Genomic DNA, 144,179 nt, shown 5'->3' on the forward strand with positions numbered 1-144,179 from the left:
TTGAAGCACAATGTTTGATTGATTGTCATTGGATGTATGCTCAATGATCTGTCTATGCACAAAGGGGACCATTTATTGCAAAATGCTTGTTTTTGGATTTTAATGTTTTTGAAAAAAATTTCGTTCATTTTTTTCAGGACTTTATTTGACTTTTTAGGGATTTATTTCAGGACAGTTTTTGATTTTTAGGGATTATTTCAGGACATTTTTTGATTTTTTAAGATTTTTCCAGGACATTATTTGATTTTTAGGGATTATTTTAGGACATTTTTTGATTTTTTTGGATTATGTCAGGACATTATTTGATTTTTAGGGATTTTTTCAGGACATTATTTGATTTTTAGGGACTTTTTCAGGACATTATTTGATTTTTAGGGACTTTTTTAGGACATTATTTGATTTTTAAGGTTTTTATGATTTTGCCCCCAGTGTCTAGCAAGGCAAGGAATATGATAGGTGAATAAATAGGCTTTCTGAAATGTTGGTGGATAGAGGGAAGACAAAGGCCTTTTATCATGGAGACAATACAGATGCAATTTTCAAGGGCTATTGCGTGATGGGACAAGAGACTAGATATGACAATGTAAAGCAGTAAAATGGCATGAGGGACATGTCAAGAGGTTTTTGAAACTATGTTTAAATTTTGTGTCCTTATGTCAGATCAAGATCAAGGAATGAAAAAGAGTGTATGGATAGTGATAAGATATGGATAGGATAAGCAAGACTAAGAATGGATAAGGGACATGGACTCAAGGTCGGGATTGGCTAAGGGATAGTGGCAGAAAGTTGCAATAAGCTAGGGAATATGGATGAAAGGTTGTAATAAGTAAATGGATAAATGACCAAAAGCTATGATGGACTAAAAGCTGCAAACAAGATGCATGATGCTCATGAAGATCCTTAGCCTTGTCAAGATCAAAGGTGGAAAGAGGAAATGGACCTGAGGGACAATAGGATAATGGAGGAGTATGACATGGTATGATAGGATAATGAAGGGCAATAGGATATGAAGGAGGAAACCTACCCCCAAGTGTGATGTGCAAGAAGTTCATAGATTACACATGACGCTTGTTTGCCAAGTTTTCATCACGGTACTTGCCCAAGGCACCTGTTTGCCAGGTTTTCACTAGTGGATGAATTATTTTTTGCGTTACGTTTTTTTTTCTTTTTTTTTTTTGTCTTTTCTTTTCACTTTTTTTTTTGTATTTTGACTTTTTCAATAGAAGATGGACACATGATAGGGGATGGAAGAAGGACTCAAGCATCCTTTTTTTTTTTTGGATAGTAGCTCAAAGACGTTGGTAGGATAAGGACATGGAAAAAGAGATGAAACTAAGGTGAGGATTTATGCAAAGGATTGGACTAGAGGGATGGAAGGATGGAAAATATGCATTGGATAATGGATAGGGTATTGGAAGAATTGGGCTTCACTGGATGGAAATGAAGGCAAGATCAACATTGGCACACACCTTGAGGGGTGATGGACTGATGGAGGAAAGATGTATTTTGGATATTGAGATTTTGACGAAGGAAAGACTATGGATTTTGGGACATAAGGGCCAAAAATGGATGAAGAAGGTGGTGGAGAAATAGACTTGGAAGGTTTGGATGGAGGAATAGCAACTTTGGATGCCAAGTTGGATGTTTCTTTAGGCTTTGTGCTTCAAGGAATTGCTTAGGGATCCACATGGTTTTTGATTTTTCATGCTTTTGTGGTTCCTTGGAGTGCATTGCTTGCACAAGGGATTTAAGAACCCATATATATTTTGACTTTTCTTTATTTTGCTCAGTGGGCCTTTGTGGCCTTTTGGATATTTCGTTTTCTTTATAGATCATATTGTTCTTTGTTTTGACATGTCGATTATATTGGACATGTTGATCCTTGAATACATGTGGATTGCTAGACTTATGACATTTATACTTGGCATCCAAATTGCTTGGAGGGGGAAAGGAATGCATGGATGGATATGAATGAAATGGACTTCTTTTGGATTGATGAAATTTACTCAAGGATGTGTGCCTTTACTGACCTTGCATAGAGGACGAAGGGATATAAGGACCTAAGATGGATGGAAGGGATGATGGGGAAGGTGTATGTTTTGATTTTGATGGAGGGATACCAACGTCTTGAGAGTGATTTGTGTAGACATGACCCTTAAGATCTTCTTTGATATGAAGGGATTCTTGCATATGGAGATCTACTCCTTTGCCTTTATGAATATCTTGACTTGTAGGATACTCTTTTCTTTGGGAAGAAGACTCAAGTCCATTATGAGGTGGATATGATATGAGAGAAATAATGAGATCTTGAAGTGGATCGGATTGCACCAAAGTGGAAGAACCCATTATGCATGTCGAGGGTTCATGAACATCTTGCACTGACACGTTATAATCATGAGGGGGATTAGGATCATGAGGGGGACTAGGATTGTGTAGTGGACATGGTTCAATGATAGGCTCTCCAAGAGATGGAATGGGAGAAATAATGGGATCATCAAAAGAAATGCAATCTTGGAGTGTATATGGAGCATTAAGACAAGGAGATGGAGGAATAAAAGGATCTTGTGGAGGATTTAAAGGAATAATTTGATCTTGACAAGGAGGAAGATCATTGGAATCCTCTTTAAAGGTGCTTTGCTCTTGACTTTTAATGGGATCATTGGAAAGGATGGAAGGGATATCTTGATCTTTCTTAGGAAGTGGAATGTCAATGGGATTTGAAAGGACATTTTTTTCATGAAATGGAAGGGGATCATTTGGGATTGGATGGACTGGGATATCTTGATCTTGCTCGGGGAATGGAGTGTCAATAGGACTTTGGATAGGATGGATAAGAATAGGGGAATCATCGTGAGTGTCTGGGAACATGGAGTCCTGGTCAACAATTGGATGGGATGATAAGGTTTCAAGATCTTGATCTTGATTTTCTTTAGGACTCATTTCTTCATGCTCTAAATTATCCTCTTGACATGGGGTTGGACTTTGGATGCGCATGGAGGATTCTGAGAAGGAATCAATGATTTGGCATGAAGGAAATGCACTTTGAACATTTGCGATCGATTCTAGCAAGGAATCAATGCTTGAACATGAGGAAGAGGGACTTCGAATGGGGTCCTCTAAAATAGGTAATGGCAATAAAGTGCATGGTGGCATTGGGTCTTGTATTTCACAAAACATGACAAGGATGTGCATCATGAATTGGATTATCTTGGCAATCAATTATGGATAGCCCTTGGATAATTGCATCCTTGGGTGTATTATTTGATGAGGACAATATGGAAGGTTTTTGGGAAACTTCTAAAGGTGTAGGGATAGATGCCACTGGAGAGTCAATTTGTTTGCGGGGAGATGAGGCATTGCTAGACATAATTGTATTATCTTGATCTTCCTCAAAGAACTCACTTGGTAATTTCCTTAAGAGCATTGCAATAAAGCCACCTTTCTTTCAAGGTTTTGACATGGTTGTATCTGGAATTTGAACTTGTTTGGCAAGGAGTTGGTTTTGGTCTGATGTCATGTTTTGATATTGGACTTGGTTCAATTGTTCTGACATGTTTGAAACTTGGGTTGGTGTGTGCTGAAACCTTTGTTTTTGAATGTTTGGTTGTGGTCGTTGACATTGATATTCCACCATTGGTTGAACCATTTGTGGACATTGTATAGTTGGTTGGACATATTGTTGAAATTGGACCATTGGTTGTATATGTTGAACAATTGGTTGAACCATTGGTTTTATTGGTTGAAAATCTGATTGATAGTAAACACCTTCTTGTTCTTGTTGTGGAGGCACATAATGTTGAAATTGATGTTGTCTCTTTTCTTGAAATTGTTTCATCATCTCTATTTGGGAGAGGAGAGCTGGTATGTCTGATCGTTCAAGAAGAGATCTTACATCAATTGGCTCAATCTTTGGATTTCGACCTGGAAATTTTTGAAACATTTTGGACATTTGTGATCTATTCTTCTCAATGTTTTTCACTCTTTGTTCCAAAATCTCATTTTCTTGAGCTAGTTTCTCCTCTAGTTTTTGTATTTGGAGACTTGTTTCATCATAAAAAGTTTGATCCAAGTTCTGAGACATGTAGAGATTTGATTGAAATGATTGATTTCTCAATTGTGATGACATAGCTTTGTAAGAAGGTTGAGACCTCATTTCAACAAACATGTCACTATGCAATGCAACTAATGGGATTGACAAATGCAACCTAAAGGATGACAATGCAACTTAATGTTTTTGTTGTTTTTCAAGATTTTGACAAACTCATGAATGCAATTCTAAAAATGAGACCCTTAGGAAATTGAAATGATGTCTAGACCTCAAAAGACAAAAGGACCAAGTGACAAAAGGACAAAATGACAATGTCTCCCCTATATGCTTGGATACTAAGCTAGGTTTGACCAAATGACATGGATGACAAAAAGACAAAAGTTTGATAAGGTCTAGACTTCTTAACAATGACTTAGGGTTCATTCAAAGATTTAGATTACTCGAGTATGACAAAACCTAGTTTTGACACTATATGAAAAGGGACAATTACTATGCAAACGACCCTAATATGATATGATAATGACCTAAGCTTAATGAAGGGACCTAGGGTATGCATATGCAAATGTATGACAATGTCAACCTAAGGCAAAACCTAAGGTTGAATTATGAAATGGTATTACTCTAATGCAAGAGGACACATGCAAATGGATGACTTTTATTGATATGCAAAGGAGTATGACCTAAGTGAAAATTAACCTTGGTAATTGACAATGAATTTGCAAAATGCAAACCTAGGATGAGCCTAAATCTAAGTGACATGAATGTTGAGACAAGATTTTGAAAAATGTTTGACAACCATGTTTGAAGGTGTTTTGAACTTTGTTGAATGAAATACTCTTGTGTTTAACCTTGTTTTGAATCAATTTGTCTTGTTTTTGAAATGAGACACAACTCAACTTTTGACAAGCAAAGAAGACAAGATATTTTAACTTAGACTCAAGACAATCATGCTCATTCACACATTTCTTATGGTAGGTAAGGATAGTAGGTACTTGAGAGGTAGACTCGTTATGAGATTCAAGGAGAATACATAGATGCTTGACCCCATGGGCTCCCCTCCACGACACTCACTTCTCAAGGCAGCCAAGCATCAGTCCCCGTGGAAATCTCCCCATGGCAAACTTAGTCTCTCTTCCAAGTATCCAAACTCCTTCTCAAGTAACTAGAAGGATTTTTTGGCCTTTAAATACAAGGTGTTTAGTAAGGATTTCTGTTAAGCGTTACTCCTTGGCGTCACGCAAGCGCGATTGAGACATAAGTCCACCAAGATACCAAACAAATGTAGTCGCGCAAGCACGATTTAGACCGTGAGATCCTACTTAGATGCTGATATGAGAAAGAGTCCAAGGGTCATCACTTCCCAAGTAACTACAATTCCCACGTAACCATTCCTTCAAATCTTTTGCCCATTAGGTATTTATTTATAGTGAGTTAGAATGCCAAGGTACTCTAGCTATGCTCACTTTGGGTCATTCCCTTCTCACGATTGTCACTTGCTTGCAAAAGAAAGAAAATGGTCGGGAAGGTAGGCCCTCTAAAGGTAACAAACAATCCAAAACATGAGAATGGTATCAAAGATCTGGATTTCTGATCACCCTAAGAAGGATGAGAGCATACTCTCCTACTCCAATGTCAAACTTGACAAGCAAAGTGAACACATGTTCATTCCATCCTACTTAGCAAACATACTAGGTGCCTAATTAAAAATCATAAACACAAAGTTCGGTTGGAATACAAGGCAACTTGTAAAATCACTAAGTTAGAAGTTTGATTTGTTTGGTCTTTGACTAGCGAACCTACATAAGATTTGTTAGTAGTTTCATTTTTGTCTTCGCCATGCATAATACCAAGGTGCTACACAGAGAATCAGTACCAAAGAAAACCAGAATACCAGAACAAAATGCAAAACAAAGTAATTTGCAAGTAAAAACACTGATTTTCACCTCTGTTTCTGGCCTTACACAGGCGCAGAATGTCTTGACACAGGCGCATAATGCATTGAAATAGGCATAGAATGCATTGACACAGGCATAGATCCCTTTGACATAGGTGCATAATGCATTGACATAGGTACAAATCACTTGACACAGGCGCAGATCTCTCCTACATAGGCGCAGAAGTGCCCAGAAAGCCCTGAATTGCCCTGTTTCTTGAGTTTTCACCTGCAAATCAGCTCAAAAGGCACTCAAAACATGGTTAAATGATTAGTTTCACATCGGGTTCACCAATTAATGTAGATAGGAATTTGAAAATCATCAAAGCAAATAGATATTAAACTAGTTCAATCACAAAACCAGATTGCAATGATAACAAAACCTACAAACATTCAATAGAGATATGGAAATGAAACATTCAATTCAAACGCAAACCATCTAAAATGTGGATGTCTCCTCCATGATCCTCCATTGTCCTTCTTTCTCCTTCAAATAGCTTTGTTTATGTGGATCTCACCTACAAGTGCATAAGCATAATGTGAAAGCAAGATTGACAAGACGGTAGCGCAGGAGTACTAGAAGCGTGATTGATTCGGGGATTCGAAAATGTGATCAAATGAGGATCTTTGATTGAAGAAATTCATCCAATTTATAGACAAATTGGAGAGATGACAAGATTAGCATGAAGAGATTTGAAAGGAAATTTCAAATCAAGAATGACAAATATGACAAATTATGACAAATTGACACTTTCTATGCGAAATTGATTGATTGATAATTATGACAAATTATGACAAATTGCTATGTCAAAATTGATTGATTGACAATTATGACAAATTATGACAAATTTCTATGTCATTCCCATGAAATTAGGGGAAATATTAGAAAAATAGGAGAAAATAGAAAATTATATGAATTGGAAATTAGGAAATTAGAAATTGATGAAAATTAGAAAATTAGGAATTAGGAGAAATTAGTAAATTGGAAAATTAGGTAAATTAATTAATAATTTTTCATTCATTAATTAATTCACAAAGAGAGGAGGAATTAGTTAGCCAATTAAATAAATATTTAATTGTGACAAGAAGACTTAGGATAAATAAATAAATTATTTAACCTAGAGGGAAAATGACAAACAAGATTAAATGAATAAATCATAAAACCTTAGAAGATGAATTAGAAATGCAAGGATGACAATTAGGTCTTGACAAAAGATAATTGATGCTGATTCGATTATGATTCTGATTAACAAAGGACCAATGCTAACAAACGATTTGACTGATAAATGCGCCAATTGACGAGGAACAATGACTAATTGATCCAAATTGACATGATTGAGAAGGACGATGATCGATGTCAAATCGATCGCAAAATGACAACGATCGATGACAAATCGATCCCAAGATGACAAGATTGAAAAGGACAATGATTGACGACAAATCGATCACAAAATGATAAGATTGATAAGAGGACAAAACCCTAATTCCATCATCGATTAGGATTGACGATGTCCAAAATGAAATCAAATTGACAATGTGAAAATATGCCAAATGAGCACACACATTGATGTGACAGGATAAGATCGACCAAAATCATGACTGAAGATTGTTATCGACAAGACCAAATTCGAAAGCGAGACAAAAGAAGAATGCAAAAGAAGGACTGGATGCTCATAAATGATAAAGACCAAGTGCGCAACATAGGAGAAATGTTAATGCGATGCAAAAACCCTAAAATAAGGCAATGCGCCAATGTTAAAATATGACTCCGCAAGCGTTGACCATTTTTAGACATCTACATTTTGCCCCTCTTTGAGACAATGCAATTTTAAGTATTGTTTCAAAGAACAATAATGAAAATGCCCCAGACGCTGACAATGACATATGCATGCCCCCTCGAGGAATTGGCCAGAAACATCCAGAAAAGAGGCCAATTGATCTATAAGAATGATAGAAAATGATAGGAGCAAACAGATTGACAATCGGGGATCGGATACATAAAGGACAAGCAATTGAAGGTGCAAAAGACCGTGACCAGCATAAGATGGAGAGAGTGCACGTCCATCTATGCACTGACAAAGATCTATAAATGTGACAAAGAGAGTGAAAAGAGCTCATTTGCACTAGCCAAAGTGGAGGATTTGTTGCTCTGGAAAAGGACGCTTGCAGAGAAATGGCAAACATTCCAATGGCAAATCACCTAGGGGAACATGTATGCACCTACAGACGATCGAACGACGTGGGAGCAGCGGTATGTATCTCAAAAACCCATATTGTCAATTTCATGAATTTGACTTACGTGCAGGACATTGCGGGGCCCACAGGGAATGGGGAAAAGGACTTCTGCGCCTGTGTGGGCGCATCCTGCACTTGTGTAGGGTTTCTTGTGCTTGTGTAGGGTACATAGGTGCAATTTGATGCTACACAGGGGCAGGACATAGCACATAGGTGCAATTGTGCACTGGGAACCCCAATTTGATAAAAAATAGCATGCAAAAGATCCCGAAAAGGGGGATAAGGGTAGGATAGGTCAAAATAGATTAGAAACACCCTAATTTGTGGATGAAACAAGGAAATGCAACATGTAGGAACAAACCCTAAAACTGACAAAGTGTGCCCCAATTGTGATGCAGAGTCGACAGTATCCACTGATTACGTGAGAGAACTGACCTGACTGCTTCATGTTACGACATAGACTCAGGAGCACAGATAGAGATATATTAGCAGGACTTGGATTATACTATATCGCATTCATGCCCAAGATTAGGGAAAACACAAGACTACTGACTGCATTGGTAGAGTGATGGCATTCAAAGACTTCCTCATTCCATCTGGCGACTGGAGAGGCGACGGTGACACTAGAGGATGTATGGCGTATCCTCTGCATTCCGATTCATGGGGAGATGATAGAGTATGACCCGGTGATAGGGAGAGACGCTTTGTGCAGATTATTTGAGTGCAACGCAGATGATTTGGATATTGTAGAGAGGGAGATTGGCTGGGAGACCATGGCATCAGAGTACGATCGGCGATATGTGGTGATAGCCATGGTTATAGCATGCCTACTAGCAGGAGATAGACAAGGACATGGATTCCCTATTGGATGGGGAAGAGTGCTAGAGCAGATGGAAATAGAGGGGATAGTGTATGCATGGGGACCATGTGTGCTTGCTATGCTATATTTTCAGTTGCATCATATAGCATACCAGGGAGTGCAGACTTTGAGCTGTGGAGTCACACTGTTATAGGTATGGGCATTTGAGCACATAGCCATATGTCGACCAATTGCAGAGAGATAGGTATTACCACACCGACCATATGTGTACTGCTATGGGGGAGCATTGAGATAAGGTCCTTTTGGATACATATTGTATTGGTGATATGAGCTAGACAAATTGAGAGAGTTCACATGAAGGCCATATCTTGATTGCCCCGGATGGGTGGATGATAGTGATGAGCTACCGTATTGCAGAAAGGAGAGATACCTGATTGGGTGACCAGTGAACCACCAAAGAGTGATTGAGATGTACCTACCAGAGAGAGTCAGATGACAGTTTGGAGAGAGGCAGGATGTACCTAGAGGGACTGCACACTTTGCCTGATCGCACAAAGAGACGAGTCAGTGGGGAAGAATGATTTAGCCACACACAGCCTATTCCAACTTCACAGAGCTACAACAAAGATAGTGGGATTGGAGATTAGATGTGGTGGATGCCGGGATGATAGAGGAGTATGAACGATGGTTTGCATGACGATGGCCAGTGCCATTGACAGATCCTGATATTCTAGTACCTAGGAGACAGGAGGACTTCCCACTCACTGGAGAGGAGGAAGGAGATGATGAGGATAGGGATGAGGACGAGGATGGAGAGGATGAGGGGGATGATGAGGATGAAGATGATGAGGATGAAGATTATGAGCCAGATGTAGCCGATCAAGAATCATTGCAGGATATACACATAGAGCCAAAGACAACTAGGATAGAGGAGATGGAGATGTGCAGGGATACCATAGTGAGTTAGCATGATCACATTGTGACATTAGAGAGACATAATGCTATCTTAAGGACAGAGCATGATTAGTTTAGAGCAGAGATAGCCAGACTTACAGCGGCTTGAGATACATCAATAGCCCAGGCACAACAAGAAGGGCAGAGAGTCACTGAGTATATTGGGTCGATTAGGGATGCAAGTGCACGTGAGATGGCACAGATGTTGGTAGAGACCGAAGAGGAGATACACCATTGGAGGACACTATATGAGAGTGCAGTTCCACTAGAGCAGAGAGCAGCATCATATCAGGCACGATCGAGGACAGAGAGCAGGCCATGTTCTCGGAGGTCAGTGAGCAGCATGGGGGTGAGTGGACCTATGAGACCACCACAGCCAGGACCTGGGGTAGGAGGGACATCATCCTTGAGACATGGCAGGGATGAGGAGGACATAGGGAGCACCCAGTGATAGAGGCACATGCTCCTTATGATAGACTGTTGACATTATGTAGTCAGCCTGCGGGCCATACTTAGGATAGACAGTCCAATTTTGTACTCCGATATTATTTTGATATATGATATGATATGCATCGATATGATGGGATGCAATGTGTTATGACTTATAGTTATTTTCCATGTATGGATGGCTTATGCACTATTGATGTACCATTGTGGAACATGTATGGATATATTTTTTTATGTGTTTTTGATGCATTTATAATATGAAATGGATAAAATGCTTGATGTAATGCAAATGTACTAACCAATGAATGTAGGATGTAGCATATGTGTTTTTTTGTGGAGATCAGAGAACTAGACTGAACTGACTGCCCAAACTGATAGAAGAAATGTTAGTAAGAAGAAATGAGACAAATGACAGTTAGAGATGAAGAAAAACTTGCTTTCACCAATGCACTTTGTAGGTGAGAACCTTTATTTAATGTAGCAAAACAGATGCATAGCATCATGGCATTGAAGGCCAAAGCTGAAACACAACCCCTTTTGCAAAAATACAGACACATCACACACAAGGAATGAGTGAAGCATCCTAGGGTGCATACATAAAGGGTTGAGGTATGTGCGGCATTCACAAAGCGAATGTACTTATCATAGACACCCAATGCTATAGTTGCCCTAGTTTGTAACAAACATTCCACAAACAACAATCACAACAAAAAAGAAAGGGACCATGAACCATCCCGGTCACTCTAAATCACTTAGTGACATCATCGAGCAACATAGGAACATGATCGAAGCCAATGATAAATCAATAAAAAGATAAGACTTGCTAATTCCAACAAGTCAAACAAACATCTTGATCTTCATTGTCAAAAGTTGAAAGTGTTGATAGGATGATCATACTATCTGGTTTCAGGGAATGCGGTACCCCGTCAAAGATAGGACACAGTCTGGTTTCGAGTATACCACACCCTGTATAAGATCCATGATAGTAGTGACAAGGACAAATGACATAGGTGCAGATCTCTCCTACACAGGCGCAGAAGTGCCCAGAAAGCCCTGAATTGCCTTGTTTCTTGAGTTTTCACCTACAAATCAGCTCAAAAGGCACTCAAAACATGGTTAAATGGTTAGTTTCACGTCGGGTTCACCAATTAATGTAGATAGGAATTTGGAAATCATCAAAGCAAATAGATAAATTAGACTAGTTCAATCACAAAACCAGATTGCAATGATAACAAAACCTACGAATATTCAATAGAGATATGGAAATGAAACATTCAATTCAAACGCAAACCATCTCAAATGCAGATGTCTCCTCCATGATTCTCCATTGTCCTTCTTTCTCCTTCAAATAGCTTTGTTTTGTGGATCTCACCTTTAAGTGCATAAGCATAATGTGAAAGCAAGATTGACAAGACGGTAGCGCAAGAGTACTAGAAGCGTGATTGATTCGGGGATTCGAAAATGTGATCAATTGGGCTCTTTGATTGAAGAAATTCATCCAATTTATAGACAAATTGGAGCGATGAAAAGATTAGCATGAAGAGATTTGAAAGGAAATTTCAAATTAAGAATGACAAATAGGACAAATTATGACAAATTGACACTTTCTATGCGAGATTGATTGATTGACAAATTATGACAAATTGACAAGGTTGCTATGGAAAATTGATTGATTGACAAATTATGACAAATTATGACAAATTTTCTATGTCATTCCCATGAAATTAGGAGAAATATTAGAGAAAACAGAAAATTAGATGAATTAGAAATTAGGAAATTAGAAAATTGATGAAAATTAGAAAATTAGGAATTAGGAGAAATTAGTAAATTGGAAAATTAGGTAAATTAATTAATAATTTTTCATTCATTAATTAATTCACAAAGAGAGGGAGGAATTAATTAGCCAATTAAATAAATATTTAATTGTGACAAGAAAACTTAGGATAAATAAATAAATTATTTAACCTAGAGGGAAAATGACTAACAAGGTTAAATGAACAAATCATAAAAACCCTAGAAGATGAATTAGAAATGCAAGGACGACAATTAGGTCTTGATGTAGGATCGATTTGATCATGATTCTGACTTGATAAAAGACCAATGCTGATAAATGATTTGATTGATAAATGCGCCAATTGATGAGGAACAATGACTAATTGATCCAAATTGACATGATTGAGAAGGACAACGATCGATGAAAAATCGATCACAAAATGACAAGATTGACAAGGACAAGGATCGATGACGAATCGATTGCAAGATGACAAGATTGACAAGGACAATGATCGATGACGAATCAATCGCAAGATGACAAGATTGACAAGGACAATGATCGATGACAAATCGATCACAAAATTGACGAGATTGACAAGAGGACAAAACCCTAATTCTATCATCGATTAGGATTGACGATGTCCAAAATGAAATCGAATTGATGATGTCAAAATATGCCAAATGAGCATGCACATTAATGCGCCAGGATAAGATTGACCAAAATCATGACTGAAGATTGTTATCAACAAGACCAAATTTGAAAGCGAGACAGATGAAGAATGCAGAAGAGAGACTCGATGCTTGCAAATGATAAAGACCAAGTGCGCAACATAGAAGAAATGTTAATGCGATGCAAAAAACCCTAAAATAAGGCAATGCGCAAATGTTAAAGTATGACTCCGCAAGCATTGACCATTTTTAGATGTCTATAGTCTCCTTCCTCTTTATTGACTTTGGATTGATTATCTCCATTATTCTCATCATTAACTGAGTTTTTCTCAGTCTTATCCTCTTCTGTTTCCTCATTTCAGCTACTAACTCATGATTTTCTTTCTCCCTGATTTGAATCCTTGTTATTCTTCTCCTTCTCCTAATGATCTATTTTTTCGTTGCCTTCTTTCTTCGATTCATTTCCCAACTCTTTGATTATCTCTTCCTCTATCCTACCAACCTGAGACTGATTTTCCTGATCTTGGTTGTTAGCTTTCAAAGAGCTATCTACTTTTTTCCACACTTTAGATTGGCATTGATGTTTGACTCCATTACTATGACATTTTTTAGCCCAATGCCCAAATTTCTTACAATGAAAGCAAGCAAAAGGGATTGTTTCATAAACAATATTTTGCTTCCATTTCCCAAGTTTAGATTCTATCTCTATCTCCTCTGGCATGTCCATTTTGGGTCCAACTCCTACACATATCCTGGCATAAATAAGCCTTCTTCTGGATGGCGGGACTGGATCGATAGCAATAAGATCCCCAAAGGAATTGGCTATCCTTGCAAGCACATCTTCCTCCCAATATTCCATTGGGAACCCAGGTAGTTTAATCCAGACAAGAACTTGGACCAATTTTTTTTTTCTCTGCCTGCGTTAGGGTACCACTTTTGAGTGTACATGATATATTTTTCAATCGCCCATGAACCAAAGCTGAGAATGTTTCTGTGATCCTCCTCACAAGAGAAAGAGAAGGACAAGCATCCTTTGTTCATTGCAACCACGTTTACCTGACCTTTCAAGCTCTACTTCTTAACAAACCCACAAACTACCTCAATATTCGGTCTCGTTCCATAAAATTTACCAATTAGAGTATTTTCCATTCTAGCAATATTATGGTCTATGATTTGGTTTGGAACAAAAATGACAAACTTGCCCTGAGATGCATTCGAGGTGTTTTTGACTGGAGGCAAGGACGACTTACCTTTAGGTTTGACCCCAAACAGAGAGGACCACTTGCCAATGTGTCCATTCGATCTGGGTCCCCCCTTAATATCCTCTGATCTCAGCGGGTTCTCAAGATCCTTCCCAGAAGAGTCTTTTCCTTCCACTATTTCTTCTAAACCGCTTGCCATTTGCTGAACTAGAGCCACTTTCAGTATGCCACCTGTTGAATATGAAGTTTGAACCTGTCTGTTCCCGCTACCTCGTTCTAACTGCTCCTCATGTGGCCTTGGACCTCACCCTGGGTCCCTCGAATCCAAAGGAGCATCAAGATCTTTTCCACCTGAACTCCCCCCTTCCACCGGACTCTCTGAATCTCCTGCAGCATTTTATCCCAGCGCTGAACTAGAAATCCTGCCCAAAAAATTCAAATTTTGGGCTTGACCGCTCCCCTTCTCCTCCCCGCTCCCCATTGTTTCTAAAATTTTAGATATATCTCCTTCTTGTGTTAGGCAATGTGCTTGCAGATATGAATAAATTTATGTTATTCTGAGCATATAGAAGCATTTGAAATCTGGGTACACTCATCCAAGGGGGCCCACTTGGTAAGTAATCTTGTGTAACTGTTAAATTAAGTTTTCTTTTGCTATAGTAGTTATTCTGGCGATTGACTGTTCCTGCAACCACTGGAACTAGATCCTATTGAACAATATGTTTGAAAATCAAAAAATCTTCCCAAAGGCGTGAGGGCTAAAGGATCATCGGCCAAAATATCATGTCGAGCATCTCAGAAAGAGTTTCATCGAAAGGATAGTTTCATCGAAATAAAGCATAAAGGTAAAACAATAAATTAAAATGACTTCGGCAGAATATCTCTTTCGGTAAATGAAAGAAGCCGCTCATCGATATCCCAGTTTCATCGAAAAGTGAAAGGCTAACAAAAGGTGAAGTCGAGGAAATACAACTGTCGAAGAGACTTAAAAAACATTCATCGAAAAGAAAATCTCATCGATAACATTATATTGATAAAAATAGAAGAGTTTCATCGATAAAAGAAGGACATCGAAGAAAAAAGGTTTTTGGAGAGCTTGCATGAACACTCACCGAAGAACAGAATTCATCGAAATATGATTTCGATGAAACTCATGAATGACTCATCGAAAGAAAGTTCATCGAAGAAAAGATGATTTCGAGGAGACTAGAAAATGGTTTGTCGACATGGGCCATTCGCCGATAAGGTGATATCGAGGAAAGTGAACTTTTGATGAAAGATCAAAGTATTCAGCCGAAGACAAGGGTTTCATCGAAAACTCGATTTACGATCATTTCAGTTGAACAGTACTTCCTGCGAAGGAATTAAAAGCTCAAGTGGGGGATGTCACATCTGTATTTAATTTTAAACATTTGAATAACCGTTATAAACGTAGAGACATTAACTATTGCACAAGTTTCCCATACAATTACAGCTGAATTGATCGAATTTTCATAAGAACCAGATTGATGCCAAAAGACACAAAATTGCAAGGAGTTTGCTGAAGTTTGTAAATGATAGTCAGAAGAGCTCGACAATTCTCCAAGTAAGTGTGATTTCTCGTATTGATTGAAATTATGGAACCTTCTTCTTCTTCTAAAAAGAGTAGGAAAGGGAAGGAATTAAACCCTGAAGAGAAGCCCAAACGATAGAAAAAGGAGGGTAGAGCTTTAACTCAGGATTTACTAGACCAGTGCCCGACATCCAGTGTGAGGTCCAAAAAAATCAAGAGTGAAGAGGAAGGGTTGGAAGATAGATTTGAACATCTAGGAGACATATGGACTGAAATAAGAGGACATGAGTTGTTCTTATTTGGTTACAAGAGAAGGGATGCTCCTGAGCCCGTAAGTAACCTGTGGAGGAAGAATTTGGGGAAATTGGTAGTTCCGAATGTATTTGTGGATGTCGAATTAATGAAGGCTCTAGTAGATTGTTATGATCCAAAAACCAAAACCATATGTGACTACCGAGGGAATCCTATGGTGGTGATTAACAAACAGACTATTGATATGGTGTTTGATCTAGACTGGGAAGTAGAAGAGAAAATTGATATGCGGAAACTGTCACGAGAATTCTTTAACTTGGAGGACATTTATAGGACATGGAGACTACCCATTCACCAGCCAAAAGTAGGAAAGTCCTTTGTTCCATTCAGTAAAGATGACAAGGTGCCATTTGATGTCAACCAATTCCATCCGTATTTTAAGTATACATACTATGTTGCGGCCCAAGTATTAGGCTTAGAGGCTCATCCTCTCATGGACATTGGGGTTATGGTTCTATGTGCTGTTCTACAATCAAAAGACCCTAGATCATTTGACTATGCTACTTATGTTGCAGAAGCCTTGAATCATGGGTTGGAAAAGTTGAAAGGAGATCTTGTGAATGTTCATTTCTCGTATTCCTTATTAATGCATATCATTCTTTATTGTGGACAAGAAATCAATTTCTGGTCAGATGATTTTAGTATCAGAGCTTATGATAAAAATGGTTTGAAGAAACCAGTCCAGTTGTGGGTTTTTGCATGGGATCAAAGATTTATAAACAACCAATATTGGCACTTTTAGGAATATTTTGTGAAACCTCTTAGTGAAGCCTTTGGACAACATAGAAATTATACTTTGTCTGCTGAAATTAAAAGATTCCTCAGGCCAAAAGACTTCTCTCCAGAGTCTCAGATTGATCATAACTGGGGTGACTGGTATTGCCACCTTAATCATATAGAAATTAGGGTATTTGGGTATGAAGGAAAGCCATACATGCTTCCAATTACAGTGCCGAATAGGGTGGCTAGCCTAGAGATTGTAAGACAATTATCTGCTGTCAGTGCCAAACATCTTACAAATTTTGGTAAACAATCCATTGTGCCAGGGTTATTAGTGTTTTTTGATTTTATTGTTAAAAGTTCCAAAAGTTATCATTTACTTCAAAATAAATTAGATTATTATGGCATGACTCTGGGTGATCCTAGAGAGAACTTTGATCCTGAGGGATATATCAGAGCTGCAAAGGCATCACAGAAACTAAAAGTCAGAATACATGTGGCTCAAATGCCAGACGATCTAATCAAGAACCTTGAAAGGGAAGAGGCCAAGGTTTTGAGAGAAAGAAGCGAAATGACTTGGGAAGCCTTCAAGTGGAAAAGAACAAGGGGGATGGTGGATGGAGACCTACTTGGAAACCTCCAAGATCCTTTGGAGATAGCCAAAAAAATACTTCAACATGAGGTAGAGATTATGCATAGAGTACCTCCACAGTTCCTCCATTTTATCAACACTGAAAAGGATAGTCAGCCATTGGCTCACATGTTGCCGAAATCGGTTGCTAGTAGCATCCCTACTGACTCCCCTAGAGAAGATTATCCCCTGGGTTTTGAAGCAGAGGTAGATGTGGACACTGGCGAATTTAATATTAGAGATGTAGTTGATATAAGGATGACAGAACATGAAGACTTTGTTGCTAATGACAGATTCGCTTCTTCAAGAGAATTCCTTTCATTCTTGTACCAGTACAAAGGAGCTCATGTGAAATGAAGTATGGCTGGGAGACCAGAAGAAGAACAGATGAAAAGGCTACAAGATGAGATAGACACCCTCATGAAAGATATGACCCCTGAGAAAGGGAGGAAAATATTAAAGGAGGCTGGTGTTATCATCTTTTCTGGTTGGGATATAAATTCAGCACTTCTGTTTGATGGATTCTTGAAGAAGCAGGACCTAAATCAACAGGTATTGCCTCAAGAGATAGATAAATTGTTCCTAGGCTCAGGATATGATCCTGATCAAAAAGCTCTCCTACAATGGGCACTGTATCCGAAAGGAAAAAGACCAATTATTGTGGATATTGAAGAAACCTTTGGACACCTTATGATTCATCAGGTGGGAAAGACTGACCCTAGGGTCACTGCAAAATTGAACCTAGATGTAGCCAAATTAAATTTGGATCAGACAGAGTTTTTGGTTAGGGAAAATATTACCTATAAGGGCTTATATGAAAGATCTAAAGAGGAGAATCAAAAGCTACAAGAAAAGATATTACAACTTGAGATAGGAACTCCTTTAAGTGAATATGCTTCATATCCCATAGGACAGAGCTTGGATGACGTCTCTGATGTTCTATATTGGAAATATCAAGCAGAGAAGGCTGCCAAACAGGTGAGTAATATTCAACAGAAGATGGATAAAATGGTTAATGATATCATTGAACACAGGTTCAATACCATGCTCATCCATGTTGAACATTACTGGAGGGTGTACACCGGGACCATTAAGGCATTAAGAGAGCATGAAAGGTTAAAAGCACGATTGCATGAAGTGATAAACAGTGATGATGTGATGACGCTAGAGGAGAAAACAAAAGGGACTTCGTATATGGAAAATCATGTTAAATTTGAAGGCGTGCTAAAAGGAGATCTTAAAGAATTGGATGATGGGAGCCCTATTGGAATGCCCTCGATTTATAAAGAAGGAGAAGTGATATCTATGGAGGATTTGCGGAATGAACTTATAAACATCAAGGATCAAGCTCTGTCAAAATTGGATCGAAGCAAAGACATGGCCCCTACCGTCAACCAGATGATATTCGAATACCTTTCACAGGGAGAAGAATTAAAGAAACAGAGCATCAAGATCAAGACTTTTAAAGAGGATGATTATATTCATCATTTAGGGATTCTTAATCTCTTTTTACTTAAGTTTGTTAGAAATGTTCAAATTGACAATTAGTTTTTCGAAAAGACACGTCTTTTCATAAATAACTTTTGCTCTCATATATATATGACAGAGGTTTCTTGTAATATTTAAAAAAAAAAAAAGATATGGTGGGAACAAGACAGTAATGTATGACAGCCGGTAAGCTCTCTGTTATACAAATTTTTGACGGATATAGAATACAATCAGTCATATTTTCTTTGCATATGTGCTATGAATTATTTTATTTTGTTGCTCGCAATTGCTTGTGATATTATCTAAAGGAGATAAGGTTATTCATGTTCTTTGAGTGGAATTTATGTTGCATGTTATAAGGTTGAAATAAAAGTTCTGCTTGCGAATTGTAATTGTTCTTTGCAGTACTTACTTGAGTGGTCCCTTATAGATAGGGTTAAATTCATTCAAGCAACTTATGATATAGGCATTCAATTGATCTCATAAGAAATAGTAACTGACAGATCCATAAAGGGGTGGGTTTAAAAACTGTCTCACAAGTTCACACAGTAAGTCCTAAGAAAACATAAAGACTCTGTAGCCCAGACAGCAAAGAAGGCACTGGCCGTTTATAAATTATACTTATCACCATATTCATTGCATGTTGTTTTAAAGCAATAGGAGTAATTGAGTAGGAAACATAGAGTAAGTTGGCAGTAGTGTTTTCAAAGATTGAATAGCTTCTATAACAATAATCTTGAACTCATCTGCTATATCTCCATCCTAGGGATTCATGCCATTCTGAGATAGGAGGAAGCCAGATCAAGATACTAAATTTTCTATAAAAAGCATTGGTTGAAGGAACAACTAGTGAGTAGGTATACCCGCCTAGGTACTGCAGAGCCTAAAGTGAGAGAGTTAGTAACCAAATAGGTTCACTCTATAAGTTGGCCAAGTCAATTGGAGGGTTTGATCATAGGAGTTGGCATTTCCTTAGAACCTATCCAATCTGTTGATTTGAGACCCAACAGATCCTATGACTGTTCCTGCAACCAAGGCAGACAGTGTAGTTCCTGTTTGCTAGCTTTGAACGTAGATAACAATTATTCATTTTAAATCATCTTTTAGCATTAATATTTCCTATAGCCATTTAGTTGTTGCATCTTTGTATGTTTATTTCAGTAACTTCATTTGCTGTAGTAGGATAGAATGACTTTTATCAGAACTTAGTGCATAAACCATGCTGGCCCATTTCAAGTAATACGTCCCTAGGTTGACAAGCAAATAAACCTCACTCATAGGAATGATAGCCATTCAAAATGGATGTCCAATCCTTGAGTTGAGGCTTCAAGTCTAGTTATTATCCTAATTGGCTAGGCAGACAAATCCAAAGCAGGGAGATCGATTTACCGCTCCAACAGTCTTCCCAATACTAGATCCCAAAACACCTCCCTAGGCATCTAGATCCCAATACCGCCTCCCTGGGAATCATTGGGGCACAAAATCATAATCCTCAATTTCATTATCTAATAACAACATCATGAAGACTCATAAATGATATAAAGACAGTCATAACATACTGAGGACGATCTGACCATAATCGAGCACATAAAGCCATACACATGATAAGAGATTTCACCAAATAATCACAAATGAGGAGTCAATAATGAATATAGTACAAAAATTAAACCAAATCTATATCAAATCCTCTACACTGAGGCATAGAACGTCCCACTAGACTCATACAATCAATCCCTCAACAATGAGGAATTCTCCCTCTTGTCGGAGTAACTCATCACCCACGAAACACCTCAATGGTAAGGCATGAACCCTCTTATGGAAGCACAAGAAACATTATAAATAATCAAATTACATCAAATGAAAATCAAAGAAAGTCATCACAATCTGCACGTCTCTGGAGAAATAAAAAACCCCAAAAGACACTAAACATGGCTTAAAACTAACTTTTTAGGGCCTCTGGAGCAACTCAGTGCTCCTAAAATGATGCACAATGACCTTGGTATATAGGGTAGCATTTTTGGTATTCACTATAGCATTTTGGGATCATTCCACAGTGTTTTGGGTGCATCAGACAATGTTTTGGGTTTTTAGGTATGCATTCTGAGTTTTAGGACCTCAGCTCTTTGGGTGCACTTCACAGCACCCTAGGTACACTCCCCAAAGCTTGTGGGGTGAAGCCCAACATTTATGGTACATTCCCTAGTGCTTCTGGGTGTTCATGTAGCATTTTAGGGAAATATGCAGAAAACAAGCAAAATTGGCACATAAGGCATAGGTACTTGCTTAAGTCTACACAAGGGTCAAATCTGGCACACAAACTTGACTCAGAAGGACTGAAAGGTTTAAAATTCAAAGAGGAACATCTAAAACATAAGTATCAGACTCACTGAAATTTTTTTCTAGGAAAAACCTTCTCCCTTGTGCTCAGATTGACACTTAGAGAACATAATATCTTGGGAGACACACACAAACTCTGTAAACTTCTCAAGAGAACAATCACAAAGCTTCATAATGATCAAAAGCATCCTCAGACCTATTCAAATGTTCTATCCCATAAAATTTAAATTCACATTGACACAAAGAGCCTTCTATCAATCTACAAGAGGCTTGAAAACACACATTAACAATTGATTGTATGCTTCTGGATTCGCTTGTGATGCAAAAAATCTCACACAATCGAATCTAGAAGCATACACTCAATCAAATGGATTGTGGAAATTTACTGATTTTGATACATTAACATCTTGAACAAGTGAGACTCAAAGAATGCAATTTAAGGAGGTAAGTAACTCCCAAAAACTAATTCAAGATCCTTCAAATCACAGGGAAAGAAAACATAAACACTCATAAAGAATACAGAGAAAACACTTCCAACAATCTTTTCAAACTTCAAAATTAACATCTGAAAATTCCTTTTTAAAATCAAATCAATTCCTTCAATTCCCATATCCAAATTTTCCAAAACATAACCAATAACACACATTAAACAATCTTTGCACAGTCACAGGGTAAACATTTGCAATTTTTAGAAATTAAAATTCGCAGGAAAAGAAGAACCGACCTGCAAATGCAATCCAAACAAGGTTGAATTCTAAAGAAGGGAAATCCTCAAGCAATCCAAATCTTCAGTCCATTTCAAAAACCCAATTCTAGAAATCTACTTTATGATTAACCCGACAACATTTGCAGAATGCAATTTAAATAAAAATTAAACTCAAAACTATAGTTCAAAATTGACCAATCAGAAAATTCCAAAGAACAATATATTTTACCTATATTGTATAGTTTCAAGAAATGTATTATTTACCAATATTATTTACCTACCAATTTAAAATCAACCAATCACATGCAAAGGAAGGTAAACTTTATAATATATTCTGTATACACCTAAAAATGGTCTGAAGATAGTTAATTAAATACACAGTTATTTGATTAATTCCCCTTCCCAATTAATTGAATTCACAAGAAATTTAATTAATTTCTCTATTCATCTACTAGTAAATAAATCTAAATGATTTATTTATATAGTTCATCTCACATCCCCCTTTGATTAATTAATTCTAAATTAATTAATGTCTCCCCATATTAATCAATTCTTCTAATCCCTAATTATTATTAACAAACTCAAGTTTGTTGAGATTAATTACCATTTTCCAATTATTTGAATTTCTAAATTCAAATGAGCAAACGACTCCTAACTTTAACCACCCTGTTGAACACTATATTTGAAAATAAAAAATATAAAAAAAAATGTATATTCCCATAGGCGTGAAGACTAAAAGATGTTTCGGCCAGCAAACTGTATCGAGCACTTCAAAAGATATTTCATCGAAAGAATATTTTCATCGAAAAGAGGTACGTAAAGCGCCATACAAAAGTATTTCGACAAAAAGTTACCTTCGATGAATACAAAGAACCGCTCATCGATACCCCAAGTTTCATCGAAAAGGTAAAAGCAAAAAGCAAAAAAGGGTAAAAAGTGATTTCGAAGGAATATCATTACCGAAGAGACTCATAAAGCATTCATTGAAATGCAAGTTTTCATCGATGACATAACGTCGAACAAAAGCAAAGATGTTTCATCGACAAAGGAAGTGTGTCGATGAAAAAGGATATCGATGAACATACATAGGCCTTCACCGAAGAGAGAAACTCATCGAAAAAATGATTTCGATGGAAATTGCAAGTGACTTATCGAAAAAGGGGTCTATAGATGAAAGAATGATTTCGATGAGTCTTAATAGCGGCTTCTCGACATGAGCTATTCACCGAAACAATAGTATCAAAGAAAATGAGCTTTTGATGGAAGATTTAAACACTCGGCCGAAGACAAGGGTTTCATCGATAACTTGAAATATGAGCACTTTGAGCGAACTGTACTTCCCGCGAAAGAGTTAAAAGCCCAATTGAAGAGTGTCACATCTGCAATTAAGTTTAAACACTTGAGTAGCCGTTGTAGATGCAGAACATTAACTGTGCACAAGTTGCTCATACGATTACAGTTGAACTGAGTGAATTTTCGTAAGAACCAGATCGATGCTAAAAGACTGAGAATTGCGAAGAACTTGCGGAGACTTGCGAACGATAACCAGAAGAGCTGGGCATTCCTCCAAGTAAGTGTTGTCTCTCGTATTTGCTGTAATTATGGACCCTTCGTCTTCTTCTTCTAAAAAGAGTAGGAAAGGAAAAGAGCTGAACCCTGAAGAGAAGCCCAAGAGACAAAAGAAAGAAGGGAGAGCTCTGACTCAGGATTTGTTAGACCAGTGTCCCTCATCTAGTGTAAGGTCCAAAAAGATCAAAAGTGAGGAAGAAGGATTAGAGGATAGATTAAAAAATCTAGGAGACATTTGGACTGAAATCAGAGGACATGAGTTGTTTTTGTTTAGCTACAAAAGAAGGGATGCTCCTGAACCCATAAGTAATCTATGGAAGAAGAACTTAGGCAAATTGGTAGTCCCAAATGTGTTTGTAGATGTAGAATTGATGAAAGCTCTGGTAGATTGCTACAATCCAAGAACCAAAACCATATGTGATTACAGAGGGAATACATTAGTAGTAATTAACAAATAGACTATTGATATGGTGTTTGATTTGGACTGGGAGGTGGAGGAGAGTATCGATATGAAGAAACTTTCACAAGAATTCTTTAGTTTGGAAAATATCTACAGAACTTGGAGACTACCTATTCACAGGCCAAAAGTGGGTGGGTCATTTGTTCCGTTCAGCAAAGATGACAAGGTGCCGTTTGATGTCAACCATTTTCATCCTTATTTTAAATATACCTACTATGCTGCAGCTCAAGTATTAGGCCTAGAGGCTCATCCGCTCATGGATATTGGGGTTATGGTTCTGTGTGCTGATTTACAGTCAAAAGACCCTAGGTCATTTGATTTTGCCACTTATATTGCAGATGCTTTAAATCATGGATTGGAAAAGTTGAAAGGGGACCTTGTGAATGTTCATTTTTCATTGTATTCCTTGTTAATGCATATCATTCTTTATTGTGGACAAGAGATTAATTTCTGGTCAGATGATTTCTGCATTCGATCCTATGATAAAAATGGTTTGAAGAAGCCAGTTCAGTTATGGGTATCTGCATGGGACCAGAGGTTCATGAACAACCAGTACTGGCACTTTCAAGAATACTTTGTGAAACCTCTTAGTGCAGCTTTTGGGCAACACAGGGATTACACTTTGTCTCCTGAAATCAAAAGATTCCTCAGACCAAAGGACTTCTCTCCAGAATCATAGATCGATCATAATTGGGGTGATTGGTATTGCCATAACAACCACACAGAAATCAGGGTATTTGGATATGAAGGAAAACCCCACATGCTCCCAATTACGGTGCCAAACAGGGTGGCTAGCTTGGAGATTATAAGACAATTGTCTATTGCCAGTGCTAAACACTTAACTGATTTCGGTAAACAATCTATTGTTCCAGGTTTATTGGTTTTCTCTGATTTCATTGTCAAAAGTTCAAAAAGTTATCATTTACTTCAGAATAAGTTAGACTATTATGGTATGACTCTGGGTGAGCCTAGGGAAAACTTCGATCCTGAAGGATATATAAGAGCTGCCAGAGCATCACAAAAACTCAAAGCTGGAATACATGTGGCCAAAATGCCAGATGACCTGATTAAGAACCTTGAAAGAGAGGAGGCCAAAGCCTTGAGAGAAAAGAGTGAGTTAGTTTGGGAGGCCTACAAATGGAAAAGGGCAAGGGGAATGATAGATGGAGACCTAATTGGAAATCTCCAAGATCCTCTGGAAGTGGCTAAAAGGCTGCTTCAACATGAAGCAGAAATCATGCATAGGGTTCCTTCGCAATTCCTTCATTTCATTAATACTGAGAAGGATAGTCAGCCCCTAGCCCACATGTCACCAAAATCGACTGCAAGTAGTATCCCTGCTGATTCTCCTAGAGAAGATTATCCTCTTGGTTTCGAAGAAGAAATGAACATGGACACTGGTGAAATTAACATCAAGGATGTTGTGGATATAAGAATGACTGAGCATGAGGATTTCGTTGTTGATGATGGATTCGCCTCTTCCAGGGAATTCCTCTCATTTTTGTACCAATACAAAGGAGCTCATGTAAAACGAAGCATGGCTGGAAGACCAGAGGAGGAACAGATGAAGAGATTGCAAGATGAGATTGATGTCCTCATGAAAGACATGACTCCTGAGAAAGGGAGGAAATTATTAAAAGAGGCTGGTGTAATCATTTTCTCCGGTTGGGATATAAATTCAGCACTTTTATTTGATGGCTTCCTGAAGAAGCAAGATTTGAATCAACAGGTGATGCCTCAGGAGATAGACAAATTATTCTTAGGCTCTGGATATGATCCAGACAAGAAAGCTCTCCTACAATGGGCATTATATCCAAAGGGGAAGAGGCCTATCATTGTGGACATTGAAGAAACCTTTGGGCACCTCATGGTTCATCAGGTTGGAAAAACTGACCCTAGGGTCACTGCAAAACTCAACTTGGATGTTGCCAGATTGAACCTGGACCAGACAGAGTTTTTGGTCAGAGAGAACGTCACATATAAGGGGTTATATGAAAAATCTAAAGAGGAGAATCAAAAGTTGCAAGCAAAAGTATTGCAACTAGAGACAGGGACTCCTATCAGCGAATACACCTCATACCCCGCGGGACGTAGCTTGGACGATGTCTCTGATGCTCTGTACTGGAAGTATCAAGCAGAGAAAGCCAATAAATGCGTAGAAGGTATCCAACAAAGGATGGACAAACTGGTCAATGACATCATAGGACATTGGTTTAACACCATGCTCTTACAGGTTGAACCATATTGGAAAGTATACGATGGAACGATAAAAGCGTTAACAGAGCATGAGAGGTTAAAAGCACGACTACATGAAGTACTAAACAATGTCGATGCCATGACACCAGAGGAAAAGGCCGAGGGGACTGCGTATATGGAAAATCATGTCAAACTTGAAGATACGCTGAGAAGAGACCTAAAGGAATTGGATGATGAGAAACCCGTTGGAATGCCTTCCGTTTACAAAGAAGGAGAAGTGATATCCCTGGAGGATTTGCGAAAAGAGCTCGCCAGCGTCAAGGATTGGGCCTTGTCAGAGATAGATCGAAGTAAGGATATGGCCCCTACTGTCAACCAGATAATATTCAAGTATCTGTTGCTGGGAGATGAATTGAAGAAACAAACTCCTCGAATCAAAACCTTCAAAGATGATGATTACATCCATCATTTGGGGCTCCTGAATCTCTTTTTGCTTAAGTTTAGAAATATTCAAATTAACGATTAGCATTGTGAAAAGTCATGTCTCTTCGTGAAAAGCCTTCATCCTCATATATATATGAGAATGATTTTTGTAATGTAAGGGGATATTTTGATTAGATAAGATGAAGATAGCGATAGATGACAGCCTGTAAGTCTTCTGTATACAAACTATAATGGAATACAAATTTTGATCGACTATTTCTCTGCATATGTGTTGTGGATCATTTCATTTTCTTTTGGCAATCATCTGTGATATTGTCTGATAAGATAAGGTTATTCATGTTCTTAAGATCAGATCTATGCTATATATTATAATGTTGCAACAAAAGTTTTTCTTGCGGATTGTGATTGTTCCTTGCAAAGCTTAATTGACTGGTCCCTTAAGGGTAGGGTTAAATTCACTCAATCAGCATATGATATAAGCATTCATTTGGTTCCAAAAGAAATAATAACTGACAGGTTCATAAAGGGATGAATTAAAAAACTGTCTCACAGGTTCGCACCATAAGTCCTAAAGAAAAGTGTAATGACTCTGTAACCCAAACAGCGAAGAAGGTACTGGCTAAATTACAAGTTGCACCCATCATTTCATTCATAATTGATTATTTTAATAAGCAATAGGAGTAATTAAGAAACATAAAGCAAACAAACAACAATCTTGAACTCATCTGCTATATCTCCATTCAAGGAACTCATGCCATTTCAAGATCAGGATATATTAGATTAGGATGATAAATCTGCTATAAAAAGCACTGGTAATTGGAGACATTCAGTGAATAGGTATACCCGCCTAGGTCCTGCAGAGCCTAAAGTGAGAGAGTTAGCAACCAAACAGGTTCACTCTATATGTTGGCCAAGTCAATTGGAGGGTTTGATCATAGGAGTTGGCATTTGCTTAGAACCTATCCAATCTGTTGATTTGAGACCCAACACATCCAACCTAACCATCCCCTAACTTAACCCATTCAATCTAATCTTGGGTCTAACTAACCCTATCCAATCTTGCACATCCTAACCTCCTTATCCTAACCTCCCATGGTGTGGATATTCTCTTCTTGAGACAAATGGCACTTTTGCCACATGTCTCCTCCCTTGGACACTTGCCCTCTCATGAGCAAAGCTCCTTGACACTTGTCACCACAGAGATGACAAGTGTCTCTTCCTCCATCCTCTTCTCCAACTTCCTCAATCTTGGCCCTTGATATCTTCAGATCAAATCTGGACCATTGATTCCTGCCACCTCAGCTTTGGCCTTGGAATTCCTATAAATATCCCCCATTTTGGAGCAATATGGATCCCATCTCATATCAATTTAGGCATCATTACTATAGGCAATTTGCATTTCAATTATCTAGCATTTAGCTTTTAGATTTATCATAGCATGTTAATCTAGTTTTTTAAATCATGCATTTCATATCATCTCCATAGTCAATCATGATCAAATAGCTACTCAACTCTTGAGTTGTCACTTTGGAGGTCATTGCTCCGTTGAGAGCCCATCAATCCAACACCTTCAAGGTCCTCAAGAATAGAGGAAAATGGGACATTTCAAGGAAGGCTTATGGTTTGCATCTTTGATTTAGTTTTGAAATTAAGCTTTTCAATTATATTATATTGTCTCATTATATGTGTATGTCTCTTATATACCACATTTTTAGCATCACATATTCAATTACCGATAAAATAATACTTGTATAAACACATTAAATAATAAACCATCACCCAATAAAAATCAAATGAATAAAGCCATATAAATAGAGATTCTCAATAAAACATAAAATCAAATCAATAATAAACAATAAATAAATTAATAAAATCAATAAATCAACTCAACAATAAAGTAACAATTTAAATAAGACAAAGCAATAATAAATAAATAAATAAACCATTCAACAATAAATAGAGATAAATTAACAATAAATCAATAATAAATGAATCGTTAAATAATTAATAAATAAACCATTAAATAATATATCAAAATAAATCAATTAAATTAATCTCAATTGATTATATACAATTCTCACAATAAATAATCATCAATTAATAAAATAACCAAATAAATAACCAATAACCATACTATAGGATAAATTAATTCAACCTTAATAAATTACATTATCTCATAAGTTAAATTAATGGAATCATACACTCGCATACTCAAGCAACTCAACAAAGATAAACATCAACACAAGACTCTACCACCAACTTGCACTGTGGCACAAACTAACAAGGTGAACAAGTAAGCCTAGAGTGAGTGAAAGAAACCCATGCCATATCCGACAACTTGCCATTGGGATAGGACACACTCAGACTTGTAAGACCAGGTGGAGTCGATGTACAATACCTGCAATCCTACAATCACCACCAAACACATATACAAAATTTATATCCATGATAATAAATAGGCAAGTGAAAGGGGAATCGCAACACCATATCATGCTCCCAATGAGTGATAAGGCATCACCCCTTTCACAAAGACAATCAAACGATATAACATCAAAGCATCATATAAACCATAATCATGAAATAGGTTATTACCATTGTAACATTATAAATCATATATTCCACATATGAATAACGAACACATAAGAATCCATAAATCATATAAATCACCAAACATCATGAGTCATAACAAATAACATAAGTCCTCATAGAGTAAATAGAATCATTAGTACCATCTAACAAATAACATAAGTCCTCATAGAGTAACCATCTAAGCATCAATCTTATGTCTAAATAAGTCTGTCAATGCGTAAATCAAAATGCAAGTCTAGGAGGGGCACTACAACACACACACACACACACACATACATATATACATATATACGTATACATATACATGTGCATGTGTATGTATATATACATATACATATACACATATATACATATATACATATACACACACACACATATATATACATATATGTATATATACATATACATATATACATATACATATATATAAATACATATATACACATATGTATATATATATATACATATACATATATACATATACATATATATATACATATATACACATATGTATATACATACACATACACATACACATACACATATGTATGTATATGTATATACATATACATATACATATACATACACACACACACATGTGTGTGTGTGTATATATATATATATATGTATATGTGTGTGTGTGTGTATACATATGTACATATATACATATATACATAGATATACACATACACATATACATACATATATACATACATATACATATACATATATACATATACATATACATACATATACATATATATATACATACATATATATATATATATATATATATATATATATATATATATATGTATATATATATATATGTATTAATGCATGAGCAAGTATACTTGACATGTGAATGTTTCAGTGACTACAACTACAGGGCATCAAATCTACTTGTATCCACAAGTCTGAACATGCTTGCATCCCCAACAATGGTTAATAGGAGATAAAACACTGGCCAAATACATGAGCCTAAACCTATTGTCCCTTGATTAGGGTAATTCCCTTGATTTGATTATTCTATTATTTAATTGTTTCAGCCTCGACTATCATAATGGATTGCTTTTGGAATCCCAATTGCGATGTTGAATCAGCTCATGATGAATGTTTGTGTGTATTCAATTAGTTGGTCATTTATCGTGTGCATCTATGGTAAGTTTATATCATGGAGCTAAATGGATATCATAATGTGCATCATGTCAATTATGTATTTGAATATAAAGGTTATTTGAGTGATTCGGTATATTTGGGGCTTTCAGAAATTTAGTGGCTTAGGAGTTTAATTTGGTTTTCAAAATTGTTTTATTTTTCCCTTTTTCAAAAGGAACCATATATTTTGTAATGTAGTTCATATTTGGGATAGTCTATTTTTCACGCTCTTTTCTCTGAAACCCCTCCATGGCCATTCTTGGATTTTTGAGATCTTGAGTTTGTAGGGTTATAATTTGTGGGTGTGGACTTGTTGGAAGTGGTTTGCGGATGCTATGTTGTTGCTCGAATATTGTGACCATTGGAGGAGTGTGGAAAGAGCAGTTTAGATTTGAGTGATTTCCTCATTTGAGGTAGGACCTTCCTCTTTCCTCTTGTACTTCAATTTGAATCAACTCAAGATGTTTCAAATGATTTATTAATTGTGTTTTGTTCATGTTGGGATGGTAATTCGATCCCCTTAGCATTTAATTGATGCATTTTGAGTTGTGTGTTGTATCGGATAAAGAAATGGGATTTGAGTGATTTCCTCATTTGAGGTAGGACCTTCCTCTTTCCTCTTGTACTTCAATTTGAATCAACTCAAGATGTTTCAAATGATTTATTAATTGTGTTTTGTTCATGTTGGGATGGTAATTTGATCCCCTTAGCATTTAATTGATGTATTTTGAGTTGTGTGTTGTATTGGATAAAGAAATGGGATTTGAGTGATTTCCTCATTTGAGGTAGGACCTTCCTCTTTCCTCTTGTACTTCAATTTGAATCAACTCAAGATGTTTCAAATGATTTATTAATTGTGTTTTGTTCATGTTGGGATGGTAATTTGATCCCCTTAGCATTTAATTGATGTATTTTGAGTTGTGTGTTGTATTGGATAAAGAAATGGGTTGTATTGGGAATTTGATGCCCAAATCTCTTTAGGAACCTTCTTTAGATGATGCAATGGTGTCTTTGGGATGTCTTGAGGGTTTTTAAATTGTTTTGAATTTTTTTAGCCTCCCATGTCTTTTACTTATCCAATTTGATGCCATATTTAGCTTCTCAAAGTCAATTCATGCACATAATGCAAAATTTTGCAATTGAGGCCTAGATTTTTGCATTTGTAGTTTGAATTTTGTAATTGATAATTGAATTTTGCAAGCACTGGTATAAATTCACAATTTATGATTGAATTTTACATTTATAATTATAATTTCACATTTGCTTGAGGAATTTTGCATTTTCTTGTAAAATTTCTCAATTGCTCCTAGAATTCCACAATTGGTTGTTGTAAACTGAATTTGGGGTTTTTATTCATCCTCGAGGGTTTGATGAGTTGTCCAAACTAGTTGTATTGGTGTGTGGGCCCACACATTTGTCTTGTGATATGATGAGTTTTGATGTCTAGGCATGCTTCCATGAGATGCCAAAGATTATTTATACTTATACTTTTGTATTGAGTTCATTTTGGGATTGATATCTTGACTCAGAGACCTGGAGGTTGCTCCTAGAGTTGTGGATTGATATGCATTTTGTTTATGACCTATTGAGATGTCATTATGTTGATGGGTATGCGTATCTATTCTTGAGATGATGGATTTGATGTTGGCATGTTGAACTGCATTGAAGTTGATAGTATTGCCATGGTTGCTTGACATGTGCCTTCTCAGGTTGTATTGAATTGGTAGTTCTTGATATGAGCAAGTGCTATGAATGGTTGAGTACTTATGAGAAAATTATTATGGAATCAAGTGGATCCATTCTCTTGGGAGCAAGACCAATTGAGTATGCCTTACGTATGGTTGTTATGGCATTGTGAAAAAAGGTAATTGTTCTAATTGAGGATATGGAAAGATGAATCATTGCATTGTGTTTTTTTAATACCTCATTTAGTTAAATGGGATGAGCCGAGGTCTAGGTACTAAAGTGGGTTTAGGGAGTGGCTCCCAATCGTGTCCCCGACCCATAAGTGGTACACTTAGCAATATGATTGAGGAGGTTTTTAATCCAGTGGTAGCATAATAATAAACTTGGGATGAGATAAAACATTAATTTGGATAATCAGCTCCCCAAGAATGCCTTGAGCGTTAGTATGAGGCTAAGGATGACTTGGGAAGGCTTACCTGTGTTAGAAGCATGAGCTTGTATGGTTTTCATTGATGTCAAACTTGATTATCTAGATGGATATTGATCTGTATATGCTTTCTCAAACCTTGGTTATCTAAATAAAATTTGGTATAGATACTCTTTTGGTGTTGGTTGTGACATTGTTTAGTTAGGGTGGTCTAGAAAGCTTTTGGCACACTCTGAATATGATGATAATTGCATTGCGATTTAGTCAATCATGTTCTTTTGGTTCATATATGTGTTCAAAGATGTGTTGAGATGATTATTTGGGTCTCACTTTGGTTTGTGGAGATCCACATGGTGTATTTTGAATTGGAAGTGGTTATGTGGTTGACCGATTGATTATATCTACATGTTATGTTTTGTAATTTCCCTTTGGAATATGTGCTAGTGTGTGGATTGTTGGATTGTCCATGGGATGATGTATTATGATATGTTTTGGTTCCCTCTTTCCCCTGGAGTAGACTAATCTATGTATTTTTGGTCCGGGTGGTTTATTTCATGTAATATTATTTCATGTACCGTGTTTAGGATTTCAATATTGTATCTCATATATAAGATGTGCAAAAGGATGATTTAAGTATGGATGAGAAGTGTATGCAAATGATTTGCAAGAAGATTTGAGTTTGTGATGTTGCGAAAGATAGTTTGGAATGACCTTTGAAGATGATATAATCTACTAGATAAAGTGGTGTGACTGTAAAGATTGTCAAAGATGTTTTCCATGTTGTTGGTCACTTGATTACTGTTCAAGGACAATTTCATGATCAGGATAATCCTTCTCAATTTTAGTTTAGCTATTTCATTCATTGATGATTGATAGTGGGTCCTTCCACAACAGTTTTTATCTTGTCCTGAAGAAGTGTTCTTTAGTTGCACAAGTCATTTGTATCTTGCCTAAGGGAGTGCACCTTAGTTTTTCAAGTCATTCAAGTGTTGGTGCTTCTTGGCTATAAGACTAAAAATTTGTAAACATTGTTATTCATATTGTGAGTTATATTATCACCGTGGTTTTTCCCTATTTGGGTTTTCCATGTATATCTAGTGTTCACTTGTTTCTGTTTGATGTGTTGATATTGAATAAGTTTATTAATAACTATTTTTGAAGTTTCAGACTGATTCACACCTCCCTCTCAGTCCCACTGGGTGTTCAACAATTGGTATTAGAGAAAGGTTCCTCTATGGATATCTTAATTGCTTGAGGTAGATCTAAAATAGCTCAAGACCTTCATGTTAAAGCTTTGATGATTGATGAAACTAACTACAACTATTGGAAGGAAAGAGTGGAATCATAATTGAAGGCATTGTAGAATGGACTCTGGGAGATTATCCAAACCAACCTCCTAATGAACCATCAACTCTGGATTAGATTAAGGCTTAGGAAACAAATGTGAAGGGTAGAACAATTTTGATTAACCGTCTAAATGATGATTTTTTTGGCAAAGTAAGACTCTTGAACCTGAAGCAAAATTTTGAAGGTTTCAGAATGGTTGATGATGAAAGTGTTGAGAGTTACCTACATAGAGCAAATGATACAGTGGATGCTATACAAGTTATTCGTGGAATGCTTGAAGAGAGTGATGTTATCAAAAAGATCTTGTTTACTTTTGTCTACCCCAACATTAATAACAATAATATCTCTAATTGCTCAATCCGAAGTTTGGATATTCATATGGTAGAGTTTACTATTCTCATGGTTGGTGTTCATTTAGTTGTCAATCCAGGAACGTAAAACTTGAAATGGGTCTGCAAGATATATGTACTAAGCTCCTTGAATGATTATTCTCAATTACTAGAAGAAAAGTAGGAGTAAAAATAAGAAAGACTAAATGAAATCTTTTCAAAATTCTACTGAAATGAATTAATGGAAATAACAGGACTAATGTTGTTCTGCCTTGGCTGCAGGAACAGTCAAAGGATCTGTTTCTAGTGGCTGCAGGAACATCCCAGTCATGAACTTCTACTGCAACTAAGTAAAAACTAACTTCAATAATCATAAAAATAGAATCATTCACCAAATGGGCCCCCTTGGATGAGTGATATCAAATTCTCAGTAAAGAACTCTTAACAAATTAGAATAACATGTTTTCCTTCATTTCTTCCTGAAAGATGATTACATATCCAAAAGATGAAAATCTAGAATACGTGACAAAAACTGCTCAATCCTTTTCCATTCTGTCTAACACTTAGAAAGGAAGGGAGAGCTTATTAAATAGAAAAGACAAACTACAATTACGCCCAGAAGAAAAGGCAGATCACTGCCAGACAAAGGGGATAACAGAGAGCTTGGCTGCAGGAACTGTGGATCTGTAACCGAACCACAGTTCTTTGCACGCCAAAGAAATATTTTACAGATTAAACATGTACTGGAGTTAAACTCCCGTGCTAAAGTACAACTACTCCGATTATGCCTTAGATCGCGCTCACTTGAATCTCCTTCAATTTGACCTCCAGCTCTCTGGCGTGATTCTCTAGTCCTAAGGTGCGGAAGAGAATTCTTCACTGCAGCATCAATTATTACCTGCACTAAAACATAAATAGAATACAAGGACACGCATATGTATTTTACTTTAACTAATACATTCATTAACTCACATATGAAATCATCCTAAATAATCCGCATATCACAGAGACAAACCATTTGGCTACAGGAATAAATTGGCATGGCTGCAGGAAGAAATTGGCAAGGTTCAAACATGATTTCTTAAGTTCGGTTTTTAAAACATGGATTACATATAGTCAATGCACAATATTTTACTATCATAATGCAACCCAAAAGATACCAAAAACCTAAAAGTCCTGATAAAAACATGTCAATATACCGACTTATCATGCCCCCCAACTCTAAGGGTTTGCTGCTCCTGCAGCAAAAGGAAAATTTCTAACTTTTGCTAAGACTCTAAAATCACCCACAGTGCTCTGTCCGTTTCCCTTGGAAGGCAAACTCCAGTAAAATCCCTTCATTTTCTCCAACCTAGACCATCTAGCTATTTCTTCAACATTCACATCATAATTCTGTTCTGTTGGTTGGCATGCCAAAAGTGGCCACATTAGGATAGGAGGCTAAAAGATTAATGGTAACCAATTATTGGATTTTTCCCTTCCTAGCTGTATATATTTGGATGCTCTCTGTATAGCTGCATGAAAATTCTGCAATGAATAGGGTTCTCCCAGTTTTAGATGATTTGGTAGATGATTCCAGCGTTGAGTTAGTCCCTCTAGTGCTATTGTCCTGTGGGTTTGGACTAATTGCTCAAACGCTTGATATACTTCCTCTCTTATTTGAAGTACTATCTTTCTAACATCATCTCTTATTAATAATTTTTGCTAGTCATAATACAGAACTTTGGGTTCTTTTGCTTCCCTCCTCAATGGCAATGGACAATCATGTTCCAGTTTTTCAAACTCCCTAGCTTGTGGTCCTATAATCGTTTCATTTTGTATCCATGACATTAGAGCTCTGAGATGAATATCCCCAATGTATAACAAGGGATTCCATTCTCTGTCTTGGGGCACAGCATAATTATGTAAATATAATTCACATAACAGGTTCTTTACAGAATGTGGGAAAGTTTGAAAAGCATGACAGAATTCCTCAGGTGTTTCCAAGGATGGGCTAAGGTTCCTTACTATGCAGTTTAATCTGAAATTCAGATACCGTTCTTTCAAGTGCACTGCATAAATTCTTGGGGGAGCTCTACACTGCATTATCTCAGGAACCATACTATAGATTTCTTCTACCTTAGTCTCCAATTCTTTAATTCTATTTTCTTTCTTCTCAATCTCTTTTTGCTACTTATTAATTATTCCTTGCAACCTATCGTTCTCTATTTCCCATTGCCTAAAGAATGTTAAAGCAATTGACAAGCTAGTCAGGGATGAAGGAGTTTTTATGGGTCCTACCTTAGACCGTGGAATTTCTTCAATAACTTCCTCATTCTGGATTGGCATATTTCCCATGTTTTCTTTAGGTTGCTGTGCAACATCATCAAATGTATCCTCAGATTGCAATGCTACTGAAGCTAGATTTGCGAGCTTATCAATTACAATTTCTTCCTGAATTGCTTCTTGGGTTTCTTCTCCTACAGGGTTTTCTTGAATTTCATCTTCTGTAAGGTTTTCTTGCATTTCCCTATCTGTGGCATTCTCTTCTTCTGAAGTGTCTACTGCAATGAAATCTGCTGGCTTACTCACTGGTTGAATTTTCTGTGTCCTTCTTCTTGTTCTCCTAACATACACTTTTGAAACTGATGTAGGAGTTCTTATTTTTGCATGACGCCTCTTGGCTGCAGGAGGAATATGCACTTCCTACGGCTGAACAACAAATTCCTCCCCTAACTTCTCCTTTTCTAATTCTTTTCCTTCCCTCTGCAAAATAGGTGAACCTCCTTGAAGAAAGGTAGAGGGTTGTCCTTCAGTTAGCCCTTCTTCAATATTTTCTTCTAAAATTATTGCAGCTCCTTCAACAACTAACAAACCCTCTTCTTCACTGGAAAGATCTTCTACAGCTACCCCTTCTTGAACTGGAGGATTATCTTCAACAGGGGCTTCTTCTACCCTAAATTGCATAATATCTTCAAACACACCCCATTCCATCTGTGAAACATCTCTCAGGGACTGTTGTACTAGCAACTTTACCAGTCCATGATGGCTAACAGAGTGATTGCCATATTTTTTAGTCTCCTTAGCACTTATAGAAATGAGATGATACAAAAAATTTGGGACATTAACTCACCGGTTATGACGCAGATGACTGAGTAGCTTGAAGTGAGGCAAGTAGAGATTTGAATACCGTCCTTCATAGGTGATATACTTCATGATATATAGAGCTACCCGAGGCTAGTGTGCTGGCAAAGAAACCCTTCTAGTTCCTTGCCTATCTATCATTAAGGGTCCATCTGTAGCAATTGTGAACTCTGCCCTGGCACTCCTTGCATACTTCGATTCTGGAAAGAGTTATCCTTCCTACAGCAAACTTGTGACCTCTGCAATTCTCTACTCTGTAGCAATTACCCTCAACCCCTTAACTGTAGCTTCTCCTTCGTCAACAGAATGCATAAATTCCACAGCTATTTCGTCATTGAAATCCCTAATCTTCAAGAAATACTCCAGCCAGCCGTGGTTTTGGAAATAGTGCACATAGACAACATCTTGCAGCAACCCTTCATGCACAGTCGGTTCGTGGCGAATCAGATCACCTCCCATCTTTTACTCTGATACTTTCGCAGCTTCACCAAAATATTTGAAAGATTCCAAAAGGCTAAAATCTTCATATCTAAAATTAGGCGGCATAACTTATTATTCACTCGCATGAAATAATAATTATCATAAGTAATGTCAGTTAGGAAATCAGTTTAGGATAATAAATCTTACTGGGAAAAAGGACAATAAAGTATCCCCCCCCAACTTAACCTAGCACATGTCCACACAGGCCGATAAGATGTCGGGTTTGAAGCGGATTAAAACAGGATTAAAGTCAAAATGAACTAATAAATGCAAAATTAAAATAAAGTACAATATACACGTACCTGCAAATGGGCGAAAATGATTGCGAAATGAAATGAAGTGATAGATAAGAAAGTGGGATGGAATGTAGTGGATGGAACTTTATTGTACGGAGAACAATATTTCACATGAAAATATTTGATTATGATACGGTAAATAAGTTCACTGCAAAAGCTATAGGAACATCACCTTTATTAACATGCCCAAGTGCAACAGGAAGCTCATGAATTGTTACCGAATCATTATCAGTTACTACAGGACTATCACCAGTTGCTGCAGGAACATCACCAGTTGTTGCAGGAACTTGTGTTTCTTTTTGACAAGCAAACTGCTGCAGAAACTCTTCTCTAGTAGCCGGCTTGTGATAAAGGCGTAGTCGGTGTCCATTCACTAAAAGTTTGAATCTAATAGCATCTATGGTGGACAATCAAATTGCTCCATTATGAAAAACTTCTTCTATTTGATAAGGACCCAACCACTGTGTTTGGAGTTTTCCCTGAGCATCCTTATATCTGGAATCATACAAGAGTGCCCAATCACCAACTTTGAATCTCTTTTCTTTGATATACTTATCATGCCATCTGGCTCTTTGGTTTTGAATCAACGCTGTCTGCTGAACTGCTATTTTTCTCCATTCATCTAAAGCATTTAATTGTTGAATGCATTCCTTTTGTGCTTCAGATAATGTCATATTCAGTTGTAGGGCTGTTCTCAAGGTTTTATGCTCAAATTCAATAGGCATCATTGCTATTTTTCCATAGACCATCTCAAAAGGTGTGAATCCAATTGGTGTTTTCCAGGTTGTTCTATATGCCCAAATTGCCTCTGAAAGCCAATTAGACCAATCTTTCTTATGGATAGACACTATTTTTGTAAGAATACCCTCAAGTTCTCTGTTGGTAACCTCTACTTGACCATTAGACTGTGGATGGTATGGAGTAGATTTCCTGTGTCTTATATTATATTCATTGACCAAAGCTTTTATCAATGTTGATGTAAATTGAGGTCCCTGATCTAAGACAATTTCCCTAGGTACTCCATACCTTGTAAATATTTCCTCATATAGAAACTCAGCTACTTTATTATCTCTTGCATGTTGCATAGCTTTAGCTTCTACCCATTTTGTCACATAGTCTGTACATACCAAGATATAAGATTTGCCATTAGAAGGTGGATCAATGGGGCCAACAAAATCTAATCCCCATTTATCAAATGGTGTTACAGATATTTGAGGATATAGAGGCATTTCATCAGATTTTGTAGGTCTGCCCATTCAGTGACACCTATCACACTTCCTTGTGTACTGAGCTGCATCCTTGTGTAGTGTAGGCCAATAATAACCAGTATTGAGTATTTTCAATGTTGTCCTTTTGGCAGCAAAATGACCTCCACGTGGTTCATCATGACATGCATGCAAGATGTCATATGTTTCATCCTCTTTGACACATCTTCGCATAACTTGATCAGGTTCAGTATAGAATAGACAATCAGTAATCCATGAAAAATTAAAACTTTTTTCAACTAACAACCTTCTTTCCTTAGGAGAAAAAGAGATTGACATCTTAGCTGCAGCTAAATAGTTGGCAATATCAGCATACCAAGGTGTATGAGCCTGTATGAGAAACAAATGCTCATCTAGAAAAGTGTCATCTATCATTGTAGAGTCTTCCTGCAATTGAAGACGTGAAAGATAATCTGCAACAACATTAGACTTCCTTGGCCTATCAACAATTATGATATCAAATTCCTGCATCAACAATAACCAGCGAGCCAATCTACTGGTGATTGATGGCTTATTCATAAGATATCTAATTGTAGTATGATATGTATGCACAAATATTGGATACCCTGTAATATAGTGTCTAAACTTGTTAAGGGCATATATGACAGCTAGCATCTCTTTTTCAGTAACTGTATAATTCAATTCAGATCCTTGCAAATTCTTGCTGATATAATATATGGCATTTTCCAACTTGTCAACTTTCTGTCCTAACACTGCTCCTATAGCATAATCAGATGCATCAGTATGGATTTGAAATGGTAGAGACCAATTAGGTCCTTTAAGAACTGGTGCCTGAGTCAAAGCATGCTTAAGCTTTAAAAAAGCTTCATTGCATGCCGAGGTCCATTTAAATTCTACATCTTTAGTAAGCAGTGTATATAAGGGACTTGCAATTTTGCTAAAATCTTTAATGAACCTTTTGGTAGTATCCAGCATGGCCAAGAAAACTCCGCACATCTTTCTGCTTCACAGGGTCATTAATTTGCTGAATAATCTCAATTTTTGTTGGATCCACTTGTATACCTTGTACAGATATATGATGACCAAGGACTATTCCTTCTTCCATCATTATAAAACACTTTTCACTATTTAGAGACAAGTTGTAGTCTTCACACCGCTGCAAAACTTTCTTCAAATTATCCAATACCTGATCAAATTTAGAACCATAGGTTGTAAAGTCATCCATGTAAATCTCCATTATGTCTTGAGAAATATCAGAAAAAATACCGATGACCGCCCTTTGAAAAGTGGCTGGAGCAATACACAACCCAAAAGGAAGAACAGAATATGCATAAGTGCCCCATGGACAAGTAAATGTTGTTTTCTCCTGGTCCTCAAGGGCTATTTGTATTTGATTATAGCCACTGAATCCATCCAAAAATGAAAAATATTTCTTACCAGCAAGAGAACCTAATACCTGATCTACAAAGGGTAGTGGAAAATGATCCTTCCTTGTGGCCAAGTTCAAGGCTCTATAATCAACACATACTCTCCATTTGCCTCCTTTTTTAGGAACTATCACCAAAGGTGATACCCATTGACTGTCAGAAACAGGATAAATAAATCCATCTTTCAACAATTTCTGCAATTCTTCTTTAACTATCTCTTTCAAGGTAGGATTGAATCTTCTTTGAGGTTGTCTAAGGGGACAACACTCATCCTTTATATAAATGCGATGTGTATAAAATGCTGGATCAATTCCATTCATATCCTTGTAATCCCATGCAAAGGCATTTCTATGGAGTTTTAGCAAGTCTACCAAGCTATCCTTCTAAATATCTGCTATATTCTTGTTGATGTTCAAATATTTATTCAATGCAACCTCTATCTTGACAGTAAGATCAATCTGATTTATATCAAAAACATGAGAATATGACAACTCCTATGGCAACAAAGTATGCAAAATATCAGTGGTTGCAGGAAAGTCCAATCCTGCAATATTCGGAACCAGTTCCTGCAATTCTCTGTCTTCTATTAATTCATTTGTCAGAACCTTATAAAGGATTGATTCCTCATCATATAACTACATGGGTGGTACTCGATTAATCATCATAAGATGACTAATAGAGTCTATCTCTTCAGATTCCTCTCCCAAAATAGGCCAAACAGCCTGCTGTTGCTCAAGCTGAGGTTGTGCAGGGGAATACAAAGCTAATGTTTTTGTGGAACTACCATCTGAGATAGTCATGTCTCCTGATCTACACCCAATATATGCATCTATTGTGGCCAGCCATGGTCTTCCCAAAATGACTAGATATCCCCCCAATGTTGCTTTTGGGGATAAAATCATAAAGTCTGCAAGGTATTCCCAGGAATCTAGTATGACCACTATATCTTCTATTATACCATCAGGTCTTACTGTAGAGCCATCAGCAAGTTGAAAAACTGTAGGTGTAGCCCTTAAACTATCTATCTCAAGATGTTTCATTACTTCCCTTGTCATTACATTAATGGCTACTCCTAGATCAATTAAAACATTCTTTATTTAACTGCCATTAATGACTATAGTCACAACAGGACTGCCTAGATCAGAATATTTTGGAATAGCAACTTTTCCCAACATAATATCAGCTAATTGACCCATAACATGAACTGTTTGTGGATCCTTTTTCTTTCTACCAGGTTTCTTTAGGCATGCCTCTCTCAATGCCTTACCATATATTGGAACATCCTTTATTGCTTGCAACAATGGAATTTTAACACAAATGTGCTTCAGTTGGTCAAGAATATCAAAGCATTGTTGTTGTTCAGTTGAAACTTCTTTGTCAGACAATCTTTGAGGAAATGGTGGTAATATTTGATTCTAAGGTATTACAGCATTAGGATCAGAGGTTGGCTGCTCCTCTGGTACTTTAGTAATAACTGGATGAGAGGGACTAGGCAAGGTTGTTCCAGATCGGAGGTGAATATCTTCTAGTGACAAAGAATAGGCTGGATATTGGTTAGCATCAGCTGAATAAGCTTGTTGTTGTTGCTGAGATTTAATATTTGGATTAGGCAACTGTTGAGTAGGTAGCTGTGTTGGCTTTGGAGGTGGTGATGTGGCTATAGGAGGTGGCATTAAAGCAAGAGGTTGTGGCTGCTGATTAGGAGGCTGATATCCAGAGGATTGGGATGACCATGATGGGTTTCCCCTCCATTGAGAGTTAGGTTTCCAATTCCCTTGAAACTGGTTCCCTGCACCCTAAGGTGGATACCAGTTTCCTTGTGGCTGTTGCCACTGGGGCATTTGATTAGCAAATTGTTGTCCTTGGCCTTGTGATCCATACGAATTTGGATAATTACCAAAATTTTGAGAATACTGTGGTTGCCATTGGTTATTTGGTGCATAAGAACTACCACTATAACCAGAAAAGGAAAGTGGATTAGGTGGCATACCTTGTCTCAGAAAATTTGGTCTTCTCTGAGCAACACAGAAGTCTTGCTCATCGTCCCCTTGAATTGGTTTGAAATCAGGTACTTCAACATTTGCAACCATTTTACATCTACAATCTTTCTTCCGCTGCTTACAATGAGGATAGAATTCTGCAAGGAATGCATCAGCTTCCTCATGCTTCTTCTTAGCTGCCAATGTATCCAACTAAGTAGCCATATTATTTATAATGTCCTCTTTGAAATCTTTTAACAAATGACTAAGTTCCGACCTAGAAACTCCATTTCCAGATGATGATGATGGTGCCCCTGGCTTAAATGTCCTATTCTTCTTAGAAGTGGATCTGGAATATTTCTTGCAAATTTGTTCTATTTCAGCCCAAGTAGATTGTGTAATGTCACCCCCCCCCCATGAGATCTAAGGAATCAGTGCATTCATCACTGATACCCCTCAAGAATATCAATTTGAGGGAATCTTCATTCAAGGTACTATGCTTGGACTTCTTGACACTAAACAAAAACCTTTCCAGATAATCCTCAAGGCTCTCATCTGCAGTTTGTGTCATCCTAAAGATGTCATCCCCATTCCGATCAGTGCCTCTACAGTAATCTTTATATTTTGCAAGAAACAACCGTTTCATCTCATCCCGTGTATTGATTATGCTACTACCCAAACTCATAAACTATCTCAAGGATGACTCCTTCAAAGTGGCTGGAAAATTTTTGAGTCTATGGGCATCTGTAGTATGGTCAAAGCTCCTACAGAGAACATCAAACTCAAACAGAAATGTATCAGGGTCCTCTGTGACCAACCCATAGAACTTAGGTAGTGAAGATGCTGGAATGTTCTTGAGGTTAGTATTATCATGCTTGTCAGAGATGGGAAACTCAAATGTTGGACTAGGTGGTGGTGGTGGATTATTTCCACCAGGGGGTGGGTTCCCTTGCATTGGACTTGTGGGGGTTATTACAATAGGAAACTCTTCTTCTTGCGGACCAAAGAGGAGCTGAAGACTATCTCCTGTAAATTCAGACTCAGGGTGATTCAAATTTTGTGGGTCTTGATACAACTCAGAAAAAGGGTTTATATCTGAAGAACTATCTTCTGCTTGGGTAGTATGAGTGGGTAAAAATCTACCTCTCGCATCTCTTCTTCGATTATACATGCAAATTCATGAAATCCAAACAATTAACTAAAAACTAAAACAATCATAAAAGGCTCTTAGCTTGACACCATCCCCGGCAGCGGTGCCAAAAATGTCTACCCCAACATTAATAACAATAATATCTCTAATTTAAATCTCAATCTGAAGTTTGGATATTCATATGGTAGAGTTTACTATTCTCATGGTTGGTGTTCATTTAGTTGTCAATCTAGGAACATAAAACTTGAAATAGGTCTGCAAGATATATGCACTAAGCTCCATGAATGATTATTCTCAATTACTGGAAGAAAAGTAGGAATAAAAATCAGAAAGACTAAATGAAATATTTTTAAAATTCCTCTGAAATGAATTAATGGAAATAACAGGACTAACGTTGTTCTGCCTTGGCTGCAGGAATAGTCAAAGGATCTGTTTCCAGTGGCTGCAGGAACATCCTAGTCATGAACTTCTACTGCAACTAAGTAAAAACTAACTTCAATAATCATAAACATGGAATCACTCGCCAAGTGGGCCCCCTTGGATGAGTGATGTCAAACTCTCAGTAAAGAACTCTTAACAGATCAGAATAACATGTTTTCCTTCATTTCTTCCTGAAAGATGATTACATATCCAAAAGATGAAAATCTAGAATACGTGACAAAAACTGCTCAATCCTTTTCCATTCTATCTAACACTCAGAAAGGAAGGGAGAGCTTATTAAATAGAAAAGACAAACTACAATTACGCCCAGAAGAAAAGGTGGATCATTGCCAGACAAAGGGGATAACAAAGAGCTTGGCTGCAGGAACTGTGGATCTGTAACCAAACCACAGTTCTTTGCACGCCAAAGAAATATTTTACAGATTAAACATGTACTAGAGTTAAACTCCTGTGTTGAAGTACAACTACTCCTATTATGCCTTAGATCGCACTCGCTTGAATCTCCTTCAATTTGACCTCTAGCTCTCTGGCGTGATTCTCCAGTCCTTAGGTGCGGAAGAGAATTCTTCACTGCATCATCAATTATTACCTGCACTAAAACAGAAATAGAATACAAGGACATGCATATGTATTTTACTTTAACTAATACATTCATTAACTCACATATGAAATCATCCTAAATAATCCGCATATCACAGAGACAAACCATTTGGCTGCAGGAAGAAATTGGCATGGCTGCAGGAAGAAATTGGCAAGGTTCAAACATGATTTCTTAAGTTCGGTTTTTAAAACATGGATTACATATAGTCAATGCACAATATTTTACTATCATAATGCAACCCAAAAGATACCAAAAACCTAAAAGTCCTGATAAAAACATGTCAATATACCGACTTATCAACTTTGACAAAACCCTATAAATCAAAGAAGTGTGCAATTGAAGAATGCCATGATCTAAACAACTACATAATTGATCAACTTATTGGTACATTGTCTACCTATGAAATTAGTGAGATGGAAGATATAAATTCCTATCAAAGAGGAATTGCATTTAATGTTTCAAGGATATCATGAGATGAACCAAAATCCAGTGAGAACTTGGCTGAGATTGAAGCAAACTCTTTAAGAAGACTGAAGCGAGGAACTAGGAAATACAAAGGTAAGTTACCCTTGAAATTTTTTAATTATGGAGGATATGTTCATTATGCTTCAAAATATACATATGAAGAAGATTACAAAAATTCAGAGGGTGATGAAAAGAAAAGTAGGTATAGAATAAATGACTTTAAGAGAAGAATGGATGATAAAGATAAAGAGAAAAGGAGTTTGTATTCTATAGAAGCACACTCATCCGAAGAAGAAGATGTTGAATACTCGAATGAAGAATCCTTATTTCTGGCAATAGAAGAGAAGTATTAGGAATATATCAGAAGATTAGAGGAGAAGACTGCACTGCATGCTAAAGTTGAGCCTATATCACAGATCATTGATTCTGGATGCTCAAATCACATGACCGATACAAAGATAAGTTTATTATCCTAAAGAGTTATGATGGTGGATTTGTAAAATTTGTAGGAGAGGAAGTTGCACCAATTTGCAGGATAGGAAACATTTTTGTTGATGGTAAGCATTAAAATGATGGTGTTTATAGTCTATTGAGTGTTAGTTAGATGTGTAGTAGAGGTTATGAAGTTGTGTTCATAGAAATTGGATGTATGATTAAAAAAGGTAAAATTGAAAAGTTGGTAGCATAAGAAATTAGGACAAGTGTAAATGTTTACTACATAAAGGACAAAAGTGGAAACACATGTTATCTGAGTCAGAGTAATGAATGTTGGTTATGGCACAAGAGAATGGGACATGTTAAATTTGACAACATGATAAAGATCAATAACTATAAAGCAGTGAGAGACTTACCAAGGATTATCAGACCTGTTGATATTGCATATAGAGAATGCCACTTAGGAAAGAAAACAAGGAGAAGTTTCAAGATCAAGGAGTATTATATATCACACCCATTGGAGATAATTCACACAGACTTATGTGGACCTACAAAGACATGAAAACTCAATGGTGAAAGGAATTTTATGCTACTCATTGACGATTACTATAGAATGACATGGGTTATATTTTTTAGGGAAAAATATGAAGCTTTTGAAAGATTTAAACTTTTCAGGTCAATGGTAGATAATTAGGTTGATGCTAGAATCAAGTGTTTGAGATTTGGTAGAGGTGGAGAATTTAGTTCAAATGAGTTTGACACTTTATGTGAGATATGGGATTAGGATACATCTTTTTACTCCAAGAACCTCTTAGTAGAATGGTGTGGTAGAAAGGAAGAATAAAACTGTTATTGAAATGGCTAGAACTATGATGAAATATGCTAACTTGGCTAACGTTTATTAGAAATAAGTTGTGCATACTATTGTTTATTTTCTTAATAGAGTTCACATAAGGATAAATCATACAAAGACACTTTATGAATTGTGGCGTGGAAGACCACATGCTATGAAATACTTCAGAATCTTTGGAAACAAGTGCTATATCAAAAGAGATGAGAATGATCTTAGAAAGTTTGATACCTGAGCTGACAAAGAGATATTCTTGGGATATACAACAAACATCAAGGCTTACCAGTATTACAAGAAAATATTGAACAAGATAATGGAGAGCACAAATATGAAAATATGTGAAGCATGGGATCAAATTGCCCCAAAACCTGTTTAGAAAGCTAAATTTGAGATCATACCTATTGCTTTACAAGAAAAGACTCCTCTGGTAGGAAGCAATGAGGAGAAACCAGATGAAGTAGAAGAAGATAGAGAAGGAGTGGAACAAATGATCAAGACCCTGAAGTATGTGTAGAAGAATCATTTAGAAGATCAAATAATTAGAGACAAGAATAAAGGAGTTTAGACAAGAAGTGTTTCAAAGGTAAACAAGCAAAGTAATTTCTATTTTCTTTCACTTATTGAATCAAATTTATATGAAGAAGAAAGAAAAAAAGAAAGTTGGGTTAAAGCTATGTAAGAAGAATTGAATCAAATATAGAAGAGTCAAACTTGAGAACTAGTACCTAGACCAATGGACAAGGATGTGATAGGAATGAAGTGGGTGTTCTGGAACAAACTGTATGAATAAGGAAAATCACAAGGAACAAGGCTAGATTGTAATGTAAAGGCTATTCTCAGGTATTTATTTTGAAGAAACTTTTGGCCCTGTTGCTAGGATGGAAGTTATTAGAATGTTTCTTGCATTTTCTACCTATAGGAACTAAAGAGTATATCAAATGGATGTTACATCAATGTTTCTTAATGAAGAGTTGGAAGAAGTGTACATTGAAAAACCAAATGGATTCTGAATATTAGAAAATCCAAATATGGTTTGTAGATTAAAGAAGGCATTGTATGGACTTAAACAAGCACCCAGAGCATGGTATGTGAGACTGGACAAGTATTTGTTTCAACAAAATTTTAGGAAAGGTACTGTTGACATCAATCTTTACTTCAAGATTGAAGGCATTAAGTTATTGATTGTTGCTGTCTACGTTGATGATATTATCTTTGGAGGAAGTGATAGTTTGTGGAAAGAATTTGCAAAAGAAATGCAAAAAGAATTTGAGATGTCTTGGGCTTCAAGTTACTCAATTGGATGATGGAATTTTTATTTCTCAAGATAAGTATGTTAAAGAGATGTTGAACAAGTTTGATATGGAGAATTGTAAACTTGTTACTACCTCTTTAGCTGTAGGATGCATAGGGAAAGATGATGCATCTCCAGATATTGTTCAAAATATGTAAAAATCTATGCTTTGAGGAGTATTGTATCTTACTGCTTCTAGACCAGATATTATGCAGGCTATATATTTGGTTCCAATATTTCAAACTAATCCGAAGCAGACTCATGATCAAGCAATGAAAAAGATCTTTAGGTATTTGAAAGGAACTCAAGATTTTGGCCTATGGTATAAAAGAGATCAAGATTTCATGTTAAAGGAATATATAGATGCTGATTGGGCTAGAAATATTGATGATAAGAAGAGTACAAGTGGTGGAGCATTCTTTTTGGGAGACAAATTGGTTTCATGGATGAGTAAGAAACAAGAATCAATATCATTGTCTACTGTTGAAGTTGAATATATTGTTGCAACATCTTGTTGCACTCAAGTTTTATCGATGAAGTAGACTCTTAAGGATATTAGAGTTGTACTTGATGAAGTTATTCCTATCATGTATGATAATACCAATGCTATAAACATTTCAAAGAATATAGTTATGCATTCAAGGACTAAACACATTTCAATCCGTTATCATTTCTTGAGAGAGAAGGTTGTTGAAAAGGAAGTCTGACTATAATACATTTCTAAATTGGAGCATATATTGGATATTTTTACAATGGCTTTGGTGAAGGATACTTCTGACTATCTCAGACAAAAGTTAGGGGTCATTCCCCACCTTCTTCCAACTAGATATAGTTTTAGTGATCCATATTTATAGGAGGAGACTTAGTGCTTATCTTTGTTATTGGATTAATGTTGTTGTTGCTTTCTGGGGGAACAATGGTGTGATTGGTCAATATATTTCTTTTTATGTGCCCTTTGTAATTATTGTGAAAGGGGGAGAGAGTTGTTGTGAGATTATCAGTTGATGATTGTTAGTTATTTATTGGTGTTGCCATCAATGAAAAAGGGGGAGATTGTTAGAAGCATGAGATTGTATGGTTTTCATTGATGTCAAACCTGGTTATCCGGAAGGATATTGGTCCAGATATGCTTTGTTAAACCTTGTTTATTTCGATAGAATTTGGTGTGAGTACTCTTTTGGTGTTGGTTGTGACATCCTGTTGTAGACACCTAAAATTGATTAAATTAATATTTAATTAATTTAAGCCTGTCAAAATAATTAACCAGTTTAATTGTGTTAATTCCCTTCTTCTTAAGGTTAATTAAATCAAATTTAATCAATCTTCGCACTATAGTCCAATAATTAATTTATCAATAAATTAATTATTTCCCCTTTCTTCTAAAGTCACCTCAACCATTATTTCTTCTAAAACCCACTTAGTTAATTAATTTTAATTAATTAACCTAACTAAAGTGATTCCTAAAAATCACTTTCCCTAATCTTCACTTAGCCTAATTAATTCTTCCTTAATCATACTTATCATTATTCTTCAATTTCATATTCATCCACTCATTATCTCTCTTCATGTCACATCCTCCTAACTTTCCCACTTGATCTCTAATCACTCATTAAGCCACGTAATCAACCCCCTTAATCATTTGCACATCCCTAATCACCTTGATCCTTTCAAATAAATTTAAATTCTTTGAATATCCCCATGCATCCTCTTCCCAAGGAATTTTTAATTCCTTTATCCATTTAGTCTTTCCACACATCCTCTTATTTTGGAATTTTTAATTCCTCCTCCCTCCCCCGATGGAATTTTATATTCCTGTTTCTCTTTCCAATGTACTTGGGAGATCTTCCCCATGAACCTTGAGAGGTGTGGAGACAAGAAATGCCTTTATGACATATCTCTTGAATCCCACACCTTGTCCTTTCAATCCATGTGCTCCCTCTCAAATCAATCTCAACCTTTCATCCCAAAATCAATCTTGGCTCTTCATTTTGGTTTCCTCCAATCTATAAATTGGGGTCTCTTCCCCTCATCTATATATCTACTTTTCATACATTCTTATGTTGTCCATTTCATCCCTTGATCCACTTTCATCTAATCTTATGATGTCTATTTGGAAATAAAAATCATCTATCATCCCATCATAATGCCCAAATCATCCCACACTTAGTCATTATCATCCAATTCATCCATCTATCAAACATTATCCAATCTTATTGTGTGGTGGAGAGTAATCCACATCCCATCTTGGAGCCAATCCAATCAAGTGGAGCATTTGGGCGCATTCCACTTCATCAAAGACTCAATCGGAGGAAGAGTAGAAGCTAAGGTATAATGGTTTATTTTTGTATTTGAATGCATTATTTTGTGTTTTATTTGGTTTATACACTAACCATTTGGCTTTATATTTTCCACCTCTTCAGCTGTAATTAGGGTGGTCTGAAAAGCTTTTGGTTCCCTCCAAATATTAAGATAAATTGTGATTTTGTGGATCATGTTCTTTTAGTATGGATATGTGTTGGAAGATATGTTGAGGTGATTATTTGGGTCTCACTTTGGTTTGTGGAGATCCACATGGAGTATTTTGCATCATAAGTGGTTATGTGGCCAACTAGTTGATTATATCTACACATTATGTTTTGTAATGTCCTTTGGAATATGTGCTACTGTGTGCGGATTGTTAGATTGTTCATGGGATGATGTATTATGATATGTTCCGGTTCCCTCTTTCTCCTAGAGTGGACTGATATAAGTATTTTTGATCTGGGTGGCTTATTGCATGTAATATTATATTGGCTGACCCTTGTTTAGGATTGGAATGTTGTATCTCATATATAGGATGTGCAGAAGGATGAATTGAGTATGGATGAGAAGTGAATCGTGTGAGAAGTATATGCAAATGATTTGCAAGAAGATTTGAGTTTGTGATGTTGCGAAATATAGTTTGGAAATAACTTTGAAGCTGATTATGCTAGATAGAGTGTTGTGACTGTTGATATTGTCAAAGATATTTGCCATGTTATTGGTTGCTTGATTACTATTCAAGGACAATTTCATGATCAAGAGAATCCTTATCAATTTTAAATTTTATTCATTTCTGATTGACAGTGGGTTCTTCAACAATAGTTTGTATCTTGTTCTGAAGAAGTGTTCTTCAGTTGCACAAGTATTTATATCTTTCCTAAGGTAGTGCACCTTAGTTCTAAAAGTTCTTCAAGTGTTGGTGCTCCTTGTCTATAAGCCTAAATAGTTGTAAACATTGTTATTCATATTGTGAGTTAGATTCTCACCGCAATTTTTCCATGTTTAGGTTTTCGATGTATATTTGGTGCTCATGTGTTTATGTTTGATGTGTTTATGATTAAAGTGCTGATATTGAATAAGCTTATTAATAATTACTTTTGAATTTCTAGACTGATTCATCCCCCCTCTTAGTCCTACTGGGTGTTCAAAAAATTGCATATGGAAAGATTGGGACTTGTCCAGAGAGACATGCCCACATATGTAGCAATTTGACTTGCATGATCGTCATTCTCATATGTATGAGAGAATGCTCGGTTCTATGTGGTACATCCTCATGAGAACACATGATGATACTCCCTTCACTAGCACTTTAGTATCTAAGTCCCGATAGTTGAGTAGAACCCTATGGATTTATTGTTGCTTAATATTTTAGTTATATTGTTGTGATATATGTTAGATGGAAATTTTATGTTTCTCTTATGGGTGCCTCATTGTATTTATTATTTCCAATTGATGATGCTTCCTTGTTCTTTTGGTATTTTACTTGTTGATTACTCAATCACCTTCTCTTGATTGATTGTTTCTCTTTTATGTGAGTGATGCATTGGTGACATTATCATCTTAATGTGACTTTATGACTCTTGTTGGGTGATATGTCTATGCTGAGCATTTTCTCTATGTTGGCTCTTATGTAAGCCCATTTCTATTGGCATTTCTATTGTTTATGTTGTGATTGTCATTGATGGACACACACTTGTATTGAGATCCCCTTTATATGTATGAGCTTGTGCTCAACCCGTATTTGTTCCAACCGGTATGTTGTATACTAGTCTTTAGACTAGTGGTGATTTTGCAGAATGTGTTTCCCGATCTGAAGCGGCATGTCGACCCCAAGCGGTTCGTAGATTCCAAGCGGTACGAGGGAGCAAAGCGGCACAACACATTCTTACCAGTCTTCATTTTTGTCAAACCGGCAACCGGTATTTTGTATGAACTGGTAACACTTTGTGATGAGTTACCAACTAGCATTTTGTGATGAGTTACCAATCCACCGATTGTTTGACGGTGCCGACACATTGACAGTGCTTCTTGTGTCGTGTTACTGAGTATGTCTAGAGTCATTGAACCTAGGAAATTGTAATGTAATCCTATTGGACTGACATGAAATTAGATTCCTTTAAAAGGACATCATGTCTAGGGTTTTAAGTTGTTGCTGAAAGGGTTACTGTTGAGCTGGGGTTTAAGGTGGAAGTTGAGAACGATCTTATCTGAGAAGATCAAGTTGTAATTGTGTGAGAGAGAGAGAAGACTGAAGTAATGCTGGAATGCATTAATTGTGAGCAATACTAGATCTAACCAAGAAGTTTGTGCTATTAGATAGATCAAACACTTATTGATTGCTCACATCTTTGACAAGTCTGTAGCCCTTAACCGGGTAGGCCTCAAAGCCTTTATAAAATCCTCTAACAAGGTGGTTCACACATGTGAATCTAAAATCCTCTAACAAGGTAGTCTTTAATCAAACTTATCTCCTAACAGAGATTGAGATTCCTAACAGGATCTGTTCTGGTGAAGAACATTGTAAGACCTTAACCGGTCTAACCTTAACCGGTCTAGTTTCTATTCTGCAGATAGTGACTTGTGAGTTCCATCTCACCGTGGTTTTTCCCAATTGGCTTTCCACATCAAATATCTTGTGTTATGGTTGTATTGCTTTTGTGGGTGAATGCTTTATTTGATTTTTGGTTTGTATGTGTGGTAACCAGTTTGACTATTAGACTGCTTTATTGGTTTATCTTTAGACTATGTAAGTGTTTTAGTGCAGTGATTTTTGGCATACTAATTCACCCCCCCCCTCTTAGTATTCATCAATTGGTATCAGAGCCTACCTTTCTATAAGTTTAACTACCTGGAAAGAGATATGGGGAATACAGCATGAGGGAACTTACTCAATGGCTCACTAAGTCTGAGCAAGCCTATGATGATCTTATGGTCAAATACAAGGCATCTCAAGCAAAAAGGAGAGAACATGTAGAAAAGTTGATGGAACTATCTGAAAGTAGTTCTGAAGATGAAGCTAACATGGAAGCCATGATTGCTGAAGTAAATTAACTGAATGATTCAAACTCCAATCTAAGAAAGGAGTTGGAAGGACTGACTATTAGGTTTAGTCAAGAGCTTGAGAACCGGAGAAAAGCTAAAGATCAGATAAAGGATAGAGATCATGAGATCTCCAAGTTGAAACAAGAGATCAGTGCACTGACTGCTCGCCTTCATGAGAGCAGAATGGAAAAAGAAGACATGCAAGGAGAACTGAACATAGCCATCTAAGAAAATGCAAGTCTAATGGAGACAAACACTGCTATTTCCAAAGAACTCTTTGAGTCAAAGGAAATACTTGCTAAGTTTGGCAAAAGTACTATCAAGCTAGAGCAAAAGCTTGAGTCATCTAGACCGGCAAAGAATACCAATGGTCTTGGTTTTTCTAGACATGAGGAAGGAGAATCCTCAGGAACAAATGCTGAAGCATCAAAGAAGCAACCGACACTCAAAGGAAAAGGTAAGTAAAAATTCAAACCTGTTTGCTTTAACTGTCTTAAAGAAGGACACACTGCCAATGTATGTAGGAGCAAAGCCTACAATAATTTTTCTTATTTTATCAACAATGTACTGAGATCCAATAAGTTCAATGGTCATTGTTATGCATGCAACAAGTTTGGGCATAAAGCATTTGAATGTAGGTCTGTAATGGATAACACTGGAAGATATCCTCAGAGGACCCAAGGAACTGGTCCTGAATCTTTTATGAACCGGAACCACAACTGGTTTAATGTCTTAAATCATCAATCAAGAAGCGGTGGCCATCAAGCGGCAACTGGATGGAGAGAAAGTTGTATGATCTATCATAGTCATGGTCACACTGCTGCAACATGCAGAAGGAAGAATGGAAACATGTACAATGGACCTTGGAGAGCACCTGGACTTGTTTTCTATCATTGCAACAAACCGGGTCACATTGCAAGATTCTGCAGAAGTAGAAAAAGTATATCTGATGATATACCGGTCACTCAGGAAGGAGAAATCAATGTTGAAAAAGTTCAAGGGGACATGAAGAAAACATGGAGGAAGAAACCAATAATGTCAGAAGAGGAACCGGTTTCTGCACCTAGTGTGGACATATTGGAACCGGAAAACTAAGCCTTAAAGGCTTAGGGGGAGCAAACGGCGAAATGCTTTTGAACCCGCAGTTGACACCGGTAAAAGACCTTAACCGGTATGCGATACCTATCGCTTGGAAAAAGACCAAAAATGGTAAAAAGGCAAATTAGGGTTTACACCCTAATAGAGGAGCATTAATGACGGTAGGTGAGAGACATGTATAAATGTATTTTTCAAATCATTTCTCACTATCTGTTTTTGAGTGAAGAAAAGTTTTCAAATGCAGAGCGAAGATAAGGCGATTTGAGCTTAGATTTCAAGAAATTGAATAACCTTGAAAGAGATTCAAATCCAGTTTGCAAGCAGTAGTAGAGAACACAAAGCAGTGATTTGGCATCTGATGGAGAGTGAAGTGAAGTAGAATCAGGAAGCCCTAAATTTGCGTTTGAAAGGTATTTTTCGTGTTCTTGAAATACTCTTCAATGGCTTCCACATCTCATACCAGTTCGAGTACATCAATTGAGTCAGAAAGTTTTATTCAGAGGAAGTCTAAATATAATGCTTTGTCACAAGTTCTGGCTGGAGTCATAGTCAAAGAAGGAATTTCTGATTATATTGATTTCAAAATAGAAGACCTAGGGTCTTTAGCTATTCATACTTAGTTAGGTCTATTTTGTGGCAAGGACAAAAAGATCAAACCGAAGTTCAGTATCTTAGAGAAGAAGAAACTCCATAATGCAGTATATTTTCTGGAAGACTTCACAAAGGATCACATCAGGATCATCTTGAGCAGAGTCCATGGTGACAAGATGTACCTAGAGAGGATGCATGATATCACGCCTCAGACAATTCATGCAGTCACCAGTTTCTACAACACAGGGGAAGTGCCAGCCCTAAGAATGGTAAGCAAAACGGAAATGACCAAGCTCACCAGTTCAACTAGTGATTCATGAGGTATGATAGTTAATCCTATCAAGGATGATCTGGTGAAATACGCCTGCATGGTGATAGGCTACAGAACATTCTCAGCCAACAGGATTAATTCTGTATCTGCTGTAGTGGTAAATGCCGCTTATTGGATGATTAAAGAGGATAAATCATTTGACCTATGCACCAGTATGCAGAGGCAACTCCTATTAAATCTTAAGGCAATCAAAGAGGACAATTCATTGAGGTTTAAGTTTGGACAACTACTGGTAGGGTTGTTCTTTTATTTCCAAGGCTACTTTCCGGGTGTAGGAGATGTCCAGTGGTCCCCTGACCAACCAGTAACCAAGCAGATAAAGGAAAGTGTACAAGCCATTGGAACCGGCTACCCTGAGGTACTGAACAAATATTTTGATGAGTTCAGAAGAAAGATGAGTTAGAGGGTAAGAATCTTAGGTGACATAGTGAAGAAATACGAAGATGACATCTATTTCACTATTCAGGTGGACAAATGTTTAATGGAGGCCGTTGAGCCTAGAATGGAGGAGGTAGAGCCAATGGGCTATGAAGTTATGTTTGACATGCTGGAAGGGTATGCCTCAACCCTTATTACCTCACCTCTTGATCCAAAGGCTAAGAGGAGCAGATCCTACTTGGAGAGGATTGCACCAGTTGAAGAACCATCGGTGAAGAAGGGAAAAGAACCGATAGCTAAGAAAGCTAAGGCAATGCCTGCAACATCAGCACCGGCTACCACTGCAACTCCAAGAGTGACCAAGCGGTCATCGGCAAAGAAGAAACCAGAGGTAAAACTAGCAAAAGTCTTCGAAAGAAAGAGGAAGACTAAGGCAAATGAACTGGACTCTGAAGAAACTGAGTCTAATGTACAGCCAAAGAAGGCAAGACAGACAAAGAAGATGAAGAAGAATGAACCGGCAACATCCGCATCGGTAAATATAGACATCTCCTCATACAAACCTTTGACACATTGTCAAAGAACAGTAAAAAATATTAGGAGAAAGTTACTTCATGATTTAGTAGACTATTATGATGAATTTAATAGTGAGGAAAAAGATAAAGTACTACAAGAAATCATTCTTTATTTATGTAAAATTGACCGGTCACCATGAGAGATTAAATCTCAGACACCAAATTCATTATTTAAAGCATTAGATAATAAATGGCACATTGCCATTGAAAAGGAACATGAGACTAGGGAGAAAGTCTTTGCATAGTACTTCCCCGAACTCTCAAATTCAGAATTATTTGATGCCCTGGATCAAAATAAAGGTCCCTTCTTCACAAGGAGAAGAAGACTCTAGTTGTTGGAGGGGAGAGTTGATGATGTTGAAAAAGATACTCATCAGCATATGGCTCATGCTATCAGATCTCACAAAGCACGAATGGCCAACCTCCAAGCAGAAAAGGAACCGGTTATTTCCAAACCGAATGAGGTCTTTGATGAGGAAGGAAACCTGGTGGAAGAACCAATCGACACCATCGATGTCGATGCCTTGGATGTAGAAGATGTCACTCAGGACATACCTTCTGAGGGAACTGAACAGGGGAAACAAGCAGATTAGGCTGGTGAACAAGCTGAGGACACATAGCAAGCGACAAAGGAATATGAAGAGAAAAAGAAGAGGGATGAAGATGAGAAAAAGAAGAAAGAGGAAGAGAAGAGAAAAGAGGAAGAGGAGAAATGAAAAGATGAAGAAAAGAAGAAGCAAGAAGATGATAGGAAGAAGAAAGAAGAAGAGGATAAGGAAGAAAAGAGAAAGAAGGAAGATGAAGAGAAGAAGAAGAAGGAACAGGAAGAGAAGAAGAAGAAGGAAGAGAAAGAACAGAAGAAGAAGGAAAAGGAAGAACAAAAGAAGAAGGAAGAGGAAGCACAAAAGAGGAAGGAAGAGGAAGCAAAGAAGAAGGCAGAAGCAGAGAAGAAGCAGAAAGAAGAGGAAGACAAGAAGAGAAAGAGAAGAAAAAGAGAGAAGAGAAAGAGAAAGAAGAGAAGGAGAGGAAAAAGAAGGAAGAAGTAGACAAGACAATTGAAGCAATGAAGAGCACACAGATGGAGACTCCTAAGGCAATTGGGAGCCAAGCCAAACTGGCTGCTATCTCAAGTCCTATTGATCTCCAATCTGCAAGTGAGCCTGAGCTTATGCAGAGCATCAAGGTTGCCCAAGAGCGCCTTGAAGGCATTCGAAGGAAAAGGGAACAAGATATTATTCAGGCAGTTGTAGACACACTTATCGGTTTAATCCCCGGTACTAATCTTCCTGACACTGAATCATCACTAGCACAACTCAAACTTCTGTGTACTGTAGTGGATGATCAGGTGCAGAGTCTGGAAGAAGCAACAGAGGACAATGTAAAGAAAGAGCACCAAAAGGCTCTTAATGTTGCTCTAGTGAAGAAGTTGAATGAGCTTAGGACTGAACTACTGAAAGATCAAAAGGACATAAGGAATGCCTTGGATGAGGGGAACTTGCTACTCAGCAAAATCTGTCAACCTCATCTGTTCTGTGATGATGTGCTAGCCAAGAAGCAACAACTTCAAATGGACTTACAGTCCTACTTGGGCACATTCAAGACTCCTTATGATTCCTTTGCAGCATATGGGCAAACTGTTCACTGGTTCCAGATCCAGTCAGCCAAGATGGACCAAGAGATTAGCACACGGTCTAGGGATTTGCAGGAGCTTCAACTGGTATTACTTCCACGACTGCAAATTCTTCAGAAGTGTTATCTGAACCTGGATGCCTTGACAGTCACACAGGAACTGAGCATAGTAGATGCCATGGAGGAACAGGTATCCCAGATGTAGATAGAGAAGGAAGTGGCAACCTCCCTACTTGAGTCCTGGTCCCTATCCATGAAACAATTTTTGCAAGACTATAAATCAGTTTTTGGCAAGTATTATTCATTATTGTCATAAATTTTTTTATATATATATGGAAACAGGGTTTTTCAAGCGGTACTTTGTCATTGTTGGCAAAGGAGGAGAAGTATATTTGGTTTTTGGTTTTAAAATTTTGATCTTCTGACACAGGGGGAGAAGTATTTGTTTTGAAATTTTGATATATGCTATGATATATGCTATATGCTCTGATGATTATGCTCTGTATGCAAAATTGCTATACACTGTGTTGTTTAAGGGATAGTGTATATGCTTAGGGGGAGCAATTTTGTTAATGGCAAGTTTTTGTTGTAAAACACTTGGATGTCAAAATTTTATTTTCCTAAGTGTTGCCATCAATGCCAAAGGGGGAGATTGTTGGCATTTCTATTGTTTATGTTGTGATTGTCATTGATGGACACACACTTGTATTGAGATCCCCTTTATATGTATGAGCTTGTGCTCAACCGGTATTTGTTCCAACCGGTATGTTGTATACTAGTCTTTAGACTAGTGGTGATTTTGTAGAATGTGTTTCCCGGTCTGAAGCGGCATGTCGACCCCAAGTGGTTCGTAGATTCCAAGTGGTATGAGGGAGCAAAGCGGCACAACACATTCTTACCAGTCTTCATTTTTGTCAAATCGGCAACCGGTATTTTGTATGAACCAGTAACACTCTGTGATGAGTTACCAACCGACATTTTGTGATGAGTTACCAATCCACCGATTGTTTGACGGTGCCGACATGTTGACGGTGGTTCTTGTGTCATGTTACTGAGTATGTCTAGATTCATTGAACCTAGGAAATTGTAATGTAATCCTATTGGACCGACATGAAATCAAATTCCTTTAAAAGGACATCATGTCTAGGGTTTTAAGTTGTTGCTGAAAGGGTTAATGTCGAGCTGGGGTTTAAGGTGGAAGTTGAGAACGATCTTATCTAAGAAGATCAAGTTGTAACTATGAGAGAGAGAGAGAAGACTGAAGTAATGGTGGAATGCATTAACTGTGAGCAATACTGGATCTAACCAAGTAGTTTGTGCTAATAGATAGATCAAACACTTGTTGATTACTCACATCTTTGACAAGTCTATAGCCCTTAACTGGGTAAACCTCAAAGCCTTTGTAAAATCCTCTAACAAGGTGGTTCACACATGTGAATCTAAAATCCTCTAACAAGGTAGTCTTTAATCGGACTTATCTCCTAACAAAGATTGAGATTCCTAATAGGATCTGTTATGGTGAAGAACATTGTAAGACCTTAACCAGTCTGGTTTCTATTCTGCAGATAGTGACTTGTGAGTTCCATCTCACTGTGGTTTTTCCCAGTTGGGTTTCCACATCAAATCTCTTGTGTTATGGTTGTATTGCTTTTGTGGGTGAATGCTTTATTCACTTTTTGGTTTGCATGTGTGGTAACTGGTTTGACTGTTAGACTGCTTTACCAGTTTATCTTTAGACTGTGTAAGTGTTTTAGTGCAGTGATTTTTGGCATACTAATTCACCCCCCCCTCTTAGTATTCATCGATTTCTCTCTCTAGTATTCTTAGATGACTATTTGAACTATGTGACTATCTCCATGAGCACGGTGGGATGGACCTCAAGGTACCACATGGTTGGTTGGCATTGCCAACCACTGTTGGGGATTGGAGGACTTGGTAAGCGACTAGCTTAGTGGATATGACCTCTTCCTTAGCACTAGATTATTCTAATTCTCCTCTTCTTGTATAATATAATCATTTGTATATGGAGTTATGAATTGTATCATTGGTCATGTACGTATTGTAAAACTTCAATTGGAGATGGATGTAATAATTGATAGTGGATATGTATTGGTATTTCTTTATGTGCCCTGATGTTGGAATTAGGCACAAAGTATGTGTGAGGTAGGGGAAATTCGGGTTTCATCAATTAAGATAATAAAGAGACTAATCTCACCACATTAACTATTACATTAAAAAGATCGATAAATTCAATAGATCTAGCCATAATTCAATTAGGGAAAAGGGTTGAGAGATCAATTAAATTTACATCTAGGTTGTCTCCTCTTTCAAGTGGAAATTGGATTTGACTTGTAAATTTTATGGTAAAGTAATGGATAATTGAAGCAAATAAATCATAACAAAGTGTTTTATATATTAGATGGAAATCTGAGAAGAAGAATAGGATAAAAACTTGTTGCTAAAAGTTTGGGATGCATTATCAGGACTAGGGTAGTAGGTTTCCTTGGTCCTGTAACTTCCAAATAGGCAAGTGGGATCTTTTTTGAGTAAGGGAGATGCATAAGATCCACTCTCAAAAGAATGGGATGCATTATCAGGACCAAGGTAGTAGGTCGTCCTGGTCTTATAACTTCCAAATGAGCAAGTAGGATCTTTTTTGGATTAGGGTGATGCACAGGATCTATTGTCCAAAGATCAGGCAAATTTTTCAAGATTGTGGTGGTAGGTTATCTTGGTCCTCTGTTTTTTTCTCCTATAAAATTTGAACCTATTTGTCATCATATATTTTGTTGGAATCTTTGATAGCAACTCCCAAATAAATTTATTGCACACAAAGAGAGATAAAAAGGGTTGTGGGTAGGGGTTTTCCTTATGTCAAACTATGATTTAGGAACTAAACTTAAGATTGAAATGATAATTGTAAAGGAAATAGAATTGAATTGCAACAAGATGCTTTCCTTTTGAGGGAAATGCTAGGTATGAATCAAATGCTTGTAATTGAAGCTGATACCTTGATGAATCTTTCTTGAATCCTCACACAAGAGTTTAGGATGTCATTTAGAATGTCTTAATGTAAATTTGATCATGGGTGCCATCTTGAATTCTTGGATTTGACTTAACCTCTCCTACAATGCTTGAGAAATGCTTGTTTTATTTCTCACTTGAATTGAATGTAATTGAGAGAGGTACAACTCAGGATTCATAAACATCATGGTTAGGTTTCAAATGAGAGGGGTAGGCCTCCTTTTATACTTAACCATTAGAGAATTATTTGATTTTTTGGAGTAGGCTGAAACGAGACCTAAATTACCATCCACTTGATGTGATTGTTGTTGGGATCAAATTTGGGTCTTGATTAGGAGGACCGGGGCAGTTTGGTACTCTAGTACTAAGCTAGGACCATGGTTCCCTAACACCCTAGTCCTATTAATCAAGACTTATATTTGGATAAGATAAAAAAGGGGTAGTGAAAATGCTAGTTTCCAGAAGGTGTGAGTAGAATCAAAGCAAACACTAGACAATAAAAGATAGGATGCCAAGGTGAGGTCTAGGTGAGGACATAAATTATATATAGATACAATTCACAACACTACATTTAGCCCCCACTTTAGCAGGTGTATGAGACTGCACCCATACTCATGGTAAAGTACAAAGTCACATTGAAAACTGTCATTGAGATACCAAAGAGACAAGACACACCAAGCCCCCAGGGACTTTAGGATCTTACTACTCTAATATCAACATAAAAGGGACAACACATGAAAGGGAAAGAGAGCAAAACTATATTGTCCTAGTAAGATTTTTCTTATTATGAGTCATGAAAAAGAAAGTTTTCAAATTACAAAGCAAAAGGCTCAGTTTGAAAAGTACTTGAATATTGAAAACACGTCATTGGTGTGTGCATAAAGTGTAATGTTGAGTAGAGTGTATGCCCCCACGGTAAAGTGATTGCTTATAACTTATCGAGAGAAATATCTTTAAGGTAGTATGCATCCAAAACACAATCATGCTACCATAATGAGATGTCCCCAAGAAAGGACAAATCAAAGGATAATGTTCACAAAACATATAAGAAAAAACAAATAAGGCATCCACTAACTATGGGGTCAGTAATGCATTTGTGATAAATAATGTATATCAAGAATAATTGTATTGAATTGACCTCTTTCCCTAAAGGTAGTGAAACTATGAACATAATGAAGGGAGAGCACAAGAGATAACAAAAAAATGTCATTTTGAGTCAACATGAAAGAGATAAAAAAGGAGATCTCAACACTTTGCATCATCCACAAGTAGATAAAACAAGAGCACATTTACGAATAATAGCACTTGTACGACATAGCATAGATATGACATATAAAAGAATTGAGATACAAATACAGGAATGCCACGATGGATTCAACCTCTTTATTACCTTGCACTAACAGAGTAACAAGGGTATTCCAAAGAGAACCTAACATAACACAAAAAAATATCAAGCAACACATCACGAGGGAAGCACATTATGAACAAGCAAACACACAAAAGAGAATCCACGACACAAATGAAGCTATTCAAGCAAATCATCTGCCTCCCAATCTTTCTTAACATTGTTTAGCAATGGTGGACAAGATGCAAGAGGAGCCACAACGAGCATGGTAGATTGATCTATTGCAAGTTCTAAACAAGGACCATGCTCTAATGATGAATCGATTTGTTTGTCACTAGGAGCTAGGGTTAATGCTTTTAAAAACTGTGAAGATAACTTATGATTAATATCAACAAGCTAATACACATGATCGAAATCATTAGGATCATCAACACAAGCAAAAACAACATTCATCATCCATATCATCATCTAAATTAATAAAAATATGATCTTTAACATGAAAAGAAGTTGAACCATCATTTTTATTGAGCATTTTTTGTTAGACAGTTCAGATAACCGGAAGACAACTAAGAGGTGGGGGGGGGGGTGAATCAGTTGTCACAGATTACCGAAAGTATCAGCAATTTAAACTTTAATGCCGGAACCCAAAACAATAATACCAAAATAGAAGTTAATCCAATTAAGCATAAACAATAATCACAAAATAAAAGCCATACACACAACACCAATATTTGTACGTGGAAAACCCGGTAACGGGAAAAACCACGGTGGGAAGCCTACCCACAGTCAGATAATACTTTTTTAGTAAGTATGTGAATTACAATGAAGGGGCCTGCACTTGCAGGAAGGCCAATAGCCTAGAGCACACTGCTAATCACAAAAGGAGACTCACTGACTACATATAAATCCAGACTACAATCCAGAGAAGTATTGAACTGCAAAGATAACATCTCCTCCGATTAAGCTCAATAATGGAGGACTAAATCCTCTTACACAAATCCAATTCTATCTCCAATTATCGACCAACTCCTCTGCCTAAGTGATATTACATTATTCGCACATTACATTCCTTGACCATGACCTCTTACAATAACCATGGTGATCTACAATAAGATCTTACATCTTATTTATACAAACCCTTGACCATAAACAATCAGGTCGACTACTAGATGAAGAACCAATTACATAATTACAAACCATGTCGGCCTTAGACCAAAAAAAATAATATCCACACATAAGACATCTCAGAAATACAATAATAGGTCCTATCCACACGTTACATTGATGTCAGTCCATAACCTAGATCAACCGGGACCAAGTATAGGTCCGCACGCTTCATCAATGATCTCCAAACACCAAGTCTCAAACATGATCACTAACAACATCCTCAAACTCCATCAGAATCTGTACCAACACCAATTATGCAATGCATCAAAGATGTCCACCAAAAGCTCTGCTGGTGAAACCCTCGACAAAACCATAAACCAATTAGCAGAATAGCATCCAATCACCAAACCAAAACCAACTGACCAAATATGAGTATGAGTATCATGAACAAGCCAATTCCATCACCAGATTATACCAGAGTCAACTGGATCATGCCGGATCCAAGTTAACCAAAAACTACTCAACCTACCAGGACCAGAAGGGTGCCGGTAAAGCATCCAAACAACTAGTGTTGACATCAATGACAAAACATCAATGCAACATATAATCAATTCCACCAAATGGCCAACAATCTCCCCCTTTGGCATTGATGGCAACACTAGATGTGAAAAACATCTAAGTACCAAAAAAATGCCAAACAAGTCTCCCCCTATGGAAGACAACCAACAATCTACTGCATATAGCTCTGAATATCAATATCTCTCCCCCTGTGAATAATATTTCTCCCCCTTTGATATTTACTTTTTCACATCACTATCTCTTCCCCTTTGACATCAATGCTAGAAATCTAACAAAAATATCAAAGCAAAAGCATAAGCCTCTGAATCTCAAAGCTGACTGCTCCCCTTGAGCAGTAGCATCCCACATGAGTGCCAGAATGAATAGTATCTCTGATATTGCATGCCGAACTGATGCCAAACCGCATCAATCAAGTCTCTGCCGAAGGGCCAGAAACCCCCAATTTGTCTCTCAGGTACTCAAATGATTCCTTGGATAATGGTTTAGTGAAAATATCTACAATCATTTCTTTAGTGTTCACATAAACCAGTTTAACTTCATTTGCTTCCACCTTCTCCTTCAAAAAGTTATACTTGATAGATATGTGCTTTGTCTTAGAATGAAATACCAGATTCTTTGATATATCAATAGTAGCAGAGTTATCATAGTGAAAAAACTACTAGTGAATCACAATCCTTCAACATTTTCTTCATTCATAAAACTTGTGTACAATTAGTAGTAGCAAAAACATACTCAACTTCAACATTAGATAAAGAAGTACACGGATGTTTCTTGCTGATCCATGAAACCAACTTCTTTCCAAGAAAGAAAGCTCCACTAGAAGTACTTTTCCGGTCATCAACATATCCAACCCAATCAACATTTGTATATACACATAAAGTAAAGTTATCATTCTTAGGGTACCATAAGCCATATTCTGATGTACCTTGTAAGTATCTAAAAATCCTTTTCACTACCATCTCATGATTTTATCTAGGATCACTCTGAAATATTGAAATAATACAAACAACATTCATAATGTTAGGCCTAGACTGAGTCAAATAAAGTAGACCTCCAATCATAGATTTGTATCTTGTAGGATTTATTTGTACGGAAGCATCTTTCCTTGTCAATTTCTCACTTGTAACCATAGGTGTACTTACCGGTTTAGAATCTCCCATACCAAATTTCTTCAACAATTCCTTTGCATATTTAGTTTGACAGATAAAAATACCTTTGTCAATTTGAGTGATCTGCAAACCTAAAAAAAAATTCATCTCACCAATCATAGACATCTCAAATTCTTTCTCCATATTCTTAGAAAATTCTATGCATAATTTATCTTCACCTCTAAAAATAATGTCATCAACAAATACTTCAACAATCAGTATATAATCATTAGTGATTTTATAATGTTACTATCAACACTACCCTTAGTAAAACCAAGCTTCAAAAGATATTTATCCAACCTTGCATACCAAGCTGTAGGTGCTTATTTCAATCCATATAAAGCTTTCCTTAACCTACAAACCATATCAATATCATCTGATAGTGAAAAACCATCAGGTTGCTCAATATAAACTTCCTTATCAAGATTCCCATTCAAGAATGCACATTTAACATCCATTTGATAAACCTTGTAGTTTTTTATAAGAAGCATAGGCAAGAAATAATCTTATAGCTTCAATCCTAGCTACTGGTGCAAAAGTTTCTCCATAATCAATTCATTCCTTTTGAGAATATCCTTTACAAACCAATCTATCCTTATTCTTTATAACTTGACCATCCTCATTCAATTTATTCCTATAAACCCGTTTAGTTCCAATGACATTTTTATTTTTAGGCTGGGGAACCAAAGTCCATGTGTTATTCTTCTCAATATGATCTAATTCTTCTTCCATAGCTTTTAACCAAAATTCATCTTTACATGCCTCAATTAATGATACCGATTCAACTTGTGAAATTAAACATACCTCATTAGTTGCCAGTCTTCTTCTTGTCATCACTCCATTGTTTTTATCCCCAATGATTTGATCTTAAGAATGATTCAATCTCACATACCTAGGAGTCTTCTGACTCTCTGTTCCTCTTTCCTGTTCTTTAGTTACTGTAGAATTCTTTGATGTTTTTGGAGTAACTAGTTCAACTCTTTGTTCCGGTAAAGGTGCTACTGGTTCAGATATAATCATTTCCACTGCCGGTTCCTGCTCATAAACTCTGATTCTAATTTTACTCAGCTCATCTACTTTGACATTAGCACTCTCCACTATTCTCTGCAATCTCTTGTTATAACATCTATATGATTTTCTTTCATTAGAATACCCAATAAATATGCCTTCATCACTTCTAGCATCAAATTTACCAATAGTATTATCTCTCCTGATATAACATTTGCTACCAAAAATTCTGAAATACTTAACTATAGGTGTATTGCCAAACCATAATTCATAAAGTGTATTATCAGTTTCTCCTTTGATATGTACTTTGTTGAATGTGTAAACCGCTGTACTAACTACTTCTCTCTAGTAGATATGAGGTAGATTTGCTTCCATCATCATTGTTCTAGCAACATCCAAGATAGTTCTATTTTTCCTTTCCACAACTACATTCTTGGATGTGAATTCTCCACCATGATCTGATCTCAAACATTTAATCTTCAATCCTGTCTTAGTTTCCACTTTAGCTTTAAAGATTTTAAACTTTTCAAATGCTTCAGATTTTTCTCTCAAAAAAGTAACCCACATCATTCTAAAATAATCATCAATGATTAGCATGAAATATCTATCACCATAAAAACTTTTAATTCTAGTAGGGCCACACATATTAGTATGAATAAGATCAAGAACATCATTTGATTTATCTTGTATACTCCTGAAAGAGGTTCTGACCTGTTTACCCATTTGACATTCTTTACATACCAGATTATAGGGCTTGATAATATTAGGTATATCTCTAACAACCTTAGTTGAACTGATGTTCATAATGCAATCAAAATTCACATGACACATCCTTTTATGCCATAACCAACTCTCATTAATCTGTATAATCAAACATGTTTTCTCACTAGAGTTCAAATGAAATATGTTACCTTTTGTCTGTGTACCAGTTGCAATCTCCAAGCTAGATTTATTAATGATTTTGCATTTTCCATCCTTGAACTGTAATTGAAATCCCTTATCTACCAATTGCCCTACACTCAAAATATTATGCTTCAGACCTTCAACATAATAAACATTGTCAGTATTGTTCTTACCATCCAATGATATAGTTCCTTTTCCTTTAATCATACATGCATTGTGATCTCCAAATCTAACTAGTCCACCATCAAATTCTTGCAAAGACAGAAACTTCCCTTTATCCCCAGCCATATGATGTGAACCACTATCAATTACCTATTCATCCTTATCCTCAATTTTAGAAACAAGTGCCTTCTCCTCAGGTACATTCTCTTCCAATGCCGGATCATCTTCCTTGATAGCCAAGAATACACATTCTTTCCCATTGCCGGATCCACTAGTAGAGTCTTTTGCTTGTTCATCATCTGAATCAGTAATGCTTTCCTTATCTGCTATGTAGCATGATTTGTCTTTGTTTTTCTTGAATCTATACTTGTTGTGATATCCGGTGTTAGGATTAAATAATCTTTTAACTCTTTCTTCAAATCTTGAATTCCTTTCAGGACATCTAGATGCAAAATGACCAATCTTATTACATGCAAAACATTTAAAAGGTTCTTTTCCTTCATACTTACTTCCTATCAGTCCTTTCGGTACTCTTCTAGAAAATAGTGCTTCAAGTTGCTCAAACTCGTCATCTTCTCTCTTCATATCTTCTAGTTCTTTTGAATATAGAGCTTTCTAGTCTTGCTTACTGGTTGTAGATGTAGATGCATGAAAAGCAGGTTCATTCTTCATAGCTCCAAAAGGTCCAAATTCCTCAAGCTCAAAAGAAGATAGTTTCCCAATAAAAGTATCTCCGTTGATAGATATATTAGCCATTGTTCTCAACTCATTAATAGCAGTAGCCTTCATTTTGTAAGCTGATGGTACGACTCTCAGGACTTTAGAAATAGTTTCATCTTCACTCAGAATTCCACCACAACATTAAATTCCCATAACAATCTCATTTACCCTTTCCATGAATCCAATAATCCTTTCATCTTCAGGTTTTCATATCTCACCCGGTAACCTTCAAGTTTAGCGATCTTCACTATAGGGTCACCTTCGTTAAGAGTCTGCAACTTATCCCATATAGCCTTTCTAGATGATTTGTCTGTTAATCCCATTATTTGCTGATCAGAAAGTGCACACAAGAGGGCTTCTCTTTCTCTACAATCATTCTCAAGCTCCTTGTCCAGGTTTTCTAGAGGAGGATTGCTAGATCTTGGATTATAGGTTGTGACACCATTCTATGTGATCTCCCAAATCTCCTTGCCAAGACATATTAGATGAGCTTCCATCCAAATCTTCCATACTGTATAATTTGTTCCTTCAAGCCTCGGTATATCCCTTCGAAAGATAGCTCCAGAAGAATTGGATGAACCTGGACAGTTAGTCACCATAGGATCTTCCTCAAGTGGTTAATCTTTCTGCAGAGAGGACCAAAGCTCTGATACCAATTGTTAGACAGTTCAGATAACTAGAAAACAACTGAGAGGTGGGGGGGGGGGTGAATCAGTTGTCACATATTACTGTAAGCATTAGTGATTTAAAATTCAATATTGGAACCCAAAACAATAATACCAAAATAGCAACTAATCCTATTAAGCATAAAAAATAATCACAGAATAAAAGCCGTCCATACAACACCAATATTTCTACATAGAAAACCCAGTAAAGGGAAAAACCAAGGTGGGAAGCCTACCCACAGTCATATAATACTTTTGCAGTAAGTATGTGAATTACAATGAAGGGGCCTACACTTGCAGGAAAGCCAAAAACCTAGAGCACACTACTCATCACAAAAGGAGCCTCATTGACTACATATAAATCCAGACTACAATCTGGAGAAGTGTTGAACTGCAAAGATAGCATCTCCTATGCCTGAGTGTAGTTCTGGTTAGGCTAAATACCAGTGGACTAAATCCTCTTACACAAACCCAATTCGATCTCCAATGATCAACCAACTCCTCTTCGTGAGTGATACTACATTATTCACACATTACATTACTTGATCATGACCTCTTACAATAACCATGATGATCTACAATGAGATCTTGTATCTTATTTATACAAACCCTCGACCATAAATAATGAGGTCGGCTACCAGACAATAAACCAATTACATAATTACAAACCATGTCAGCCTTAGACCAAAACATATAATATCCATACATAAGACATCTCGAAAATACAACAATAGGTCCTCTCCACACATTACATTAATTCCGAGCCATAACCTAGATCAACTGGGACCAAGTATAGGTTCGAACACTTCAACAATGATCTCCAAATGACAAGTCTCGAACATGATCACCAATAGCATCCTGAAACTCCATCAGAAGCTACACCAACACCAATTATGCAATGCATCAAAGATCTCCACCAAAAGCTCTGTCGGTGAAACCCTCGTCGGAACCAGAAACCAATCTTCTAAGTAAGAAGGATAGCATACAATCACCAGACCAAAACCAACTGACCAAATATGAGTATGAGTATCATGTGTTGGATCTCAAATCGACAGATTGGATAGATTCTAAGGAAATGCCAACTCCTATGATCAAACCCTCCAATTGACTTGGCCAACTTATAGAGTGAACCTATTTGGTTACTAACTCCCTCACTTTAGGCTCTGCAAGACCTAGGCGGGTATACCTATTCACTAGTGGCTTTCGATGTCTAATGATTTTTGTAGAAGATTGAGTATCTTGGTCTAAATTCCTCCTTGCCTCAGAATGGAATAGTTTCTTGGGAGAGGTGATTTTAGATGAGTTCAAGATTGTTGTTGTGGAAGCTATTCAATCTTTGTACTTGAAATTTATATGTATGTATACTATTGCTAATTGGTTCTATGAATCCTACTCACTTATCTTGTAATTTTAATGCAAAGGTAATTAATATGGTACTGGTTGTGATTTGTGAATGACCAGTGTCTTTCCTGTTATTTGGGCTACAAAGTTTTATATTTCTTTAGGGATTAATGTATGATTTGTGAGATAGTTTTTAAACCTATCCCCTTTGGTAAATCCATCTATTACTGTTTCTCATTAGATCTGCTAAATGTTTATATCATAAACCGCCTGAATGAATTTAACCCTAACCTTAGGGGACCATTCAAGGAAGAACTACAAGGAACAATTACAATCCATGAGTAGATCTTTTTAATCCAAATTTATAACATAGGAACATAGACTCCACTGTAAGAATACGAATAACATTATCTCCTTTAGATAATATCACAAACAACTACCTACAGAAAATGAGATAATCCACAACACATATCCAGAAGAAAAATGACTGATTCTATTAAAAACTTCAAAATGGTACAATAGTATGCTAGAGGCTATAGTATCTGTCCAGTATCTGATATTCTAATAATGTCTTCATTTTACAAAATTTTCTCATATAAGTATGTGAGAAACACCTATTCTATGAGAAGTTATGTCCCTTTATCATTAACAATCTGATTACAATTGCTTAACAAAGTGAAAAATAAAAAGATTAAGCATGTCGAGATGATTGATATATCTGTCATTCTTATAGCATTTAGTGGCCACACTCTTTCTCTTCATATCCGTCTCCAATGAAAAGAGATCAAACACTGCCTGGTTGACATGTGCGGCTACATCTTCATCTTGGTTAAATCTAGCCATGACTTTCTCCTTAATTCATGCAAATTCTTTTTGCCATTTCTCTAATGGAGTTAGTTCACCTTCCCTGTAGACAACCGGTATTGTTACAACATAGTCCTCATCCAATATTTGGAGGTTTTTATTCAATGTGTCTATATATTTGTCATTCTCTACTAGGTATTGGTCCCCTTGAACTCTGTCTTCTGCAGTCATGGCCTGATTATCTTTCAATACATCTTGCAATATCACCCTCAATCTCTCATGCTCTTTTAGAGCTTTACGAGTCCATGTGTATACTTTCCAATATTGGTTAGCATGTGGCAACATATCTTTGAACCTGTGCTCAATGACATCATTTGCCAATTTGTTCATCTTCTGTTGGGCATTGGTCAATTGCTTTGCTAACTTTTCAGCCTTTATCCTCTAGTAGGCAGCATATGATATAGCATCTAAGACCCTTAGGTTGGGTTGAAAACCCATATCTGGTTCATATCCCCCCATAATAGGAGTCTTTTGTGACAACTATCCTTGTAGCCTTTGGATTTATTCAGTAGCCTTCTCATACAAGCCTTTGTAAGTGCTATTCTCCTTGACCAAAAACTATATTTGTTCCTGATTCAGTTTTGCTACATCCAAGTTCAACCTGGCTGCGATTCTGGGATTAGTTTTCCCAACTTGCTAGATCATCAGGTGGCCAAAAGCTTGATTTGTATTAACAAGTATGGGTATCTTCTCCTTCAAATACAAGACCCACATCATGAGAGCCTTTTGATATGGATCGTAGCCTGAGCCCATAAAGATCCCGTCTATCTCATCTGACATGATCTGCTTGTTCGAGTCTTTCTTCTTGAGGAAACTGTCAAACAATAATGCAAACCTCATGTCCCACCCTGAGTAGATTAGGGCACCAACATCCTTGAGTAGCTTCCTTCCTTTCTCAGGTGTCATTTTTTTCATAGCAAGGTCCACCTCTTCTTGTAACCTTTGGACTTGTTCTTCCTTTGTTTTCTCTATCATAACATTCCTAACCTGTATTCCTTTATGCTGGTACAAAAATGTATTGAACTCTCTAGAGGAAATGAAATCATTATCAGCAATAAAATCTTCATGTTCAAATATCCTTATATCTCCAACATCCTGGACATTGTACTGTCCTGTCATCAAATCCATCTGCAGACCACCCTCAAATCCAGGAGGATATTCTTCTCTAGGGGAATCAACTGGAATAACATTAGAGATGGATTGAGGAGACAATTGAGCTAAGGGCTCTATATCCCTGATAGTTTTGATGTGCTTCCCATAGACATAGGCAGACACTCCCTCAAGCAACTCTAGCTCATGCTCCATAAGTTTGTTTGATGTGCCTAAGGGATGTTTGATGTTTTGAAGAATGTCCTCGTTTATTCTCCCTCGGAAGAGTTTCCATTTTTAGGCTTGTAACACTCGCTCATACTTAGCCCTTTTTTCATTAGCTTCTTCCCTTCCCATGTTTTTGATGAAATCATTAGGTATGAGTGACACATGCTCTCTAGCCTTAAGTTTCTGGGATGACCTTGCTGCCCCTATGTATCCCTCGGGATCAAAGTTTGGCTGGGGGTCACTTTCCACCATCTTATAATAATTCAAGTTATTTTGCAGCAAACCATAAATCTTTGAACTTTTGACAATAAAATCTAAAAACACCAGTAATCCAGGCACAATGCATTGTTTTCCATGATCAGTTAAATGTTGGGCACTTACTATTGACAACTTCCAAACAATCTCTAGGCATGCCACTCTATTAGGTATGGTGATAGGCAATACATATGGTTTTCCCTCAAATCCATACACTCTTATTTGAGTGCAATCCGAAAAGCAGTAAAAATCTGCCTAGTTGTACTCAATTGCGGTGTCTTCACCATAATCCTTTGGCCTTAAGAATCTCTAAATTTCACGAGACAAGGCATGATCACACGGGTATCCCAGCAATCTATATATTATAAAAAAGTACTCCTCAAAATTCCAGTACTAGTTGTTGTTGTATTTTTGGTCTGATGAAAATATCCATAGTTGCACAAGCTTCCTTATCCCAGCCTTATCATACGCCCTAATGCATAACTCATCTGGCCATATCCCTTTGTCTTGTCCAACATACAACAACATGTGCATAAGAACATAATATTACTTGAAACACACATTAATCACATCTCCTTTCAGTTTTTCTAGTCCATGATTGATGTCATCAACAAGATAAGTAGAAAAATCAAATAACCGAGGATCTTTAGATTGTAAATCTGCACAGATGACCATAGCCGCTATATCCATCAAGGGATGAGCCTCTATTCCTAGAACGTGAGCAATGTAGTAGTATGTATAATTGAAGTAGGGATGGAACAAATTGACATCATAGAGAGCTTTGTCATATTTACCCAATGGTACTGGTTATCCTGGAACCCTGGGTCTATGGATGGGGAGTCTCCACCTCTTATAGATGTCCTCTAGGTTGAAGTACTCTTGTGCCAATTTCTTAGTATTAATTTTCTCTTTGAACCCCCAATCCAGATTAAACATAGTATCAACAATTTCCCTAGTAATCAATAGTATTGGTTCCCCCATGTAATCATATATAGTTTTGGTCTTGGGGTCATAATTGTTGGCTAGGGATTTCATAATTTCAACACTAAAAAAGAAATTAGCTATTGCTAGTTTTCCCAAATTAAGTCCTCATAAATTGCTCACTTGTTGAGGTGCGTTCCTTTTGATATACCCAAAAATAAACAACTCATGGCCTCTTATCTCCGTCCATATATCTCCAAGATGCTCAAGTCTATCCTCTAAACCCTTCTCATTAGTCTTAACCTTTTTAGACTTGAGGCTTGATGAGGGACACTGATCAATCAAATCTTGGGCCAATGAATGCCCTTCCCTCTTTTGTCTCTTAGGTTTATCATCTATAGATTGGGTTTCTTTTGCTTTCCTAACCTTACTAGCATTCGAAGATGACACCTTCATTTTAATTATAGGTTTCTGAGGGTGAAGAACTTACTTGAATTCCAAGGGGTTCTCTTGTGAATCCAATTCCGAATTGTCTGGCTCTGGATCGCTCTTTGTGAATTCTCTTAGGTACTGTCAGCAACGTCTCCTTCTTCATCAATTTATTGAGCACTTATGGTGAACTTACTAGTTAATAATTCCAATTAAGCAATGGTCACATAGGTAATCATTTTGAATTTATGGTCATGTGACTTTACTGAGATTTGTTTTGATCTTCACAACAATAGGTAATCATTTCTCTAGCACTGTTTTGAATTTTCCATTGACGCTTATTTAACATTACACCTTGTTAGGATTCCCATAGATACCGAGAGGGGGGGGGGGGGGGGTGAATCAGTATCTAACTAGTAATAAGATTTTCTTAACTTAAAACATGTAGAGCATATTAATACTGTGTACTGGTAAGCAGAGAGTAATGCAATAACCAGAGATAAAAACAACCACATGAAAAACACAGCATAACACAAGGATTTAATGAGGAAACCCAGTGTGGGAAAAACCTCGGTGGGATTTGTGACCCACAATATTCACTTATTGACCAATAAGAGAATATTACTACTACAAGAGGGGCCTGCACATGCAGGAAGGCCAACTACCTAGAGCTCATTGCTCAAATACAAAATAGGAAGTCTCACTGACTTACAAAAATGGATTATATAAATCCAGTGTCTTGTACTACTTCAAAATAGCATTTATAATATGCCAGATCTAGTACCGATTTTTTCTCTACTTCTTACATAAACCCTTAACCTATAATTCGCATAATAGGTCTGCCTTATTTTGCCTAATTACATTCCTCTTACTTCATTAAAAAATATTTTATAATGATCTCTCTTATATAAGAGTCATTTTACAGCTTGCCAAGTCGGCTTACAAAGATTTTACAAATAATAAACAAAATATATTACAACAAAAATCCTGTCAGCCTCTGTGCCGGTATGCTTCCTTTCACTGTTGGTGCCTGTGATCTGAGTGTCGGTGTAGAGTCTGATCTTGGGAGTGTCAGTGGAATGCCTTGCCAGTGTCATAGGATTGTAAGGTTGCCATCAATGACAAAACCTTCAATCGCCTATAATGTCTCATTGGAGTGTGCATATGCCAACAATCTCCCCCTTTGGCATTGATGGCAACACTCATGAGAAAATTTCAAAAGTGTATCCAAAACTTGTAATCCAAAAATGTGTACCAAAAATATATGAGCTCCCCCTGAGTAGATAAGTCTTCTGTAGATTATTTTCTCATACTACTACTCCCCCTTTGGCATCAATGACAAAGGTTGTCAAGGTGTCAATAGAGTTGTAGTTTTTCTATCTCAACCTTGTAACTGGGTGGTTACAATTTGAAAAAGATCTGCCAAAACCAAATTTATGCTATCCATAAACTTCTTACTATCTCTTATTTCTGCCTCTGTTCTTTGAACTGTACCGGTGAGGTGTTGCATATGCTCTGCCAGTGTTTTCTGTCCTTGTACTAATGCCTCAGATATTTCCTTCCTCAAGAATGCTAGATAGTCCAATCTGGGACTTAGTCTTAGTCTTAGATTCTTAGCCTTGTTTATTATTCTCTCTTTTTCTCTCTCTAGCTTTAGTAACTCTTCCTCAAAACTTGTTATCTTTTGCTCAAAAACTGATAATGTATCAGGTGAATTAACAAAATTGTCAGCAAGTTTATTAATTTCTTCTTGTACCTTGCTCATTTTCTTATCTATGTCAACTGTTAAAAAGTTTGTCTTGCAAGTATATTTGTACAGAGTTTTAAATTCCTTCAATGATTTGCATAGTTCTGGTAGAAGTGTGTCAAATTCCCTAGTACACTTCTTTATTTGATCCTCAAAGAATTTTTGTTTTTCAATTTCCAACCTATCTTTGAATGCCTGTTCCTTTAATTGTTCAACTGTCACTGTGCTGTCAGTAATATACTTTGACAAAGTGTCAAGTTGACTCAAAGAATCCTTATTATCTATGTTGCATTTTGGAGCTATCATTTTCAAAATTGGGATTGTCTCATCTATAGCTTTATAAGCTTGTGAACTACAATTAGTTATTTTCTTCAAAGAATCTAAAAGAACTTCAGTTACATTGGTTGATTGTAACCTGCAGAGGAGGAACCAATATTCTAGATTCCGCCAATGGAGGAAGTAACCATGCTTGTAGTGACCTCTGGTAGGTCAGCCTGTGTTTCCATTTCCTTAAGCAAGGGTTTTTGTTTCTCTGCTGTTGCTGGTGGCACTATTTCTACATGAACTTGTTCCTGTTCCGGAGCCTGTTGCTTTGCTTGTCTCTCTGTCTGTTGATCTATTTCAGTCTCTGTCGAAGTCTCTGTCTGTTTCCCTGTGCTATCAACTTCCACTTTTCCTTCAGTGTTATCAATGTTGTCAGTTGCCAATGACTCACTAGCCATGTCAGTCTTACCGGTTGTGTCTTTATCTACCACAATGTTGACCTTTTGAGTATCAACATCAATTATGTATAGTATCTCTGAATTAGGATTAGTATCCTCTTGTGATACATCCATACTGCCATCAGTCGGTTGGTCTTTTGTTGTTGTTACCGGTGGAATAATCAGAGGTGGGGATAAGTTATCTTTTATTTTGATACTAGGAGGTCCACCAACCTTTCCTTTACCTTTATCTTTGTCCTTTTGATAAACTTTGATAGGCTTGGGGTTCCTGTATTCTTCCTTCTTTTCCTTCTCCACAAGGAATATATCCCATCCATTTTCTATTTCTTTTGTTACCTCTTTTACTCTTCCTGCCATTAATGCAATATGCCGGTGTGTAGTAGAGAATACTAATCTGTTGGCCTTTTCAATTAGATCATCTATTTCTTTTGGAGAGTTGACTGGGTAGACAGTAAGTAATTTTTCAATTTTGATTTTCTTGTCAAGTTCTACAACAGATTATCTTCTTGCTTCCAGTCTTTTGAATAATTCTTTTGGTAGTTCATCTACAACTTGCATCAAAAACTTCTTATAGATATCCAGGTGTAAAATGACACTGATTTCAACTTGCTCTTTCTCATCTGCTGATAGTGTATCATATAATTTTTCTATGTTCTTGAGATTTCCTTCTTCTATGATTTCATCCAACAGTCTATCAATCAGAGAAATACTCTGTTGAGTCCTTTTCTTCTTAGGTGTTAGCTTTTTCTTTGGGGTGGTCTTCTTTACCAGAGACCTCACAGCCTGTTGTTTTTGTCTAGTTATTCTAAGTGAGGGTGTGGATACCGGTGAAGGTTGTCTTTTCCTTACAACTCTTTTAAATTCAGCTGGCTTGTCACTCTGTGAAGAGGTTGCTACCGGTGACAGGTGAGTTTCTGGTTGTTGTGCCTATAACTCATCTTCAGTGATATCGGTTTGTTTCAGTACATCTTCTTTTATAGCCTTAGCCTGCCTTGAACCTCTTCTCATAGTTGCTTCTACTTTCTTTACTCTCTTCTTAGATTGAATTTGGCTTTCAATGGCCTCAACACTACTAAATACCTCTTCGTTAGGTTCATTTGGTGCTTCCAGAAGTGCTTTAGCATATGTTTCAATGATGTGGTCATCAGTCTCATAACCCATCTCAGTAACCCAAATTGTTCTTGGGATAACTACTTCCATCCAGATTTCATCCTTTTTAATCACAAAACATATATCATCTTTGTATTTGTTTACAATTTTCTGTGACAGTTTAACTCTTTTGTTCATTCTAGCCTTTAGTGCTTGAAAATACTCATCAATATTCTTTTCTTTGTTTTCACCCATGTTGTTGAACAAGTCTGATAACTGTTTTCCTACCGGTATGTCAAATCCAAGGTTCTTGATACCTATACCGAGCACCTGTTTGGTTATGTGTAGCGTTAAGCATACAAGTAAGTTACCAAATCTAAATGTTCCTTTCTTATCCTTCTTGATCTTCCCTAAATTGTCAATCAATTCATCCTTTAGCCATTCACATACATCAATTTTTACATTTTCTTTTACCATATCATGTGCACTTTTAATGCATAAACTGGAAACTGAGTTAAGTCTATTTGCATGTGTTCCTTTGTATCCTAAAATCATGCTAACAAATCTCACATTTATGCCGGTCACATAATTAACCCTTAAAGACCTTCTATCAGATGTTGCACTAGTTAGGTTCATTACCAGGTCATTTGAGACCTTCTTTGTCTTGTCTGGTCTGCTACCGGTGGAAGGTAATCCTGTTACAGCTTTCACAGCTTCCTTGGTAATTTTGTGGATTGAATCTAGCCAGAAAAATTCTCCATGTACCCTGCTCAATACTATCCTAATAACTTCCTTGGGGAATCTGGAATGCAGAGGATCTCAGTGAATCCTAGGGTTTCAACAATTTTGTGTTTAGGTTTTACATTTCTAGAGTCATCATAGATAATAGATTTGTACATGTTCTTGATTTCTTCATCTCCTAATTCTTCTATATGGCAATGGATATAAATTCTAGGGTCTTCTGCAAAAACAACTCCTTTGGGAATTTGGGAAAAAGCACCTACATTGTCATCCTTTTTATCTATCTCAAGAAATAATTGAAATACGGGCCTAGGGCGTTTGATTACCTCGACCACAGTAGGGTTTTCTATGAATTTAGGTACAAAAGAGGATGCCATGATTATAAATACCTTTTTCTGCCTTAGGAAGGATTGATCACTGAAATGCTTTGCCTCTTTGCTCAAAATGCCTTAGCTCTGGAAATTTCGCGCTCTTCAAATGTTTGGATGCTCAGTGAAGTGAAATGGAGCCAAAAACATTAATTTATAATGTCAATCTGCCAACTACCTCATTTAATGTATGCCAGTTAAGTAATCACTTAACTTTGTCTGCCGGTATGGAAGTAATTTCAACTTCTTACCATCAACCGAGGGAATAATAGCATATGTCTCATTGATTGCCAAACCCTCAAAGAAATTTTCTTCAATTTGATGAAGAGACTCCTTCCAGTGGAGTGCTACTCTGTTCTACCAGTGGAGGAGTATTCCCAACACCATTCAGTTCTGATTTCTTGATCCATTGTTTTGAGAATTCCTGCTTAACTTGTTCAACTTTTTCTTTTCCTTTCAAACTAGGACATTTGTTGTCTACCGATGAGGACTTGCTTCTACAAAATTTAGCAATATGCCCAATTTTGTTACATGCATAACAAGTCACATTATTTCTCTGAATAACCTTTCCATAACCTATGCCGGTTTGTGTTTTGCATTGATTAGATAAGTGTCCAAATCTTCCACAAACATAACATCTCACATTCATTCTATAGTTCTTAGAATTATGACCAACTTTGTTGCATTTTGAACATTGACTGGTGGGGGTGTTGATATTCTGATAATTTCTAGATCTACATTCATTTTCTCTATGACCATACTTATTACAGTTAAAGCATTTTCCATTAAATTTGTAAGCAGTAGGTTGTCTTACCGGTTTGTTATGATCCCGTGTGTTTGCAGTACTGGAGCTTTCACCAACTTCAAAGCCAATTCCACAAGTGTCACCTTTAGGTTTTTGATTCTTCAGTAAGTTACCAAGTTCTTCCGAGCTTTTCTTGAATTTCTCTTTATGTTGATTTGCGGTGTCTAGTTCTCTTTCTAAGACTTCTTTCTGCCTCATCAATTCATTTGAGTCATTCTGTGTGTGCATCAGATCTATCTTTAACAAATCATTTTCATAGCTGAGTCTTGTGTTTTCATTTGCAGCATCACTTAGTCTTCTAGTCAAATCTTCTTCATTCTTCTTTGTATCTTCAATTTCTTTACAAAATCTCATAGTCATATCCTGCATCTCATTCTTTGTTGTCATGTTTTCTTGCTTCAGCTTGTTTATCATATCATTAAGAGTTTCTTTTTCATCATTCTCATTTTGCATCTTTTCACAAAGTTCTCTTCTCTTGTTTCTTGAAATAGTAAGATTCTCTTGAAGTGCTTGAATAATATCCTAAGCAACCTTTAGATCATCTTCAAGTTTGATATTTTTCAATTTTTCTGCATCATAGTTTGAGAGAGCTCCTTCATGTTGATTCATCAAGTTTTCCATCTCTACCGGTGTCAAGATCTTCCTCAAGATGTTAGGCTTATGAAAATAGAGGACCAAGCTCTGATACCAATTGTTAGGATTCCCACAGATACTGAGAGGGGGGGGGGGGTGAACCAACATCTAACCGGTAATAAGATTTTCTTAACTTAAAACATGTAGAACATATTAATACTTTGTACCGGTAAGTAGAAAGTAATGCAATAACTAGAGATAAAAACAACCACATGAAAAATACACCATAGCACAAGGATTTAATGAGGAAACCCAGTGTGGGAAAAACCTCAGTGGGATTTGTGACCCAAAATACTTACTTACTAGCCAATAAGAGAATATTACTGCTACAAGAGAGGCTTGCACATGCAGGAAGACCAACTACCTAGAGCTCACTGCTCAAATACAAAATAGGAAGTTTCACTGACTTACAAAAATGGATTATATAAATCCAGTGTCTTGTACTGCTTCAAAATAACATCTATAATGCCTGATCTAGTACCGGTTTCTGCTTTGCTTCTTACATAAACCCTTAACCTATGATTCACATAATAGGTCTGCCTTATTTCACCTAATTACATTCCTCTTACTTCATTACCAAATGTTCTATAATGATCTCTCTTATATAAGAGTCATTTTACAGCTTGCCAAGTCGGCTTACAAAGATTTTACAAATAATAAACAAAATGTATTACAACAAAAATCCTGTCGGCCTCTTTGCTGGTATGCTTCCTTTCACTGTCGGTGCTGGTGTAGAGTCTGATATTGGGAGTGTCGGTGGAATGCCTTGCCGGTGTCATAGGATTGTAAGGTTGCCATCAATGACAAAACCTTCAATCACCTACAATGTCTCATTGGAGTGTGCATATGCCAACACACCTGTGCTGCACTTCGATGAAATCATATGTCTCAATATCTTTACCTTATGTTTCCCCAAACCATCATATTCCATCGACATCATTATTTACTTTGATGAAATTGACATCATCATCGTCACATCTCTTGGTCTCATCGATATCCTCATTTCATCGAAGCCTTGCTTTAAGTGTCTATATCGATGTAATGTTTTATTAGTTTATCAAAATCTTGCTTTTTGATGAAAATCCTTTTATCACCAAGTCCCTACATTGTCTTATCTGGCCTTTGTACTAGCATTGATGAAATTTCACCTTTCGATAAAAGAAGAATACTCTCCTTCGACTTCTTATGCTTGGCTGATAACAAGTCATCGATGGAAATTTCTCGTGTTTCATCGATCCTTTATCCTTCGATGAGAAAGCTATTTTGGGTCAACATCTTTTGTGCCTCTTCGATACCCTCCTTTCCTCAAAGTAGCTTCATCAATAAAGTATCCATTGGTTCCTTCGATATTACTCTTTTGGCCAAACTTCCTCCCTCGGCGAGCTGTTCACATGTCTCATCAATACTGTAGTTTCATCGATACCCTTTATTTTATTGGTGGGACCACTTCTGATTTCCTCGATGTACTTTATGTTGATGGAATTAATGTTTTCAGTGATTCCCTTTGGAGGTCCATTGTGGCCATGTTTTGTTCGATAAGTCACTTTATCGATAGGATATTGGTAGGTTTCTTCGATAGAATCATTTCAATCAGACTGGGCATTTTGGTGAAGGATGGACACCTATTACCGACAACTTTATTTTAGGCAATGCCTTAGGGATTTTTGGTATCGGTGGGATTTTTAGGGTCTCTATCAAAATTATCAAGGACATATTTAGCCTTCTATTATTCTTTTCAAAATCATCTTAGCTCCCTATAAAACCATGGATTTTTTACATTTTTTAATCTGATGCTCAACAATGGCTCTGACTGGGGATGAGGGTATGTCACAGATACCTTCACAGATACCTTCAAGGGCCTAGACTCTCTGGTGAATAGGTACCTACTAATGGTGGTTGGTGGTATATACAATGGAAAAATAATCCTAATCTACTGTACATGGAATAATATTTTAAGAGAAAAATCTCTTCAGAAACTGTCCATGTACTGGCAATTCCTGATTTTCTCTTGTAGCACTTTGTATGTAATATGCATCCTCCCCTACTTTCTCCATAATCACATATGGCCCAAGCCAAAGGGCCTCAAACTTTCCATACTTACCTTTGTCTTGGTTTCTGGCATCCCACATCAAGACCCAGTCACCTATCTCAAATTTCCTATTTGTCACCTTTTTGTCATATAACCTTTTCATTTGATTCTGTGTCTTAACATTCTACTTCTGGGCTTCTGTTCTGATCTCATCAAGCATTGCTAGCTGAACAAGCCTCTCCTGCAAAGGATCTTCCACATCAATTTATTCTTGTATCATAAATCTATGGACATGCAGAAGATTATCCAACAAAAGTCTAGCTTTCTTTCCATAAACCAATTCAAACGAAGATTTTCCTGTGGGCTTCTTGATTGTTATTCTATCAGACCAAAGTGCCAGACAATATTTTGAATCCCACCCTTTTTTAATTTTGTCCTAGCATCTTCTTGATGATTTTGAGGATATTTTTATTGCTGGATTCAACCTGCCCGTTATCTTGGGGATGATATGGAGATGAATGGGATATTTTGATGCCATACTCCTCACAGAAGGTGTTAAATTCCTCAGATCTGAAGCACATTCCATTATCAGCAATAATCCTCACAGGGACACCGAATCTGGTAATGATATTTTCCATCAGGAATTTGATGACTACTTTGCCAGTAGCCTGCTTGGTAGGAATTTATTCTACCCATTTGGTTAAGTAATCGGTGGCTACCAATATCCACCTGTGACCTCCACTAGATTTGTTTGATATCTCCCCAATGAAATCCAACCCCCATTGTTGAAAAGGTTCTTCAACCTGCATAGGTCTTAATGGGAGTGCCCCCTGATACTTCAATTTTATTGAGAACTTATGGCATGCTTCACACTTCCTAACATATGTATAGGAGTCATTGAATATATGTGGCCAATAATATCCAACCCTCAGTATTTTATGAGTTGTGGTTTTAGCAGAAAAATGACCACCACATACCCCACCATGCATTTCCTGCAAGATTCCTTTTGCTTGATGTTCATCCAGGCAAAGCAACAAGATCCCATCTCTATTTTTCCAATACAAGTCACCATTAATGATCACATAATTTAATGGTTTCAACTTCAAGGTCCTCTTTTGATTATCGGTCATATTGTCTGGACACTTCATATGTTTAAGATAATACACAACATCTGTGTACCATGCTGTGTGCTCGATGGTGAAACTAGCTTCCTCAAGCCCAACTTCATTTACTTGAAATCCTTCAGAATCTGCTCCTGCCATGAGTTTAGCTAATCCCTGGCCCTTAATGACTTGTGAAATTTTGAGCTCAATGTTAAACTCTTGGATTTGATTGATCCATTTGCACCTTTTTCTTGTTACTTTTGTTTGTCTGAAAATATCTTTCACTGCTACATTAGGAACATAAGCTATGATCTCTGCCCCTACCAGATATGGTCTAAAGTGTTTTACCACTCTTACTAGAGCATAGGCCTGTTTCTCATTTATATCATACTTGATATTAGATGGGCTCAATGATTTGCTGAAATACACAATGGGTTGCTCATAACCATTTTGGTTCTTCTGTAGTAATACTGCTGCTACCGTGTGACAAGAGGCAAAAGAGAAGATAAAAAATGGTTTGCTAAAATATGGTGATATCAGTACTGGTGCCTCAGATATTTCCCTTTGGATTACTACAAAGGAATCCAATGCTTCTGCATCCCAATCTATCTTAGCTCCTTTCTTCAACATCTGCACTATAGGCTTTACAATATCTGCAAAGTTTAGGATAAATCTCCTGACATAGTTGATTTGTCCCAGAAATGTCTGAATGGCTTTAACAGTTTTTGGAATGGGGACTTCATTAATTGCAGCCACTCTTTCAGGATCAATTCTTACTCCCTCCTTAGATACTATATGTCCTAGGAGATTTCCTTCCTCAACTCCAAAATGACATTTCTTTGGATTAAGAGAGATCCCATATTCTAAATATTTTTTGAATATCTTTCCAAGGTGATTGCAGTGGTCTTTAGCCTTTTTTGAGTAATCAGTTAGATCATCCTTATATACCACCATTATCACATCTATTAGCTCTGCAAATGCTACATCCATTGCTCTTTGGAAAGTTTCCCTAGCATTAGTTAGGACAAATGGCATCCTTGCATACACATAAGTACCCCATGGTGTTGTAAAGGTTATCTTGTATTGCTCAACCTCCCTAGCTTTTAATTGGTTGTAACCTGAGAATCCATCCGTCATAGATAATAGTTCACATCTAGTCACCTTCTGCAACATGATATCCATATTTGGTAATGGGTAGTAATCCTTCAAAGATGATATATTCAAGTTCCCTGAAGTCTACACAAAGTCATATATCTCCATTCTTTTTTCTAACAGGCACTAGGTTTGAAACCCAAGTGGAATACCTACAAGGTTTGACTATCCCCACATCTTTCATTTTTATTATTTCTTCTCTCATCTTAGGTAGCAAGGTTGGATTCATAGGTCTTTGTTTTTGTCTAAATGGCTTGGCATCAAGTTTTAGGGGTATTTCATGCTGGAAAAGATCTTCTCTATAGGCTTTGAGGTTATCATATGACCATGCAAAAACATGCCTATACTTTCTGAGCAATATTATCAGTTGTTGTTTCTTTTTAGGGGTTAATTTCTTTCCAACAAACACATGCCTTGGTGATTCCTTGTTTCCCAAGTTAACTTGTTCAACATCACTTTCTCTAGCTGCAGTCACTTTAGTTTCTATTCTGTCCTGTGCATTGAAGGTCCTTTCTAATGCAACCAAACCTCTTGGTAGTTTGTTTGATTTCAGCTATATGATCTCCTGTCCAAATACGGTTTCTTTCCCATCAGTCTCTTCCACAAAGTCATTAAATTTAATAGCATGTGCCTAATAATGATCCACACACTACAAGAAGTTTAGCAAGTCGGCATCATCTTGAAATTTTTTCCAGTTGTATCGGTTATCAAGGATAGAAGGTTTGAATTTTATCTCCACTTTTGATATCCATTCAATGTCACATTACTTTCCTTTAGTGCAATATTCACTAGAAAGTCATCCTTTATGTTCTTTGACCTATCAACCCAATTTATCTGAAAGGCATCAAACAATTCAATGGTCTCCTAGACTGCATTCCTATATTGCTTCAATCTAATATGTTTAGAGGCATATTTTTCCTTAATTTGGGACACTATCAATTTTGAGTCCCTAGATACACTAAGGATTTTTATTCCATGCTTAACTGCTGGGTTCAGTCCTGTGATTAGAGCCTCATACTCAACAATATTGTTGGTACATTCAAACACTAACTTGAAAGAATACTTAAATGTTTCTCCACTTGGTGAAATGAATAGAATCCCAGCCCCACTTCCTTCCTTACTTCATGAGCCATCAAAGTACATGTGCCACACTTGATCATTAGTTTCTTTGATGCAAGACTCAATTGGAGACAAATCCTTAGTCTTTGGCTTTGTCAATTGTACTTTAAAATTATCTATGTCTGACTGAATAAAACATATCGGCTCAAGAGTTTTTACATCCTTAATGATATACAAGGAACAAGGCTCTCTCTTAATTCTCACTTCATGCCCATTCACTGGTATGGTAATATATGATAAATCCAATTGGACATGTACCCCTATCAGGTTTGACCACTGTTTGGATAATAACATTCCTTAATTAGGAGGGACATCTACCACCACGATGTCTTTCGTGTAGGATGCTTCAGGGCATGCTGCTAGCTTGAACTCTACATCTTTCATAACACCCACCACTGGAACAAATCTATTATCCATAGCATAACACTTGCCAAATGTCATATCCACCCCCATTCCAAGCTCTTTCATAACTCCTACAGGCATAACATTTATTGCTACTCCTGAATCAATCATGCATTTTTTAATCATCTTATTATTGATCATTAGGGTCAGGTAGAAGGGATCTACTTGGGAAGGACTCTTTGTTATTGTTGACCCCAGATATATGGCTGGAGCCAGATCATGTTCACCATTATTGTCTTGTCCACCCTGCTTGTGCTCCTTCACTTTTTCTCTTGAGACTTCTGTGATCATTTTTAGAGTATTTTCTCTATATTCAGGGAACTTAATTATCTCAAGCAATGGTACAAAGACCTTCATCCGTGTCAAAGCATTCACAATGTCAAATGACGCAGTGGCTGGTGTTGAGGAAGCATTTTTTATATTCTCTTTCTCCCCCTTTTGTGGTTTTGTTATTTGAACACCTTTCTCTTTGGTTTTGCCTGAATCCTTGTCTTGGACATTATTCATTGATTTAGATGTCTTATTGGTTTCTTTCATGAACATACCAGAGGGATTTCCCTGCTCAGGGTTTATGGTTCTGTTTCTAAGAGCATAGGTTCTTTTGGCTTGTTCCACCGCAACCACTGTGATTCTTTCTCTTTCTTCTTCAGTGGGGACCTTGAGTTTGATTTCTTCTTCCTCATTTGAGAATATTTTCTGCATACAACACTGTTGATTGATCTGTTTGGAACTTATATCACTATCCCTATCTTCCTCAGATGAGTTGTATTCTTTGAATGATAGAAAATTTATGGTGTGGTTATATGTATACCCTTCACTTTCTTCTTCTTCTTCCTGCAGCTTCTTTGCTACTATACATTGGTAAGGAGAATGTGGCATGTCACAGGAAAAGCACCACAGGTTATCATTTGACACCTGATTCATAGTTCTTTTTTAGAGGATCTGGTGTCTGCATATTATCCTTTTGATTCTTCTCCACTAGTTTCCCATCCTTCTAGGTAGTGTTGTAAGGCATATCGTGTAGTCTAGGTCTATCATGACAGAAGAACTATTGTTTCTCTGTTTTATTTACCTTCATAGATGAATCCTTTAGAACATTTAATACCTTTTTCAATTTATCTTCATCTTTAGTTTGTTTGGGAGCTTTTGGGTTGAGCAACCTAGTATCTTCTCTCTTCCCAATTCTCCTTGCAACTTTTCTATTGTTTTCTATAGTTATGGCAACTTTCATAACTCCTTGAAGAGTTGTAGAATATTTTATTCTGAGTTCATAATTTGTCTTGCTGTCAAAGACACTTATGTAGTACAAGATGCTTACTTCTGAGATTGGTTTTATCCTATTAGGAATTTTTTTATAACTCCATTGAATCTTTTATTGAAGTCAATTACTGTCTTGTTAGGTTCTTTCTTGATACTTTTGATTTCATGTAGTGCAAACTTAGGGCTATTTTGATCTCCATATTGTTCGAGTCAAAGTCTCTTAAACTCTGCTAGGCTACTTATTGAAGCATCAGGTAATGTTCTGAACCAATCTCGTGCATCCTCTGTTAAATACTGCATGAATAACTTCATTTTAAAATCTTCGTATGGGAGGCATAAATCTTCCATGACTACATCGAAAGCTTTGCAATGTGCTTCTCCTGTGATAGCATTACTCCCAGTGAATTTTGGTACTACAGTTCTAATTTCATTTGGAATTGGATGAGGATACACCATCATTCCTGAAAAGTCAAATTGTCTGATATGCTCTATATTCATCAATCCATATCCTCCCTGGAAGAAATTCCCATGGTTCTGACTCATGTTATTATAATGGGGAATTGGGTTTCGGGATTGGAATTGATTTTGATATGCAAAGTTGTTATAATGATTGTATTGATGTTTAGGAGGTACATGGGTGTATGCAAAGTTACCATTCCCATGATCATATAAGGGGTTTCCAGTTATCTTATAGGTAATTTTCTTTGTGTTGGTTTCATCTTTATGACTTCTTCCCTTGTTCGATCCTTGGGTTGCATGTTCACATCTTTCTTTGTACTTATTCAGGTCATGATCAATATCATTTTCATTAAAATTAATGCTCATCCTAGCACATAATTCCACACACTCCCTTGTTCTTCCAGTATCTTTCATTTTAGTAGCTACATCTAACATTTGTTTCATTAAATCTGCAAAACGATCTGGTGCATCCATCTTGCTTGAGCCTGAGGAACTTGATGTATTTTCTCTTGAATTTGGGTGATGATTTTCAAAACCAGGAGGGAATTTCCCTTTTCGTGCTTTATCTATAGCTGCTAAGTCCTCATTTCTTGGGCATGAAGGAATTATATAATCCTATTTATTCCAAGCTGGATTTGAGTTATTTTCAGAGTAATATTGATTATACCTCTCATTCATGAAATCATTCATGTGTTCCATTAGATTGTTTATTGGTTCTTTGTTTGGTTTTTTCTTGTTTCTTTTTTGATCAAAGTTCAATTGTACGATTATATGGCCTTGTGTTATTGACCTCCTCCCATAAAAAAAACTTCTTCTCTTTACTTCAGAGTTGCCACCTCTCTCTAGACATGAAATTTGTTTCCTTTTATATGAGTTGTTTCCCACAACGGTCTTTTTAAATGAATACTCTCCCCAATAAAGTTGCCAATCTATTGGATCTCAAATCAATAGATTGGATAGGTTCTAAGGAAATGCCAACTCCTATGATCAAACCCTCCAATTGACTTGGCCAACTTATAGAGTGAACCTATTTGGTTACTAACTCCCTCACTTTAGGCTCTGCAAGACCTAGGCGGGTATACCTATTCACTAGTGGCTTTCGATGACTAATGCTTTTTATAGTAGATTGAGTATCTTGGTCTAAATTCTTCCTTGCCTCAGAATGGCATAGTATCCTAGGAGAGGTGGTTTTAGATGAGTTCAAGATTGTTGTTGTGGAAGCTATTCAATCTTTGTACTTGAAATTTATTTGTATATATACTATTGCTAATTGGTTCTATGAATCCTACTCACTTATCCTGTAATTTTAATGCAAAGGTAATTAATATGGTAACGGTTGTGATTTGTGAATGACCAGTGTCTTTCCTATTATTTGGGCTTCAAAGTCTTATATTTCTTTAGGACTTAATGTATGATTTGTGAGATAGTTTTTAAACCTACACCCTTTGGTAAATCTATTTGTTACTGTTTCTTATTAGATCTGCTAAATATTTATATCATAAACTGCCTAAATAAATTTAACCCTAACCTTAAGGGACCATTCAAGGAAGAACTACAAGGAACAAATACAATCCACGAGTAGATCTTTTTAATCCAAATTTATAACCTAGGAAGATAGACTTCACTGCAAGAATACAAATAACCTTATCTCCTTTAGATAATATCACAAACAATTACATACACAAAAATAGATAATCCACAACACATACGCAGAAGAAAAATGAATGATTCTATTAAAAACTTCAAAATGGTACAATAGTCTGCCAGAGGCTATAGAATCTGTCCAGTATCTGATATTCTAATAATGTCTTCATTTTACAAAATTTTCTCATATAAGTATGTGAGAAACACCTATTCTATGAGAAGTTATGTCCCTTCATCATTAACAATTTGAATACAATTTCTTAACAAAGTGAAAAATAAAAAGATTAAGCATGTCGAGATGATTAATATAACTATCATTCTTACAGCATCTAGCGGCCACACTCTTCCTCTTCATATCTGTCTCCAATGAAAAGAGATCAAACACTGTCTGGTTGACATGTGGGGCTACATCTTCATGCTAGTTAAATCTAGCCATGACTTTCTCCTTAATTCATGCAAATTCTTTTTGCCATTGCTCTAAAGGAGTTAGGTCACCTTCCCTGTAGACAACCTGTATTGTTGCAACATATTCCTCATCCAATATTTGGAGGTCTTTATTCAGTGTCTTGCTCTACCAGGTATTGGTCCCCTTGAACTCTTTCTTTAGCAGTCATGACCTCATTATCTTTCAATACATCTTGCAATCTCGCCCTCAATCTCTCATGCTCTTTTAGAGATTTCACAGTCCCTGTGTATACTTTCCAATATTGGTTAGCATGTGGAAACATAGCTTTGAACCCATGCTCAATGGCATCATTTGCCAATTTTTTCATCTTCTGTTGGGCATTGGTCAATTGCTTTGTTAAATTTTTAGCCTTTATCCTCTAGTAGGCAGCATTTTATATAGCATTTAAGACCCTTAGGTCGAGTTGAAAACCCATATCTGGTTCATATCCCCCCATAATAGGAGTCTTTTGTGACAACTTTCCTTGTAGCCTCTCGATTTCTTTAGTAGCCTTTTCATACAAGCCTTTGTAAGTGCTGTTCTCCTTGACCAAAAACTCTGTTTGTTCCTGATTTAGTTTTTCTACATCCAAGTTCAACCTTGCTGTGATTCTAGGATTAGTTTTCCCAACTTGCTGGATCATCAGGTGGCCAAAAGATTGATCTGTATCAACAAGTATGGGTCTCTTCTCCTTCAGATACAAGGCCCACATCATGAGAGCCTTTTGATCTGGATCATAGTCTAAGCCCATAAAGATCCCATCTATCTCATCTAGCATGATTTGCTTGTTTGGGTCTTGCTTCTTGAGGAAACTATCTAATAGTAATGTAGACCTCATGTCCCAACCTGAGTAGATTAGCACACCAACATCCTTGAGTATCTTCCTTCCTTTCTCAGGTGTCATTTCTCTCATAGCAAGGTCCACCTCTTCTTGTAACCTTTGGACTTGTTCTTCCTTTGTTTTCTCTTTCATAACATTCCTAACTTGTATTGCTTTATGCTGGTATAAAAATGTATTGAACTCTCTAAAGGAAATTAAATCATTATCAGCAATGAAATCTTCATGTTCAAATATCCTTATATCTCCAATATCCTGGATATTGTATTATCCTATCATCAGATCCATCTATACACCACCCTCAAATCTAGGAGGATATTCTTCTCTAGGGGAATCAACTAGAATAACATTAGAGATGGATTGAGGAGACAATTGAGCTAAGGGCTCTGTATCCCTGACAGTTTTGATGTGCTTCCCATAGACATAGGTAAACACTCCCTCAAGAAACTCTAGCTCATGCTCCATAAGTTTGTTTGTTGTGTCTAAGGGATCTTTGATGTTTTGAAGCATGTCCTCGTTTATTCTCCCTCGAAAGAGTTTCCATTTGTAGGCTTGTAACACTCGCTCATAATTAGCCCTTTTTTCATTAGCTTCTTCCCTTCCCATGTTTCTGATGAAATCATTAGGTATGAGTGACACATGCTCTCCAACCTTAAGTTTCTAGGATGACCTTGCTACCCCTATGTATCGCGTGGGATCAAAGTTTGGCCTGGGGTCACTTTCCACCATCTTATAATAATCCAATTTATATTGCAGAAAACCATAACTCTTTGAACTTTTGACAATAAAATCTGAAAACGCCAGTAATCCAGGCACAATGGATTGTTTTCCATGATCAGTTAAATGTTGGGCACTTACTATTGAAAACTGCCTGGCAATCTGTAGGCATGCCACTCTGTGAGGTACTATGATAGGCAATACATATGGTTTTACCTCAAACCTATACACTCTTATTTCAGTGCAATCCGAAAAGCAGTAAAAATCTGCCCAGTTGTGCTTAATTGTGGTGTCTTCACCATAATCCTTTGGCCTTAAGAATCTCTGAATTTTAGGAGACAAGGCATGATCACACAGGTATCCCAACAATCTATATAGTGTCTTAACAAAGTACTCCTTGAAATTCTAGTACTGGTTGTTGTTGTATCTCTGGTCCCATGAAGATATCCATAGTTGTACAGGCTTCCTTATCCTAGCCTTATCATATGCCCTGATGCATAACTCATCTGGCCATAGCCCTTTGTCTTGTCCAACATACAACAACATGTGCATAAGAACATAATCATACTTTAAATGCACATTAATCACATCTCCTTTTAGTTTTTCTATTCCATGATTGATGGCATCAACAAGATAAGTAGAAAAATCAAATAACCAGGGATCTTTAGATTGCAAATCTGCATAGATGACCATAGCCGTTATATCCATCAAGGGATGAGCCTCTATTCCCAGAACCTGAGCAGCACAGTAGTATGTATACTTGAATTAGGGATGGAACGAATTGACATCATAGGGAGATTTGTCATCTTTACCTAATGGTATTGTCGATCCTGCAACCCTGGGTCTATGGATAGGGAGTCTCAACCTCTTATAGATGTCCTCTAGGTTGAAGTACTCTTGTGCCAATTTCTTAGTATCAATTTGCTCTTCGAACCCCCAATCTAGATTAAACACAGTATCAACAATTTCCCTAGTAATCAATAGTATTGGTTCCCCCATGTAATCATATATAGTTTTGGTCTTGGGGTCATAATTGTTGGCTAGGGATTTCATAAGTTCAACATTAACAAAGACATTAGCTATTGCTAGTTATCCCAAATTAAGTCCCCATAAATTGCTCAGGGTTCAGGTGCATTCCTTCTGATATACCCAAAAATAAACAACTCATGGCCTCTCATGTCTGTCCATATATCTCCAAGATGCTCAAATCTATCTTCTAAACCCTCCTCATCAGTCTTAACCTTTTTAGACTTGAGGCTTGATGAGGGACACTGATCAATCCAATCTTGGGCCAATGAACGCCCTTCCCTCTTTTGTCTCTATGGTTTATCATCTATAGATTGGGTTTCTTTTGCTTTCCTAACCTTACTGGCTTTCGAAGATGATGACTTTATTTTAATTACAGGTTTCTAAGGGTGAAGAACTTACTTGGAATCCAATCGCTTCTCTTGTGAATCCAATTCCGAATTGTTTGGCTTTGGATCGCTCTCTATGAATTATCTTAGGCACTGTCAACAACGTCTCCTTCTTCGTCAATTTATTGAGCTTTTATGGTGAACTTACCAGTTAATAATTCCAATTAAGAAACGATCACATAGGTATTCATTTTGAATTTATGGTGATGTGAACTTACTGAGATTTGTTTTGATCTTCGCGGCAACTAGTAATCATTTGTCTAGCAGTGTTTTAAATTTTCCATCGATGCTTATTTAGCATTACACCTATGCTGCACTTCGATGAAATCATATGTCTCGATGGATTTACCTTATGTTTCCTCGAAACATCATATTATATCGACATCATTCTTTACTTCGGTGAAATTGACATTATCACCGACACATCTCTTGGTCTCATCAATATCCTGATTTCATCGAAGCCTTGCTTTAAATGTTTGTATCGATGCAATGTTATATCAGTTCATCGAAATCTTGCTTTTCGATGAAAATCCTTTTATCGCTAAGTTCCTCCATTGTCTTATCTATGTTAGAATTCCATCGAAACAATTCTTCATTATTCGGCCTTTGTACTAGCGTTGATGAAATTTACCCTTTCGGTAAAAGAATAATACTCTCGTTTGACTTCTTATGTTTGTCCGATAACAAGTAATCGATTGAAATTTCTCGTGTTTCATTGATCCCTTATCCTTTGATGAGAAAGCTATTTTTGGTCAACATCTTTTGTGCCTCTTCGATACCCTCCTTTCCTCGAAATAGCTTCGTCGATAAAGTATCTGTTGGTTCCTTCGATATTACTCTTTCGGCCAAACTTCCTCCCTGGGCGAGATGCTCATATGTCTCATCGATACCCTTTATTTTATCAGTGGGACCAATTATGATTTCCTCGATGTACTTTCTATCGATGGAACTAATGTTTTTAGTGAATCCCTTTGGAGATCCATCGTGGCCAAGGTTTGTTCAAGAAGTCACTTTATCGATAGGATATTGGTAGGTTTCTTCGATAGAATCATTTCAATCAGACTGGGCATTTTGGTGAAGGATGGACACCTATTACCGACAACTTTAGTTTAGGCAATGCCTTAGGGATTTTTGGTATCGGTCGAATTTTTAGGGTCTCTATCAAAATTATCAAGGACATATTTAGCCTTTTATTATTCTTTTCAAAATCATCTTAGCTCCCTATAAAACCATGAATTTTTTACATTTTTAAATCTGATGGTCAACATCATGAACAAGCCAATTCCATCACCAGATTATACCAGAGTCAACTAGATCATGTTGGATCCAAGTTAACCAAAAACTATTCAACCTACCAGGACCAGAAGGGTGTCGGTAAAGCATCCAAACAACTAGTGTTGACATCAATGACAAAACATCAATGCAACACATAATCAATTCTACCAAATGGCCTCCATTTTTATTTAGGTGAATTGAGTTGAACTTCCTCCCTAGGGTTAGGCTAATGTTGGACAAATGAGACCAAATAAAAATTTGGTTTCCTCGAGAAGGAAAGGGTTTAGGAAGCAAGCTCACAAGACCTAGCATGATGTCTTTATCGGTATTTGCTTGCACACAAATTTCTTTTAGTTTTATTTGAGATTTGAGAAGGTTGAGGATTAATTGACACAGGCTTCTTTTCTTCCATTATGAGGGGGGGGACAAAATAAACCCCAATAGGTTGAGAGACACATGATACCAATAAATTTCCTTTATAGGATGTAGAAGGTGAGATTGTCACATATAGAGGAGGAATAGAAGAAGTAGGAAGAATACTAGGTCCATTATGAGGAAGAGTAATATCCAAGGGTGTAGGGTCTCTAGGTTTATTGAAAGCCATTATCATCTAAATTTTCCATTTTTTATAAGATAAGAAAAGGATGTCATTTCAAGGTTTTAAGGGTTCAGGTTGTTTAGGCCAAAAGTAATAAAGAGTGAAATTTCCACGCTTTTTTGTGGTTTGGTAAAGGCTATGATTAATTGTTATAATAGTGTCATTATGAGGTAAATTTAAAGAAGAGAGCCAAGGATGTCCCAAATTCACACAACATTGATCTAATGTAGGAATAATAGCAAAGTTGACATCTAAGCACTTATTACCAACCTCAACGGGAAGAGTAATAGAGCCAATAATAGGGCAAGAACAAATATCATACACCTTAACCATAACATCGTATTTATCATATGTTACTTGATTCACTTGTTGAGTAAAAATATGTTCTTCAGTAATCACATTCACCATACATACTAGATCAATGAGCACCCCTCATGAGAGTTTTTCTTTGATCTTTGTAGTAATATATAATGGGCCATAAAGTGCAACAATAGTCTCACTAGGATTGAAAGTAATGCAAAATTATTTTGTAGGTTTAGGTTTGTCAATGAGGGTCACAAAATTATTAGATTCTACACCAAGGTCATTAGGGGAGAAAGCAAGTTGCTCAGACTCAACAACATTGGTAGAATGGGAAAGAAAAAAATTGGTGAAGATTTGGAGGTTTTGGTTAGGAGGAGCTATTGACTTATTCCCTTTGTCATTCACACTAGCTAAAAATATAGTATTGTTATCAATAAAGTCTTGAATATTATTCCTCCATCAGTAAAATTTCTCAGTGTCATGACATGGTTGATGATGATATTGACAAAAAGATTTAGGATTGTGGGAAGGTGACAATGGTCTAGAATAGTCAATTTGTTTAATGGGAGAAAGTTGCAACACATTAACATTCATCAACCTCGACTTTATACTATGCAAAGACTTAGAAAGAAGACTTAATTATTTTATAAAGTATTTGGATAAAGGGGCCACACTTGGTGTTGTGGATGCCAGGCGAGCGTTAATGTTATCATTTATCGTGATGAAACCTTTGTTGTGTTTGAACCTCATAAATGATTGCTGATAAATCTCATTCTTATCAACTAGATCCATTGAAGAGGATGATTCAAATTTACACTTAAATATGATAATTATGAAGCACTACACACAATTGTGTAAAAGAAGTAAACTCATAAAATAGAAGCTTATCTCTAATACCCTTTTATAATTTTAGCAATAAAAATTCTTTGAACATCATGATCAGGCACATGATAGCAATTTGTGAGTGCAATATTTATAATTACCAATAAAATCAATCACTTTATCTTTAACTCCTTGCTTACCTTGAATAAAATTAGTCAAAGTAATTCTAGGACCAATGTTATTTTGAAATTGTTGAATGAAAGCATTAGCCAATTGCTGAAAATAAGTAATAGAATACGAAGACAATGATCAATATCATTGCAAGGGTTTATCTCTAAAAGTTAAAATAAATTATTTCACTGTGAGTTTTTGATCATGAGAGAAATCACTACACAAGGCTTGAAATGTCTTCGCATGAGGTTAAAGGGCCACCTTTTCCATTGTATAACTCCAATTGGGGAATTTCCACATACTTAGGAGGAACCACACGAACAATCTCATCAGATAGTCAACTTACTACATCAAATGTGGGAACATTGAATTTATATTGAGTTAAAGAAGCCAATTGGTTCTATAAGGATGAAATGATTTGAGCTAGGTTATTGATAGTTGCTTCAATGGATGAATTGGAATTGGACATATTGGATTGTGATGGAGTAATATTATTGTAAGTGGAGGTTGATAATAAGGAGGGGGAGCATTATGGTATGGGAAATGGTTGTGAAACAAATGGAAGATTCATGGAAGGAGGTATGCAAAAATATTGATCAATAGGATTGCCCCCATGACTACCATGTGTGGAATTAACATTTTGTGTGAAAGTAGTCATGATAGAAGATGTAAATGTAGGAACACTAGGAAAGGATGTGGACATAGGAATGGAATGGTTAATTTGGATAGTGGATTCAGAGTAACCAAGAAATTTGACACAAATTTTGATTGGCATAATATTAGTATCAACTTGATATGAGCAAGGCCACAAAACACATCCACACCTACCTTATTACTTTGAACCATTATTTTTAATCCTTCAATCAAGGGGATTGCCTCACTATCCAAGTATTGTTGAAATATCCATTGTTGAAGATTTTCAAAGTCATTATCAATATTCTCCAATTGGTCAGTAGTAACCCTACTTAGTGATTCATCCTCATCATGAGAAATATGAGGTGAATGGGGATATGTGATATTAGGTATGACATTTGTTGGATTAAAGGTAGCGCCAACGCTCACATGGAATAAGTTAGTCAATTGAGGCTCCATATCCTTAGTCTATAACTTATTCTCGTCATAATATTGTATGTAGGACACAATTTATGCACAAAGAGGGATATTTTGAATGCAAAGATTGAAAACATAAACTATGATTAAACAATGTATTTTCTTTGTAAAATGATTGATTAATTAATGAATTAAACAATGTGAATTATGATATTGAACACTACATGCATATAAATCTGAACATAACATGTCATAATAATTTGATATGAGAATATAATTAAAAAATTATGCAATCCACAAGTCAATTTTATAGGAATAAATTAGGGTTTTTATGAATTTAACCTCTAAATTTATGTAATTCAATTGCAAATATGATCTATGAGTGCAAATTTGAATATTTAAGTGCATAGAAATTAGATCTAAGGTGATAAATCAGAATAAAATATGAAGCAAGTTAGGTTCACAAAAATGTGAGCTAGAAGAAATCAGAGTTTCATCAATTAAGATAATAAAGGCACTAATCTCACCACATTGACATTACATTAAATTCGGGGGGGGTAAATTCAATAGATCTAGCCACAATTCAATTAGGGAAAAGGGTTGATATTGTTGAAAGTATGTGTTGATGTGGTTGTCATTGATGTCAAACTTGTTGTTCAAGAATGTTTGTGGTGCAAATTTATCTTGTTGTGGTGTTGGTGTAGTTGGTCAATTGGTTGTTCTGGAAGTGCTTGGGTCCAGAATCTAGTATTGGTATTGAGTATTATCAATATGTTTATTGGATATAGTTTCAGTATCTTGGTTATGATGGTTCTATGGTCTAGAAACATCTTTTTGTTCTCTAGGTGTTGTGGTATTGTTCGTTGTTGGTTGTGATATGCTATGTTTGATGTATCCTTGGGTCTGAATATGATTTGTGGAAGTGTTGTTGATGTGTTATGGGTCTCACTGTAGCGCGTGGAGATCTAGATTTGATTTATGTGCATTGGAGCTTATGTTTTTTATTAGTTATTGCTTATATTGATGCAAAACATGTGAATATGCTATTGGTTAGGTTCCGGTGATTACATATTGGTGTATTAATCTTTGATTGATGTTTTTTGTTCCTCTCCTTCTCCTAGAGTGGATCAACATGTGTATTTTTGGTTCAGAAAGTATATTTTAATTCATGTCAACTTTGTTTAAGCCTTGATGATCTATTTTATATATAAGGCATTTGTGTGTTTGAGTTGAAGGTGGTGAGGTGTGAAATGTGAGAGTGTAGATGATGTGATGAAGAGAAAAAATTAGATGAAGTTTGATCAAAGTAAAAGAGTTGTGTTTGAATGATATGGAAGTTGTGTTGAAGACTATTGTAGAGAGTTAAGACAGAGTGTTGGCAGATGAGATCAAAGTTGTGTGTATTGATGTTGGTCGCTTGATGCAGAGTTCAAGAATAACTTCATGATCAGGAGATCCTTCTTTTCATATCATTTTTGGTATCTTTCCTTGAGTACAGTTAGCTTCAAGTTTTGCAAGTCCTCTTTGTATCTTGTCCCATGAGAAGTTAGCCTTGGTGTGCAAGTCTAGAGTATTGATCTCTCTTTTGTAATGATTTCTATTCATAGTCGATATATTCTTGTGGGTTGACTCCCACCATGGTTTTTCCTTTGTTTGGGTTTTCCACGTATAAAGCTCGGTGTTCATGTGTTGTTGGTTAATTATTTATATTTTTCAGCAATTTGTTTGTTTTGATTGATTCATCCCCCCTCTCAGTCCTGGATTGGGTTCGACAGAGATAAATTAAATTTACCTCTAGGCTATCTCCCCTTTTGAGTTGAAATTGGATTTAAATTGTAAAGTTTAAGGTAAAGAAATGGATAAATTAAGCAAACCAGAAATAACAAAGTGTTTCAAATGTTAGAAAAATATGTACAAAGAATTAAGAAGAAGAATAGGATCAAAATTTGTTGCTAAAATTTTAGGTTGAGTTGTCTAGACTAGGGTGGCAGGTTGTCCCGGTCTTGTAACTTTTGGATAGGCAAGATAGATATTTTCTAGATTAGGGAGATGCACATGATCCATAATTGAAATATTGGGCAAAATTCTCGGGACTAAGGTGGTAGGTCTCCTTGGTCCTCCGCTTTTCACTCTCATATTTTGTTGGAATCTTTGATCATAGCTCCTGAATCAATTTCTTGTACACAAAGTTAGAGAAAAAGGGTTGCAGATAGGGGTTTGCCTTGGGTCAATCCCTAATTTAGGAATCAACCTTGAAATTTAAATGATAATTGTAAAGGATACATAATTGAATTGCAACAAGATGCTTTCCTTTTAAGGGAGAGGTTAGATTTGAAATTGATACCTTGATGAAGCTTGCCTGAATCCTTACACAAGGGTTTAATATGTCATGTATAATATCTTCATGAAAATTTTATCATGGATGCCATCTTGAATGCTTGAACTTGACTTAACCTCTCCTTCAATGCTTGAAAAATGCTTGATTTCTTGCTCACTTGAATTGAATATTATCGAGAGAGATCCAACCTTTCATAGGTTTGAAATGAGAGGGGTAGGACTCCTTTTATGCTTAATTGTCCAAGAATTATTCAATTTTATGAAGAAAGTTGACACGAGACCTAAATTATTGTCCACTTGATGTGACTATTGTGGGGACCAAATGTGGCACCTTGGTCTTGAGCTAGGACCATGGTGCCCTAGCACCTTGGTCCTATCAATGAAGACTTGGATTTGGATAGGAGATAGAAGGGGAATTTAAATTGTAGGTTTCAAGAAGGTGTGAGCAAAATAAAACTAGGCATTGAACATAAAAAGACAAAATGCCAAGGTGAGGTCTAGGTGAGGACAAAATTGTATGTGGATATAATTTGTGATGTTGTAGTATGATCTCTTATGCTACTCTATACTTGATGCATCATGATGTTATCATAGGAACTTTTCATTTGATGTTATAAAATAAATATATACATGTTTGGTTAGTGTTGGAGGTTGATTTAGTCATGTCCTAGTGGGTAATGAGTTACTGGCCTATTCTTGGATGCATTGCTAAGGTAGCGACGTCAGGGAACACTTAGAGGTGACCTGTGTTATTCTCAATGGAGTCCCAAGGGTTTAGAATTTTACATGTTCAAAGTTTTTTATGCATGATGACACTTTATTACTTAAAAAAATAAAAATTCCATACATTCCTTGCATAGTTTGCTCTTATCCTGTAGGGTTCCTTGGCGAGGCATTACAATATACATATATATGCACAGAGACACACACATACACACATATTATATATGATATATCTCCTCTTTATGAGGGAAATAGAGTTAATTCCACAAATAATGCTAGAGTTATGGCCTCTTGGTCCTTGCAAAAGAGTGGATGGATTTAAATGAAATTCAATTGTGCTTCAAAAGGCAACTCGAATCAGTCTAGGGTTTGTTTTATCTTTTATTTGGAGATGATGTGATGATTGAAAAAATGAGTTTTCCATTACCTTTGGGAACTAATAATGAATTGGAAATACAACCAGTTTGGAGAATAGCCTAAAAAGAGGAATCAATGCTACAAGGTCAAGGAACATATGTAATTGGAAACTTAAGAGTATTCTATGGAAATTCCTATCTATTAGATGAGTTTGAAGATTAAAGCTCGATTGTGTGTACAAGGATCCCAATAAAGAGGTTAATGTGTTGGAAAATGAAGTGATCGATGTGGATTTAGTTAATGAAGCATAAAGCCATTGGTGAGGAGTATAACAAAATCATTTCTCGGAGAGGAGTTTAACAAGACCTTGTGTGAGTGTAGTATAGAGATGGCTAGGGACATGCAAATTACCCTCGATGACTGAGTTTGGGGTGGCACTATAATGAGTAATTTGAGTGATTTTCATTATCCATCTAGTTATAATGGTAATGTGCTATGTGGCTAGTTAGTGTTTCTCTTGGCAAGGTCAATGGAACCCATCATGTGTTTGCACACAAATTTGAGGCACAATACCTTCAATGTGGTCTTCACCAACCGGTGTCTCAACAAGATCTTCAGAACCAAGTCTCCAATCGTTTTGGAGGTAATTCAAACGGTATTGTTAAATATCTAGGCAACTGAGAGGAGGGGTGAATCAGTTGACAACTTAAATTTTTCTTTTAATTCTTTACCATTCCTTTGCTATTCTGATCTTTACCAAATTTTTCTTTTAATTATTTACACTTGAAGAACTGATCTTTACCAAATTATCAAATTTGATATAACACATCCACCAGTGCTAGAGCTAACTATCATTGAATTGAGATAACAAATAGTGTCTTGTAGCTCCTTCTAGTTGTTACATGTTTCCACCAATATTTTTTGCTACCACAATAATAGTTCTAGATCCCTTTCAGATCTCACAATCATCATCTTAAAAAACAACATTGTAACCATATTTGCACATTTACCCAACACTCAAGAGATTATGATGCAAATCCTTCACATAGTAAAAATTTTCAGTTTATGTTTTCCATCAAAAGTAATAGAGCTAATTCCTACAATTTGAGTTGTTTGATCATCTCCAAACCTAATAAAACCTCCATCATACTTTTCAAGTTTTATGAAATTACTCTTATCACCAGTCATATGATTTGAGAATCCTCTATCAAGGAACCATTCATTTCTATCTCTTCTAGCATGTAAATCAGTAGCAATAGTCAAAAACATCAATCTTAGGTACATCTTTTTCTACCAGAAATAAACAGTCACCATCTTCATAGTTTGATTTATCATTTGAAACATTGATATCATCTTTAATATAATAAAAAAATCTTATTAAACTTCCCTTTATTATCCCTGAATTTTTGTCTTGATCCTTTTTCCGAACATCTAGTAGCTATATGACCAATATTTCCACATCTTAAACACTTAAGAGGTAACATACCTTTATATTTGTTGGTGCCTTTCTTCAATCTTCTTACAAAGTTTGCTTCCAACTCATCCAAGATTTCATCTTCCGGATCTTCGTCAGAGGCTTTAAAAGCAGTCTCAAATTTTACTTTGTCTTTTCCAAACTTTCTTATCTCAAATGCCGACAAAGTGCCATATAGTTGTTCCCTAGTAAACGTCTTCGAATAATAAGTTTATTCAATAATAGTGATCTTATCACTATAGATTTTATGTAGAGACATTAGAATCATCTTAATTATGTCTTCATCTATCAAGGTGCCACCAAGTTCTCTAATTTTATTGATTGCAATGTCAACCTTTTCAAAATAGCTTGTTATATCTTCTCCTTCCATTTTCAAGTTATCATATTTGCACTTAGTTGTCAACTTCTCTAATAATTTAACTCTATCATTTCCTTTATAGATATCCCTCAACTTTTCCCAAACCTCATGAGCAGTATTCAATGAAATAAACTTTGTTAATTCAGTTTTTGATAGAGCACTAAAGATAACATACCTCGCCTTTTCATTTTCTTCATAGGCTTGAATTTCATCCAGATTGGTAGGATCATTTTATAGTTTACATACTTATTTTCCATTGCTTTCCAAGTGTTGTAGCCCAAGGAGATCAAGTAACCTCTCATCTTCACTTTTCAGAAGTCATAGTCAGATCCTTCAAAGATAGGAATGGTTAATTCATGCGCCATCGGATCAAGATCTACCTCAAGCAGGTAAGCTCTTTTCCAAGGAACCAAAGCTCTGACACCAATTGTTAAATATCCAGGCAATTGAGAGGGGGGGTGAATCATTTGAGAACTTAAATTTTTCTTTTAATTCTTTCACAGATCCAGAGTAACCAATATAATTAATTAAAATAGATATAAAATAAAAAATATACATAAAACATATCACATAATGAACAACAGATTTGACATGGAAAACCCAAGAAGGGAAAAACCACAGAGAATGTTAGTTCTTAATATATAGCATCCATTAAGGTGACACTGGTTAAGGTGATTTTTACAGAAGGGTGGCTCATAGATAGAATGCTCATTGCAGGAGGGATCACTGCTTAGAAAGGCTCACTGCCCAGAAAGGCTTACTACCAAGGAATAAGAAAGAAAAGAGAATCCACCACTGAAACATAATATGCAATACCAGAACCACTTCTGGTGCCTCTCAACAACAACACACTTCACATATCAACATCAATCGGATTTTTCCTTTCAGTCTCACACATCTTCCATATTTCAACACAATCAGATCATCTTCTTATATATATTGTCTCTGAACCATATAATCTTCTAAGCTGGCCAAACAAAGATTTGAAATAGGTCACCACTAAACATTTTGGTGGTGGGAAGGAATGAGAAGTAGACCATACCACAACACACTTCATCAGTCAAATCAACATGTTACATCCATCACAATTATCAAACCCAAATCATGACTCATACGCTACACAAATACCGTTACTCATTCTCTAATTCTGGATCGAACCAAACCCAAGATAACACTACCCAACTGAGAAAAAATAGGAATGAAACCATGTTACTCATGAATGCAATTGATCAAATACCATATTCGGTAAATAGAGAAATCTGGATTACCACCAACATAAACAAACAACACTGATTATCAACTGTAGCACATCTTTTGGAGCACCAAACATTCTGAGAATGCATCTTCTGGATCACCAACCTTTAGGAATTAATCCCAAAATAATATGTTGATACAATGACAATCATTAATGACAACAATCAACATCACATTTGCAATAGGTACTGGACCATACTTTCTGTAGACATCTAAAATTTGATTAAGCTAATTAATTAAATTTTATTATCCCAAATGCTTTTAAATCAAATAATTAGCATTCTTCCCCCTTCTCGCTAATTAATTCTATTAATTACGCTATAGCCTTGTTTGGTTAATTAATGGATAATATAATACCATTTAATTAATTAAATCCCCTTTAACCCTTCTTCTCTTAAATAAAATAAATTTGGTTTATTTTATTTAATTCATTAGCCTTTTATCCCATCCCATTAATTAATTCCTAATTAATTAATTAATCTCTTTTCCAATCCATGAATTAATTAATCAAATTAATTAATTCCCTCTTCTCCCTTTTATTTGAATTATTTAAATTCAAATATCCTATTTAGGACACATGGCTTCTAACTTTTAACCACCTAACCCAACCTAGCCCAACCCCCATCTAACCTACCCCCTATCCTTTCAAACCAACCCTCCCTCCTAACCTCCATGTGTGCACATTCATCCTTATTTTCCAAATAGTGGAAAATATCCTATTTTTGGTTGGTTATTCCCCAAAAAGACATGTGTACTTGAGGATACATGTCATATCTTCCCAAGACATGTGTCCCATCCTTTTCCTCTCCTCTCATTTCCTATTTAACCCCCCTCTTTTCCTATGCATTTCATCCACCTTCATCCAACAACACTGTTACTCTGCATAAATCATTACTCACTCCCATTTCATCATCATCCCATTGTCAACAACAATGCAGGAAAACTGAGAGTGGGGGGAGGGGTGAATCAGTTTTCACAAAAATTAAACACATTAACCTCAACTTCAAATCAGAGCAATAACAAACAACACCCATAACACACAAATTTTTGACGTGGAAAACCTGGTTAAGGGAAAAACCACGGTGGGAACCTACCCACAATATGATGATACTTTGCAGTAGTATGTGTAAATATTACAATGGGGAATGCACATGCATTTAGGCACACTGCCTAGAGATCACTACTCAAAAACAACAAAGGGATACAACCCTAGGAAGGCTCACTGCCTTACAAAGATCGGACAACAATCCAGATTACATGAACAGAAAGAATAACATCTTCAAATGCTTGATCACAATTCCGGTTAAGCACATTGTCTGCACTGCAACACTTCTATGCTCACCTACACACTTTCGAAAAATAAATTCGGTTGTTCACACATAAAACACTCTCAAAGAATATAGACACAACCACAGACATACATCTTACATGATTACAATAATTATTTATACCAATCATCAACCTTAACCTCAAGGTCAGCTCAACACATAAGACCTAATTACAAAGTTACATCACATGATACATAAATCAATATGCAGACCAATACAATGGTCGCAAGGATATAGAATGGAACCAAATTAAAACATTGAACATGGAACACCATTGAATATCTCACCAAGATCATCCGCAACACGCAAGAACCAATGGGTCGGCTGGAAAGTCGTATAACATGAAGAATACCACCGGACCAATAAAATATTCAATAACATGCACCACGATCAATGCGGACTACCAAAACACATAGAACACGATTGAAGAACATCAACAAGCAATGTGAATTCCTTCGCAACAACTGCAACAACTCGGATAACTAGAATCATCATCATTTCCCTTCCAGATCTCAAGAACACCAACATAAATTACTGACAAATTGAAAGATACGCTTGTGAAGTTCCAAATCATGAACCACCTGAACTGATGACACACATGAACATCCCAAACACTCTCCAAAATCTGCACAATATAAAGAATCAATTCCGGAGCAATACAAACCATAAATCACTACTTCGCAATACGAAACCAATTGAAAAACCAATCATCACACCGGATCACATAAATCAATCAAATCACCTTCCAGAAAACTGAAACTCATACAAAATCATCTAGAGATAAGTATCTCAAAACCCATTGATATGTATCAGCATATCCACAACAAAACCAACTTTGTGCAACACCGAAGCACAAGAAACATAGGAATATGTTCACATCAATGACACCACCACATTCCAACATCTCTAATATCTAACAATATTCCCATTTGGCATTGATGGCAACATATGAATGTGAAAAATAATCAATGCAAAGAAATAAATCAACTCCAACAATCTTCCCTTGAGATCATGCACACATAGCTCTTTACCTTAGATAGATAAGATATTTTTTCACATGCATATCTCCCCCTTTGACATCAATGCTAAAGGCATATACAAATCATTATTCTCTCCTCAGAAAAAACTCACAAATCTGAACAATTGAATCACACACTGACTACTCCCCCTAAGAAGCAACACCCACTCATCAATTTAGATAACAGGATGAGACTATGAAGTTCATCGGATTGATGAATCTCAATACATATAGCTCACAACAGGAGGGGAAATCACCCCTAACTTCTCTCTCAGATATACAAATGTATTTATAGGGAAAGGCTTCGTGAAGATATCTGCAATCTGTTGCTTCGTAGATACATAATCTAATCTGACTTCTTTCTCATTCACCTTCTATCTCAAGAAATGAAACTTGATTGATATATGTTTTTTCTTGGAATGCAACACCGAATTCTTAGAAATATTGATAACACTAGAATTGTCATAATATATAATAGTAGGCTCATTATAAACAACTCTAATATCCTTTAGCATCCACTTCATCCAAATTACTCAAGTACAGTTGTTAGCGGCAACAATGTATTCAACTTCTACAATAGATAAAGAAATAACATCATGCTTCTTATTTGCCCAAGAAATCAACTTCTTTCCCAAAATGAATGCTCCACCAGTAGTGCTCTTCCAGTCATCAACATCACCTACCCAATCAACATCAGTATAAGCACTTAAAATGAAATCATCATTCTTCAGATACCACAAGCCATAATCAATTGTTCCCTTCAAAAATCTGAATAGCCTCTTCACATTAGTAGCATGACTTTCCTTAGGATCATCTTGGAATGTTGCAACAATAAATACAACATTCATAATGTCAAGTTTAGTTTGAGTCAAATATAGCAGTCCACCAATCATAGATCTATATAGGGTCTAATTAGCCTTCAAAGATTCATCATCTTTTGTCATCTTGCATCCAGTCACCATAGAAGTTCCAATAGGTTTGGAATCATCTAACCCAACTTCTTTAGCAATTCCTTCACATACATTGATTGAGATATGAAAATTCCTCTATTAGTCTATGTAATTTGCAATCCCAAAAAGAATTTCATCTACCTATCATAAACATCTCAAACTCTTTTTGCAAATCATCAACAAAATTCTTACTCAAATCATCATCTCCTCCAAAAATAATATCATCAACAAAAACTTCAACCATCAAAATATTATCATTATCAATCTTGAAGTATAAATTACTATCAATAGTACCTTTACAAAATCCCAACTTCATCAAATACTTGTCCAATCTGGCGTACCAAGCTCTAGGGGCTTGTTTAAGTTCCATATAATTCTTTCTTCAATCTACATACCATGTCTCCTTCATTTGTTAATGAAAATCCATCTGGTTTCTCAATATAGACTTCCTCTTCCAATTCAACATTCAAAAAGGATGACTTCACAGCCATATGATATACCTTAAATTTATTATGAGCAACATATGCAAGAAATAATCTAACAACTTCAACTCTAGCTATCGGAGCAAAAGTCTCCTCAAAATCAATACCTTCCATTTGTGAATATCCTTTACATACTAGTCTTGCTTTGTTTCTAACAACTTCTCCATCTTCATTCAGTTATTCTAGAACACCCATTTAGTACCAATTACATTTTTGTCTTTAGGTCTTGGAACAAGTTCCCATGTATTATTCTTCTCAATCTTATTTAACTCTTCTTCCATGACTTTTACCTAATTTTCATCTTTACAAGCTTCAACAACATCTTTAGGCTCAATTTTAGAAATCAAACATGTCTCTTCAACAACAATTATTCTCCTAGTCATCACACCTTTAATTTTATCACCAATAATATGATTCTCTGAATGATTTAATATTACATACTTGGGGGTATTCTGATTGTTCTAGTTTTCAGTCTATTGAACTTCTTCACCACCATCAACATTTGGATTTACTGACTCTTCTAGATCACTCTGTTTCATGCTTAATGTTTGCACTTTCTTTGAAGTAATATCCTGACCATCAGATTTATATATGCATGCTTTGATTTGATTCTCATGGCACTCATCAATCTTCACATTCATACTTTCCACTATTTCTCTCAGTCTTTTGTTGTAACACCAACAAGCCTTGCTCTTAGTAGAATATCCCAAAAATATTCCTTCATCACATCTTTCATCAAATTTTCCTATATCCTCATCTCTTTTGATATAACATTTTCTTCCAAATATTCTGAAATATCTAACTGTAGGAACATAACCAAAGCATCACTCATAAGGGGTCAGACCTTAGACACTTCAGCTTCAATCTCGTCTTTGTCTCCACTATAGCTTTGAATATTTTGAATTTCTCTAGTGCTTTAGACTTCTCCCTTAGAAAAGTGACCGACATCATTCTAGAATAGTCATCAATCAACAACATAAAGTATCTGTCACCCTACAAGCTTCTCACCCTAGACAAAGCACATAAATCAGTGTGCACAAGATCTAATAACCCATTAGATGTATACAGTTTTCTCTTGAATAAAATTATTTTTTCTTTCCCAATTGACATTCTTTACACATCGGATTAGTAAGCTTCACTATCTTAGGCAGATCTCTAACAACTTTGATAGAACTTATCTTAATCATCCAGTCAAAGCTAACATGACACATCCTCCTATGCCATGACTGACTCTCATCAATCTGAGCAATCAAACAAATTTTCTCACCTCCATTCAGATGAAAGATATTACCTTTAGTTTTAATTCCTGATGCAATTTCCATATCTCATTCACGATCTTACATTTCCCATTCTTGAATTGTAAATCATATCCCTTATCAACCATTTGTCCAACACTCAAAATATTATGCTTCAAACCTTAAACATATAAAACATCATCAGTATTATGCTTACTGTTTATGGTAAAAATGGAAACAACAATATTAAAAGACTAAATAGATTCAACCACAAAACCCTAGCCTAATAGCAACAAAGATCCACCATAACATATGAAGATTACCTAAGACAATGCAAATCAAATAAAATCACAAAGATTATACCATCACATGTCCAATAGGGTTTGGATCTTCATTATTCCTATCTCCATTGATTTTGCTTGATATATTTTCTCTCAGATTTTATGTGTGCACAAGAGCTCAACAAAGAACTCAAATGTGGTTGCAAGTAGGCTTGATCGCATATGAAAGATCAAAATCATAGTTGGGAAGTTAGCTGATTAGGGTTGATAATGAAGGAAGCATCCTCTTATATAGAAGACACTATAAGAAATGGAGGGATAAGATTGAGAGGTGTAAAAGATAAATGGTCGGCTAGGATTAGAGGGTAGGTAGAGGAAATAAGAAAATAATGAGAGGGTAGGTAGTGTAGGAATTAAGAGACGAATGAAATGTGTCATAGGTGGAAAAGGCTAATGAATTAATTAAATAAATAAAGATTTATTTAATAAATAGAAGAAGTGGGATCAATTAAATAAATAAGAGTACTTATTTAATTTAGAAAAGGATAATTTAAATAAATAAATGTATTTATTTAAATGAGAAATAAGGCTAGAAGAGGATAAATGAATTAATTAAATAAATAAAGATTTATTTAATTAATAGAAGAATTAGGCTAAAATAATTAAATAAATAAAGATATTTATTTAATTAGACATGACAATTTTAGGTGTCTACATTTTGCCCCTCTTTGAGACAATGCAGCTTGTCACGTTGTTTCAAAGAAGATAAGATGAATTGATACAAAGTTTCCCCAAGATGGGAATGATATGCCCCCTCGAGAGATTGGATGAAAATGTCTGAAAAGATCATAGACAATCTCTCGATAAGAAAGAAAGAGTAGAATGGACTGACTAGATAGGATAGAGTGACAGAGTCATGGGATAAAGAAGACTGACTCAGGAGACTAGGGCTAGGGTAGTCTATAAGATAGACTACGAGGGAAAACATCCTCATTGTCATCCACAAATCCAAGAGATCAGAGTGCAGAGAGAGAAGAGAGTAGTCAGCAACAATGGCATTGGTGCACAGATTTGATCGCGTTCACCGATATCAGAGGCCAACAGATGTAGGAGAGCCGATGAGTACCACAAAACCTCTTTGTACTTTGTTGCATTAATTGTTGTCATAAATGCATGCTAGGTAGTGTAATAAATGTGCATTAGGTATGTCTAGAAAAATGTTAAGCAGGGTAAAAACACTAAGGCGCATCTGGGTAGGCTAGGCGTGTCTGTGTTTGTACCAGGCGCGTCTATGATTGTAATAGCGTTTGTATTCAATGTGAGCGCGTCTCTGTCTTGCAGGCGCGTTTGTGCAAGACAGGCGCATTTGTGAAGTATGTAAGCACATTTTCGTCATGAATGTGCATTTATGTCTTCAAGGTCGAATCGACAGTTCTATGATAAACATACGTCGTCAATTGGATAAGGTGCTGAGAGGATACACTCAAGCAGGTCCTCTAGGGAAGACTAGAATAACAGATAGGGCTAGGATTGACAATTTTGTGATAGAACATACGTTGCCAATCATGAAACTAATCAAGAGGATACACTCAAGTAGAGGCCCTAGGATAGGATAGAGAAAGGCACTTTGTGATGAACATGGAGTACCATAGAAATTGACAATTCTGTGATAGAACACACGTTGTCAATTGGATAAGCTACTCAAGAGGATACACTCAAGTAGGTACCCTGAAAGATAGGATCAAAGCAACACTTTGTGATGAATAGGGAATGCTACTAGGATAGAAAGAACCACTTTGTGATGAACAAGGAGTACCACTAGGATAGGAAGTAACACTTTGTGATGAACAGGGAATGCTACTAGGATAGAAAGCAACACTTTGTGATGAACAGGGAGTACCACTAGGATAGAGTACCATATGATAGATATAAGCACTAAGATAAAAAGAAGCACTTTGTGATGAATAGGGAGTACCACTAGGATTGACACAGTATATTTGCTTGATTGTAGGAGGACCTACCTATGCTGGAGTCACGAGAGAGATTCCCATCGAATCAGAGTTTATGAGCAGAGCTAACACTCAAGGATAGAGAAACAATTCAGGCTATGGGCTTGCGATATATTCTATATGTGCCTTAGTTTAAGGCAAACATGGAATTGTTGACTGCATTAGCTGAGAGATGGAACTTAGAGACATGCATGTTTCATTTGCCGATGGGTGAGATGACATTCACCTTGGAGGATGTATATAGGATACTGAGGATACCGATCGTTGGGGAGTTGGTTCCTTACGATCCAGACAGAGACAGGGATGCACTAAGATGAGTGTTTCAGGATCCAGGACTGGAGATGTGGTCTAGACATGTGGCTTGGGATACCATGATAGTGAAAGGATTGGTGCTACTGACGGTGCTGGGAGGAGTGATCAGTAGATTCCTCTGTCTAGATAGGGCAACATGAGGGTTGGCTGTGGGATGGGGGAGGACTCTGGAGACATTGGTGACAAAGCACACCAGGTTTGCTTGGGGGTCGTGTCTACTGGCACACTTGTATTATGAGCTACATCAATTTGTGTATCACAGATCAACAGGATTGGGATGAGGGGTGACATTGTTCCAAGTATGGGCATATGAGCATCTGCTGGTTACATGTCCGATACACTTTAGAGGCAGCGGACATGGATGCAATTATGTTCATTTGTATGATATTATTACTTCTTAGCCATGAATTAGGAGGCTAGAGTATTGGCACCGGGTGATTGACGAGATAGACAGTGTGGTATGGAGGTTGTACCGAGACTGTGAGGAGTGGGAGGATGATGTAGTGGAGCTGTTGTATGTATTCTGAAGTAGGTATCTGATTGGGCAGACTCCATATGTTATTGAGAGGTAGTCAATAGATAGGGTGTGCAGGCTATTTGGCAGGATACACCAGATGCCACAAGGTTCAGGGATGTATGCCCGGACAGTGAAGGATCAGGTGCATTTGGGGCCATTGCTTTCTTATGATTAGGATGTGACACAGATGGTAGAGATGGTTCCCATGCCTTGGGATATATGGGCGGATGTAGAGGATGCAGGGATGGATGCATAGTACACTGCATATTGTGGAGAGAATCCATTTCCATGGTTGACAGATCCAGGGGAGCCGATAGATGGAGACAGTGGAGGAGATGGAGATGATAGTGGGGATGGTGGAGGTAGAGGCTGATGGTGGAGGTGGGGCATGGTGGTAGAGAGGATAGTGGCTCCAAGGAGAGAGGGCAGAGAGGAGAGACAAGCTTAGCAGGTGCATGTAGTGATGGGCAAAGGTGGATTTCCATTACAGGTGCCAGCAGCATAGGTTCCCAAACACGTACAGGCTCCTAGACAGGTATAGGGACAAGAGCAGCCACAGGAACAGCCATAGGGACAGGGTGAGGGGGGAGGAGATAGCCTACTAGAGAGACCTATACTATGGAGTGGTGCCACTAGATCAGTGGGCTAGGAGCTTCCGGAGACCATCGTGGATGACGATGATCACTGGAGGGAGAGACAGGAGACAAGGATCTAGCGGTGGGGTGATGGGTCCTCCACCACCACCAAATAGAGGGGGCATGAGAGATGATCCTAGGGCAAGTCCTTCCAGGGCCTAGACTCCATCGAGTCCAGCTGGCTCTGAGGGAGGGAGTTCATCATAGCCTTAGAGGGCTCCCTATATATCAGTTTTGTACCATTTTGTATGATGACACCTTTGGATGATTGTAGCCATATGTATTTTGACATCATTGTATCATGACACTTATGATTTTTGATATATGAGATGATTCATCCTTGTGGCAGCTATATGCATGTGTACTTATGTGATGCTTCTATATGATGCTTGTTTCTATATGATTCTTATGATATGTATGCAAATATGTACATGATGCAATGCAATATTTGTGTTCTTTTATGTTTGTAATATGTTTATGCAAATGCAAATGTGAATGTATGAAATGCAGATGAATATGATAATGCAAATGACTATTTACATGATGAGAATGTAAAATGTGCTAACATGTGTTGTGTGCAAAATGTGATGTAATTGTGATATCTATATGTATGTATTAAATGCTAATATATGGTAGTGCAGGTGCAAACTACATGAAATGCAGATTTTTTTGGTGTGTCATTATACTCAGTCATGTGATAGCAGGCTACACGGACTCAGGAAGGACGATGGAGGTCAATCAAGAAAGGGGGATGGAAGATAGAAGATATGGAAGTTAAAGAGATTCTTGTGTGTTATCATTATTGAGTTTTATTATGGCAAATAGGTTATGACAATCTAGATATATGTTCAACCCAGAAAGTCATTGTACCTGTTTGCACGAAGATAGGACAGTCATAAACAAGGAATACCCCAGTTCACACTAGACTCATAGTGTCCTCATATCCTTGGACAAGTCATAGAATTACTACGAGACAAGGCACAAACAACAAAGAAAAATAGGTGACGATACCCCGTCCTTGCCTTCCTAGTCAAAGACATCCTGGAGATAAAATCTCTAGTTAGAGACATCCTGGAAAAGCTAAAAGACATGTCACCAGAAAGATAAAATCAAAAGAAAACCAAGACTCAACACCAAAATCCACTGTAGTCCTCAATTTTAGTGTCTCTTGTCACTTGTATAAGTGTATTTGATTGTGGTCACAATGTTTACTTTTACAAAAGGATAGATAGAACTGAACCATAATATTGTCTGAGCCTGTTGAAAGATTTGATTTATTGAAGCCCATTGTTACTGTTATGTCTCATCTAAAACTGACTGAATCCATGCAACTGATACTTTATTGCGGAGAAGACAAAACTTTATTATGGATATGTGATGCAAGTCCTTCTTTATTGTGGATTGTGCATGGATAGACTGAAGAAATATGGAAGAGACTGTACTCCTTAGAACATGTGATGCTTTCAGTTCCACACCCATCGCTAGACGTAGAATTTGCCTTAGCCACATATAGGAGCTGATTTATTATGGATGGAAAGGGGTTAAAAGGAGGGATTATTATGAATGACTAACCAATCTTGGGTAGATCAATAACAAGCCATGATGGGAATGGGTAAGTTTATTATGGATGAAGAGGTTGTGAGTGTGTGCAAAGTGAAGGATGAAATGGAATCCTAAAGGAGGGAGGAGCAATGTCTCTACGCATGGTGCCAGTGACCCGATTTTAACCATGGTACTTGCCCAGGGCGCCACCAAAGTGGTTTTCATCGTTGGACGAATTTATTTCTACATACTTTTTTTGATTTTTCAATTTTTTTGTGTCACAAGGCGCCTGTTTGCCAGGTTTTCACCAAGTAACAATTTTTTTATTTTATGGTTTTTTTGTATTTTTGATTTTTTTGTGTTTTTGAATTTTTTGTTTTTTTTGTGTTTTTGAATTAGGATACTCTGAAGAGCTATGTGTAAAACTTGTGAAGGTGCATTCTATTGATAGGATCCTCCAAAGGTTCACCATCTAGATTTGAGAGCTGATATGCACCGGATCCATAGGTTGTTGTAATGATGTAAGGACCAAGCCAATTTGGTTCGAATTTGCCCTTCTTCTCTTTGTCTTGCTGATTTTTTAGGATTTTCTTTGAGAACTAAGTCAACTACCTCAAATATGTGAGGCTTCACCTTGTGATTGTAACTGTGACTCATTTGTTGTTCATAATCCTTGAGATGATTAAAAGAAGTTTGTCTTCATTCATCCAATAGTTCTAGTTCTTGTAAGCGAGAGACCCTGCAGTCTTCATCATTGATAATGTTTTGCAAAGAGACTTGTAAAGATGGTAACTCGACCTCAATAGGAAAGATAGCTTTAGCACCATAGACAAGTAAATAGGTGTGGCTCCTATAGGTGTGCGAACACTTGTGCGATAGGCTCAGAGTGCGGTATTAAGTTGAATATGCCAATTTTGGCCAACGTCATCGACTGTCTTTTTGAGGATTTTAAGGATAGTTTTATTAGATGCCTCAGCCTGACTATTACCTTGGGGTTAATAGGGCATGGAGAAATGATGGGTAATATGGAAGCGATCACAATGTTCACGAACATATTGATTTTTGAAGGGACGTCTGTTATCGGTGATGATGAAAATAGGAATACTGTATCGACAAATGATGTAGTTGAGAATGAATGTAGCAATCTATTTTCTAGTGACTTGTGTGAGAGGCAAGACTTTGATCCATTTTGTGAAATACTTTGTAGCAGTGATAATGAATTTGTGGCCAATGTAGGAAGGAGGGTGAATCTTACCTATGAGATCGAGTCCCCACTAACAAAAGGGCCAAGGAGTCGCAATCAGTTGAAGTTCTTGTGCTGGTGCATGAATAAGGTCTCCATGAATTTGACATTGCTTACATTTCTTGACAAACTGATATAAATCTGTTTTAAGTTGGGCCAGTAATATCTAGTCCTGATCAGTTTCTTGGCTAAGGTAGGACCACTAGAATGTGGACAACATATCCCTTCATGAACTTCACATAAAAAAATCTGAGCTTCGTCCCTTTCTAAACATCTAAGAAGAGTGCCTTCTAGACCTCAACGGTATAGGATATTGGCTAAAATGACATATCGAGAATATTTGCAAATGAAAGTGCAACGTTGGTTGTTGGATAACTTAGGAGGAAGGGTATAATTACGAAGGTATGTGAAAATGGGACCGTATAACTAGGAATCATGACCAATGACACATATCATCTCAGTAGGAGTGATCTCATACAAGGGAACCAAAAGGTTATCCATGAAGAACTCATAGCGGGTTTCATTCTGTGGTAGATCGATCAGCAAGGCAATAGTAGCCATGACATCTGCGGCTCGATCTTGCTCTCTTGGTATTTGCTCAAAGGTTAACTTCATGAACTGCTGCTTTAGGTCATCGACCCATTTTTTGTAAGGCATTAATTTTTCATCCTTTTTTTGGTAGTCATTAGTTGCTTGACAAATTACAAGTTGAAAGTCCCCAAAAACATGAAGTTCCTGGATCTTCCACTAAACTGCAATCCATAATCCAGTTGTTAATGCCTCATATTCTGCTATGTTATTAGTGCAAGGAAATGATAGTTGATATGATTTTGGAATGGAATCCCCTTGAGGTGTGATGAAGAGGATGCCAACACCTACACCATGCTGTGTGTATGAGCCATCAAAGTACAGTTGCCAAGGCTTTATGTGTGATACCGTCAAGATGGATTAATATGGAAATTCTAAAGTTAGAGGAGCATCATCTATCATGGGAGCAATTGCTAACTGATCTGCGATAGCTTGTCCTTTATTGCTTTTCTATCCACATATTCAATGTCAAATTCACTCAAGAGTATCACCCATTTGGCTAGTGAACCAGTAAGCGTCGCTTTATTGAGAAGGTACTTCAATGGATTGATCCTTGTGACCAACTTAGTTTTATGAGTTAGCATGTAGTGTCATAATTTCTGCAAAGCAAAGACCATAGTGAGACATGCACTCTCAATTGGTGTGTAGTTTAGCTCATAGCCTACCAAAGTATGACTGATGTAGTAGACTACCTTTTCTTTGCCCTCAACATCTTGTTGCGCTAAGAGTGCCCCAGTGCTATTGATGTAGCTGTTATGTAGAGTAATAGGGGTTGTTCTGGAACTGGTGGCATCAAGATTGGTGGATTCAGAAGATAATCTTTGAGTATCTAAAAAAGCCTGTTGACAATTATCATCCCATTTGAATCTGATGTTTTTGTGTAGCAAGTGCTGGAAAGGATGACATTTATCTGCAAGTTGTGCTATGAATCTTCGTATGGACTAGAGTCTTCCTTGTAAAGACCAAAGTTGACTAATATTTATAGGTGGTGGCATCTCTAGGATTGCTTTGAATTTTTCTGGATTGGCTTCAATTCCTCTTTTTGAGACAATGAATCCCAAGAGCTTCCCGAAGGTTACTCCAAAGACACATTTCTTGGGGTTTAATCTTACTTTGTATTTTTCTAACTGATAAAAAATGACTAAAAGTATGTCCAAATGCGTATCTCTATCTATTGATTTTCCCAAGAGGTCATCAACATAGTCTTCTATAGTTACGTGCATGAGATCATGAAAGATAGTAGTCATGGCTCTTTGATATGTAGTGCCTACATTCTTTAGCCTAAAGGGCATGACATTCTAGCAGAAGGTTCCCCAGGGACAAGTAAATGTTGTTTTGTGTTGATCCTCGGATGCGATTTTATTTGATTGTATCCAGAGAATGCATCCATCAAAGATAACATCGCATGACCTGCTGTGAGATCTACGATTAGGTCGATATTTGGCAATGGAAAATCATCCTTAGGAAAAGCTTTGTTGATGTCTCTGAAACCAGTGCATATTCTGATGCTACGATCTGGCTTACTGACTAGTACTAAGTTGGAGATCCATTCAGGATAATCAATTAGGCGTATGAATCTGACATCTAATAATTTTTCAAGCTCCGCCTTGACTAATAATGCCACTTGTGGATGCATCTTTCTTAATTTCCATTTCACTGGTTTTGCCCTTGGTTTAACTATCAAATGATGCATTACTAAATCCGGATCCAATCCAGGCATATCAACATATGACCATGAAAAATTAATTTGTCACTTTGTGAAGAAACTTATGAACTTCGGTCTTTTTGTTTCTATCAGAGATTGTGCTAGGAATATGTTATGTGGAATTTCTTCTGTACCAATGTTTGTTTTGATGGCTCCTCTACTAACATAGATGATTTTTCTTCATATGATGCCGAGAGAATGTTGAGCCTTCCATCTTTGTGTGCCTCAGAGAGGTTTTCACCCTCAGATATGTCCTTTCTTTTTACTTTTTTGGGGTCAGACAGTGCCACAATGTGGTTTTCACCATAAGACCCATGATTTGTTTTTATTTTTACATTTTTGTGACTGGAAGGCCCAACACCCTCACCAAAATATGCCATGCTATTGAGTTCTATAGTGTATCCTGCCTTATGGTCCCCAAGCAGAAGATCATCTCATATGCCTAGTTAGTCAATAAAGGCTTCATCATTTTGGAATGTGTCGAACTATACAGGTCCTTCATGGTCCTAGTCAATAAGTTGGTGGTGAACAAGGGGAAGGCCTTCAATATTTTCAAATTCAGCGGGACTAAGGGTGAAGATGCAGTTATATTCAGGTATGTCGAGGTCATCGTTGGCACTCTCCTCATCTGTCTCGATCTTGATTGAGTCCAAATTGTCATCACTAAGAGTGCATTCGGGGATGGGTGTCCTCATCCTTCGTGATTTCGACCTAGAACCTAGAGGCAAAGACTATGTGGGATCCTGAGGGGTTGTTTCTTGATCAACTTTTAATTTTCTATAAAATTCCTCTAGTTCTGTGGCTTCACCGGGTTCTCTAAATGTCTTAGCGAGTCATAGTCACTGGAGGATTTGTCTGAACCACATTCCCATTCATTAGAGTCAGTGGAATAGCGGTTCTCTTGTTGATCATTGAACATCATGATTTGGAATGCTTCTTCTGATTTGTGAGTGTTTACCTTGGAAGAGATGAAACCAAGCCCTTTCGAGCGTTGATTTTTAAATGTTAATTCTGGATACAAAGGTTGAGCGATACCTTGTTTTCTTAAGCTGAGAGGACTTTTACCATCATACTCAAAATTTTATAGGATCTTGAATCCTTTGCCATATTTTTCACATGGTATGCTGATGTGATCTTGTGTACCATCTTCAGGGTCTTTGTACAACATTTTGTGTGTCTTCCTCTTCCATTTCACCCCACTTTTGGAAGATAGTAGGATCCCATTTGAGTGTAATGATAGATACCTGTTTAGAAGGATGTGGTCATCCATATTCTTTTGGTGAACTCATAACTTGTCACAAGCACATGGTTTGATTCAAAGTGTATTCACCCATGCCTTTATCCTAATATTTCCCTTTAAGCTCACCTTGCTTTGATGTTGAAGGTTTTAATGATTCAAGGTCAATGTATGCAGAAGAAGGGATAGCTTCTCTATTAATTGGAATTATTGTCTCAGCTTTTGGTCTCAAGTTATTGCAGTATATAAATGGATTAGGATCACCATTAACTATTACTTCAACTCCATTGTGAGGAAACTTAATGCATCGGTGGTATGTAGATGAGACTGCCCTCATCTCATGAATCCATGGGCATCCTAGCAATATGTTGTATGTGAGATTGAGGTCTAGGACTTGAAAAATCACATCCTTTGTAATTGACCCAACTCTGAGAGGCAAGGTGACTGTGCCTTTGGATGAACATTCTTCATCATCATATGCCTTGATGGTAATTTTGTTTGTAGCATTCACAAATTTTTCTGAATATCCCAATTGTATTATTGTGTTCAGAGTACATATATTGAGACCAGCTCCTCCATCTACCAGGACTCATTTTCTTTGATGTTTGTGTAGGAAGGCTTCAATGTGTAAAGGTGCATTATATGGTTGGCTCACGAAGGTGTCGTCATCTTCTGTGAATGTAAGGGAGTGTGGAATGGAAAGGTATCCCACCATGGCTTGAAACTGGTCCACGTTTAGATCAGTGGGGATGGAAGTGTCTCTCAAAGTTTTATCAAGAATGGCTTTATGTGTGGGGGATATGCGTAAAAGTTCAAGGATGGAGATAAGCGTGGGTGTTTTCCCTAACTATTCTACCAGATCGTACTCAAGTTTGGTTGCTAAGGAAGCCGTGTTTTTAGTTGGAGCACCTTGCAAAGTGAATTTACCTCGACGAGTTGTAACATTACATTCAGAGGTGGGTTCAGAAGAAGTTACAATGCCTTTTAGGATAACCTTGGGTCTTTGGGTAGAATTTTTAGGCGTTTTGTCCTTTATGATAATGGTAGAGACATAATTGTCCATTGAAATGTGATTGATAGTTGAATCATAGTTATAGGATGCTCTAGTGTAGTTGGTCTGGTCATCTGTGGCTTTGGATTTTCCCTTGTCATGTTTTGGGAATGGTTCTTTAAACATTTCATTTTCTTGGTTAGATGAGTGTCCCTCGATCTCAATGTCACCTCTATCAATAAGATCTTGTATAATGTTCTTCAAAAGATGACAATTTCCTATTTTATGTCCTTTTCTCTTGTGATATTCATAGTATTCATCATCATTCCACCAATTTGGTTTGACCTTTGGCTCATATGAAGGCATATCTAGAATTGTTATTATTTTGTTTGCCACTAGCTTCTTGAAAGCCGACTCAAGTGGTTCTCCCAATGGGGTGTATTTTCTTCATGGTTTTGAAGATGTTTGAGTATTCACTTGGTTGTTTGTAGAGCTTGATCCAAAAAAATGATTTTGGGTCGTACTATATTGGCATCAACAACACCATCATTGATTGTGTTCTTAATTTTATTCCAAAATCTTAACTTGTCTTTTCCTTTAAAGTCCTCTTTGTTTTCTTTGAATATTTTGACGATGCCTTTCTCAATTAGGACCTTCTCTATTGCTAAGCCTTTTTCAATGACGTCCTTGAAGGTGGACAAACAAGCTTTTCTCAGGTCATAACCAATGTCTTTGTTAACATTCTGGGTGAACATCTCTACCATTTGTTTTTGTGGAATTTCACAAAAGCATCTGCTGGCTAGATTCCTCCATCTTTGTAAAAATGATGAAAAAGACTCTCCATCCTTTTGCTTGGTGTTACACAAAGTAGTGAATGATATGTCTATCTCTATGTTGTATGAGAAATGTTAGATAAATGCCTCTGCTAAGTCACCCCATGACTTAATTCCAGGTAGGAGTTGGGAGAACCATTCCATAGCTTGATCACCTAAGCTCTGTGGGAATAATCTCATCAAATATGTCTCTTCTACTGCTACCTCAATGCAAGCTATGAAAAACTGTCTTATATGTGCCTTAGGATCCCCTTTTCCTCTATACTTATCAAACTTAGGTGTCACAAAGTATGTAGGAAATGGAGGCATTGGAACGCTTTTGTCAAATGGATAGGGACATATGTCTCTCATTGTGTAAGTTAGCTTCGGTGCATTTATGTCCTCCATTTTCTTTTGTAAGTCCTTAATTTTCTATTCTAAATTGTTCTTAGGTGGAGATCAACTTCTTGGACCATTCCCCATGCCTGAGCCAGGTGGAGGAGCATGTTGCATACATGGATGGTATTGATCATACACATGTTCATATGGAGGAGGTCTATAGTGATGTTGCGTATAAAGACCACTTGGTATAGAGTCATGATGAGGAATGGAATATCCATTTTGTCCATGTATACCATACTCTACAGGCATGTCGTGAGTTTGTTCTAATGTGTTGGCCCCAAATTTGATGTGGGGTTTCCTTGTGTCCAAATTTTGATCATGCCTTTGGATATCCAATTGCTTTGATGGTTGGTCCTTAGCATTGGTATGTGATTGAGTATATTTTTCTACATAAGACTTCCATAATGGTCTCTGAAGGTGAGTATCATATGCTTGACCATGTGTATGTGGGACCTCAGGTTTTTGAAACAAAGATAATGGTGATTCAGGCACCATATGTGGTCCTCTATTGCCTCCACTATTAGGCCTCCTTTGATCCATGTTGAGTTGAGGTTCTTGCATAGGTCGATTTTCCATTATTTGAGACATGTCAAAATCATGAGGTATCTTGGTTCCACTTTGTGCCATCACTTGTAAGAAATATTGTATAAGTCTTCTCATGATTTCCTCAATCAATCGATTAAAATGGGGATCCATAATGGAGACTTCCACTTATGCTGAATATATGAAAAAGTTGTCCATATTGTCATTGTGTGTATCATTGTTGTTTGTAGTGTCCATGTTCTCAACATTTGGAATGTTTCTATAGGCATCCATGTCAGGTAATGTGGTATGATCAGAGTTGAAAAATACATCATTGTCATACTCATAGGCACTCATGTTTGCGGACTCTTGAGCTTCTTTAGCTTCTCTCCTAGATTTTTCGGAATGGGTTTCAACCATGAACTAGGTCTTGACCAAGATATGTGAGACTAGATGAAAAATGGAAAGAGTATGGAAGACCAAGAGTTGGATGGAATGTAAATGAATCTAGGGTGTACTTGCAATGTCCAAAGTGTAAGACTAAGTATGTATATAGTAGAGTAGGTGTAGCTTCCAAAGAGATGATAGTTTCTCTTGATGAGGTAAGTTGACCTTGACTAAGTAAGACCAAATGAGACCAAAAGGTGATAGACCTTGATGAGGGACCACTTAGCAAAATATTGTTGTATGTAGTGTGTTGACAAAGTAAGATGAGGACAAGCAAGTGACCTTTTGACTCAAGTTTAGAAAAATGTGAATGTAATGCAAGGTGTAAAAAAATGATGGACATTGTGAGACCCAGACATAGGCTGAATTCTAGATGAAAACCTGGAGGGATAACCTAGGAAGCTCAATAAGTCTGAAACTAACTGCTCTCGTTTGCTATAAATTTTTCCAATTCTGAACACAGATGTGCCTGTATACTTCACAGATGCTGTTAAATGACACAGATGTGGTTGAAAACTGCACATACGCATTTCTGAGATTTTGTGAATGCAATTTTCTTTAGGATAGCACAGATGCGTTTCTGTACTTCACAAACACGGCTAAATGACACAAATGTGTTTCTGTCAGACACAGACGCATTTCTGGAAACTGAGTGCAATTTTTCCAATTTGTGAAGTTGTTTGTTGTGACCAAATCTGAGTTTGTTTGACTATTTTTTGTGACAAGAGGACACAATGTTGATGAAGACTCAATGTTTGTAAGTGTTTAGACTCAAAATGACTCAAAGAAAAGTGTGTTGTTTGATGTAAAAATGTTTTGCATACACTTGAAGACACAAAAGACACAATGTTTTGATGTTTGATCTTGAATGTTTGAATGTTTAAAATAAGACAAGCACAATTCTTATGGTTGGCCAGGACAATAGTTGTTGATCTCACATGGGGTTTCCCCCGAGGCTACGCTATTCAGAGCGGATACTTAGATGCTTGACCCCACTAGCTCCACCCTCGGCACTCACTTCTCTGGGGCAGCCAAGCATCAGTCCCCATAAAAAATCTCCATGGCAAAATTTGTATCTCTACTAAGAACCGTATGTGTGTGGGCTACTCCAGGGGTTCGACCTCTTGCCCCAACAACTAGAAGGATTTTGTCTTTCTAAAACAAAAAGGTGCTAGTAAGGGCATCCACTCATGTGGCCATACATACGACACTTTCAGCTCTACAAATACATAAGGCTCCCAGCTGGTAGGGGTTACGCCCTACAACTGATCCAATAAATTTGATCAAACAAGTTTATGGGGAGACATAGTGTCGGTATGAACTAATCAACACACGTTACCCATGGCTTTCACCATGGATACAGTTATTTATAGTGGTTCAGAAGAGGTGGGTTTTCCTTGCTACCACTTGGGTCATTCTCTCCTCACTAGTAGTCCTAATGACCACACGAGGAGACAGGCCCTCTAGAGATTAAACAAAAAGAGCCTATTGCTCAAGACACAAAAGACACTGGTTCAATTTTAGTTCACCAATTGAAGTGTTTGCTAGTCTATGAAAAAAAGGCACAAAATAAAGATCAAAAACCCTTGCCAAAGTTCTGCAACAAATATTTGTTAGTAGTTTTGCAACAATACCCCTCCTGCAAGCACACAAGTTAGGTACATTTTTAGATCCAAAAGACTCTGTGAAATAGGGGCCTTTGACAAGATGATACGCTTCCAAGACAAGTTGTACCAATTTTGTTAGCTAGATCACAAGGTGTCAGCCTGAAATAAACCATATTTGAAATCCAAATGATGAAATAAAGCCTCAAAACTAGATCAAAAACTAAAAATGCAAGATCTAAAACATAGATGCGATTAAACCTAACACAGACGTGACAGAAAATCACAAACGCGCCTAAATCCTTTGCAGACACGCCTAGATAACAAAGACGCGACTTCCGAACATAGACGTGGTTTGAAAACAAAGATGCAACCCTGCGATCTACAAAATAAGATAAAATAATGCCGAACACAGATGTGATTACGGAGGTCACAAATGCAACAAAAAAGCAAAAATGTGGTTCCAAGATGCGCAGACGTGGAAATGCCAAAAGTTTGTCAAAAATGTCAGATCTGCAACTTCAAAAACACAAAATCTGCAACAAAAGATGTTAAATACAAAAGGGACAAGAGTCCCACCGGGCGTGCCAAAATGTTTATGGTAAAAATGGAAATAACAATATTGAAAGACTAAATAGATTCAACCACAAAACCCTAGCCTAACAACAACAAAGATCCACCATAACATATGAAGATTACCTAAGACACTGCAAACCAAATAAAATCACAAAGATTATACCATCACATGTCCAATAGGGTTTGGATCTCCATTCTTCCTATCTCCATTGATCTTGCTTGATATATTTGCTCTCAAATTTTATGTGTGCACAAGAGCTCAACAAAGAACATAAATGTGGTTGCAAGTAGGCTTGATCGCATATGAATGTTCAAAAGCGTAGTTGGGGAGTTAGCTAATTAGGGTTGATAATGAAGGAAGCATCCTCTTATATAGAAGACACTATAAGAAATGGAGGGATAAGATTGAGAAGTGTAAAAGATAAATGGTCGGCTAGGATTAGAGGGTAGGTAGAGGAAATGAGAAAATAATGAGAGGGTAGGTAGTGTAGGAATTAAGAGATGAATGAAATGTGTCATAGGTGGAAAAGGCTAATGAATTAATTAAATAAATAAAGATTTATTTAATTAATAGAAGAAGTGGGATCAATTAAATAAATAAGAGCGTTTATTTAATTTAAAAAAGGATAATATAAATAAATAAATATATTTATTTAAATGAGAAATAAGGCTACAAGAGGATAAATGAATTAATTAAATAAATAAAGATTTATTTAATTAATAGAAGAATTAGGCTAAAATAATTAAATAAATAAAGATATTTATTTAATTAGACAGGACAATTTTAGGTGTCTACACTTACCATCAAGAGAACAAAACCTCTACCATGGATTACATAAGCTTTGTTGTCTCCAAATCTCATTACACCACCATCATACTTCTCCATATTCACAAATTTACCTTTATTACATGTCATGTGATTTGAACAACCATTGTCAATCATCCATTCATCTTTCTCTTCAATCTTAGCAGCCAAGGCTTTCTCTTCAACTATGCAGCTTGTAGAATCAGCAGGTACCTGATCATCTTCGCTAATAGCAATGAACACAAATTCATCTTCTAAATCCCTTTCTCAAACTCATCATCTGTCACAACTTCATCAGCAAAATGACACTCTTTCTTCTCTTTCAGGACACCTAGAAGCAAAATGACCTATCTTAATGTATGAATTTTTTTTCAAAGGTAACTTCCCTTCATACTTACCAGCTCCCTTAGGCAATGTTGTAGAAATAAGTGCTTCAAGATCTTCATATTATCTTTTCTGTTCTTCCATCTCTCTCATTTCCCTTTCATATTTGGAAACCCTACTTTAACTCTCTCCTGAATCATACTTCTGCTTCTCATATACAATAAATTTAAATGCAGTCTCATCTTTGCCATGTGATTCACCAAGTTTGCTCAATTCAAAAGCAACAAGCTTACCAACCAACATGTTTCTTGTCACAGTTGTTACAGTCCGGATCTCATCAATAGCTCTACAATTTAGCAACTTTGACATGTTTATCTCCTTCATACAAGGTCTCTATGATTTCCCAAATCTCATGAGCAGTCTATAATCCCATCACATTAGTCATCCCTGCATCAGTTAGGGCACTCAACAATGCTTCTTTAGCTCTTATATTATGTTCAACGTCCTTGAGCTCAGGTGCAGTAATAGGACCATTCTGAGGAACATTGTAGACATTTTTTGTGATCTTCCAATAATATTCTCCAAGGCACTTCAAGTGACACTCCATCCGGTCCTTCCATATAGTGTAATTAGTTCCATCAAATCTTGAACTCTCCTTGAAAACAACAATTGCCATCCGAGATCTCCTCAAGCGGTTAAGATTCTTCTAGAGGATCTAGCTCTGATAACAATTGTTGGAAAAAACAATGCAAGAAAACTGAGAGGGGGGGGGGGGGGTGAATCAGTTTTCACAAAATTTAAACAGATTAACCTCAACCTTCAGATCACAACAATAACAAAGATGACACCACACCAACAACACACATAACACATAAACTTTTGACGTGGAGAACCCAATTAAGGGAAAAACCACGGTGGGAACCTACCCACAATATGCCACTACTTTGTAGTAGTATGTGTAAATATTACAATGGGGAATGCACATGCATTCAAGCACACTGCCTAGAGCTCACTACTCAAAAACAACAAAGGGATACAACCCTGGGAAGGCTCACTGCCTTACAAAGATCGGATAACAATCTGGATTACATGAACTAAAAGAATAACATCTCCAAATGCCTGATCACAGTTCCGGTTAAGCACACAGTCTACACCGCAACACTTCTCTACTCACCTACACACTTCTAAAAGATAAATTTGCTTGTTTGCACATACAAAACTTTACAAGAATGTAGACACAACCAAAAACATGCATCGTACATGTTTACAATACTTATCTATACAAATAATCAATCTTAACCTCAAGGTCGGCTCAACACATAAGACCTAATTACAAAATTACATCACATGATAGATAAATCAATATGTAGGCCAGTACATTGTCAGCAAGGACATAACATGAACCCAAATCAAAATCTTGAACATGCAACACCACCGAATATCTCGCCAAGGTCATTTGCAACACGCAAGAACCAATGGGTCGCCCAGAAAGTCATATAACACGAAGAATACTACAAGACCAATATAATATTCAATAACACACACCACAATCAATTCTTACCACCAAAATGCATAGCACATGATTGAAGAACATCAACAAGCAACCTGAATTCCTTCACAACAACCACAACAACTCAAATAACTAGAATCATCATCATTTCCCTTCCAGAGCTCAAGAACACCAACATAACTTATTGACCAACATAAATCATGAACGACTCGAACTAAGGACACACATGAACATCCCAAACACTCTCCAAAATCTGCACAACATAAAGAATAAATTCCGGAGCAATACAAATGAGAAATCACAAATCTGCCATACAAAACCAATAGAAAAATTAATCATCACACCAGATCACATAAATTGATCAAATCACCTTTCAGAACACTAAAACTCATACTGAATCATCTAGAGATAAGTATCTCAAAACCCATTTAGCCGCATCAACATATCTGCAACTAAACCAACTCTCTGAAACACTAAAGCACAAGAAACACAAGAATATGTTGACGTCAATGACAAAAAAACATTCCAACAACTCTAATATCCAACACATTCATTATCATTTGTAGCAATAATCATGGAGCAATATCGAGCATCTGAAGACATAATCAAGCATACAAAAAATCGAGGAATAATCAAATCGAAGCGGGCATTCTGGTTTGCATTGCATTGCTATTTTAGTTTCATTTTGATTTTATCATTCTAATCTTGAGGTGTATGATGTTTCGTGCATGTTTGTTAATTAGATAGCTTTTTACCCCTTTGTATTTTACACACATTTTTCATTGTACATTTTCTGGCATGCCCGGTGAGACCCACTTCACAAGTCATTTCTCACGTTTTTGTTGTTTGAGTGTCTTTTTAACAGATTTTGAGTACTTGCAGGATACATGAATTTTGAATTGGTGGGGGTCTATTTTATTGATCTCGACATTTTTCAAAAATGACAGGTTCACTTCTAGAAGTGACAAGTTCGCTATAAAAAATGGCAGGTTCTCATTCCTCTAGTTGTACAAAAGGTAAAATTTTGAAATTTTACTTTTGGGATTGTTGTAAATGCTTTTTGAAGTTTTTCAAATAGTGTAGCGGGTTTGTCACATGAAATAGTAGGGTTTCTCTTTAAAATGGCGGGAATGAACTAATATCATTTACAGATATTTTAGTTGCTTAATTTCTTGCTTTTTAAAAATTCTGTATATTCTTGAACTAGTGGGTTTGTACTGTGAAATAGCGGTTTCATTGTCATAACATATTGCATTTTAAATCTGCATTTTAATAGTCATAAAAAAATTAGGTTTGTTACATGAAATAGTAGGTTTGAAGTCTAAAGTAGCGGGTTTGATGTTTGAAGTCACGAGTTTTGCATTTCATATTCATGTTCTAGCGGGTTTGTACTATGTATAAGTGGGTTCGCAGTCTGAAAAAATTATTGTCAATTTCCAAAATATTTTTAAATCTAATTTCGACTATTCTGCTAGTATTTTGTGTCTTGATGTGATTTCGCTAACATTTGTGTAGTCAATCAAGCGAGTAGAAGACCCCAAAATTTGCAAACATTAACGCTTTCTTTGTAGGATCACTAAGAGAGGTTTCGTTGAAACAAATTTGCTTTCCTTTATTTCTTTTATATTAACATATGTTTCTTATGTTAATTAAGCACACTTCAATTTCATAAAGGAAATGAACCCCATGTCTTTTGTGCTTGGCACATTTGTGTACGTGTAGAGTGGTCCTACTACTAACACACACTATCCTCTCCCTTGGCTCTCGTGGTCCTAGGTGCAAGAGAAAAGTATTAGCGATGCTCGATTTTATTTTATAGATAACAGGGTTTGTCCCCTCGAGTATCCTATAAGGTCGGGTGAGGAGAGAACAACCCAAGCGGTACTTTCTTTTGGTCCACTATATAAATTTCCTTGATTTTAACGAAATCTATAAATCAACAAGTGCCACTATGTTATACCAATGGTTTCCCATAGTATCGCCATGCAAATACCTTCGTGGTCTTGATGAAAGTCAATATCCCCTAGTGCTTGTATAATATATGCGTAAAAACATGTATTCTAAAGGCTGGGATATCTCTTAAATGAGCTAGCCACCACATGTATAACCACTCGATTACCCTGAAAGCTCTCCCACTACGAACCAAATTGTTTTAGTAGCCCAAATCCTTCTATTTGTTGATTCAGGCATTGTGATACGTACATGTCAAAGACACCCCTCATGTACTCCTCAAATTGAGATAGAGATTCCTTGGGATGTGATTACCCTTGGAATTCAAAGCTTGGCATGCCCGAGAAGTGTGTGCCGATGGTGGAGCTACTGCTACCAAGCTTCTATCTATCTAGTTGAATTATGTATTTTGAGCTAGGGGATTCAACAAATACTGTCATTTGACTATCCTTGGAAATACTTGAATGTTTATTGAATTTGGAGTCATTCTTACATGCTTGATGTGTTTGGTGTCGAAGTCTTTTGTCAACACATCAGTCTAGTGAGTTTGTAGTCTACTATAGAGGATTTACAGTTTGTTATGGCAAGAATATTGCCAAATTTGAGCTAGGAGTGACATACTAGCACAGTCACTTTCATTCTATAATATCGTGAATTTGCATCTTAAACTCACGGGTTTTCTCTCTATCATGGCGGGTTTGCACTGTTAGTCTCGGTCCTATCTTTGCAGTCCATTTTTAGCGGGTTTGTAGTCTCGTCTAGCGGTTTTGCTGCCTATTTCAGTGGGTTTGCTTTTTACTGTTGTTATGCTACCAAAGTTTTTAGTCAAGTTAATCTTCTAGTTTTTTATAGCGGGTTTGTGGTCTAGTATGACGGGTTTTCTCTGTCCTATGGCGGGTTTGTTGTTTTAGTCTAGTTGTGCTATCAAAATTGCATCGCACCTCATTGCATTTCCTTAATCTTTTATGTTGTTTGCTAGTCCTAGTGATTTTGATTCTAGTGTTGTCATGCTGTAGAAATTTTGTCCATATCATGTTAGAATTATTAGATCTTTAGCATTGGTTGCTAGTCATAGTGATTTTTTTTTATTCTAGTGTTGTCACACTGTCAAAATTTTGTCTACATCACATTAGAATTATTAGATCTTTAACATTGGTTACTAGTCCTAGTGATTTTTTGATTAGAGTGTTTTCACGCTACTGAAATTATGTTAGCATCATGATAGAATTTATTAGACCTTTTAGTGTTTTGTACTTGTCCTAATGAGTTTGGTTTCTAGAGTGTTGTCACGCTATTGGAATTCTGTCAGGCTTATCATAGGTTTGTTTGGCTGTCAAGATAGTCCTTTTCATAGCACGTTTGATTCATTTTGTTGGCTGACTTGCATCGTAAAGCTGTTAGTTGTCCTGTTTGAGCTGATCTTGCATCATATCACTCTTCTGTCTCATTCATCTTTTGTTCGTAGATCTAGGTCTTTCCATTCCCTTGGTGTTTCCATTGGTCTTGGTCTTGATCAGATGATTTGTATCCCTTTCACAATAGTTATCATCTTTCCTTGGACTATATCATGTTCCAAGGTTGTCATCTCATAATTCATTGTGATCTTATCACCTTGAGCCATAGGTTCAATCCACAATGCTTTACCTTATTGGGTTTTTTTGTTTTGGTGTATCCTCCTAAACTATCCTTGTGCATTGTTTCTCATCAAACAATATTCAATCATTTTTTAGGTCATCATTTCTTCTCCATTTGATCAAATCAATCAGTCAATGCAGTCTCTCGATCTCATCATTTGCAATCATTTTGTCTTGTGCAGTTCATGCTCATCACTACTCGGTCCAGATCTAGATAGGCTATGGAACAATCATCTCAATTAGGGTTAGGATTTTCAGACCCACAACAAAACCTTGACTCCAGTGTCAGTCCCATCATGATAAAAAATGTTCCCATCACTTACAATACTTTTCCTCTTGTCATCTTTTATGACACCATGGTCAATCAACCAGAGGACAGAGATGCCTAAATCAATTTGGTCGACCAATTCTTAGCTAATGTAGATAATGCCCAAATGATCGATGAAATCATTGAAGCTCGCAAAAATCTCATTTTTAATAACATGGTCGCCTGATACACCTGTAACTGCAAGTTAACAAGAATTACCTCAACAAAAAACCCAATTACCCATGCCAATGTCATCACAAATTGACATGTCCACACTACTTAGGAAAGTACCTATGAATGTCCTCACATGATATTATCAACCATTTTAAGATAAGTGACAAAGTCCCTTATCTTTAGGAGGCAATGTTTACAATGCTCCATTAATGTGTTGTCCACACAACTCCCCACCTCACTACCACTAAAGATTCAGATGGCCATGCATCAAGCGTGATGTAGGTCACACCTTTCACTAATCCGGTATCTCAACCTATCAACATGTTCTCTACACAAGCATAAACTTGGACTTTCAGGATGCCCAATTATCCACCCTCATCTGGCATGTAGACTATAGCTGGAAGCATGACTTACACAATGTCGTTATCATCAATAACCCCACTAGTCTAATCGATGTAATTACCATTTGTGACTCCACCTTTTCAATCAACACCATAAGTTGTCAATGCCCCCCAATATCAACCCCAAATGGAATCACAACCTATTGTTTTGCAACCATGATTCAATCACTTGCAAGAACCACCTACATCCAACATAGTCATGAACATTCATCAAGTACAGAGTAGTATGGGTCAAAATCCCCTAGCAAGTAATATCCAATCTAATGTGTATCCCAATTACACAGGGGGCAGTTATCCACAAGGTAACATGCCACAAATTCAACAATTTTAGAATATGCAATATCAACAACTACTTAGCACCCCAAAACAAACTTATTCGTAGATACCCCAATACCAACAACAATTGTTTGGTCAACAAAATGTTCCTAGCCATCAAAATATAACAAATTATCAGAACCCACCACATCAACAAGGCTATCCATATTCTCAACAAATGTCATACGAGGTATCATGATATCAATCACCTACACCATCTCCTAATTCCTTCCCAATCAATATTGAGTGGGAAGAAATGAAATCCACTCTCAAAACATTACAATAAAGTAGCTCTGAATAGGTCTTCAAGTTTGAAGAACTCTATCCCTACCCGTTCGACAAGTCTATTATAGCTACACCATTCCCAAAACACTTTGAAATGCCAAAATTTTAAAAATAAAAAGGGAAAGGAGATTCACGTCATCATGTTAAAGAGTTTTTCATGTCTTGTTAGGAGGTATTGTGGTGTGATAATTATCTCCTATGGTTATTCCCCAAGAGTCTCGACGGTTCCATGTTGGAATGGTTCTCCAAACTGCCATTCGGTGTCATCACAACCTTTGCCGAATTATCTAAGTGTTTCATAGCCCAATATCATTATAACATACAAAATGACATCTCTATGCTCAGCCTATGTTAGACTAAGCAGAAAGGTGGCAAGAGCTTGCTCGATTATGTCCAAAGATAGAGAGACCTTATCGGTCATCTCCCATGTACCATACTTGATATTCAATGGTCTCAATTTTCATCAACAATCTCCACACAAATCTTGTATATCATATTCGACTGAATTGAATAAGTACATTTAAGGATATCATGTCCAAAGGACCATCTATCGAGCAAGCTTTAATTGACGAAGGAATCATCAAGCTCTATAAAGAGTATCCTGAAAAGCATGGTAATGATAGACAATGGTATTGGAACACAAACAAAATATTGTTAGAGATAGGGTCACTGATTACAAGATAGTGCAAATGATTGTAGCCGCAAAGCCACCACCCTCGCCAATGTACAATAACCCATCGTCGTAGGCATACATAATTACTTCACTAGTGCAAACACCAAATAAGCAAGACAATAGGACTAATACAATCACGGTATCTTAGGCTCCTCCACGCCAAACAAGTAGCAATCATCCTCGATGCTAGTTCATTCCCATGGCTAAACTATTAGATGTTATCTTTAAATGTATGGAGCAACATAATATGATTGTATATCCCCAGACACAACCATTTGATGAATCCATGCCTAAACCTGATTAGTACAAGAAAAATGAGTACTACGCCTACCACTGTATCAAGGGTCACAATATGAATAAATGCACGAAATTAAAACACTTGGTTCAGAACCACATTGATCAAGGTAAGATTATTGTCGACCCCACCACGGGAAAGTCACCCAATGCCAATATAGGCATGTATAAAGATGCTCTTCCTAAGCATTAGGGGAAAGCAAGTACGTCTAATGTGAATTAGAGTTGTAAAACTAATAACATCAACTATAACAATGTGTCGTTCCATTATGGTCCTACCATAGGATATATTTCTTAAGTTGATGATCACGTCAACATGATTCATTTTAAGCGAGCCAACACCCAATGCACAGTAACTACGAAGGGATCGCATGTCATTCCTTAGAGCATATACATCCAATGTCACCCCTGTAGTGTCAGTACCTATGCAGTACAACATCCTTGAGAATTTAGGGAAAACTCCTACATAGATTTCCATCCTAGGTTTTCTAAAAAACTCACATACCCATCAAGAGATTCTCATACGTACATTGCAGGAAGCTCGTGTTCCTAGTAACATCGATCCCACTCAGTTCCAAGATATGATGGCCTATTTGTCCTCTACATACCATCTTATCTTCACCCAATCTGATGCTATGATCCAAGATCCTGATCATATCTGTCCTTTGAACATTGAATCTATCATGAAATGACATAAAGTGAAGCAAGTTCTGAATGATAATTGTTCTTCCCTAAACCTCTGCACATTGAAATTTGTTACTCAAGTGGGGTACACTGTCGGGGATATGCATAATAAATCCATCACCATCAAGGCTTATGATAATTCTAAGAGAAGTTCAGTCGAGATGATCAATCTCCAAATCTAGGTGGGCCTGGTAACACAAAGCACATTGTGCCATGTCGTTGATCTTGAGTTTCCATTTAACATCCTCCTCGACCGCCCATGGATTCATGCCATGTAGGCAATCCCTTCCACATATCACCAGTGCCTCAAATTTCCATTTCAATGATGCAAGATCACTATTTGTGGTGATGCTCAACCCTTTGAGTACTAGCATACACTCGAGGCTTCATCTCCATATTTCCATCATTGCCTAGGAATCAATAGTGGAACTGCATCTGCCACTACATCATCCTCATATATTGACCTTGATACCATATTAACTACTACAAAAGAGAAAACTTCTATCTCTTCTTCCTTTTCCCAGCTCAAGGTCAATGATGTTGGTTGTGGTGAATACTCCCTTTAAGGCACATTCACAATAGGTACATTACCTCCAGATCCACATCCTCATGGATAACCTATTAAAGGACAAAAAAAGAAAGAACCTGTGTTCGACAATGTGGCTCTACCACATTGCAAGCTCAAGGAGAAATTAACCATGAGGTCATAAAAAGAGACATCAATCAATGGCTTTATAAGGATGCCCCTATAGATAATGACACTCGCCTCATGCCAAGAAGAACAAGGCATCAAAAGACCTTTTGATCCCATTCCTTATACGAATCACCAAGGGCTTGGTTTTGGGTGTCCCTCTTGGGAAGCCTCAAGTGCGGTTGGCACTACCAAATATAATGAAAATGTTTCAATCGGTATCGATGACATACTTTAGGAGGTTTTCAAACAAGCAGACAACGATATAGATAGTTCCTCAACCTTTGGCACATCCAACCTATTTGACATATCTGTCCTTCTCATTAACCTTCCCTTTTTCTATCCTAAGCTCATTAATTGGGGTCAAACTGTTGCACATCTAGAGACATTCCAAGATGATACAATGCTCCTACAATTTCTTGGGGCAATTGAGCCTACACCATATCATCATCCTAACCAGAATACAGTCTACATGATAGATCCTTAAGGTTACTTCGGGGAAGAAGGAATCCTTAACCACAAAAGTGAAAAAGAGGTAAAAACCTCTTTGAGGCACCTCTCGACTCAAAAATAGTAAAAATAAAGGGTTTATCTTCTGGGGAAAACCCCCTGGAGGCACCAGAGGATGAATATTCTCTTCTTCCCCTCACCAATGATTATGTTCTTGAAAGGTCACCCATACTCATAGATTAGACCAATGAGATAATTTTGGGCACAATGAAACAATCCACACATCACTCATTTGGCTGCTTCTCTATCTGCAGAAGAACTCAAAGTGTTATCTGACATCCTCCATAGATGGATTGTTAACTTTGCACGGTCTTATGCAAACATGCTTGGCTTGGATCTAGAATTAGTAGTACATCATCTTGCAGTTGATCCCGACACCAAACTGGTTAAACATAAGCTCCTAGAAGGAAAATTCATCCGCCTGATCAATTATTCTGAATGGGTCTCCAATATGGTATTAATTTCTAAACCGTCTAGGGCAATCAGAGTATGCACATATTTTAGACACCTCAATAAGGCATGTCCCAAAGTTGATTTTCCAATTCCCAACATCAAAATACTTGTTGATCTTACAATGGATGGATTTTCAAGTTATAATAAAATTCGGATAGCTGAAGAAGATCAGGATTAATTTTTTTTTACCACACCATGGGGAACATTCTGTTATCAAGTCATTCCCTTTGGTCTTAAGAATGTAGGCACCACATATCAAGATGCTATGACAATAATATTTCATGACCTCATGCACACAGTGATGGAAGATTATGTAGACGACATCCTAGTAAAGTCAAAGACACAAGTAGAATATCTTGCTATCCTAGAGTTGGTTTTTGAGCATCTGGCCAAATATAAAAGGTGGCTTAATCCCAAAAAGTGTGTCTTTGGGGTTACATCAGGTAAACTCCTAGGCTTTGTAGTTTCCAAACAAGGTATTGAGGTTGATCCCAAAAAGGTCAAAGCAATCATGGAGATGCCTCCCTCCAGAACATTGAGGAATTTGCACAATCTACAAGGAAAATTACAATTTGTTCAAAGATTAATTGCACAACTAGTAGACAAGTGTCAACCTTTCACACATTTTCTTAGAAAGGGTGTTGAATTTAGATGGTATTCCAAATGTCAATAGACATTTGATAAAATTAAATAATATTTGGTTCATCCTGGGCAGTGTTAATGAAACCCATCCCGGGTCGTCCACTACTTTAATACATTTCAGTTACTTCAATGGCTTTAGGGGCACTCCTTTCCCAACATGATGATCAAGGTAAGGAAAGAGCAGTATATTACATCAGTTGGACACTAGTAGGCTACAAGATTAATTATCCTCCAATGGAAAAATCATGCCTAGCTGTCATTTTCTATTCTCAAAAACTACAACATTACATTCTAAATCATATTGTGCAACTCATTTGTAAGATCGACCCTCTCAAATACCCGCTTTCAAAAACTACTCTAACACGATGCATGGTCAAGTGGGTTATGTTGCTCAGTGAGTTCGACATCCAATATATTGATTGGAAATCCATCAAAGGACATGTTATTGCTCAATGTCAATCCGTTAGTTACGAAATTTCTTGATGAGTATGTATGTTTAGTTGCTCAACCACTCCCATGGAAAATTTATTTTGATGGTTCTCATATACAAAAAGGAGTGGGGTGGGTTTCCTATTTGTCACTCCTCAAGGTGACCTTATACCCAAATTATTCAAGTTGGCCTTCCCATGTACCAACAATATAGTTGAGTATGAAGGACAGATCATTGGTTTGAAGACAACCATTCAGTGGAACATAATAGATCCCTGGTTTATGGAGATTTGAATCTTGTCATTCATCAAATCAATGACAAATACCAAACTAAAGATGACAAGCTCATGCCCTACAAAAGGATGGTTAGTGACCTCAAGCAAAAATTTTACAGTGTCATATTTGATCAAATTCCTCGGGCTCAGAATAAAGCAGTAGATGCAATGGCCACCATTGTATCCCTCCTGGATATTGGTTCAGATAGTTCTAGGTATGAATTTTTAGTTGAACAAATCCTACAACTAGCTTTTGAGACATCACATATGAAAATGGTGTGTAATATTGTTGGCCGCTAATCACCTTGGTACCATGATATCCATGCCTATCTTAAAGATGGTACCCTTCCACAAAATATTTCCCACAATAACCGCTGAAATCTTATTCACCGTTGTGCCCGATTCACCCTCATAGGAGACAACCTATATCGTCAGGGCTATCATGACATCATTTCTAGATGTTTAGATTTGAATGAAGTTGATATTGCAATGAAAGAAGTGCATACCAATACTTTTGGCACTCACAAGAGTGGATATGTTCTTGTTAAACATCTTTTAAGAGTGGGATATTACCGGCCCACCATGGAACATGACTGTTGTGAGTTTGTTAAGAAGTGTGTTCCTTGTCAGCGACACAGTTATTTGATCCATGTTTTAGCTCAAGATTTGCAGTCCATCACAATACCATGGCCATTCTCTACTTGGGGTCTCAACCTCATTGGATAGATCCATCCTTCTTCCTCAGATGGACACAAGTTTATCATTACTACAATAGAGTATTTCACCAAGTGGGTGGAAGCCATTCCCGTCACCCTCACTATTGGTGTCCAAGTGTCCAAGTTCATCCTATACCACATCATTTGTCATTATGGAGTCCCCTCTACCATCATCATAGATAATGGAACTCCATTTAAAAACCAACATATGCATGATTTGTGCTCCACATTCCATATCCAACATTGTTGGTGTACACCATATTACCCCCAAGGGAATGACCAAGTGGAGGCACCTAATAAAACCCTGCTTTGTATCCTCAAAAATGTTGTCAATGAAACTAGTCATGACTAGCACCGCCATCTTAATCCTACCTTATGGGCCTATCTCACCAGCATCCAAACTCCTACTGGAGCTACTCCCTATTCCCTTGCATATGGTGCATAAGTGGTCTTACCAATTGAGGTCAAATTGACATCGCTATGCATATCCTTGAAAGAGTTTGTTTTTTATGAAGACTACATAGTGACAAGGTTGACTCAGCTTGATTCCTTGATGAACAACTTAAGGAAGCCTATGATCATTTGCAAGTATATCAGATCCACCTTAAGAGGCAATATCAAAAGAGGGGATTTAGTCCTCAAAGAATACCCCAGAAATCAACAAGATCGAGAAAAGAAAGGAAAGTTTGAAGCTAATTGGCTCAGTCCATTTGTGGTCATAGCAAAATATAGTTCAGGGGCATATCAGTTATCAACTCTAGTAGGGGAACCTCTTAATGATCCCCAAAAAGTCCTACACCTAAAAATATTCTATGCCTAGTCTGTGGTAGTGTACCTAATTTTTCAAAAATGAGAAAATACCAAAAAAATAAGAAAAGCTAAAAAAGAAAAGCAAAAATAGTAAAGAAAAATAAATTCATCCTTTGGCAAAAACCACTTCTGGTGGTGTCTTGGACATGTACATCTAGTGAAAACCTTACAACAGTTCCATTAGCTTTCAATTCTTGCATCCACCTTTCCATGGCACGGTATCCGTTGTTACCCGCCCCATCTGCATTTCCATCGCATTCATCTCTTTTCAGTGTGATATCCCATGGTACCCGCATTCCCTCACCTCCATTCACTTTGTTTGAACATAGTATTTGTAAATACCCTCTCCTTCTTGGTTCTTTGTGCATCGGGTTCACTATCTATAAGTTGCCTTGTATATATGTTTGTTGTTGTACATAGGCTTGTTTGTGTCCCGCTTGTCGAGATCATATCCTCTGAGCTGGTTCTTCAATAGATCTTTTAGTATTTTGATCCTCATGTGATTCCCAGGTCTTTTTGTCAGCCCTTGAATCATCCAATTCATCATCCGTTTGTTGCTTCAAGATATATCATTCTCACCCTAGCAATAATCTACCATTCGTCTATGTAGGATGTATCCTTCCTCTAGTCAAACAACATCGTCAATCCTCATCGGTCCGTCATCCTTTTGACAAAAGACATCTGTGACACTTGTGTTGGTTTTGGATTCTTTTTTATCTTTGTTTATCTTTCAAAGATTCTTGAGTCTTGTTTCCTCTTGGTTGCCACGATCTTTTATATTATGGTGCGCTAGGAATGACAAGGCTCAGGATGTGATCTTGTTGCTTTTTGTTTCTGGTTGTTGTGTCCCTTTTTCTACCCTCATGAGGCCTTTGCTATCTCATGTTACAATAGGGAATGTCTTCTTCTTGTGGTTGTTCTAGCATCATTTCCTGCAGAGTCTTTGTAACTCTGTGTGATTCTAGCCCAGTGTGCGTGTTTGTTTATATGTGTCAGTCCATGCATTGGATGTGAAATTCCACCTTGGTTCTTCATACCTTGGTTACTCACAGACATTGCTAAATCAAAATAAGTTCTCACTGCATGGCATCCTATCTCACATGGATGCTCACACTCTATGATCTTCATCTCCATTGTATTTCATTCATCCCTCTTTCACTTCTTTCACTCGTTCTCTCTGGAATGTGCACATGTGTCCCCTATCCCAATTCTTCTTCTCGCCATTCTGGATTGGTCCTCCTTGAGGATTATCCATCTCATCCTACATCTCATATGGGTTAGCACATAATCCATATACATAATACATTTTTCAAATGAATTACATTATCCATCTCATCCTGCATCACATATGGGTTAGCATATAATCCATATATATCATACATTTTACACATAAATTGCATCATCCATCTCATCTTGCATCAGATATGGGTTAGCACATAATCCATATATATCATACATTTTCTACATGCATTGAATTATTCATCTCATCTTGCATCACATATGGGCTAGCACATAATACATTTTCCACATGCATTACAATATCCATCTTGTTATGCCCTGCATACCTAACTCCATTAGTTTCCTTGTCTTGAAAATATGGGTCCCTCTTTTTTGCTTTTTGTAGCTTTGTTTTTTAGTTTCTACCTTGACACTTCAGAACTCTGGAACCTCGGAGTCCTAAGGTGTCCTTTTCCTATTTTTGAAGTCCTACCCCGAAACCCCGGAGTCCTGAGGTAGGCACTTTTTTTTTGTTGTGTTTTGACCTCGAAACCCCGGAGCCCCAGAGTTTCGAGGTAGGTTTTTGTTTCTTGTGTTTGTCACAACCTCGGAACCCCAGAATCTCGAAGTTGTGCCTTGTCTCTTTTTGTTGTTGAAGCCTCGGGAGTCCAGAGTCCTGGAATTCCAAGTTCTTCATGTTTTGTTGTTAGTCATTTCGGAACCCCGGAGTCCCAAGGTGCCCCTTCTTGTTCAGACCTCGGAACCTTGGAGTCCTAAGGTCTGTTTGTGGTTTTTAGCTTTTTTGAGTTTCACCTCGGAAGTCCGGAACCCCAGACTCCTGAGGTCATGTTTAAGTCAACTGTACGGATGGAATATCGGGGGTATAAATAGAGGAAAATGAACTCTTTTGAGCTCATTTGTGTATTCAAGTTTTCCAATTTCCTTGCTCTGCCTCCCGACTCTGCACCTCCATATCACTAAGTTTTCAAGGGATTTCTTCCATCAAGTTGGTGGATTTCTTTGCCCTCTTTGTGTTTTCTAGTTTAGATCTTTTAGTTCTTTTAGCTTAGATTTGATTTTTTTTGTTTTCTCATTTTTCTTGTTCATTTTATTCCCACATCCCTTAGGGTTTTCCAACCCTAGAACCCCAAAACCCCAGAGTTCCAAGCTCACTAGTTGTTTCCACCTTAGAACCCCAGAACCCCGGAGTCCCGAGGTTGATCTTTTTTGGATTGTGCTTTCACCCCGGATCCTCGGAGTTTCAGACCATCCCTTTTGACCAATGGATGAACTACACCTAACCTCGGAACCCCGAGACCCTGGAGTTCCAAAGTTCTTTCATCTTAGGCCATTGTTTTAACTCGGAACCCTAGAGTCCTAGAGTTCCAGAGCATCTTTTAGGCCATTATTTGAACTACCCCGGGACTTCGGGTCCTCAAAGTCTCGAATGAGTTGCACACTTAGTCCACCTGGAACCCTGGAACCTTGGAGTTTTGGGTTTATTTTTTTAGCCTTGTCTTACCCCGGAACCCTAGAGTCCCGGGTTCCACTATTTTGGTCCACCCCAGAACTTTGGAACCCCAAAGTTCTGGGTCATGTTTTTAGCCCATCCTCACCTCGGAACCTCGGAAGCCCAAAGTTCTGAGGTCATTTATTTGAGAAAGAGTTTTCCCACCCTGGAATCCCAGAGTTGTAGAGTCCCAAAGTGGGTAATATAATAGATATATTTGATGATGTGATAGGATAATTTGTGGTTCTTTCTTGTAGATCAGAAAAATTAGATGGACCCAACTTCTAGCAAGAAAGGCAAGGAATTTGATAGACTCCCCACAACCATGAAGTACCATTATCAGAGGCAGGTTTATGTTTCAAAATTGGATGATCAAATCAAATGGGTAACTGATACAAAGGTAGGACATGTTGAATTAGAAGACATTGTAACACAATTGGATAAACCAAGGCTAAAGGCTCCTTACAGGAGGATCAAGAGATCAGGGCCGGTAGAAGCAACTATTTTTCCTCAATCCATCCAAGCCCCCAAATTCATTATGACCATGGCACACTTCTACAATGCAGACACTAGGAAGTACATCGATGCCCAAGGAAGGACAACAATAGATTTATCTGTTGATTTGCTGGGATATGTGTTTGGTGTTCCCTCAAGAGAGGAAGAGATGTTGTTAACAACCAAGGAAGAAGCCACCAAAGTATGGGATGCGGATGTTACTTCAAGCAAAAGGCATATGAATGAAAGTTGGCTCGAGAAGGAAAGGAAAATAGGATTAAAAGCCAATGACATCCTAAGGGCAGATTTCAAATAGCCACAACATGACCTGATTATTATGCTAAGCAAGGCCTTCGACAAGACAGATTGTCGTCACTTCCACCCATGGATGTTTCATTACATGACTACTGCTCTGATTGGCAAGAAATATTTCGATTGGGCTCAGATCTTATCAGAAAATATACACAGGAAATTGGTAGATGTGCATAAAACAAAAAAATCTTCTTCACTTCTTATGTTGTTTGGGTAGCGGGCTCGAGCAGGAAAATTTTCAAGGTTACATTATAGGAGGCCATCACTAAAGAACCATGGAAAACAAAGAGAGCAAAGACAATGCATCATTTGTCAAGGACATGTGTCTAGTGAAGTGATTGCTGATGTAGCAATTCCAACACAAGCTGAAGGTCAAGACTCCCCAAAATACCAGGTTTTACAAGTCAAATTGGGTAAATAGACCAATTGGGGAGAGCTAGATACATTAAAAATTGCAACTAGTGTCATCAGGGGCTGAATAGAAAAGGAGCACATATCCCATTCAGAGGTCAAGGCACAACTGGAACAATATAAGCGGTTGTTGGTACAGATGGGTAAGCCTTTAGATACATGTATAGATGATAACCTACCTTCAACCTCATCACTCCCAGAAGGAGATATAAAGGCACTGGTTGAGGCGAGATAGGTGGCATCCACAACAAAGGTATGGGCACAAATAAATGCCTCTAAAATTAGAATATTCTTGCAAAATACCATGAGGGAATATGTAAAGGCCATGCAAGTCGGAGGAGCGTTAGCTTCTTGTTTTCAATAGTGGGAGCAAAAGCTTAACTTTTTTGGCAAACAATTTCAAATTTTGAATAAAGTTTTGAATCTTGGGGAAGAGGTTATAGTTAGACAAGACCTCTTAGGCGGAGATAGTTGTAAAAATTTACAGTCCTACATATACATTTTGGAGTTGAAGATTGAAATGCTTCAACAATATGGGAAGGATATAACATGTATTCAGTCTCCCCTTCTTAGTGTGGTAGAGAAGTACGAGAAGTTTGTAAGGCAATTGTTAGGAGTTTTTTAGCTTAATATAATTAGTGCTGGACATATGGAGGAGGACCAGGTACTTCACCAGTGGGATGTATATGAGGCACAACATTTTGCAGCTCCTGCTCAGTTTGATGTTGCGTTGATGGACAGGTATACATATTTGATAACTCAATGTCAACAGGCTGCATAAATAATAGAAGAGTTGGAAGGCAGAAGAAAGAATGCAGAGGAGATTTTGAGGAAGTACAAGTTTATCATTAAACATGTTGTTGATCCTCCTGTTGAAGTGATTGCATGTATCATTAACAATTACAAGACCTATAAAAAGAAGTGAAAGATAAACATATAGTTGCTAATGATAGCATGACATTTTGAAGGAGTTTTGCATGACACCACACTAGGGCTTCAACTCTACCTCCAACTTACACTTTAGTTTTGAGCAAACTTTTGCATGACTATGAAATCTTGGCTCATGCAACACCATTTTCGTAGTGCTCTTTGAGTCCAGATTCGTAATAGTTAACTGGAGTCTATGGCAGAGACTTGCATGTCAACTGTGACTCTTTGCTTTTTAGTTCTTAATTTAGGTAGTTTTATTTTCTAGAAGGTAGGACAAGAAACTGTATAAATTGAGGAGTTTGATTCATTTGTAAGGGTCCACAAATTGATGATTTGAGGCCCACTTAGAGATTTTAGATTATTTTTTGTCATACATTCTTTGAATTTAATACAAGAAGCAGCTTATAGATTGCCTAATCTATGCGTGTGTGCTATTAATTTGTTCTTTGCAATCTGGTAATGTCTATTGTTTGAAATCAGCAACTGCTTCTGGTCTTATGTTTATTGCTTTATGAATCATACTGCGCACATAAGTGGTGTATGAGAATTACTAGGATAGATGATATTGTGATGATGCTCTTTCCATGAATTTGTGAGGTTCCTGACTTTGCAGGTTTATTGAAGGTCCGTTATTGAATGTTTATATGGATGATATTGATGATTTTTGGATTGCAGGGTATTTACTAAGTAGCTCATTAATTTGTTATTGAATTATTTTCATTGTTATTTTCTTTTTTCCCTATCTTTGCAGTTTATTTTGAAAGAGAATCTTAAACCGTAAAATACAAAAAAAAGTAAAGTTATTGAAATTTATTGGGATTCATTTAACCAGAAGGTCCCTTCATAGGTACAACCGCATCAACCATCGAGCTACCCATCATTGTCAAAACCCAACTATAGAGACCTTGGAGTAGTTAGTTTTTTGGAACTTATTACTTTTTAGGAGAGGTGGTGAGTGTTTACATAAATTACCTGGCTATTGGTGAGTGTGTCAAAACACACGTAAACACATCTCATCTTGCATCACATATGGGTTAGCACATATATCCATATATAATATCACATCACATATCATAATGTCACATCATGTCTGCATACACCATCACATCCTGCATAATAGATCATGTCATACATCACATATAACATATCACATCGCATCATATATTATCATACATGGCATAAATAAAACATATATCAATCATCACATCCTGCATCACAAACATGTTAGGCTCATATCATGCATCCATAAGTCATAAATCATCCATACATCATAAAACACATGAAAGTACCATATCTATGGACCAAAATAGAGTGTGTATCATATATCATCAAGGTCTCAAATGTATGCCAAAAATAAATGTACATCTAGCTACATATGTACATCATTTGTTGTATCTAATCAAATAATATAATACATACAATATACAAATGAATGATGATCACCTCGCATGCTCATAAAAACTATATGGGGTTCCCATAATGAATATAATGAATATAATACACATCTCAGTCTGATATATGGTACATCAAAAAGAATGCTTCTCTGCCTCATCTGCATCAAGCCTCTCAAAATGCTCTAGGATGATTGAGTTAGATCCTGTCTTTGTCCTTGTCCTTGGGATCATTGTGTTGACCCTGATATTGATCCTGTACTACCCTTTGTGCGGGTCCTCTTGCTTGATCCACCTATACTATAGTTGGATCTCCCTGCACTTGTCCCCCTGCCAGATCCCCCATATCATGATGAATTGGCTACCGTGGCCCTCAGAGGTGCAATGTACTGCTTCTTCTGGTCTACTGGTACTGCACTCCCGTAATGAGCCCTGTACCACCCTTCCTGATGAGATAAAGCCTCTATCTCTGCCATATGTCTCTCTAACATCCTAGATAGTATCTATGATCCTCCTCCACTGCCCCCTGCCTGTCTTTGGGCCTTATCCCTTTCTTGTTGGTATCTAGAAATTGTATCCTCTATCCTCCATCATGTATGCTCCACAAAATCCTTGGCTTCCAGTGTTGCATCCCTCTCCTAGAGGAGCCTATCCC

Source organism: Cryptomeria japonica, chromosome 4 (assembly GCF_030272615.1).
Source record: "Cryptomeria japonica chromosome 4, Sugi_1.0, whole genome shotgun sequence".
Lineage (NCBI taxonomy): Eukaryota > Viridiplantae > Streptophyta > Pinopsida > Cupressales > Cupressaceae > Cryptomeria > Cryptomeria japonica.